Source organism: Pinus tabuliformis, chromosome 9 (genome assembly GCF_031772625.1).
Source record: "Pinus tabuliformis cultivar Carrire ecotype Pingquan chromosome 9, CPIR1, whole genome shotgun sequence".
In the NCBI taxonomy this organism is placed as follows: Eukaryota; Viridiplantae; Streptophyta; class Pinopsida; order Pinales; family Pinaceae; genus Pinus; species Pinus tabuliformis.
Window position 1 is genome coordinate 159,065,273 of NC_142307.1, and position 144,179 is coordinate 159,209,451.

The window sequence follows — 144,179 nt, forward strand, 5'->3', positions numbered from 1 at the left end:
AGTGTTCCTTAAGCGTTCTGAGCAATTTACAGTGAATTTAGGCGTATGGAGGATGAACTATGAGAAATACCTGGCTAACCGCGGACAGAGGTCGTAACTGTGGGTGGAATTGATGCTCTGGAGGCCTTCAGGTCGATTCCCGCAGGTGGCGCAGTTCAGGACGTGAAATAGCATGCAGAGGAAATAATGGCAAATGAGCGAAAAGTATGAAAAAACGCGAAATTTCACCATATAATTGGTTTTTTGGACTTTTGGCACGTTTTTCTGCTGACGTCAGCATGATGTCATAGGTGGGGTCAGGGCCGGCTGACGTCATAGGTGAGGTGGCGGGCTCTGATTGGTCCACGGGGATGGTGAAGTGGCAGGACAGGTCGGCAGATGGTCGGGCGCAAGGGTTGACGTGACGGCATGGTGGCAGTGACGTGGAATGACGTGGAGGTGACGTAGAATGGGCGGAATAGCCGAAACCGGAAACAGCCAGTGGTTTCATATCGCACCGCTTATGGTACGGTGGGGAATCTGTCAGAAGTACCTCCGACGAGCCGTGGCGAGGACGCGTGGCTGCCGAGTGATGTAACCTTTTTACGGACATTGGACGATATCCATCGGACGTGAGACCCGCTCCGATATCAATAATGACCGTCAGATCTGGAGGGCTCGATCCAACGGCTGTCGGGGAGGTGATGTGATGGGTTGATATGGCGGGTAAACGATGGACGTCGGAGCTGCTCCGATGTGATAAGAGCCGTTGGATGCTCAAGATCAGATCGGACGGCTGTCGGGTCGATGACGTGATAGGTGGATATGGCCGCGGGCGGAGGAATAAATATATATTTTTTAATGCCTTTTCAATATATTCCGAAAAATCGAATATATGCGCAAACTTTGGTTAGGCAGCGGAAAGTGGGTTTTCGGGGTTTTAGGTAGTTTCAAAGGGTTTCATGGGTAAAGGGGTTTTGTAAGGTTTTTCCAATGCGCAATAAGACAGCCCCAATACTTTGGATAAGAGAACAAAATGGGTATTTAGGAGTTATTTTGTAAATGAAGTGGGTATAGGCAAAACCAGGTCATTTGTGAGACCTTTTTAGCAAATGAAGCTTTTCAAGGGGCCAAATGAATTCAGAGGAGGGGGTTAGGGTTAGGTTCATCAAAGTGACCAGATGCCATTTGATCCCTGACAGAGAACTTATTGGCTATAATGCCAAAAGGAGGGATATTTATACAAATTTTGGGGTTTATACACCATGGTGTTTAATATTAGTAGGGGAGAGGTGATATAGGGATTTATATACTAAAGTTAGAGTTAATATGGATGGGGGGGATGAAGGGGGAAAACACTGAGTTTGTTTGTGAAACACTTGGTTTAAAGAGTAGATCAAAATGAAAAGATTTTTACACAAGAAATGTGGCTTTTGAATAAACAAGAACCACCATGAAACTATGATCTTCTTCCATGAATCTCAGCTGATGAGGGGATGTTAGCAATGAAATGGAAGGGGGAAGGAGGGAGGTTAGTCATGCTCCTTGCTGTAACTTGATGAAGATGAAAACCTTGTCAATTGATTGACTTTGCTTTGGTAAACCCAGTTAACACATCTGCAATGGTAAAGATAACCTTTCTGCAACCCCAACTACTTACCCAACTACTTGCCTAGAATTTTTTATTTCTTCTTGGAGGGTGCACTTGGACTTGCAGACCCTTACTTGCCTTTTCTTTTCTTTGGCTTTTTCTTTGTTATTTCTATCTACTTCTACCCTTATCTCTTCCAAGGTCCCAGATTAAGCTGTTGGGAGCCTTTTCTTCTCTACCTGAACTACTTGTCTGCCAAGATTAAACAGTTTGGACAAACTCCTTTCTCTATTCTACAACTGCAAATTTAAACCATGGAATGATCCAGATTAGACTGTCGGACCATCCATCAAAATTTTAAGTCCATACCAAGCTATAAGCATAGATTGGGTTCTCTTGGAAATATGTGATCTTTGAGTCATCAAAGCAGAGCATATTTGGTCCTTCCATAGCCAATCATGAAATATGAAACCTATTGGTATAGGTAGCTAACAGTGTCTATTAAGGAGAAGTCCTCACATGATTTTTTACCCTTACTTTAGATGGTTGTGCGAAGAAATGGTGTTATTCTCTACCCACTGATTGTATCACATCGTCCAATCACTTGGTTAACAATATTTATCAAGTTTTTGATAAATGTGAATATTGAGATGTTATTGATGAAATTGATAAACTTAGAATGGAGTTTACTAAATCTCTTAAGCATTTTGTTGATCGGTTCCTTCATCTTTGTTATCAGTTTTCGGATGAGGACGTGGAATGAAAGTTATTAGATGAGAAGTTTCAATTCTTAATACATATGTCAAGGAAATATTTTGAATCATATTCATCATTTCCTTCGGATTAGGAAGACTTTCAACATCCATATGAAGAACCATATATAATTTTTGTCCCATGTCCTCCTCCCTTTGATGTTCCATATATTGGACCTGGACCAATTATTAAATCAGAAGATCATATTGTGAATGAAGAACTTATATTACTCTCACATATCTCATTTGATTGTGATTCATCTGGATCTATCAATCAACCATCTTCAAATATTGATATTCTCCAGGTTAATCTTCCATTTGTTGATCAAGATGAACCCTTAGATTATCATGGCCCCGCTGATTTTCTTCTTTCCGAATTATATGGTCATGGTTGTTCAAGTAATCTATATGAATCTTTGTACCTACATGAATATTCAGATCTGTAAGAGCTTCAAAAGGAATCTGACACAATCATAGAATATTTTCTTTCAGGTATATCTCCTTTCGATCAGGAAGATGATATGCTTATCATTGAATAATTTTGTAGTAGCCTTGAACATCTATCTTCTGCCGAATCTCATGAGTTAAATGTTGAATCTTGTTTTGACAAGAGAGTGACCATGTTTTCTCAAAATCCAAAGCCAAGTAAGGTGAGTAGGTCACTTCAAGTAAGGATGATCGTTATGTCAAGTCCCTATTTTCATGGAAGTATTTGTGATTTCGGTTAGTATTTTATTTTCCTGCGCAATGTTTTTCTTAGTATTAGCACATGGGATGATGACGCCTTCCTAAGGGATTATTATTTTATTCACATAAAATTATTTAACCCTTACGAAAGGAAATTTAATTTGACTATTGATCTTCCACCAATTCATTCCATTTCAAGCAAATCTCAAATCTATAATGTAGAAGCAGAGAATAATCTTGCTGGATCACTTATGTCATCCATCAAAGAATATTTCACGCACGAAAACTTGGATTGTGGTCAACTTGGTGACATGGCTTATGACATGGATTTGACCTTAGGTAGTCATTCATGTATGTATTTCCCTAAAGGTTCTATCCATGATCTTGTTGTGGATTGTTTAGAAGAGTCTTTTCAGTCTGGGCCCATGTCTTATGGCCTGTACTTTCATGCCCTTTGTTGCATCATATATGTTCATAGGTCCAATTATTATTGTTGATGCGAAGTTCCCCATTTGGTAGATAAGTCAAGTTTAATACACCATTGTGGTTGCACTTCATGTTTCCATCAGTCAGTGCAGATGTCGACACAACTTTTCTTGTTTGTTGCATTACTTTTCATTTTGACTGTACATGATCACATCCTTTAGTTTCAAGGTTGAGAGAAACTTCAATAGCTGCAGTGGAAGTTCCACTTTACATGATCAGACCTTGTATTATTTAGTTTAGGCTAGGTTAGGTTGCATGTAGTTAGATGCATTTCAATATTCTTTTGTTTTTGAGGTTGTGATTTTATTTTTGGTTTCATTTGTTCTTGAATAAGTTTGTTTGAGCTCTGATATGGATTGGCTAATATTTTGTTAAAGAGAAGTTGTAGCAACATGCAACCATTGGCTTACCTGTTACCCTCTTCCTTGATCCAATTCACATATTTCAAGTCAATTCTTTTTAGATGGAAAATACGATCCTTCAACTAGGAAGCTATAAGAAAACCATGAAATCAACATCTAATTAGGGCTCCCATTCCTGCACTTGGTCCTGTTATGAATAATGTGTTCTTTCTTATCTATCTGTCTAGAATAAGATAAGGGGAAAATTTTAGCAATCAAAGCATCAAAATTCTGAAACATCTCTATAAAGGATCAACCTCTTCTACCCTCAATAAGCTAGGATCCCTCTTCCACTCAATAAAAATAATAAGTTCCTATGCATAGTCGTATGAAATAAAAGAAAAAAATAAAGGGGTGAAAGAAGAGAAAGGCTTCCTGCATAGGGAGGTGAAGGAAGTGACTTTGTTGGGGTATTGTCTATGTTATCAGGAAATCTAGTGTCCACTTGGATCTGCTAGTCCCACTAAGACTGGTAGCTATCTTAGAAACAAACAAACTAAAACCACTTTCGTTTTCCTTTATGAGAAGTAGATAAGAGTGGAATGAGGGACACCAACCTCAATCTTGTGCTTGGTTCCTTGCTTGATTCCCCTCCTTTCTGACAGATCCTTTCCACTTCTCCTTTGTCTACCAAGCTTCAAAGAGCACCTATGGAATCAAAGCAACATAATACTATCGAAGAACAGAGATCTACAATCATAAACAATATAGTACCAGATATATAATGACCACAAAAATGCATATATCATCAAAAATACAAGAATGTGGAGGAAAATTTGAATAGATTTATTAATAATCAAGAGTAGCAAAGAGGATTACAACCAATTGTTCTAACCCAACATCATCCTCCAGCATGAAAGCCCTTCTTTCACCTCATGAAAAGCTTAGATCACCCAACTCTATGATATTCCAACAAGAAACCAACAACACTTCCTTACAAGATACAAAATTCTAGCCTCTGGATCTTTGTGATGAGGAATCCATATATAGATGATTGTAGGGGGGTGAGTCAGCTTCTGGGATTTTATTAGTGTCCTCTCTCTGATAGTTCTTGATTCCACTTTGAGATTGATGATCTCTTTCGCATCCCTGGGCGAATTTAGAGAGGCAAGTGCCACAGGAGAAGTTTCTGGAAGATTCCATGATCATCCACCTAGCAGACTGTCTCTGCCATTTGTCCACTCTCGCCCATCACACCCCATAGAAGGGATTTTCAGTATGCATCACACCCCCCATGTGCATTTAGGTGGGATGCATCGCACTTTGACCATGGAGCAGGTGAGATGGTCTAGTTTTGACCAGTTTTGAGTAATTTTTCATGGAGAACTTCTGGGAGATGATGTAATCAACTGACCTTGTTCTTTTAGGGGATGAAAAAACACTTTTAGGGACATAGGAGCCCTTGGTTTATTGACATGTTTGATTGGGGTTGCAGTGCCCAAAAATGTCTATAACAGTTGCCCCCTAAAGTATGAGTTCGTTAATATTTTGATGTCGGGTGAAATGCTTTATCATGAGGATCCGAAGTTTTTTCGAGCTGGAAGGCGACTTGTAATAAGATACAATACAATACATTATCTTCATAATATTTTTCAAGATCTAGCTGAGGTGGGCATTCCCATGCTCAGCTTTATAAATTCATTTGCATGTACATAAGACAGACAACTTTCTGTGCGAGAGACTGATGATTCTGATAGAGTCATCATCCTTTGATTCAGATGATCATCTGTGCAGCAAAAATGTACATTTGATGTCTTTATTTTCCTGAATATATCGCAGCCCGGATGGATGAAACTAGATCCAGGGTCTTCAAACTTATTCAATCTTCACTAGGAGTACAAGTCGATCCATGTGAAAGATGTTATGGAGTCAAACATGGAAAGACATCGCCTGATTACCAGCTAATGATGTAAGCTATTATCAGGTGCGAGAGGAATCACCGATAATGATGATGAACCTCAAGGTACTACAGTACAATTTTTGGGGTGTGAATAAGGGACTTGGCATCGAACACCATGCAAAAATCTTTCGGTCGAAGGCCATTGATGTAAACCTGTCGCTGGAAGTGAGAAACTTTCCATTGAGGCATGCAAGCTCCAAAGTACTGAAAGGGTTGTTCCTAAGTCGACTTCTTGGATAATGAGATGATATCGACAAGAGGAGGGCCTTAATGAATCCCACATCTACGACACAGAACAGAGTAAATGATTTTGGAGGTGAAAACGATCTGATGATACAAGGTTCAGGGTGGAGGTCATGAAAGAATGGAGCGTGAATGTATTGCAGTGGATGAGATACAGGTGAATTCTCTGAGCGAATTCTCTTGAACATACCGACGACACTGACATGATGGATTGGTAGCATTAACCCCAAATGTGGATGGTGTGATGGACCAATGGTAGTATGACCAATGAACGGAACAAAGCAACTCGACTCGGGTGCGGAGGAAAGTGTCATGTTCAAGAGTGACTTGCAACCAATAAAGTTTCTTCAAGTTTTCTTCCCAATTTTTCCCCAGTCATTGTTGACTAGTACCTATTTATTTTTGTCAAGCTTGAGGAGGATAACATATGCTTGTTCTATAATTTTCCCTTCGGGAAAACCCGTCGCTATATTTTAACGAGCCTAGCGACAGTGAAACTTGTTCTCGTCTGTATGGACAAGTTTGTCGCTATTCGGTTTTAACGAGTTTAACGACAAAGATAACTAAGTCCTTTTCAATTTTAGAGTGTTTGAAAAGGGACATAAAGGAAACTCTAATGATCCTTTTTTTTCATATAATCCATTAAGTCCGAAAAAGTATAAAATAATACAAAAGGGACGAATTTTTAGTAATTTTAATGAGTCGAACAAGACAAGTGCTCGGTCTTTTTGTGTAATAATCCCTCAGGTCCAAAAAGATTAAAATCTAGAGGAGGGATAGCACTTTCGGTCACTTTAATGAGCTAGAGAGGCCAATCGCTCGGCAATATTTTCATATTTTACGAGTCAGTCGAAAAGAACTTAAAGGAGACTCGTTTTTTGAGGAACGAGTGATAATTCGGGTAGCAGTTGATTCCAGGTAAGGTTTGGAATTTCCCAATCACGGCAGTGTCACAAGGATGGCTAACAGGATCACTCTTTGCAGTTGTTCCTCAAAAGGGGTAAACAATCAAATGGAGATGAATGATTGGCTAAACAGAGTGGAGGTTATGATGAGAACACGACCAAGGCTCAAAAGCTGATGATAATGCATTCACAGTGGTTATTTACCGGGAATTGGTTCATTTTTTAATGAGCTTAAACTCTGGGAGAACGTTTGCTCATTGCTTATGTTTATTTTTTAACGAGCTTGAATTCCGCGTTAAAACTGCTCGTGCCAGTCATATAATAAGGATGTCTCATCTAAGATGCCATTTCTTATGGAGCTTGCACCTTATAAAGCTTTGCCTCAGATCCTTTCTTTATGCAAGTTAGGAACGACCAATCCTACGAGTTTAAAGGGTTGAGAAACTAAAAAATAAGAAAATAAATGGTAGCTCTTCGCTTTCATGCCAAAAGGTTTGCATGCCCCCAGGTATAGCGAAAAATTTCCAGGCTACCATATGAAAGCTTTCCATCCACGTCGCAGACAAAATGCTCCCTTCGCGATGTCTACCGAAATAGACAAAGGCGAGCGGCGCAGTCGCCTCCACTCACATAACTTTGACGAGGGAATATTATTCCAGTCTAATCCCATTTTCCTAAATGGATGGGTGTGTCAGACTAGTCATATATCCTCTGCGGAAACCTACCCTATACCCAAGGTTTTCCTACTGAAACAGACCAGGGTGCATGCCCCCTAGGTTTTAGTCATGTCCTCCAAAATCACTCGCGCTCATCACGTGGACAGACTGGATATTGATGATACATTCCTTCCGTGAAAATACCATTTAGGGATGGTATTTGACTATTTGCTATGTGTGAGCCGGGAAACGACAACTGGTCTACGAGCTTGACCACTCTGCCTTCATGCGGAAAACACATTACTCTAAAGAGTGAGGAGACAATGGCTCCCATGCAATAAATATAGTCACGCCCAAGGAGTAGATTATAATCCAGAGGTCCTTGGACTACCATTACGTTCATGTGAATGGTTTTCCTTCTCAATGTTATCGGCACATTGGGAAGGATCCCTAACGGTCGACTGGTTCCTTTGTCAAAGCCTGTCAGATTTCTCATCTCAGGCAGAAGTGATGGCGAACCAAGCGCTTTCCAAGCAGTCGAGGAAAGGATACTCACAGAAGCCCCTTCATCTATGATGGTACCGACCATGACCATTCTGTATATTTGTGTAATGATTCGGAATGGTACACTAGCCGGTAAACGGGGTCTACAGAGTAGGTTCCAATCAAAGGAAACAACTAGGTTGCTTGGAGGTGGGATCGAATAGATGGCCAGATATGACTCTGACGAACTTCCTTCCTGCGGTAAAGGAACGGATAGACTGCCCTCATGTTCAACGGAGTCTTTGTTTATGAAAAGAATTTGGACGGTGTCGTTCTCATTGTGTTCGGTGATTGTGTCATCTGAAGATGGACCTTCCGAAGACAAGACCGGGTCGACTGCTGCCTCAACCTTTTGACTTTCTTCTGGTATGGGTTCGGCGGGTTTATATTCAATGACATATGTTTCGACTGAACAAAATGGCGTGTCAGTCGGATTTTCAACCAATGATGGACCTGGAAAGAGTTTCTTATATCCAGGAGGAAGTTGTAACGATGAAACAGGACGGTCATCCAAAACTCTTTTAGCTTCGTCCAGGAAGGGACAACGGTGGAGGGCATGATTTCCTTCACACAGTCTACAAGGAAATTTACATTTTCTTTTTTTTCCAGGTGCTTTGCTTTCACTAGTTGATGGTGTACTTTCAACATGGTCCTCAGAGGTTGATGACACTGGGTTGTGCAAACAAGGAGACTAGTCCCTTAAGATCCGAGGGATGCAGGGACAATCTCAGTGGTAATGGTATCCTTTGCAAATGAAACATGGCGATTTAGGCCTGAATGGTGCAGTGTGTGGACTTTCGCTAGACGATGCATGGTTGTACCCTTTTGCCTTTGGCTCCTTCTTCTTCTTCTCCTTCTTCTTCTTAGTTACTTGGTTTTGGGCCTTACCGGCTTTATCAAGCGAAGAGGAAGGAAGAGAGGTAGAATCGGATGAAGTAGGAGGTTTGGGGGTAACTTTAGTATCATCTAGTTGTTGAATCGATTGTTCAGGAATCACGATATTCTGAATGATGGAGGTCGAGAAGAGCCATACCGGCAAGCCAATTGTCAATCCTGGAAGTGACAATGTGGCCATATGAGGTGCACCAACATCTCCCCAAGAGGAGAAGGGACTAGGATTTCCTCCAAGGGGAACTTGTTGGTTGGTGGACTCCATTTTCCTCAACCAAAGCCAACATAGGAAAGATGGTGTTATTCCAATTAAAATAAATTTTAGACGCTTTGACACAACTTGTTTTTCAAATTTTAAGAGTCGAGAAAAAACAAAAGATGACTCTAGTCGCCTTCGATTTTTAATGAGCCTGAAGTGACAAGTTCTCAGATGGACCGTTTCCTTTAAGGAGTCTGAAAAGGAATGAAAGAGGTTGCTCTAGAAATCTAGATAGAGGTATTACCAAACCAATCGCAAAACTGCAGAATACTTTTTACGGTATGGCAGTCAATCTTCCTGAATGCTGTGTTCAGGCCATTGCGATCGATAGGGCGGCAGACACGGCTTCCTATGGATAAAGGATATAGCCTATTGTGGTCTCCCAATATATACTCAACGGTATGTGGGAGCACAAGTCCGTACTGGCACGTTTCATCTCAAAGAGGAGGAATCACCCAACCAACAGTGAAAGCGACAGTTACTAGGTTTTACGATGCCGGAATACGTCTCTAGCCTAGACTTCTAGATGTTGTGCATTAGGTTCCAAAGCGTTTTTAGGTTCATTAAATTTATTTTACAGTTGATATTTCTTAAGAAATTTTCCTTTCAGGTTCACCGCGTGATGTAGATGTACAATTCCTAAAATGCAATCTAAGATGATAAACAATCGTTTAATCTTCTTTTTGTAATGAAAATCCTAGCTACTAAAGAAAGAGAGATGATATTCTTTCAACATAGAGCAGAGAGCACACACTAGATGCACTATCCTAAATCAAAACAACAAGTAGTCTAAATGCAAATGCACATGCATGTATTTGTTTTCAGCTTTCTTAATGTGTGGATGACAAGAAGAATGCTAAGTATAAATCTGAATTATCTTTTCTAAGAGACAGTACTAACATATTTCTCTTCAAAAACGAAAGGAAGATAATGATGACACTTTATTATTTCGAATTGAAAACTGCTTTCGACACTTGAAAAACTACTAATTCAAATCAAATACAAGAGTAACTGTATAATCAACTATCAAGAACAATAGAATTCCTTTATTTGACTGAAAACGACACTTGCAACACTTTCAAATAAAAAGACGACAGTTCGATTATGCTACTACTTTGCAAAACAGAACTGAAAATGGTGGAAAATACATAAAACATTCACATTTCTTTGCAAAATGGACGCGGAATGATGGAAAGGAAGGGGGTTTCCACAGTGGTATACTGATCACAGACAACAAAACTCCATAATAAAGCTGAAAAGAGTGAAGAAAAACCAAGACCTGGAGGCAAAATTAACCTCTTCTGATCATCACACCTGTAACACAGGGAAACAGGGATGCATCCCACCTACTGCACACGGGAAGTGCAATGCATCTAGATTTCCTTGAAGAGAGGGTGCGATGGTACCAGGAGGAGACTTTACTTGGCTCTTGGTCATAGTTTGCAGCTTAGTTCAGGGATTTAGACTGAGCATATGATGTACAGTAAATAGAAATCATAGGGGTTGATCTAATGAGGTTACTAGAGCCACCACTAGGGCAATTAGAAAGTTTGTAAATCAATTTTTCAGTTTATAAACGAAACCCAGAGATAGACTGAAGCAACATTGATCTACTTTGCACTTGCATAGAAAATGCAGTTCGAAGGCTAGCTGGCTTGACTTCAGGCTCCGTTTGTAAGTTTATAAAATAAACAAATATAGACAAACAAACAATCCCTTCGCTCCTCAGTGGAGTCGCCATTTTGTTATCGGGAAATCTACTATCCACTCGGATTTGCTAGTCCCACTAAGACTGGTAGCTATCTTAGAAACAAACAAAGTAAAACCACTTTCGTTTTCCTTTATGAGAAGTAGATAAGAGTGGAATGAAGGACACCAACCTCAGTCTTGCGCTTGGTTCCTTGCTTGATTCCCCTCCTTTCTGATAGATCCTTTCCGCTTCTCCTTCGTCTACCCAGCTTCAAAGAGCACCTGTGGAATCAAAGCAGCATAATACTATCAAAGAACAGAGATATACAATCATAAACAATATAGGACCAGATATATATTGACCACACAAATGCATATTTCATCAAACATACAAGAATGTGGAGGAAAAATTGAATAGCTTTATTAATAATCAAGAGTAGCAAAGAGGATTACAACCAATTGTTCTGACCCAGCGTCATCCTCCAACATGAAAGCCCTTCTTTTACCTCATGAAAAGCTTAGATCACCCAACACTATGATATTCCAACAAGAAACTAACAACACTTCCTTACAAGATACAAAATTCCAGCCTCTGGATCTCTGTGATGAGGGATCCATATATAGATGATTGGAGGGGGGTGAGTTAGCTTCTAGGATTTGATTAGTGTCCTCTCTATGATAGTTCTTGATTCCACTTGGAGATTGATGATCTCTTACTCATCCCTGGGCAAATTTAGAGAGGCAAGTGTCACATTAGAATTTTTTGGAAGATTCCATGATCATCCACCTCGCAAACTGTCTCTGCCATTTGTCCACTCTTGCCCATCACACCCCATAGAAGGGCTTTTCAGTATGCATTGCACCTCCCATGTGCATTTAGGTGGGATGCATCACACTTTGACCATGGAGCAGGTGAGATGGTCCAGTTTTGACTAGTTCTGAGTATTTTTTCATGGAGAACTTCTGGGAGATGATGTAATCAGTTGACCTTGTTGTTTTAGGGGATGGAACAAAACTTTTAGGGACATAAGAGCCCTTGGTTTATTGACATGTTTGATTGGGGTTGCAGTGCCCAAAAATGTCTATAACAGTCTAGTGATCAGGTACTTAGTATTTAGCTCAAAAATCAAAGTACTTAGAATAAATCAAAACCTGAACGACTACATCTATCTGAGCGAAATGATCCCAACGCAACATGTTTCACTGAAAACCGAGTTTGTATGAGGAAGACATTGAGTTTTGTCTGCTTTTCTAAATAGAAGAAATTAAAAAACAAATGTGTACAATCACTGCACAGTCATCAGTCTATATTGCTAACGTGGTAGGTGACTGTGCCATGGCAACATAGGTCAACATCTAGTCAGGGTCTGCCAAGTGTCAAGTTTTGGTTGGTTATCAGATGTGGTGATGTGGAATGATTTGGTTGGTTAATGGAGGACCAACGAGTAGGGGACAAATGGCAAGACTGGAGGCTACCACATGTCCCTCCCCAAAGGTCAGCTCAGCATGTAGTGCAACAAAAGTTTATGTCAGGTCGGGGGGTCAAATCCAAGACCTGCACCATGCAAACTCCAAGACATACTGTTCCACCCACACTTTGTTTCTTAAACTGAACTTTCTCCATAACTATTTAAAGTTCAATGTAATGCGAGTTAGGGGTTAGGAGGGACAGCCCGTAGGTCAACCCTCCCATGTGAACACACAATTTGGCTGGCGGTTATGACTAATACAACAGTCGGCTCAACGATGCATTAAACCATGCCAAAAAACCATAACCTCGAACTCTTCGCAACATGTGTTCCCCTCCACCAAGACCGCCAGGTTAAAAGACTAACAATTTAGCCTAACTGTGTTCTTAACGCGCTAACCCGCAGTTAACCTCCAATTAATATGCAGTTATCCATTAATTAAACTTGATTTTAACTTGGTGTACTTTTGGTGTTCTGATAAATGCGGAGGTTTCTCTAGTTTTAGCTGGGCTAACTGGACTTCCTCCAGTTTTAGAGGAGTTTTCCTAGGGAAAACTATCTTGACCACAACTAGAGCAAAATTCGACCAAATGGATCTTAGGAAAAGGTGTTACTAGCTAATTTTAGCATTCTGAAGACATTGAAGAAGGTTTCAAAAGTAGTAGAGCTTTGTAGACAACATTTTTTCCATATTGAGCTAATACAGAGGCCCAAGCCATGGAAGCTGGACCAAGGAGATGTAGCCCAGGAGGGATGAACTCCTTGATCAAAACACTGTGTGAAATGTTCATGTTGATGGTTTGGTTTACTTTTCATTGCTATTATTCAACACTTGTTTTTCATGCTATTTTTTTTGATGTATTTCACATAAAACTTTATAAAATTTACATGTTTCCAATCACAAAAACCATAAGAGAATAATGCAGATGAAGAAATTGATAAGCATTTGTTTATAAATCTAAAGTTGAAATTAGCACAACAATACTAACATTCAATAACAGAACAAGTTGGTATCAGAGGAAAGGTTATTTGCTTGATTGTTTGAGTTTTGTGTAAGTAGGGTTTTAATGGTTGTAAAATTATGATTCTTACAAGGTTAAAGTTATAGAGAGGATAATGGAAAATGTTGGTTGAAACTCCCGAGGTAATGCCCAGAAGAAGGAGAGCCACAAGGCCACAATCTCCACCAAAAGTTCCAATTCTAACTACACTTAAAACACCTCAAGTTTTACCTTCAATTGAGATTGAGGAGGTACAAGCAGTACCAGAAGCTGAGCTTGAATCCAAAACCATAATGTCTGGAGAAAGAGAGCTTGAAGGTCTTTCAGAAGAGGAAGCATTAAAGAAATGTTTCTATGTTTTGACTGACATGCTTAGAGTCCTCTATGAAGAGATGAATAATAGAATGGATGGAGAGAGTTCAATGCCTCGACATGGAGAGGGAAACTTAGGAGATCAAAAATATGATAAGAAGGATTCAAAGGGTAATGGAGGAAATTCACCTCCATATCCACCATTTTCATTATCTTCCTCATCATCTTCATCATCCTCAACACTCAAACAATAACATCTTCCACTTCCACCACCAAAACTGTTCATACTCATTCAAAAACCCCAAAGGAAAAAACTCCCTTACTCAAATTGGACATTAAGTTCGAACTTCCCATGTGTAATGGCGAGGTGAATGCAGAGAGGTTAGACAATTGGATTCAACAATTGGAGGTTTATTGCAGAATTTAGAACCTTCAAGAAGATGACATAAAGATCCAATTGGCTTCATTAAGGCTAGAAGGAGTAGCCCTAGTCTGGTGGGAAGCAATGACTCAAGCAGAAATGAGAGTTCATGGTAAGATATCCATTTCTTGGGTTGAATTTGTTTCTGTAATTAAAATATAGTTTTATCCTTTAGCATATATTCAAAAAACCATTATGAGTTGGCATAATTGTAGGCAACTTAAAGGCCAAACAGTCTAAGAATATACCTAGGAGTTTAGAAAGAGGGGTTTGTTGTTAGGAGTAAACTTGCATTCCCAAGATACACTGTTGAAATATATAGGGGGTTTACATTCCTACTTAAAACATACTATCATTATGTTCAATCCAAGCAATTTGGATGAGGTATGTGTGCAAGCCACACACCTTGAAGAAAGAGGAAGGAACATTCAGGAAGAGGGTAGTAAGAAGAATCCATTCAAGGGTAAGAAGAAAGAGAAGGGAGGAAAATGGAAGGGGAAGAAGAATGCAAGTGTGAAGAAAGAATTCCAACATTGTTCCAAAGCTAGGCATGAAGCCCATTGTTGGAAATTACATCCTGAACTAAGGCCTAAGAAACCAAACAATAAGGGAAAACAAAAGATAACTGCTACCACATAACATGATCTTGGATTAGATTCTCGTGATGAGACCAAGATTTCAGCCATGGTCATAGAAGGAACAGAAGTTGTTGCAAGCACTAGTTCCTCACATAGTCACAACAATACTCCAAATGAAGAATCAAGAATAGAATTGTGCCATGTAAGGGTAATTTTAAATCATACAAAGATTGATGCATTATTTGATAGTGGGTCACAATAAAACTTAATTTTAGAAGACTTGGTAAAAAATATTAACCTTGAAACTATACCTCGTCATAAGCCATATCCATTGGGTTGGATAGTTAATAATACAAATTTATAGGTTACAAGGAAGTGCTTATTCAAGTTTTCCATTACTAAAAAGTCCATCGATACAGTTGAGTTAGATGTAGTTCCACCTGACATCTCAGGAATCATTTTGGGAAGTCCTTATTTGTATGATAGGAAAGAAATATTTTATCACCATGAGAAAAAATACTTATTTCTCAAGAATGGGGTGGAGTAAATTGTGAGAGCCCATCACAAAAAGCTAAACATTTCTTTGGTTAATGCAGGGTAGATGAAGAGACTATTAAATGCAAGCAAAAATTTTATGATTCTCATGATCAAGTAAAATAATAATATTGATTATGAATCTTTTTAAGGTTGTGATGAAAAATTGAAATCTGATTTGTTTGATGTGGTAAGCAAGCATGGTGAGATCTTTCAGGAACAAAAGGGGTTACCTCCCAAGAGGGGAATTTGGCATGAGATACAGTTGCAGCAGGATGTTCCACTTCCAAACACTGGCATGTATCGCATGTTGATTATGGAGGGCATGGAAATCAAGAAGAAAAATCAAGAATTGCTGAACAAAGGTATCATACGCCCATCTACTTCGCCATTTGGTTCATCCATTGTCTTGGTGCCAAAGAAAGATGAGACTTGGTGCATGTGTATGGATTTCCATTCACTGAACAAAATCATGGTAAAGAATTGTTATCCACTCCCAAGAATTGATGATTTTATTGATCAGTTGAGGCATGCAAAGTATTTCACTAAGTTAGACTTAGAAGGTGGTTATAATCAATTTAGAATAGTTGAATAGGACATTTGGAAAACCACATTTAAAACTAAACAAGGATTGTTTGAGTGGCTTGTTATGCCTTTTAGTATTACAAATGCTCTAGCTACTTTCATGAGAGTTATAAATGATGTATTGAGACCATTTATAGATGAATTTGACATTGTTTACTTAGATGATATTCTCATATTCAACAAATCCAGAGATAAACATGTCATGCATGAGAACAAAGTACTTGATGTCTTGAGAAAAGAAGAGTTGTTTTTAAAGATGTTGAAGTGTGAATTTGGCAAGACTTCTTTAGTGTATTTGGGACATATTGTTGGAGGAGGTGAGTTGAAGATAGAACCATCTAAGGTTGAGGTCATTCTAAATTGACCCAAGCCCAATACAGTTACAAAGGTAAGAATCTTTTTAGGGGTAGCACAATATTGCAGGAAATTTATTGCTAATTTTTCTTCCATTACAGCACCATTACATGCATTGACTAGTCTCAAGAAAGTATTCCATTGGGGAGATGTACAAAAAAAAGGATTTGATGCTTTAAATAAAAATATTAGTTCAAATCCAGTATTGGCTCTTTTGGATCTTAGACAACCATTTGAGATTCAAATGGGTGCTAGTGATTACACCATGGGAGTAGTTCTTATGCAGCATGGTAAGCCCATTTCGTTTTATTCTAAAATTTTTAATGGAGATGTAACTAGCTATCCCACTTATGACAAAGAACTTTACGCATTGGTACAAAGTGTCAAAAAATTGAAACACTACTTGATGGGGAAGGAGACCATTTTCCATATCGACCATCGACCATTACAGTATTTACAGTCGTAATCAAAGGTGCAGTAGTTACGACACTTCAGATGGATGGGTTATCTACAACAATTTCATTTGGTTATCAAGTACGGAAAGGGAATGAAAATAAGGTAGCTGATATGGTTTCAAGGCCTATTGTAAATTCATCTATTTTACTTAAGAATAATCCTGTTTTGCATGAAAGTTACATTGAGCAATATGCATATGAGAATGACTTTCGAGATGTGTATGCAAGCTTGAGTCAAGGAAGCCAAATTGAAGAGTTAGATTACCATGTACATAAAAATTTGTTGTATCACTTGGGCAAGTTATGTATTCTACATGGAGAAAGAAACAATATCATAAGGGAGGCACACACTTCATCGATTGTTGGACACTTTGGTGTAGGAAAGACAATAGCAAATCTCCAAAGGTGTTGTTATTGCCCATGCATGTTTGATAAGGTACTTCATTTTAGTAGAGGATGTTATTTGTGTGAAACAAGTAAGCCTAGCAATAGGAAACTAGGATTGTACACTCCACTTCTGGTACCTTCATGTCCATGGGAAAGTATCTCAATGGATTTTGTGGGAGGTCTTCCGTTGTCAAGGAAAGGTCATGATTACTTGTACGTAGTTGTAGACAGGTTCAACAAGATGTGTATTGTAACAACATGTAAAAAAGAAAATTATATATGAACAAATAACTCATCTTTTCTTCCAAAAAAATTGGGTTCATTTTGGTCTTCCTACTTCCATTGTAAGTGATTGAGATTCTCAATTTGTTGGGAATTTATGGTAAAATTTGTGGGACATGATGGGCACTAAGTTGAAGAAGAGTACCACCTTTCATTCGCAAACAGATGGACAAACTGAGGTGGTCAACTAAACAATGATTTATACTCATAGATGATATTGTAGCAAACATCTCAAGTTGTGGGATGAACAATTGCATTACATACATTGTCATTTGAGGCATGTTTTGGGTTCTCCCAATGTGTTGCCAATGTTGTCGCTATTACAAAAACCCTCCAAATTTCTTGCCTATGTAAATTTTGGAGCCTATGCCAATTTTTGCTTCAAGTCCCCATGTGTTGTCACGTGGTTTGATTATATATTTTTTTGCTTTCTCTTAGTATTTCATCCTCCTAAGTCAACGTGTCTCAAGTCCCATCACTTAAACATTATAATAATTTGAGTTAGTAAGTTATGGTTAGGTGAACTCAAAGTGTCCCTTGACTTAGAAACTTTCCTTCTATCCATGCACATACATAAAAAGAACACAAAAGTGGAAAGAGCAAGAAAAAAGTAAGAAAATCACTCACAAAAGCCAAAAGCACACTTTGAGTTGACAAGGCTCACACTTGAGGTGAGCGCACTCATTTGGGATGAAGAAGTGGACCTTGCTTGAGACAATTCATTCATCTTGAGAAAGTGCAACCTACTTGGGTACACTCCTCTGTGTCAAAGACATGCACCCTATCCTTTTTTATGCATGAGTCAACTTGTTGCATGAGGGCATACTCCTAGAAAATAGGAGCCCCCTTTCAAGTTACAACAAGTGGCACTCATGCATGATTCAATTTTGCATGTTAATTTCTCTAAATAAACCCATTTAATGATTCTTTCCATCTGTTATCAGGAATAGTGTCTATGCAGAACTACTAATCCCACTAAGGCTCGTAGCTACCTTAGAAACAAACAAACTAAAACTACTTTCGTTTTCCTTTATGAGAGATAGATGAGAGAAGAATAAAGGAGACCAACCTCTGTCTTGCGCTTGGTTTCTTGTTCGATTCCTCTCCCTTCTGATAGATCTTTTGATACTCGCTTCCTTGTCCACCCAGCTTCACAGGGTACCTGTAGAATCAAAGCAGCATAATACTATCCAAGAACATAGATCTATTATCATAAACATATAGGATCAGATGTACATTGACCACACAAATGCATAAAACATTAATCATACAAGCACGTGGAGGAAAACTTGAATAGCTTTATTGATAATCAAGAAAGAGCCAAGAGAATTACAACCAATTGTTCTGACCCAGCATCATCCTCTCAGCAAGAAGCCCTTCTTCACCTCATGAAAAGCTTAGATCACCCAACACTATGATATTGCACCAAGAAACCAACATCACTTCCTTACAAGATGCAAAATTCTAGCCCCTGGATCTCTGGGATGAATGATCCATATATAGATGTCTACAAGGGAGGTGAGTTAGCTTGAGATTTGATTAGTGTCTTCCCTCTTATATTTCTTGATTCCACTTGGAGATTGATGATCTCTTACTCATCCCTAGTCAAATTCAGAGAGGCAAGTGTCACAGGAGAAGTTTCTGTAAGATTCCATGCTTCTCCACCTTGCGGATTGACCCTCCCATTTGTCCCTTCTCACCAATCGTACCCCATAGAAGGGCTTTTTGACATGCAACGCACCTACTGTGTGTATTTAGGTGGGATGCAACGTACTTTGCCTATGGAGCAGGTGAAATGGTCCAGTTTTGACCAGTTCTGAGTAGTTTTTCATGGAGAACTTCTGGGAGATGCTGTAATTAGTTGACCTTGTTATTCTAGGGGTTGGAACAACACATTTAGGGACTTAAGAGCCCTTGGTTTATGGAAATTTATGCTTGGGGTTGCAGTGCCCAAAAATGTCTATAACAGTTGCCCCCTAAAGCATGAGGTCGTTAATCTTTTGATGTCGGGTGAAATGCTTTATCATGAGGATCCGAAGTTTTCGAGCTGGGAGGTGACCTGTAATAAGATACAATACAATACATTATCTTCATTTTATTTTCATGATCTAGCTGAGGCGAGCATTCCCATGCTCAGCTTTATAAATTCATTTTCATGTACATAGGGCAGACAATCATATGAGTGTATATTGATGATTCTGGTAGAGCCATCATCCCTTAGATTGGATGATTATCTGTGCAACAATGGTGTACATTTGATGTCTTTATTTTCATGAATATATATATCAGCCCAGATGGATAAAACTAGATCTAGGGTCTTCAATCTCATTCGATCTTCACTCAAAGTACAAGTCGATCCATGTGAGAGATGTTCTGGAGTCGAACATGGAAAGACATCGCCTGATTACCAACCAATGATGTAAGTTGTTAACAGGCGCGAGAGGAGTCATCGATAATGATAATGATCCTCAAGGTACTACAGTACAATTCACATGGTGTGAATAAGGGACTTGGCGTCGAACACCACGTAAAATCTTTCGGTCGAAGGCCATTGATGTAAACCTATCGCGAGAAGTGAGAAACTTGCCATTGAGGCATGCAAGCTTCAAAGTACTGAAAGGGTTGTTCCTAGATCGACCTCTTGGATAATGAGTTGATGTCAACGAGAAGCGATCTGTCATAGGAGGGCCTTAGTGAATCCCACATCAATGACACGGAACGGAGCAAATGATTTTAATGGAGGTGAAAACAATCTGGTGATATACGGTTCAGGGTGGCAGTCATGAAAGAATGGAGCGAAAATGTATTATAGTGGGTGAGACACAAGTGAATTCTCTAAGTAACTTCTCTTGAACATATCGGCGACACTGACATGATGGATTGGTAGCATTAATCCCAAATGTGGATGGTGTGATGGAAACATGGTGATGTGACCAGTGAATGGAACAACCCAACCCGACTCGGATGCGGAGTGAAAGTGTCATGTTCAAGAGCGACTTGCTACCAACAAAGTTTCTTCAAGTTTTCTTCTCAATTTTTCCCAAGTCATTGCTGACTAGTACCTCTTTATTTTTGTCAAGCTTGAGGAGGATAGCATATGCTTGTTCTATAATTTTCCCTTCGGGCAAACCCATCGCTATGTTTTAATGAGCCTAGCGATAGTGAAACTCGTTCTTGTCTGTTATGGACAAGTTTGTCGCTATTAGGTTTTAACGAGTTTAATGACAAAGATAACTCTATCCTTTTCAATTTTAGAGAGTCTGAAAAGGAACGTAAAGGAAACTCCAAATATCCTTTTTTTTCATCTAATCCCTTAAGTCTGAAAAAGTATAAAATAATATGAAGGGGATGAATTTTCGGTAATTTTAACGAGCCGAACAAGACAAGCGCTCGATCTTTTTGTGTAATAATCCCTCAAGTCCAAAAAGATTAAAATCTAAAGGAGGGATAACACTTCTGGTCACTTTAACAAGCTAGAGAGGCCAATGGATCGACAATCTTTTCATATTTTACGAGTCAGTTGAAAAGAGCTTAAAGGAGACTCGTTTTTTGAGGAACGAGTGATAAATTCGGGTAGCATATGATTCCAGGTAAGGTTTGGAATTTTCCAATCACGGCAGTGTCACAAGGATGGCTAACAAGATCACTCTTCGCAGCTGTTCCTTAAAAGGGGTAAACAATCAAGTGGAGGTGAATGATCGGCCAATACAAAGCGGAGGTGATGATGAGAACACGACCAAGGCTTCAAAGGCTGAAGTAATACATTCACGATGGTTATTTACAGGAAATTGGTTCATTGTTTAATGAGATTAAACACTGGGGGAAACACTTGCTCATTGCTTATGTTTATTTTTTAACGAGCTTGAATTCCGTGTTAAAACTTCTCGATTAATCCAGTTGCATAATAAGGATGTCTCATATATAAAAACGACATTATTTCAAAGCTTTTCCCCACATCCTTTCTTTATGCAAGTTAGGAAACGACCAATCCTACAAGTTTAAAGGGTTAGAAGGCCTATAAATTTAAAAAATAAATGGTCGCTCTTCGCTTGCATGCCAAAAGGTTTGCATGCCCCCAGGCATAGTGAAATAGAGTTTCAAGGTTACCCCTCAATTCGCAGACAAAACATTTGTTTTATCGAGAAAGGCCTACCCTTTCAGGTTAACCCTCAATTTGCAGACAAAACATTTGTTTTATCAGGAAAGGCCTACCTTTTTCAGGTTACCAAAATTTTTTCTATTTGTGCCACAAACAAAACACTTCTTCAGCGATGTCTACCGAAATAGACAAAGGCGAGTGGCGCAGATGCCTCCACTCACATAACTTTGACGAGGGAATCTTGTTCTAGTATAATCCCCTTTTCCTAAACGGACGGGAGTGTCAGACTAGTCAAATATCCTTCGCGGAAACCTACCCTATACCTGAAGTTTTGCTGTCGAAACAAGCCAGGGTGCATGCCCCCTGGGTTTCAGTCATGCCCTCCGAATCACTCGCACTCATCAGGAGGACGGACTGGGGATTGATGAGACATTCCTTGCGTAAAAAGACCATTCAGGGTTGGTATATGACTATTTGCTATGTGTGATCCAGGTAATGAAAGTTGGTCTATGAGCTTGACCACTCTTCCTTCGTGCAGAAAACACATTACTCTAAAGAGTGAGGAGACAATGGCTCCCATGCAATAAATATAGTCTTTTCCAAGGAGTAGATTATAATCCAGGGGTCCTTGGACTACCATTACGTTCATGTGAATGATTTTCCTTCTCAATGTTATGGGCACATTGGGAAGGATCCCTAACGGTCGACTGGTTCCTTTGTCAAAGCCTGTTAGATTTCTCATCTCAAGCAAAAGCGATGGTGAACCAAGCGCTTTCCAAGCAGTTGAAGAAAGGATACTCACAGAAGCCCCCTCATCTATGATGGTACCGGCCATAACCATTCTATATACTTGAATGATGATTCAGAATGGTACACTAGCTGGTAAACGGGGTTTGCCTAGTAGATTCCAGTCAAAGGAAACAACCAGGTTGCTTGGAGGTGGGACCGAATAGATGGCTGGGTATGACTCTGAAAAACTTCCTTCCTGTGGTAAAGGAATTGGTAGACTGCCCCCATATTCATCGGAGTCTGTGTTTACGAAGAGAATTTGAATGGTGTCGTTCTTGTCTCTTCGGTGACTGTATCATCTGAAGATTGATCCTCTGAAGGCATGATCAGGTCAACTGCCGCCTCGACCTTTTGACTTTCGTATGGTATGGATTCAGATGGTTTATCTTCAATGATAGATGCTTTGGCCGACCACAAGGGCGTGTAAGCCGGATTTTCAACCAGTGACGGACTCGGAAAGAGTTTCTTATATCTAGGAGGGAGCCATAACAGTGAAACCGGACAGTCATCCAAAACTCTTTTAGCCTCATCTAAGAAGGGACAACGGTGGACAGCGTGATCGCCTTCACACAGTTTACAAGGAAATTTACGTTTTCCTTTTCCTCCAGGGGCTTCACTTTCACTAGTTGACAGTGTATTTTCAACATGATCATCAGAGGTTGATGACACCGGGTTGTGCAAGCGAGGAGACCAGTCCCTTAAGATGCGAGGGATGCAAGGACAATCTCGATGAAAGTGGTCTCCTTTGCAAATGACACATGGAGATTTAGGCCTTGTCGGTGCAGTGTGTGGATTTTCGCTAGACGATGTTGGTTGCCCCTTTTCTCCTTTGGCTCCTTCTTCTTCTTCTCTTTCTTCTTCTCAGTTACTTGATTTTGGGCTTTACCAGCTTCATCAAGTGAAGAGGAAGGAGGAGAGGAAGAATTCGACGAAGTAGAGGGTTGGGGGGTAACTCTAATATCGTTTAGTTGCTGACTTGATTGTTCAGGAATTACGGTGTTCTGAACGACAGAAGTTGAGAAGAGCCATACGGGCAAGCCAATTGTCAATCCTGGAAGTGACAATGTGGCCATATGGGGTGCACCAACGTCTCCCCAAGAGGAGAAGGGACTAGGATTTCCTCCAAGGGGAACTCCTTGGTTGGTGGACTCCATTTTCCTCAACCTAAGACCAACATAGGAAAGGTGATAATTATTCTGTTTAAAATAAATTTTAGACGCTTTGACACAACTTGTTTTTTCAATTTTTAAGAGTCGAGAAAAAACAAAAGATGACTCTAGACGCCTTCGATTTTTAATGAGCCTGAAGTGACAAGTGCTCAGATGGACCTTTTCCGTTAAGGAGTCTGAAAAGGAATGAAAGGGACTACTATGGAAATCTAGACAGAGGGATTACCAAACCAATCACAAGACTGCAGAATACTTTTTACGGTACGGCAGTCAATCTTCCCGAATGCTGTGTTCAGTGCATTGTGATCGATAGGGCGGCAGACACAAATTCCTATGGATAAATGATTAAGCCTATTGTGGTCTCCCAAAATATACTCGACGGTATGTGGGAGCACAATTCCGTACTGGCACTTATCATCTCAAAGTGGAGGAATCACCCAACCAACAGTGAAAACAACAGTTACCAGGCTTTACGACGCCAGAATACGTGTCTAGCCTAGACTTCTAGATGTTGTGCGTTAGGTTCCAAAGCGTTTTTAGATTCATTAAATTTATTTTATAGTTGATCTTGCTTAAGAAATTTTCCTTTCAGGTTCACCGCGTGATGTAGATGTACAATTCCTAAAATGCAATCTAAGATGATAAATAGTCATTTAATCTTCTTTCTGCAATGAAAATCCTAGCTACTAAGGAAAGAGAGATAGCGTTCTTTTAGCAAAGAGCATAGAGCACACACTATGTGAACTGTCATAAATCAAACCAACAAACAGTCTAAATGCAAATGCACATGCATGTATTTGTTTTCAACCTTCTTAATGTGTGAATGATAAAGAGAAATCTAAGTGCAAATCTGAATTATTTTCCAAAGCGACAATTACTAACAAGTTTTGTTTCAAAAACAAAATGAGGACAATGACAACACTTTGCGATTTGGAATTGAAAACTTTCTTTCGACACTAGAAAAACTACTAATTCAAATCAAATAAAAGAGTAACAGTGTAGTCGACTATCAAGAACAATCAGATTCTCTTCTATGACTGAAAACGACACTTGCGACACTTTCAAATCAAGAAACGACAGTACAATTACGCTACTTCTTTGTAAAGGAGAACTGAAAATGACTCAAAAACACATAAAAACATTTACAGTTCTTTGCACAATGGAGGTGGAATAACAACAAGGAAAGGGGTTTCAAACAAAGGTGTACTGACTACATGTAGCAAAACTCCTGAATAGAGCTGAAAAGAGTGAACACAGAAACCAAAATTTAGGAACAAGGCCTTGTCTGATCAGTGCACCTGTAACATAGTGAAACTGAAATGCAACGCACCTACTACACTCGGGAATTGCGCTGCATTTGAAGTTCACAGAACAGACAGTACGCTGGACCAGGGATGAGACTTTGATTGGATTCCGGGTCACAGTTTGTAGTTCAGTTCAAGGATTTAGGCCAAGCAAATGGTAATCAGTAAATCAATCACAAGGGTAGATCTAAGGAGGTTACTAGAGCCACCACGAGGGCAATTAGAGAGCTTGTAAATCAATTGTTTAATTCATAAGCAAAACTTGGAGATTGACTGAAGCATCATTGATCTACTTTTCATTTGCATAGCAAATGCAGTTCAAAGGCTAGCTGGCTTGACTTCAAGCTCCGTCTGTAAGTTTATAAAGTAAACAAATGTATATGAAAAAACAATCTACTCTCTCCCCAGCGGAGTCGCCATTTTGTTACCGGGAATAGTGTCTATGCAGAACTATTAATCCCACTAAGGCTGGTAGCTACCTTAGAAACAAACAAATTAAAACTACTTTCGTTTTCCTTTATGAGAGATAGATGAGAGAAGAATAAAGGAGACCAACCTCTATCTTGCCACTGGTTCCTTGTTCGATTCCTCTCCCTTCTGATAGATATTTTGCTACTCGCTTCCTTGTCCACCCAGCTTCACAGGGTACCTATAGAATCAAAGCAGCATAATACTATCCAAGAACATAGATCTATTATCATAAACAATATAGGATCATATGTACATTGACCACACAAATGCATAAAACATTAATCATACAAGCATGTGGAGGAAAACTTGAATAGCTTTATTGATAATCAAGAAAGAGCCAAGAGAATTACAACCAATTGTTCTGACCCAGCATCATCCTCTCAGCAAGAATCCCTTCTTCACCTCATGAAAATCTTAGATCACCCAACACTATGATATTGGACCAAGAAACCATCAGTACTTCCTTACAAGATGCAAAATTCCAGCCCCTGGATCTCTGGGATGAGGGATCCATATATAGATGTCTGCAAGGGAGGTGAGTTAGCTTGAGATTTGATTAGTGTCTTCCCTCTGATAGTTCTTTATTCCACTTGGAGAATGATGATCTCTTACTCATCCCTAGTCGAATTCAGAGAGGCAAGTGTCACAGGAGAAGTTTCTGGAGGATTCCATGCTTCTCCACCTTACGGATTGACCCTGCCATTTGTCCCTTCTCTCCCATCGCACCCCAAAGAAGGGATTTTTGACATGAAACGCACCTACTGTGTGTATTTAGGTGGGATGCAACGCACTTTTCCTATGGAGCAGGTGAAATGGTCCAGTTTTGACCAGTTCTGAGTAGTTTTTCATGGAGAACTTCTGGGAGATGCTGTAATTAGTGGACATTGTTCTTCTAGGGGTTGGAACAACACCTTTAGGGACTTAGGAGCCCTTGGTTTATGGACATTTATGCTTGAGGTTGCAGTGCCCAAAAATGTCTATAACACCATCATCATTTCATCTAAGTTGATCGCACAACTGGAGAATCAAGATGCCCTTCATTAACTAGTGTAGAAAGTAAGTTTGTGTGCTAAATATTTTATCATTTTTCATGATTTGACAGTCAAATATTGCTTTGTTTGTTGTCAATCAATTTTTTTCCATTTTGTTTCCTGGTACTTTAACTAAATCTTTATCATGCAAGGGTTAATCCACTGTCGCATGCAAGAGACTCCTCACATTCTTGAAACCTTTCATCTTCCACCATGCATGTGACAATAACTATAAATCCTTGTAGACCATTCTTTTCCTCATCTGATCATAAAATTCTGTTGTGTAAACTCGTTTATGATATTCTACTAAGCAAAGCACACTCTTTGAGCTCGAAGCTCCTTCAACCTTGAAAATTGCGCCCTGTGTAACCCATTTTTCTTCTTTAGCACATGGGCGCATCATGAAGGCACAAAGCCTTTTCCTTAGAGTCTTCAGAGTGCTATAATGCACCCTCTTAGCCTTAGGGCACGTAGGAGCATCATGAAGGCACAAATCTCTATCCATTCAACCCTTTGACAAGTGACAGTGTGCCCTCCTTTGCCTTGAGCACATAGGCACACTTTGAATACTAAAAGATTTGTATTCTTCATCCTTCATCCCTTCAGAGTGCGACAGTGCAACCTCCTTGTCTCATTGAGTGCATGTGCACATAAGGAAGACCTAAAGGTCCCTTTCCTCATTCCTTTGACCCTTTAGGGTGCTATAATGCACCTTGGCTGATTTTTACCTCTTTCTTGAGCACATGAGTGCACTACAAAGCCCCAAATGACCATGCATGTCCCTTCGTTCTTTGAAAGTGCACCCTCCTAGTTTGCATGTGTATTTTTCCTTGCATGCAAGTTATTTTCGTTGTCGTTCATATCTTTCAGGATCTATCATGTGTGATGATTCTGTGAACATGATTTAAAAGTTATGTTGCATAGTTATTTTTTTAAGTGAATCTTGTCATTATGAGTGTGATTCCACAAACACGTGCCCATGATACAAGTGTTGCTACTCTGTCATAATCTATTGGAGACATGTCGCCGCACAAAGTAGCCCCTAAAGAACTTTCAGAGGAAAACAATGGTGAGCTTGTCAAATCTGCAAAGCTAAATATTCCTATATATGCGTACAATTAGTTTTTCATTGATAAGACTACAGTGGTCACATGGATCAAGATCTACAATCCATTCATGGAGGAGAATTTTCCTGAGGAATTAGAAGATGTGCATGCATAAATCAACATTTAGAATTGTAGGATACATAGGATCGCATGAAGATTCCTAGTCATGCCATGTGTTGAAACTATTTAATGTATAATCACACACATGGATGACTCTCACCTTCTGCTTCATAGTGAAAGTAGCGGCCACCTCGCCACCTATTATGGTGAGGATATGTAGACATACTATAATATTCTCAAACCCAATGAGTATGAAAATGACAAATTCTATAAGAAATGGGCTACCCTTGACACAACTGATGTTATCAAACAATTATGTCGATACCCTGCCAAATTCCACCATCGCCCATCAGTAGTTTATTTAGCAATGATCTTTAAAGACTTATATCAGTATTTGATGGCTATGCATTGTCAGATGTTTGGGCTTAAGAATGCTAAGGTGTTCCAAGAGAATTGGATATATACGCTCAATATGGTGGTGACATGTGGTAAAGATTTCAATTGGGCAGATATGTTATCATATGAATTACAACGACAGGTGGGGCAGGCCAAAGCATATTTACAGGAAAATCAAGCTCCATAATTCTACATGTTTACATATCTCGATGAAATCTATCCATGATATTTATTTGAAATTATATTGGAACTAGACTCCTAAAGAGAAGTTCCTAGTTTATTTCCAGTGCAGGGTATTATTAGAAGGAAGCTTTAGAGGTGCATACGACAAATTGGCCAAACACTTCTTTGTAGCTATTTTTTTCTGATATTCAACATCAATCCACCATGCATGAAACATCAAGTGAAGTAGTCAATTCAAGATATCATAGACTATTTTGTAGCTCCTAAGGGCACATATATTAGTTTCTTTTGATGCCAAACAACCCCTCATGTTATGCTACAACATGTGAGAAGCAAGGTGGTCATGCAAGAGGTGGAAAATCAGTTGGACAAGGGGTTGTAGGGAAATATTCATAAGAGAAAGAAATCCCCTTGGCCTATCTTTCTGTTATAGCGTTGTCTCCTTGAAGGTGTATTAAAAGGAAACACTTACGACCATGGATGACAAACAATATCAAAAATATAAATGGCTACTAAACATTGTAGATCTGCAACAAATGATAGAAACAAAACCTGGTTAAGGAATAATAAACAAATAATGATATATTTAATTATTCCTAAGGGATTTAGTCAAAGTTGACAAGAAATAATAATTAATTAGTGATTAAAAATTATTCCAAGAGAAAAATAAGATAATTGATAATTTATTTGTTTATTTTTCATAATTGGGTCAAATATGACAAGGAATATTAAAAAATGGTTTAATTAATTATTCCTAGAAGATAATTAAATAAATAGTGATTTATTTAATTATTCTTCATGGGTTTAATTATAAATTTCTTAACAACTATAGTTTATTAAGTAATTTCTCATAGTGAAAGCAATTTTACTATGGTAAAATTGGCCTTACATGGTGTACTTCGATCCATCTAATAAATTATGGCTAGATAATAATTTTTTTGTGATAAAAAATTGCCTCCCAATGTACAAGTGTTAGGACAAAATTGTATGACCGAAGTACATTGTAAAGACACAATCAAGAGACAACCAAGTGGAGTCAAAGAGAGAGAGAGAGAGAGAGAGAGAGAGAGAGAGAGAGAGACCAATGATGCTGAAGGGAAAGAGGATAGTGACAAAGGGTGTGAGACCAATGCAAGTCTCCTTTTATGTTGTGGTACTGGATATCATTGAGGTAGGGGAGGCATACATATACCCGTCGAGATAACTTAATACAAAACTAATGATGTGCCCAAAAACATAAAACTGAGAAATGAAGTACATGTTGAATGGTACATGACACGCTGGCATAGCTGAGCCATAAAATAATACAATGTGTCCCATATACATAACGCACCTGGTAAAACATGATCCAAGACCAAATACAATAATATCTAAGTACATGATATATAATGGACCTTCCCTCGAAAAATGGGTGGGATGGAAGGTAGAACAACCGAAGAAGCCCTCCTTAATAGGGAAGGGCTTTGCAAAACTGAATCGATCATCTAAAGGAGACGTGCATGCTATGAACACTACAAGCGGGAGGAACCGAACCCATTAAATATGTAGAATTGCATTTGAGGCTGTAACATAATATGAAGGCATCTAGGCGCGTGGGGGGCTACTTGAAGGGCCACCCCCTCATGAGGTCTGAAACATCTCACACACACCTGTGAATCATTGGTACAACCTACTGTATCACTAGACTATCAACTGTATGAATCAAGAGCATGAAACAACAAAGTCAAAGGGAAATAATGAGCCCCTCTACTCGATCTGAGGCATCGGATGAGAATGGAAGCTGGGACCAAGATACACCACCCTCTAAGCCGTTCTTATAGAATAAATGTGCTGATGTCGACAGAATAGGGCTCGCCGTAGGTGAGGCAATGAGAATCCTCAACTAAGGCATGAGGGAAAATAGTAATGTGACTGATGTAATGACACTAGGGTCAATGGGGAAAATGGGACTGAGGGACAAACATACGACTTCCCTTATCAGAGCATAAAGTGCATGGTTGACTTGGCAATGACTAACTTGACTCCAGAAGGGATGGGGAATAGTGTGAATGGAGGCCAAAATGGGAAACACAAGATGAACAAGATACAAAGATGGATGTAATACAGTGACATGATATAATGGGATGTGAAACAGACTCCATGGATGCAAAGGTGACTCATTACGGATGCTTTGAACTAGGGTGAGTCGATGATCTTGCCACACAGAATAGGCCTGGTGGAAACGATGAAAACATGAGTGAATGATGGTTACTCATGACAAAAATGGGCACATGAGATGACAAGAATTAGGGGAAGGTGGTCCCTAAGGTACACATGTCGTATATGAATACATTCAATTTTGAGAGGCAATGAAGTGACCCTTCTTGGAAAAATGGCTTCCTGGTGATGTGTCAGATCATAAAAAACTGGGAAATACCCATTATAGTACTCAACGAGAGCATTCCAATGGTGCTGATCGTTCATTGAATTGATCTACAGTTTAGTCACAATGGGTGATAGAAAAAATGTGATTTTTTCTATAAAAGGATGTTTTCCCTCCAATTTGAATTCATTTTCTAAGTGAGATGTGGTGAATTTGGAGAGGAGGAAGATGCCCTAAATCTTTTGGAGATTATAGTGGACATAATAACTGTCAGAATCAGGATCTGGGACTTTCAGGTAGGTGGCCTTACTCATCTATTCAATTTCACTGGTTTATTTCTTGATTTATGGAACCCTGAAGCTCCCTGGGAGACCCCTGCTCCTCTTCTCAGCCGGATCACACTTTTTGGGCCTAGAACTACGATCTGGCTCATAGGAAATTGGTGAAAACATATGAGCTCATACTTTCTGGGCATAAAACTGTGATTTGGAGCTTAAAAAAGGGGTGGTATATTGGCCTGGTGGGGTCTATAGGTTGACCAGTCAAGGTCAGCATGTTCTTCTCTGAACTGACAAGACATGTGGTGTTTTGCGGGTATGGCAGAGTTGAGAATAAACTGGCATGAGTAAGATTTGGATACCTTTCAATTTGAAACTTAGGGTGATCAAGGGGGTTTGAGGAGAGTTAGCTGGCTATGGGGTTCTCAAGTTGGTAGAGAACCCATTGATGAGGGAATGTGAGACCTTGCTATCGAGGATTGTGAGTTATTGGGATCTAGACCATGAGGTGTTTGTAGTGTAGGGGCACAAGATTGAGCTGACATTACATGATATTTATTTCTTGACCGAACTCCCTCCCCTAGGGGTGGTGGGGGATATACATCTAGTGTTTCCTCGTGGGAGGAACATTAAAGAATTTGTGGAGCACCAATGTCCACGAGATGTGTGTGTGAAGGGCACAACCATCCTGATCAGTGATTTAGATAGGATAGAGATATGGGCTATCCTCACAGCAGTGCTATGGGTCCTGGGTAGCCAAGCGTTCCACCACATCACTAGTGGGAAGATGATGCTGGTTGAGAGTGTTTTTACTGGGACCTACTATGGGTGCTCCCAAATTATGTTGTTGTGGATGCAACGATAGTTGAGTCTATGCAGGAGATAGGTGAACCATGACTATGCATTTGGTACAGTCCTATGTGTGTTCTTCTTTGAGAAGATACCCACCATCCGTCCTCATGTCCACATCCGAGATGGGGGCCCACGAGAGTCCAGGATGTGCCTCTGGGGGTAGCTACTGTGGAGAGGAGGAGGAGGGGAGTCAGATAGGTGTTTTGACCTAAATTTTTCGCACACTGGGATCAGATGCCCCTCTACATTGACATTTATCCCTATATCGGGATGAACTATTAAGGTGATCCTAACCTACCACTTCCACTCGAGTCAGCATGGGGACCAGACGGTAAGTATTAAGTTACTATTTTTATGGTGCATTTAATATTTTTATCACATGTATATGGTAATTGGTGTAAAATATGTGGTATGCAGACATAGCACCGATAAAACTAGCAGGATATGCAGGACGAGCCGCAACACTAGGGGTTGCAGATCAAGGAACATGATCATCACATTAGTGTCCAAAGGAAAGTGCACTACTCATTGATCTAGGTGTGAGGTACTCTTGTCCAGAGCTGCTAAGTGTGGATGGCATGATTTATATGATGGATACACATATGAGTGTACATGCCTTCCCTTAAAGTGGCTAGGGATCATGTGGCTATTACATAGTATTTTGTCACACCTCTTGCACTTCCCTGTGACATACCCGAAGTGCCCGAAACACGACCATCATGCAGTGTACTCATCCATTATGAAATTTATATTCTTCCTAAGATTTTGATTGGAAAATTCCTTGAGCTTCCCCTAAAGGAAATAGCTCTAAAACCCTAATTTGAGAGTCATCTCCCTTATGAGACTAAAAACAATAATGATCACCTGTTGCACTATACTTGACCCACGATGACATTTCTCTATTCACTTGTATACCTTTGATGGTCCCAAAAAGGAAATTTTCCCAAAGAGGATGAGAAGCTTCGTGATGTAGAAGCTCCCAGTGTGGTGAGATGGAGGTTGTTCGGCATAGATCGGGTCAAATTTTCCCAACTTGGCCTATTGGTCTTATCCCTATGATGTACCTCCTTGAGAAAAGGGCCTACTCCTATCTTTGGAGAGATCCTAACTCCCATTCCGAACCTATATATTCATCACCTCCCATTCCTAAATGGTTTGTCTATTTCTATTTGCACCCTTATGCTAAGATTTTGCTTATATGCTACTCGTTTGGCTTGGAGGAGTGCTTGGAGAGCTTAGCTTCGACTTAGATATTCATTTCAAGGAGAGCCTATCAACATCAAGGCTTGGTTTATGCTTTCCCTTATTTTCTATTAATATACAACTGTTGGTTCATTTTCCATTGATGTGTATGCTCATGTATCATCTATCTTAAAACTCCTTGATCAGTTAAGTAGGTTGCCTTTGAATATGTTGTTTTTATTTGCATGCCTTGTTGTGTCTTGATCTATTTTGCAGATGCATGAACACTATGAGTAGTAGGAATGAGCCCGTGATGCAAGTGACTTTTTATCTTCAATAAAGGATGACTTGATAGCATCAGAATGAGGTAGGCCATCTTCTTCATCTCTCTTTTCAATTGTAACCTAGGAAAGTGTCTAGTAGATTGTCACTTAGGTTGCTAGACCCACTCATTGGGCTAGAGAGGTCGTCTCTATCAAGAGAGAGGATTTACCTAGACAACAAAATGGCGACTCAACTGTGAAAGCTATGATCCTTTCCATTCAATCCTTCATCTTACTTTTGTGTTGAGTTTGACCAACCATTCGTTTTCAGGCTTGTTTGTTTGTCTGTAACTTTTTTCACTTACTAGTGATGGCTTAAGGTTCTTTATTTTTTTTAATATTGAAGATTTTTTCGTTTTATCTCATATTCCTTGACCATCTCAGTTTTCTCTCTGACAGTCATGATGACATCGCAAGTGTTTTAATCATAGTCGTGATTAGCATTTTTTTTCCTATGACAGGTGCGATGATCCAAAATGTTTAAGAAAATTAGGGTTTTTCTTCTTGATTTCAGTTTTTTCCTTCTAGAAGTGGTTTGTCAATGTGATTATAGTGTCATTGTCTTGCTTGATATGTTTGTTTGACTACAATTTCCTCTTGATTTGGTTTAAGTGTGGAGCTTGATTTTCTTTCTAGGGTTCCTAGGGTTTCTAGGTCACCCTTCATTCACTCATTGGTTTGCTCTTTAGAGATCAATTACCTTTGTTCAAAGAGTTATTTTGCATTTGGACATATTTTGCAAGTCACTTTTGGTTCTTTGGTATAAATTTATTTTCATTAGTGTCGAATTGAGTAGATGCTTTGAAAGTCACTTTAGTTCTGTTGGCGAGCAATAGATTACAAAATTGTTTGTTTTTTATTGAATCGAAAGGAAGTGCTTGTTGTTATTCTTGTGTTTCAGAAAGTGAAAGTGTGTATCATTGGAATATTTTCAAAACATATCTTGCATTCAAATCAGAAAGTGAAAGAAATTTTCATGATTAGTGATTTTCTTGCATTTTCTTTTGCTCTCTTGCACTAGTTTTCATTGATTGCATCTTTAATGAAAAGAAAAATATTTTCATCTTTATGGCATTACATTTGTTAGTAGAATGAAAGATTAGATTTCATTTTATTACATTGAAAAGTTTGTATTGATGCTTTTGGATTTTTCGATGCATTGATTGGTTGTTTCTCTTCTTTTATTAGAATAGGCTTCATTGAATGAAAAGTTTCATTTTCATCATTTAGTTGCATTATAGGAGCAAGTGATATCACTAGGCCCTCAAAACTAAAACTTAATTCAAAGATAAACTTAAAATTTACCTCAATGAATATAAGGAGCATTTGAAACATTAGTATTCATACTTAGTGGTCTACTCTAGAGACATGATCTGACGTCTATAAAACTTAGCAGCTATCATTCACAATACTCTTGCATTAGACAATGCTAGCATAGGCTTGTGCTCCCTGTACTATCAAGTATATAAAGGGAGAACCTCATAGGTTTCAAACCTTTATCCATAGGAAGTCGAGTCTTCCGCCCTGTAAACATGATACACCAAACATAACATTTGGGGATATTTCTTGCATGTACGTCAAGTCCTTGGTAAATTTATTTGTTAAGGTGTATATTGCAGTTCACAGTTACTTGGTACTCCCTTTTTCCTATAGTTACCTGAGTAGTCATTACGATCTTTTCTGACTCCTTTCGATCATCGAGCACCTGTCCTTTCAAGCTTTCTAAACCAATGAAATCAAATAGAGTCACCTTTTCTTCCTTTTCTCAACTCTTAAAACATGAAAAGATAAAGTTTTTGTTTCTAAAAATAACTCCCCACGATAACATGTCGAACCTGTGTAGTGGCTTCTTAGCCTAATCTTTAGTAAATCATTGAAAATTTTATTTTTAATCAGCCCTCAATGAATCTCCTTTCCTTTTCTTCTCTTCAGATAAATTCATTGTGGATGAACCATTGAGTTCACCCCAAATTTCCCCTTCATTGTTTGATATTGAAGGGTCTTCAGAAGGAGTTCACCCGGAACTTCCTCAGTCACTTAAAGCTCAAGGTTTTAAACTTGGGATTGTCCCTGAAATTCAACCCCTTTCTTCTCATCCGCCACCTTCGGATTCCTTGTTGCCTCAAGAATTTGATCCAGAAACCCTGAGAGTCCATAGATGTTTGTCTTATATCTGCCAAATCCGTTATTTGGTCCTATTGTGATATCTCCTTAGTGCCCTTAAGTTCAAGTGACTTAAGTCATTTCCAAATTATAATGGACATCACACAGGTGGATGCAACTTTGTTAATAATGATGGTATTATGGACTCAGACTAGTATCTGGAAAGCAACAAATGAAGGGAATGGGGGATGTTATGATGTATCAACTAGGAAGACAATCACACAATCGTCGGAAGGATCTACTGCACCCAAAGAAGTTAGTAGAGATTTATTTTGAGATGGGCACAAGTAGAGTACTTCCAGTGTCAACATGGAAACATGTGATTGTGCCAAGCCGTGTACGATATTGTACATATGGGCAACTCATTTAGAAGTCGTGTTATGATGTAATGGTCCCTTGGGGATCTTAGGAATTGACTCAATTTTAGGTTGAGGGTTGGTGTCATAAGAGGCTCCGTAGATGTTTTGGTTTTGGAATCAGTGGCGAACGAAGTCGATGGCTTGTTATATTGATGTGATTAAGTTTGCATGTTGATATTAGAGGGATTGGCCTTGTTAGAATTCATCATGATGATCTGGTAGTCACCAGGACCAGAAGGTTTATGGGGATGGGCTACTTGACCTTGCTAAGGTTGAGCACCAAATAATCCTTGCTGTGGGAAAGGATTTGTAAGCACGTCCCGTTGAGATGGCACAAGATTCTGAGGAAATTGCTAGATGGGTGGTTGACCTCTAGAAGATGCTTGATCTTCCCACATTTTCCACATCTGGGGTAAAAGAGGACACTCATGTGTATAATGGCCATTTACACCATAACATGCATAATGCTAGTTCGTAGGAATAACCTTTTTCTGCTTGGATTAACTGCCCTATTGTTGGTTGTTGGTGTTAGGCTAGTTCCCCTAGGGTTCACTAGGTTGATTACCTTGATTACCGTGGTTACCCTTGTTACCTTTCCCCTTATTCTTTTTCTTTGAATTTGGGGGATTGGTCACACTTTGCTGCAGAAACACTTGACCCTGAGGGGGTGGTGGCTGTTGGGGTTAAGGATGCATGGGAGGCTGCAACGCTAATGCTTAAGGGGCTGGATTTCTCTGCTGTGCATATAGATAATATGGTGGAGGGGAAACAGTTTGGTATACAACTTGAGCATTGGTTGTCCCTGAAAACATGTTTCTAGCAGGACAGGCATAAGTGTTGGAGGAACTGGTGCCCCCCTACGGATAGCCATAAATTTGATGAGTATACAGTGAAGGATATGAAATGGTTCCAATGATACCATCGATGAGGAGATGCCCTTAGTGCATTAACACCACCAAGACGAGGGAGGTCTGGACTGACAATATAGACATATCTAGATTGAGCATAAATCAAGTCATATCTTAGAGTAGTTTGGAGGGATTCTTCCTCTTTATGAGGAAAGTGAGATGTGACTGTTATAGACATTTTTGTGCCTCACAGCATGGAGCATGAAATGTCAATAATTACAGGGATCCTCAGTCCCTAAACATGTTGTTCTTACCCCTAGAGGAACAAGGTCAGCAAACCGCAGCACTCCCTATCAGTTCTCCACCTGAAAACACTCAAAAACAGGCTATTTTTGGATCATGTCAGCTGCTCCACTGAGCATCTGCGCTGCATGTCAACTGCTCCTTCTTGCACCTGCGCTGAAAGTCAAAACCAATGAAGGCTACCTGCGCTGGGCGAGATTGGACATGTGGCACAGTGAGTCATTACCTTGGAAACTTCCAAAAATGACACTTGGATCAGGTATTTCGCCTTGTGATGAGTCAGAGGCTTTGTTTCTCCAAGTGGAAGCAAGGTTCACCAAGTGGACTCAAGAACTGAAGACCAACTAAAGATTAACTGAAGAGAGAGAGGACACAAGGCAGCTACACATCAGTTGCAAGCTGACTCATCCTTTCTCAATTCATCTATATATTGGGCTCTCTCCTATGAGCTCAGGAGGCGGGAATTTTGGGCAAAGCAAGGAAGTGCTGTTGGTTTACAGTTAGAGCTATTGGGTGATTGATTTTATAGAGGGGAAGAGGAGATTTCTTGCTGTTGGGGAGGTGCTGCTGGATTGGATCCATTTATGGTTGTAACCTTCTCAGAACCTTTTTATTCTATCAATAAAGCTCTGATGTTCTCCTATATACTTGTATTGCAATGATGTATTGTTTTTATCTGTATATTTGATTCATCCTAATCCATGCATCAGTTATGAGTACATGTTTCTTGTAGTTTCCCTCTCTCGTTTTTGCAGGATCTTTGTGTAGCTGGGCCGGCAAAGGGAGCAAGGAGCTGGGAACAAGAGGCAACGAGAGAAGACAGGATCGACAAAAGCGAAAGATATCGGTTGGTCAATCTTTTCTTCTTTCTCTGTACTTTCATAAAGGAAAATATCAAAGCTTTACTTTCAGTTGTTGCTAAGGAACTATCACCCTTAGAGTAGGGATAGAGTCATTTCGAGTCGGATACTTTTCCCCACAACAAACTGGCGACTCCGCTGGGGATGTACGACCGTTTGATTGTGTTTGTAGTATCTTTGCTATTCATTTCCTGAACCAAAGAGTACCGAATCGAAAAGCTTTTGACTATATCAAAAGCGAAGTAGAGGGGCAGCTACTCTGGCTCATTTCTGAGCAAGTTCATGATTTGAAGAGCTGATCTACAAAGATCCTTTTGTGCTCTTTGTGATAGCTTTTCACCCTCTTGATCATCCCTTAGCTTGTACTTGACCTATAGCTTTTTATTTCAGCAAAAACAGTGAATTTTTGAGCTTTTTATGACCCGGAAATCCTTGTAAACGCAACTCTCGTGTCTCAGTGCAGGCTGTCCACAGGCAGTCTGCATTTCAGCGCAGGTACTCCCTTCGGGAACTGCACTGAGAGTCAGTTTGACAGACCAGAGCCTGCGCTGAACCAGTTAGGCTATGTCTTCCTGAGGTTTCCCACTGAGTCTTGGCCCTGTTTTCACTGTTATTTTGCTGCTGATTGCTTGTCATTTGTACTTGCTGTAAACCAACTTTCCTTGACATTATTCCGCCTCAGTTGTGTGATGAAACTGTGATTTTTCTTTCAGTATTTCTTGTTTCAGTTACAGTTTCCCATTGTGAAAAGCAAACCAGTATAGCTGTGACCTCTTAGATCTTGAACTGTAAAAGTGTCTTTGTGATCTTAAGAGCTAGTTTTATTACTGTTCATGGCTGTTTGAGTTTGTTTGTTTTTCATCTTATGGTTTGAATTCATACATTTTTAGTGTCGAAACAAGTACCTGTAAGGCGTCTTTTGATTTTAGACAAAACTTGTTTGTTTACGCTTCAAATTGAATTCAAAAATTATATGACAGTTTCCTTTTGTTTACATCAACATTAAGGGAAAAGAAAAGAAATACATGCATCTTGCATTTGCATTTTTTGATAAGTTTGCGTGATTGATCTAGGGGAAAGTGCATTAGTTTGTGCTTTGTGCTCTGTGTGGAAAGATAATGTTTTTCTCTCCCCTCAGTAGTTAGGATTTTCAAAGCTAAAAAGATTGTAAAGCTTGCTTATCATTTTAGCTGCATTTAGGAATTTGTACCAATACATCTCGTGGTGATCCTGAAAGACAAACTGCTAAACAAGATCAACTTAAAATATATTGAATGAATCTAAAAACGCTTTGTAACATAACGCTCACAATAGAGGTCTAGGTAGAGACGTGTTCTGGCGTCGTTAAACGTAGTGGTTGTCGATCTCTACGAAGGTGGGTGATTCCTCCTGAGGGACGATAACACTAATACGGACTTGTGCTCCCGCGTACCGTCGCGTATATTGGGAGACCCCTATAGGCATTTATCCTTTATCCTTAGGAAGCCATGTCGGCCGCCCTACTGATCGCGATGCAGTGAACACAGCATTCACGAAGATCGACCACCCGTACCGTAAAACGTATTCTGTGGTTTCGCGAAAGGTTTGGCACACCCTCTACCTAGATCTCCAGAGCAGTTTCTTTTGGCCTTTTTCAAACTCTATAACTGAAAAAGTCCAACCGAGCATTTGTCACTTCGGGCTCGTTAATACATCGAAGGCGACTAGAGTCATCTTTAGCTTTTTCTCGACTCTTAAAACATGAAAAAGCAAGGTTGTGTCTAAAAGCGTCGAATAAAATTCATTCAATACGGAAACATAATTCCCCTTTTTGTATTTTAGTTGATCAAGTAATCCGCAACCGTGGAGGAAAGTCAATTAGAACTCCGTCGTTCGAGGAGACTCGCGAGTCAACCGTCTTTGTCTCCGGAATCGAGAGTATTACGGACGAAGCGAACTCGCTTGACCGGGTCAAAATCTCCCATTAAAGTTAGAACAACAGTTCCAACAACATCTGAGATTCTGGTCACTCCTAATATTTCTGGAATCCCTGCCTCTATTGAAGAAGTTCAACAACAACAGAGGGACAGTTGTACTGATCCTAGTATGAGGACAAGTACTTGCATAACTGAACCAGTTCCATCTGAAACCGGTCCACAGAGTCTTGTTGCTCAAACAACTGTCGTTGTCGAAGCAACCCCTTCTTCGGCACCAGAAATCTTTTACGGACCTGACGGTCTTCCTCTTCCTCCTGGTCTGATTGCAATAGAGGAAATCGTAGAGGACCGGCAAGCAAATACTCCAACTCATTTTGGAGTAGGCACCACTCTTTTTCCTTCTGCATCAGAAGTTTGTCCATCGCCAGTGGAAGTTCCTGTCGAATCGTTAGGCAGTTTATTGGATAGACTTAAAATGTCTGAGCAACCGTCGACATCTAGGACTGTGCCAAATGACACAGCGACAGCAGAAGCTCCTGCTGTCACTCCGACGATGTTTGCCGGCATGCCAGCTGTCCCGACTAGCTCTCAACAGCTAGAAGGAGTCCACCCAGGGACTATTATGACAACTTTGTCTGTTCCAGTTTGTTCTTCCGGTATAATACCCGGTAATTCTTATGTTGAAACTAGACAAATTGATCCCTTTGGAAATCAATTTGGGCCATCCAGTCCTCAAAGGCAATCTATACCCTTGAGCTCCGGATTGTTACCGTATGGGGGGCAATATGCTTTTTCACTTCCTCCTCCGGGAGGATACCCATACGGCAGTTTTCAACCGCATTTAGGTTTGACTGAAGTTACGACGAGTGGTTGGGTGCCTATGTTGCCCCAACAACTGAGAGTTGTATATTCCATGCAACAATGTGTACCTATGTCTAGCATCCCGACGGCGCCAGCAATTGTAACCGTGTCGCAAGTTCAATCGACGCCTGTTGTATGTCAACCCCAAGTTGTAATGCAACAGCCCCTTGACCCTGCAACACAACCACAATCGCCAACTGCCGGGACGACACAGGTACAAACGGGAACAATACCCCCGCATCTTGGTTTGTCGGTTAGTATAGCACAGCAAAACATGGCTTCACAACCATGGATGGTGCAATACCAACAACCTCAGTTTCAACAGGTGTACCAGGGATCTGAGCAACAGATCTTTGCGAATAGTGGACAACCCTATATTCAGAACGGGTTAAATCAACCACTTTACAGTGGCCAAATCCACCAGCCATATCAGTCATATCAACATCAGTTGCATTATGCTGGTATGCAAAGGCCTAATGCTCAGGCGATTCCATCGTATCCTGGGTACGCCTCGCCAAACCTGAATCAGCAGTTGCCATTCGTGGCAACTCTAGAATTACCAGATTTACATCGATTAACGAACGATCCAATCGCCTATGCCCATTGGTGGCCAGCGATTCCTCACAAACTTCCTTCGGACATTCCTAAATTCAATGGAAATCCTGGCGAAGACCCGTCGAATCATGTGATGACTTTTCATCTGTGGTGTTCGTCGAATACCTTGAATGATGATTCGATAAGGCTTCACCTTTTTCAGAGGACATTGACAGGTCCGGCGGCTAAATGGTATATTGAATTACCTAGAGCCTCTTTCGACAATTTCAGTTCCCTAGCCACGACTTTCTTAACCCACTTTCAGTTACCTATAAGGTACGAAACTGGAACAGAGATCTTAACCAATTTCAAGCAGACAACGGCCACACATATATCTGATCATATACATGAGTGGCGTCGTCGTCGCAGAATGGTAAAGACTTACGTTCCAGAGCAGCTATTAGCTGAGTGGTTTATAAAGTCGCTTCTTCCTGCTATAACAAAAGATGTGGCCAAGGGGGGAGTCGTAACAGAGGAGCAGGTTATTGCTCGTGCCCAGTATTTAGACTTAGTATATACTCAGTCTGGCACGCTCTATGACAAGATACCTGACGCCCCTAGACCAGAATTTTCAATTCCTCCCCCTCCTGGATCAAATAGTGACTCTCATGCCGGCGATGGTGTGATTGGCACTGCAAACGCAAAGTCAACACGGGATTCGTCTAAGAAAACACGTAAGACTTCGAATCAAAATGCAAATGAAAAACTTCTTGCCTCGGAAGTAAGTGCTGTGTCGGACGACAAGGGCAAACAACTGAAGCAACCAGGAGACAAGAAGAAAAAGAAAGGGAGAAAAGGGAAACCCCCTTCGGGGTGTCATATATGCGATGAGGATCATTGGACAGCAGATTGTCCATACAAAGCTGAGCTTAAAAGATTCTTTAAGAGTCCGAAAACCTCAGCTGTGTTGACTGATCCGTTTCCTAATCCTGGTCAAAATCTGGTTGCTAATCAAAATGCTTCCCGATCCCAAGTGCTTATGTTGTCTACCTCAAAGCAGCAGAATAATGCTTTGACAAGGAATAAAGATTACGGGAATCCATGGCTGTCGAATAACAAGGCTAATGAACAACCTAGTAGTTCGACGACAGCTTTGACCAAAGTTGTGCCACCCATCATTCCTGAACCAATGATAAAGTTGCCAAAGGGAGTAGTACACAAATCGACATTTAATCCTCGTGCCAAAATATCACAGAATTATAATATAATAGAGGATCTGGCCCAATCGCCGTTCGCTATGTCGACACTTGAGGTACCGCAAAATTGCCCCTCCCAAGAGAAAACTTTATTATCAGCAATAGGTGGGATTGGCCCAATGGATTCCAATCTTGTGGCCTTTGATCATAAAGGATATGACCCTAAGTTACCAGCTCAACTAGCTTTCCTTATTCAAGTGAAAGCCCTCAACAAAACTATTCATCGAACAATTATTGATGAGGGGGCATCTACATGTCTTATGTCGATGAGTTGCTGGAAAAATTTAGGCTCACCACCCTTGTCGAAATCGTCAACGACCTTAAAAGAATTTGATGGACGATCATACACTCCCTACGGGATTTTAAGTAACTTGCAAGTTGAACTGGGGGGCAAAACAGTAGAAGTCGATGTTGAAGTAATTGATGGAAACCTCGATTACAACATCCTACTAGGAAGGCCCTGGATATATGCCATGGCCGCAGTCGTGTCGACCTACTTCAGGAAGATTGCATTTCCCTTTCAAGGAGGGATTACAGTTGTCGACCAACAAACTTTCCTCCCCGACAGTTCACAAGTTACGGGAAGCATTCCAATGATCCATGGAAGCGATCATTCGCTTCAAAATATTGGAGTAGGTCTCCTAAAAGACCCTACCTTAATGGGTACTTTTGCCCTACCGCCTGCAAGAAATCTGGCGGAAGTGGCCACAGTGGAAACCTACAATATGAAATCTTCTATATCTAATGGATTCGGAAGATTCCTAAACATTTTGTCAGCATGGATCATCGCCCTAATGGAAATACTGTAAATACAGTGGGCACCGAGGACGGTTCTTATCTCGTGTCAACCTCGTTAAAAAATGAAACAAATCCCCTTTTCAAAATTCAAAGGTAAACCTTCATTCCAACCACCAAGTTGAATGCAATGAAGCTTGGGGGGCACCCACCTTTGACATGCGTCATTATGATGCTGGGGGCATGCAAATCATCGAGCAGTTTTAGCACATAGTTCATGCTCGTTAAAAAATAAACGCAAGATCCGAGCAGTTTTAGCACATAGTTCATGCTCGTTAAAAAATAAACATAAGTTTGAGCAGTGTTTTGGCGCATTCAAGCTCATTAAAAAATGAACCCATCCCGGTAAATAACCATTGTGTATGTAACCTCATCAGCCATAAAAGCCTTGGTCGTGTTTGTGCACCGTCACCTCCACTTTTCATTTGGCCGATCATTCACTTCCATTTGTGTGTTTACCCATTTTGAGGAACATCTGCGAAGAGTGATTTCACCTAGCCATCCTTGTGACACTGCCGTGATGGGAAAATTCCAACCTGTACCTGGAATCTGCTGCTATCCCTGTTTATCACTCGTTCCTCAAAAGATGAGTCTTCTTTGAGCTCTTTTCTCCTGACTCGTAAAATATGAAAAGTTTGCCGAGTTTTGGCCTTCCAGCTCGTTAAACGACCGGAAGAGCTATCCCTCTTTTAGACTTTAATCTTTTTGGATCTGAGGGATTATTACACAAAAATATCGAGCGCTTGTCTTGTTCGGCTCGTTAAAAGTACCGAACACCCATCCCTTCTGTATTGTTTTATACTTTTTTGGACTTAAGGGATTAGATGACGAAAAAGGAATTATGGAGTTAACTTTCTGTACCTTTTCAGACTCTCTAAAAATGAAAAGGACCGAGTTTTCCTTGTCGTTAGACTCGTTAAAATGATTAAATAGCGACAAACTTGTCTTTAGACGAGAATGAGTTTCCCTATCGCTAAGCTCGTTAAATCATAGCGATGGGCTTGCCCGAAGGGCAAGTTATAGAACAAGCATATGTTATGCTCCTCAAGCTTGACAAAAATAAAGAGGTACTGGTCAGAAATGACTGGGGAAAAATTGGGAGAACATCAAAGCTTAATGGTAGCAAGTCGCTCTTGAACATGACACTTTTCTTCCGTACCACATCGGGTTGGGTTGTTTCATTCACCGGTCTCATCACCATGGTCTTCGCCAAACCATCCACATTCTGGGGTAATGCTACCGATCCATCGCATCAGTGTCGTTACATGTTCAAGAGAGGTCATTCTGAAAGTGTCAACCGTGTCCCATCCACTGCCATACATTATCCTTCATCCATTCATGATCGCCACCCTGAATCATATGTCACAGTTTGTTTTCACCTCCACTAAAATCATTAGCTCCGTTCCGTGTCATTGATGTGGGATTCATTAAGGCCCTCCTTTGACGGATCGCTTCTTGTCGACTTCAGCTCATTATCCAAGAAGTTGATCTAGGAACAACCCCATCAGTACTTTGAAGCTTGCATGCCTCAATGGCAAGTTTCTCACTTCCGGCGACAGGTATACATCAATGACCTTCGACCAGAAGATTTTGCGTGGCATTCGACGCCAAGTCCTTTATTCACGGCACGTGAATTGTACTGGAGTACCTTGAGGGTCATTATCATTATCGGTGATTCCTCTCGCGCTTGTTAACGGTTTTCATCATTGACCGGTAATCAAGCGATGTCTTTCCATGTTCGACCTCAGCGAAATTCTCACATGGATCGACTTGTACTTAGAGTGAAGATCGAACGAGTTTGAAGACCCCGGATCTAGTTTCATCCATCCGGGCTGCGATATATATCCAGGAAATATAAAAGCATTTGTCATGTACATCATTGCAGCAGATGATCATCCTATTCAAAGGATGATAATTTCAGCAGAGAATTATCAGTCTACCATCAGACGATCGTCTGTTCTATGTACCAAAATGTATTTATAAAGCTGAGCATGGGAATGCCCGCCTCAGCTAGATCATGAAAGCAGAATGAAAAATAATGTATTGTATTGTATTGTATTACAGGGCACCTCTCAGCACTTGAATGAACTTCGGACCCTCTGGATAAAGCATTTCACCCGATAAACGACCTCATACTTTAGGGGGCAACTGTTATAGACATTTTTGTGCCTCGCAGCATGGAGCATGAAATGTCAATAATTACAGGGATCCTCAGTCCCTAAACATGTTGTTCTTACCCCTAGAGGGACAAGGTCAGCAAACCGCAGCACTCCCTATCAGTTCTCCACCTGAAAACACTCAAAAACAGGCTATTTTTGGATCATGTCAGCTGCTCCACTGAGCATCTGCGCTGCATGTCAACTACTCCTTCTTGCACCTGCGCTGAAAGTCAAAACCAATGAAGGCTACCTGCGCTGGGCGAGATTGGACATGTGGCACAGTGAGTCATTACCTTGGAAACTTCCAAAAATGACACTTGGATCAGGTATTTCGCCTTGTGATGAGTCAGAGGCTTTGTTTCTCCAAGTGGAAGCAAGGTTCACCAAGTGGACTCAAGAAATGAAGACCAACTAAAGATTAACTGAAGAGAGAGAGGACACAAGGCAGCTACACATCAGTTGCAAGCTGACTCATCCTTTCTCAATTCATCTATATATTGGGCTCTCTCCTATGAGCTCAGGAGGCAGGAATTTTGGGCAAAGCAAGGAAGTGTTGTTGGTTTACAGTTAGAGCTATTGGGTGATTGCTTTTATAGAGGGGAAGAGGAGATTTCTTGCTGCTGGGGAGGTGCTGCTGGATTGGAGCCATTTATGGTTGTAACCTTCTCAGAACCTTTTTCTTCTATCAATAAAGCTCTGATGTTCTCCTATATACTTGTATTGCAATGATGTATTGTTTTTATCTGTATATTTGATTCATCCTAATCCATGCATCAGTTATGAGTACATGTTTCTTGTAGTTTCCCTCTCTCGTTTTTGCAGGATCTTTGTGTAGCTGGGCCGGCAAAGGGAGCAAGGAGCTGGGAACAAGAGGCAACGAGAGAAGACAGGATCGACAAAAGCGAAAGATATCGGTTGGTCAATCTTTTCTTCTTTCTCTGTACTTTCATAAAGGAAAATATCAAAGCTTTACTTTCAGTTGTTGCTAAGGAACTATCACCCTTAGAGTAGGGATAGAGTCATTTCGAGTCGGATACTTTTCCCCACAACAGTGACATCTTTGGCAATGGGCAATAAAAGGCTCCTAAGAAACAAATCGAGTTAAACATGGTCTTCGAAGTGCGGGGAATGTCATGTTCTCCTCTTTCTATGCCATTCCTAAACATGAACAGAAAGATGAGTGGTAGAGGATTGACGAAATACGGTCAAGAGCTTCGTACCATTGTCATATCAGAGAGGTAACTGAAAATATGAGAGGAACACTTTATCAAGCATCGCAAAAATGCAACGAGAGGTGGTGGGCTGGTCTACATACCATTTTGCAGCATCTCCAGTGAGCGTGCATTGGAACAACCGAAGAAAAATGGAGTCATTGGTGATGGAATTGGATGAACACTACATATGGAAGGAGTAGACATGGTTAGTGGGTTACTCTCTAGAATTACCCTCAAACTTGGAAATATCAGAGGGAAGCTTAGTCGGCATAGTTGTCCAACCAGCATCATGATGTATAGGGTCATTTGTCAATTAGCTAAAATCTGGGAGATTTAACCCAGCCATGAAAGGTAGCATGGAAGCTGACAGAACAGTTCCTAAGATGGTTCCTCTAGATGTGACTACTGGGGTAGAATTGGAGCCAACACCAAGTTGGGTTCTTGCACCAGCATTGGGTCCAAACATGGTGATGGTATGCGGTGAAGGAGGCTCAAAATCAGATGAATTAGAAGAAGAGCTGGTATGGGGACTCGGGGGACTATGAAATCGAACACTGTAGAGGGGAGTAATATTCCTAAGCAAAAATTGGGGATGAAGGCCTAAGAGTCTCTGCAACAAATGCCTTGGTGGGGCAATGATGGTAAGACACTAGTGACATGAAAATGGTGAAGGGAGATCAACAATATGTTTTTGTCTCTATGTGGGGAGATAAATTAATTAAGTTAAGTCTTGGCTTGGTGGTGTAAACCAAGTGCCCTTCACTTAAGGTGTGCTTGTGTGTGTAAGTGTGTTTATTAATTAAGCCTAGATCATGTTTGGAAAAAGAAAAAGATTGTTGAAATAAATTGAAATTAAAAACAAAAAATGAACAAGAAATAAAATTTCTAAACCCCACCCAAACTAGGTTTGCAAACGCTGTGCTGGTTGGTGGTGAAATCAACTGAAAACACACAGAAAAGCCCAAGAGGTCTAAGCATCAGTGTGATTGGGATCAAATGACATTTTGCTACTAGAAAGAGGTATAAAAAACAAAAAACCAGAGAGGAAAATCACTGCAAAAAGATAGGGAGATGGGTGTGAAGCCTAGGGAAACGAATGGGACCCTAAGGAAAATGAAAAAACAAGGTTGAAGATGAAACTTTAGATGGAAACAACCTATCTTTGAAGATCTGAAGCAGAAACTTATAGATTTGGAAAATATGGCTGAAAACGATGTAGAAACTTAGAATTCTTACTCAGCTAAATTCCTCCTATAAAGGTGGAAGTGTACTACAAGTCCTAAGGGGCTAAATTCCACTTCGACGAGAAAAATAGAGTAGATAAAGGTGTAAGAAGGATATGAAAATGGTTAACCAACAGAATAGACAACTCTCGGCAAAACCCAAAAACAGATCTGAAAAAAAATCCCAGAAACCCTTAAAATGGTAGGTACTGAACTGATTCCTGGTAGATCCCACTTTTTGGGCTAGAAGGTGTGCTTTGGACCTCTAGATCATACTTTTGGGGCAGAAAAGTTTGATTTTTGCTTCTTGATTCTCGGTCAGCAAGTCTCGGAAAAATTTGTTGTCTATGTCGTGGCTCGCTCCTGTGATCTGCGGAAAAGACAAGGGAACTTACGGAAGTTAGAAATTTGATAGATCTAGGGTTAGAAAGATAGTAAACAAAAATAAGAAACTGAAAAAAGAAGAAACCCTAAGCTAAAAACTCAAGGTCACCCAAGTTTCTGGATCAGAAGTAAAAACCCAATGGAGTTGCCAATTTTGTTATAGTGTTTTCTCCTCGAAGGTGTACGAAAAGGAAACAGTTAAGATTGTGGATGACAAACAATCTCAACAATATAAATGGCTGCTAAACATTGGAGATCTACAGCAAATGATAGAAACAAAACATGCAAAAGCCTTGACCTATGCGACGATCATAGTTAAACAACAAAATGAAATAGTAATAAATGCGGGTAACTCCAATAATCCAATGGAAACCAGATATATAAAGAATATCTTTTATTAAAAAACACTTGTGAAGGGAACAAATAAATGTTACCAGTCCCCCTCTATGGGATGGGTTCTTGGTTATCCTCAAATTTATTCAGCTTTGGTATAGTCTCTCTCCTCTATAATGTGTAAACCCAGAAAATAAAATGTGTGAGATCAATGAGAACTCAAATGAAAAAGAAAAATGGTGTGCGACAATGATAATAATCAGAGCTACAGCAGTGAGTGCAACAATGAAAATAATTGAAAGTGAATAATGAATGGAAAACCCTTCTATTTATAACAAAATATTAGGTTATCATCGAATAATGAGCAATAATAAAATATTATTAACCTCATTCTAGAAATAACCATTTGGAATATTTTATTATATTTGGATAGGAGGGAAACAATATTTAAACTTTTATTTAGAAATAATAACTAAATTAATGATATATTTATCATCTCAAGAAATATGGTTAAGGAATAATAAATAATTAATGATTTATTTAATTATTCCTAAGGGATTTTGTCAAGCTTGACAAGGAATAATAACTAATTAGTGATTAATTAGTGGGCCAAATATGACAGGGAATATTAATTAAACAATGGTTTAATTAATTATTCCTAGAAGATAATTAAATAAATAGTGATTTATTTAATTATTCTTCATGGTTTTAATTATAAATTGCTTAACAAATGTGGTTTATTATGTAATTTCTCACAGTGAAAACAATTTTACTATGGTAAAAATTGACTTGACATGGCGTACTTCGATCCATCTAATAAATAATGGATAGATGATCAATTTTTTTTTATAATACTTTCCATTGAGGATTAGATTTTATGAATTAGATATGTTGGGTATGTGCTATATTCTTTCCATGACTAGGTTGTACGTTGCATTGGATGTTGTTGGGGGGTTACAGGGAATCGGGAAAACACCCCATCAGGGGGTTTGTAGGGGCGTGACAACCCCCCAACACAGGTTCCAGGGTAGTGCCCTGGGATTTTCTTTTATGCGGACCCAATAATAGTTAGGCAGACCCAAGGATGGGGGGCAGATCCAAAGATGGTGCGAAATCCTACCCATGGTTTTATGCATTGGTTTTGAACATGGTTTTGGGCATGATGGTTTTCTGCCCATGGTATTTTGTAGATCTGGTCAAGGGAACTAAAGTTATGTTCTAATCCACGGTTAATGGATTTGGTTTTATGAATGTTTGAGGATATAAATATATGTATTGTAACATTGAAAGGATTATAATGAAACATAAATCTAGTAGTCTCGGTTTTGGGATCCAGGGGAAAATATCTATGTATATTTTTTTTATATTCTCGCCATTGTATATTTTTTGTTTTAAGAATTCGTTTGCAGGTAATTATAGTACAAGGTTAAAATCTACATTTGGTATCAAATTTGTTTCAAATTTAGGGGGATGTCTTTGCTGCTGAGGGTTTTTTCTCGGGCCTTTGGCAGACCTTATTATAGGGGGAGATCTGCAAGATCGATTCTTGTGGTGAAAGAAGATGGCGAACAGTGGAAAGATAGATATCTAGAAATTCAATGGACAAATTTTTGAGTTGTGGAAGCTCAATATGGAGGATCTGCTGGTGGATAAAGATTGGTAGATTGCAGTATATCTAGGTACTAAACCAATGACAATGTCAACAGAAGACTGGGCGAAGTTGGATCAGAAGGATAAGAGCACAATATGGTTGTGTATCTCAGATTTTGTATTGTTGAATATATGATGGGAAGCTACGATAAAGGCTTTGTGGGACAAGTTAAGGAATTTGTACTAATCTAAGTCTCTGGAGAACAAACTGTTCCTACGAAAAGAGATGTATAAACCGAGGATGGAGGATGGAGACTCGGTAACAATGCATCTATAATTCCTTCAATACTATGGTAAACCCGTTGTTATCTTTTGATATAAAAATTTCAGACGAACATAAGTGCATCAATTTGTTGTGTTCTCTACCTTATTTGTGGGATAGTATGGTTGTTGCAATAGATAGCAATACAAATAACTTGAAGTCTGATGAAATAGTCTCATCCTTGTTGTTGGAGGAAATGATAAGGAAAAATATGGAGAGACAAAATGGAGATTCCTTTTCTATGAGAGACCGATCCCATAATAGAAAAAAATAAGTCTTCGAGTAGGATACCTAAATCTAGAGGGAAATCTAAATCCACAGGAATATATGTAAAGGTGTGTTGGAAATGCCTAAAGGAAGGCCACTATAAAAAGGACTGAAGATCTAAAGCTCCTAAGAAAGGAAATGGATTTGAGGATGCTTCTTCTATAGAGGCAAAAACCACCTCAAATGAAGGTGGGGTTGTGTACTTGGCTTCTTCTCCAAGCACACATTTAGATCATGAGGCATGGTTGATTGAATCAAGTGCATCCTTTCACTTCACTCCCCATAGGGAGTGGTTCTACGAGTATGAGAAATATCATAGTGGTGATGCCTTCTTCAGGGATGAAAGGAAGCCTAGAATCGTCAGAAGTCGAAAAGTCAAGTTGAAGTTCTAAGGTGGAAGGATTAGAACACTTCTTGGTCTTTTGCATATTCATACATTGGCAAGAAATCTAATTTATGTAAGCAAGATGGATGATGCATGTGTAAAAATAGTGTTTGAGAAATATACCCGCAAGATGTTTCGGGGAGAACTAGTATTGATGTGATGAGTTCGAATTGAAATTTTGTATAAGCTTTTGGATAGAACTTTTGTTGAAGGGTGCAACAATTTCGTGGTTCCTGAAAGTGGAGAAGAAAACCTAGTGGTATTTGGAGAAAATACCATGCTATGGCATCAAAGGCTTGAACATATTGTAGAGATGGGCCTTCGAATACTGTATCGTAATGGTATGGTATAAGGTATGTATAATTTCTCTTTGGTTTTTTATTTTTGTGAACATTATGTATATGGTAAGCATAATTAGGTGAGTTTCCCCTCTGGTGCTAAGAGGATGAAAGAGATATTAGAGCTTGTGCACAGTGATGTATTTGGACCTGTGTTGGTTCCATCACTAGGAAAGTCTATGTACTATGTCTCATTTATAGATTACTTCTAAAGGAATACAAGGATATATTTCCTTAGGAATAAATTTGAAGTCTTTGATAGATTTAAAGAATTTAAGGCTTTGGTGGAAAATAAGACAAAGAAGAAGATCAATGTGTTGAGGATAGCTAATGGTGGAGAGTTATTTAAGAAGGAATTTGAAGATTTCTATAAGAAGTGTGGTATAGCACGACAAAAGGCTACTCCATACACACCTAAAAAAATTGAGTTGTAGAAAGAATGAACATGGCATTGATGGAAAAGTCAAGAAGCATGCTCAGTGGTGCCAAGTTAGGATATAAATTCTGGGCAGAGGCAGTGGATACTGCATGTTACCTGGTTAACAGATCACCTTAATCAAAATTAGAGGATAAGACTTTGCATGAGGTATGGAATGGTAAGTGTAGAGCCTCTACTTTGCACTTGATTATCCATCATTACCTACAGTTTTCCCTCACTCATCTTTCTCTTTTGCCTCATTTTCCTTGTAAACATACCCAAATCATTACATTAGCTGTCTTTAAGCATGATTAAGTGAACTTTGCTAATGTGTGACCGTTTTGTTTAGATTTTGACATATTTACAGAGATTCCGCAGCTGTCTGGTGATTCCGCAGGCATTCAGCGATTCCGCAGCCATCTGATGATTCCGCAGCCTTTTTGTTAATCTCAAGGTTCCATGTGTCATTTTGCAAAACGAGCCACATGGGCATATAGGGATAAAGGTGCTCAAGGTTCCTGTGCTGTTGGTTCGGTCAGCCACATCATCTACACCTCCGGTCAACGAGGGTCAAGCCACGGTCAACAAAGGCAGCTTAAACGGTGTTGCGTAAGCTGTTGGGTCACGTCAATGCAACTGGTGATTTGTCCGTGTTACACAGGTTGTGGGAAACATAATCCAACCCTGGATTCAATTCCCATAACGACCAGAACCTCCAGCTCATCCACGAGGCTTATGACGTGTTGCTGAACCTTTATTACGCATGACAGATTAGTTAATTTTCAGTTTCTAGCTTTCCGCATTAGGCAATCGTTTAGATGCCTATAAAAACTAGCGTTTGCATACGCTTAATGTTACTTTTAGTTGCTGTGTTTTATGAACTTGTTATAATTTTAGTGCATTTCAAGACTCTATTTTGATAGTGCTGTTCTAGCACTCTTGACTGTAATTTTCTGCATATGGAGTAATAGAAGACAGCGTTGTTCTGACGTTTTCAAATCCTTGAGTCTTCTTTGGGTTGTATGAATGGAGGGCCCCCGTTCATGACTGCCCTTGTATAGTATTTTATGTTCATATTCTTGCTATTTCCTTATTTTCCATTCAGCATTTCCTTTTCTTTGAAACATGTACAACTTGATTCACTTTCATTATCATTTCATTTGCAGCATTCACTTAAACTGATCAGTATTGTTCTTTTGCAGGTTTTTAACCCGGGATTGTGTGTGTGTTTGTGTATTTGCTTTATATCTAGTGGTAGTTTCAGTTGACAGATTCAAAGTTGTTGCCTTTACTTTATTTTCATAGCTGATTTTTAGTTTAGTTTTTCAAAGTTGTCTGCTAACATATTGATGGTCTCTTTATCACAAATTGTTCATCTTTTAGAGATCAGAATACTAATAAATTACAGCTGGCTTTGAGTACTTTTTAGACTAATCTTTAACTACTTTCTAATCGTGCTTTACATAGTACCATATGTTAGAAGCAGAGAGTTAGAAAGAGCTGAACATTATAACTAGTATTTAAAGTAGATTTTTCTCATTTTTGATCACTTTTTAAACTCATCTTTAGCTACTTCCTAATCGTGTTTTACACAGTACTATGTGTTAGAAGCAGAGAGTTAGGAAGAGATAAACATTATCATTGGTTTTTGAAGTGATTTTCTTACCTTTTTATTTGCAGCAGCATGAATGGTGTCTAATGCCATTAGAAAGTGGTTCGTTGCTTTCAGTTCATTTCAAGTTATTTATTTCTTTCAAGCTTTTCCTTTTCAGCAAGTAGTTAGAAACCACTAATCACACACCCTCACTCATCTAGAATTCACCTTACACACACTATCACTCATCTGTTTATAAAATCATCACTCCATCTTAGGAAGATAAATTAACCACAAAACAACACCCCAAACGACAAAAAGCTCTAAGAGGTTGCTTAAGTACATATAGTACACCTTCACTTCATCAGCTTACGAGCCCCGGGTTGACAATTAATGACATCAATTTAGAAACACTAAATTGACTAAACATTTTTGTGCCGTTGCCGGGGAAGTGAAATTAAGTAGCCATATTCTTAGAAAAAAAACATAAAAATTTCAAGGAAAGAAGTTGATAACCTATCAAAGTATGCTCTCCTCTTACACTTCAAGGTGATCTAGAGGATCAGAAAAGAGAAAGTTATTGATTTGGTAGTTTCTTGAGTATGCTCTCTTCTTGCACCTAGAGTGAACTGGAAGATCAGAAAAAGAACTATTAACTTGACTTGAAGAAAATAATAAAAAATGACATGCATAGAGCTAGAGATTCTAGGGGAAGGTTTTTAGCTAGAGCTCGAAGTTCAATTTTTACAAGTCCATCTGCTTCAAGGGATAGACAAGAGACACCCCCCTTATCTCCAACCGACACTCCTAGTCCTAGAATTCCTGGAATTCAAGAGCCAAGAGTTAACTCTCCTACACCTTCTATTGAATTTGAAGAAGGAAGAGACTCTTCTCTTTCTCCTACAAAAAGACCAATTGTAATTGAGGAAGTGGAATCATCTGAAGAAGAAGGAGAAATCTCTTCTCATTCACCTTTTGTAGAGGAACCAGAAGATTTTGAAATCCCTAGGAGAACCATCATGGCAGAAGAAGAAGGAGGTGGTAGGGGTAGAGGTAGAGGTAGAGGAGGAGGAGGAAACAACAATAACAATAATGGAGGTAGAGGTCCCCTTGGAGGAGGAAATAGAGATGGGGATAATTCATTTGGGTTTCCCATTGTTAATGAGGATTCCCGAGCCACTATGAAAAACATATCACCATCTGTCCTCCCTAACTTCCATGGGTTAAGGACTGAGGACCCTGAAACATTCTTATTTGAGTTTGAAGTGGTGTGTCGAACTTATGACTACCTGGATGACTCTCAGAAACTCAAATTGTTCCCTTCAACATTGAAGGATCAAGCCTTGAAATGGTTCATGGGGTTACTCACTCAATCCATTAGGTCTTGGGATGAAATGAAACAGACATTTTTGGATAGGTATTTGGACTATTGTATGCCTACTAATCACAAGGACGAGGTTTTTAAAATGATACAAAGAGAAGATGAGAGCTTAGAAGATTTACTTGAAAGATTTCAATATAACCTGAAAAGAGCAAAAATGAGTAGCTTGGATGAAGAGACCTTAAAAGCCCTCTTATTAAAAGCCATTAGGGATGAATGGATAGATATCTTAAACATGATGGGGAAAGGGGATATTTCTCAACTTTCACTCAATGATATAGCAGAACTTTGTATCCATCTCTCAAGAGGCAAAACAAAAACTCAAAAAGGGCCTAGAGATCCTTCTCTCCTTAGGGCAAATAAATCTGCAACAGGATCAGTAAGTAGGGCTGAAATCGGCAGTATGATTGATGAATTTAAAACTGACATCTTAGGGAGTCTTAGTGAACAACTTGATACCCTTAAGATTCACAATAAACAAAAAGCAGAAGCTGAGGCTTTGGCTATCTTTTGCCCGAAATGTAGAAAGAAACATGCTTTAAGGGAATGTCCCTTAGATGCACACGTCGTAGAAACATGTGTAATTTGCTCAGAAACTCATGAGACCAAGGGTTGTCCTTCAATTCCTGGCCTCAAAGCAGTATTTCAAGAGGATCCAGATACACTTGAATCTCTCTGTTTTATTGCAAGGAGACCTTGGCAAGGACAACAGAATCAAGGGTTTAACAACTCTATGAATTCTCAATCCCAACCAAATTGGAATCCTTGGCAACAACCTTGGCCTCAACCTCAGAATGCTTTTCAAGCATGGATGCAAAGCATGCAAAATCCTTATGGGAGATTTGCTCAATTCTATCAATATCCTCCATCATTTCAGAATCAGCAAGCTCCACAACTTCCAAATCAAGGTCAACAACTATCATTGCCATACCCTCAACAATAACAACCTCCTCCACAAAATCAAAATTCTCAACTATCGCTTCAATCCCAGCAGAAATCAAATCAACTTCCCTCTCAGCCATTACCAAATCCAAATAATAGGAACCCTCAAAATGCTTACATGATGGAAGGTCAACCATTCCCTACCTATATGGTTGTTCCTCTCAATGAAGTACAACTCAGATCAGGTAGAATCTTAGATCAACCTTCTACAAGTGTTCAACAACTAAGCATTTCTGAGGAAGAATCTCTCAAAGTCAATAAGGGTTCTGAAGTATCACTTCAGAACCAAAATATCCAAAAAGAAAAAGAAAAAGAATCAACCTCTACAACTCCCATAGTTGAGCAACCTACACCTTTAGCTACACCTCCTTTTCCTGAAAGATTACAAATCGACAAAGGAGTGGAAAAGCAAATATGGGTGCCTGACTATAGTTTCCTAGACGAATTGAAGAATGTCTGTATCAAGATTCCCTTGTTACAAGCCATTAAGGAAATTCCCATTCTAGCGAAGACAATAAAGGAGTTGAGTTTGAAGAAAACAGGAAAAAGAACCAGAGATACTAAAAGGATACATCTAGTTGGAAAAATTGCAGACATAATGATGGGTAAGATTACCATGCAAAAATATGTGGATCCCGGTAGCCCTATTGTCAAAACTCATATTAATGGGGTTGAAATCCCAAATACTTTGATTGACTTAGGAGTCGCGATCAACATCACGAGTAGACAGACCATGGATCAGTTAAAGCTTCCTAACCTTCTCTTTACACCTACTTTGCTACAACTTGCAGATAGATCAATCATTAAACCTGATGGTGTATTGGAAGATATTCCAGTCTCTCTAGATTCTTGGGAATATCCAGTTGATTTTATGATTTTAACTCCCAAGAATAATCTAGGAGGACATCCTCTTATTTTAGGAAGACCTTAGCTGGCCACAGCTGATACTTTCATCAGTTGTAGGTCTGGGGACATGTATATATCAGATGGTAATTCCACCAAGAAATTCAACTTGTATCCTCCATCAAAGGCAATAACAGAAATAGGAGAAGATGAGTGGGTTGATGATGAGGATACTATTCAACCTGTTCTAACCATCTCTGAAATCAGTGAGGATAGTCAAATTCTAAATACATTAGAAAATTTTGAAATACCTTTAGAATAATACTCTACACAGTTTCAGTTAGATGCAGACATTGAATATATCTCCTCTAGACAGATGTCTCTCTTCTCAATGGAAGAGTTTGGTAGTTCTACAGTTGAAATCCTTCCAGGAAAAACATTGAACATTAACAAAAACTTGGAAAGACCAAAACAAGAAGAATTAACTAAATTGTTGCAAAAACATTCCACTGCCTTTGCATGGGAATACACTGACATGAAAGGAATCGATCCTAAGACTTGTATTCATCACATCTATATTGAAGAAAACAGCAGACCTATCAGGCAACCACAAAGAAGGATGAATCCAAACCTTAGGGAAATCGTGAAAGAAGAACTCCAGAAATTGCTCAAGGTAAACTTCATTTACCCCATTTCAGATAGCCAATGGGTTTCTCCCTTGGTTATAGTGCCCAAAAAGAATGGTAAATGGAGAGTTCGCATTGATTATCGAGAATTGAACAAGGCAACCTTAAAGGATCATTTCCCTCTACCTTTTATTGATCAGGTACTAGACACTTTAGTAGGTAAAAAGTATTTCTCATTCTTGGATGGTTTTAGTGGGTATAATCAAATTCAGGTAGCACCTGAAGATCAAGACAAAACCACATTCACTTGTCCTTGGGGAACTTTTGCCTACCGAGTACTCCCTTTTGGATTGTGCAATGCAACCGCTACATTTCAAAGGGCTGTACTAGGAATCTTTTCAGATCTGATTCATGATTGTGTAGAGGTATACATGGACGATTTCACGGTTTATGGTAATACATTTGAAGAAGCTTTGGAAAATTTGGAAAAAGTACTGGTAAGATGTAAGGAAACAAATCTTTCTTTAAGTCATGAAAAGTTTTTTATGATGTTTACTGAAGGGATTGTTTTAGGACATCATATTTCAGGAGATGGGATTAAGGTTGATAGATCCAAAGTTGAAGTCATCTCTAAGTTACCTGTTCCAAATTGCCAGAAGGATGTTAGAAGTTTTCTTGGGTTTACTGGGCAGTGGGTATTACAGAAGATTTATTGAAAACTTCACTAAGATAGCATCTCCTCTTTTCAAATTGCTTACCAAGGACTGTGAGTTCAAATGGGATCCCGAGTGTCAATCTGCCTTTGAAGCTTTAAAGACTAGAATATCTAAAGCACCCATCTTAAGGGGGCCAAATTGGAAACTCCCTTTTCACATTTCTACTGATGCTTTAGATACAGCTCTAGGAACTGTTTTGGGACAAAAGGATTTGATCCCTTATGCCATTTATTACACAAGTAAGAATTTGACTCCCACTGCGTTAAATTATACTGTTACAGAAAAGAGTTCTTAGCTGTGGTACATGCGATCAATAAGTTTAGACACTACATAACCGGCTATGAAACCTTTGTCCATACTGATCACTCTGCCATAAGATATTTAATGAACAAACCTGTTACTAATGGTAGAGTTACAAGATGGCTTTTACTTTTACAAGAATTCAACATTACTGTGTTAGATAGACCTGGAAAGCAAAACACAGTAGCTGATTTCTTGTCTAGAATCCAAAACACTATTGAAGATTCTCTAGTAGAAGATAAGTTTCCAGATGAATACTTGTTTGCAGTGACTACCAAGACTCCTTGGTATGCAGATATGGCTAATTATCTAGTTACAGGGAAGCTTCCTCTACACTTATTTCCTAATGAGAAAAGGAAAATCATTCAGGAGAGTTCACATTTTTCTTGGATTTCTAATGAATTGTTCAAAACAGGGCCAGATTGTATAATCAGAAGGTGTGTTCGGGAAGATGAAATGCCTGACATCCTTAAGGCATGTCATGATGAACCATGCGGCGGGCACTTTTCTGACAAGAGGACAGCTTATAAAATCCTTTCTCTAGGATATTATTGGCATTCTCTCTTTAAAGATGCAAAGCAGTATGTTAGAAGGTGTGACAGCTGCCAAAGAGTTGGGAAACCAACTCCTTCAAATGAAATGCCTCTATAGCCTCAGGTATGCATCGAACCCTTTGAGAAATGGGCTATAGATTTTGTTGGACCAATTAATCCTCCATCAAAGCAAAAAAAGTATATACTGGTTTGTACTGATTATGTTACTAAGTGGGTAGAAGCTAAGGCATTGCCTTCTGCCACTGAAAATTCAGTTGTTCAATTTCTTTTTGAGGATATTTTCACTCGTTTTGGTGTCCCAAGGGAAATTGTGACAGATCAGGGCAGCCAGTTTACATCTAAATTGATGGAGAAGCTGATGGAGGAATATAAGATCAAGCACAGAACATCTACTCCATACCATCCACAGTCAAATGGCCAAGTGGAATCTACCAATAAAGTTCTTGAAGGCATTATCACCAAGACTGTTCATCTTCATAGAAGAGATTGGGCGGAAAGGCTCCCTGAAGCCTTATGGGCCTATAGAACTACATGGAAGAACACAACAGGACATTCTCCCTATGAACTTATTTATGGGAAGGAAGTCCTGCTCCCCATTGAGTTCCAAATCAAGACCTTCAAGATGGCAGTCCAATTGGGAATGAGCCTCTCAGAAGCCCAAAGACATAGAATGGACCAGCTAAATGAGCTAGATGAAATAAGGCAAGATGCAATTCTAAGGACCGATCTAGTTCAGCACCAAAGATCTAAATGGCATGATCGTCATATCAAAGAAAGAAAGTTTCAGAAACGAGATTGGGCTCTATTGTTTGATTCAAAGTTCAAAGACTTCAAAGGAAAATTTCAAACTCATTGGCTTGGGCCATATGAGATTGATGAAGTCTTTAGAAATGGAGCAGTTCGAATGAAAACTATTGATGAATTTCATACTCCTCTTATTGTGAATGGCCATCGCTTGAAAGTCTACCAAAAGCCATTCTCAAAAGAAGAGTTTGTCAAGTTGTTCAAAGAAGATTCTGCAATCAGGTTGGTGGAGAAGGATTCTTCTCCTCCATCAGCCTAATCTTTGGTTTTTGAAAAAAAGAAAAAAAGAAAAAAAAAAGAAAAAAAAAGAAAAGAAAAGAAAAGAAAAATAAATGTATAAGCCTGAAAACCAATCTCTGATTGGGAGCCTTATGCAGAAAACCTGAGGTGAAAATCAGGGTCACCTGACACCTCATGTTTTCCAAAAAAAAAAATCTCTCTCTCTTCCATCTCATTTCATCATTACAACCATTTCATTCACCATCTCATTCATTTAATCACTCTCACTCCACCTCATTTCTTTCCATCCATCCATCCATTCATTACATTTCATTCCATCAATAAAGTTATTTTTTTTTAGACAACTAAAGTTGTTTTGTGCAGCCGGAGGGTACCACTGCAGTTTCCGCAGCTGTCTGGCAATTCTGCAGCCATTCAGCAATTCCGCAGCTCTCTGCACCTGCATAAAAAAAACACAGTCTGTTTGAAAAGAAATTTACAGTTCAGAAGTCATCAACAATAAGTGGAAAAGAGTCATGCAACAACAATAAAACAATGAAGGGTTAGTGGCAAATGATCAAAGGCAATCCAAGCGCGGATATGAGGTATGATATAAATCCTAAACTTATGGTTATCTCATTTTGCAAAGTTTCTGGGTTATGTTTCTTGCCATTTAATGTAATGATTACGAGTCTTTCCCATCATGCGACCAAAAATCCACGTATCCCCCACACTTATCGGTCCTGTTCATCACAATTTTGAAACTCGATTGCGGCTGCTCTTCCATTAAGGTTTTCATACCTAAGTGACGTAGACTACTGTACTACGTCTCTCTACGTCATAATTCCCGCAGCCAAGTGTAAACCTATGACCGAAGCCTAAGGACCTAACCATTTCTACCCATCATTTCATAACCCTCCTACGCTCGTATCATTCCATTCACGCTGTTTCATTTCCACAGTTCCCTTATTCCGCTGTGCTCACTACGCTGCTACCTGTTGTGCCCTACAACAACCCCCCATTTCATAGCATTTTTTATCACAAACAATTAACATATGAAATGGGTCCCTTTTAAATTTTTAATTGGCATTAATGAATTTGTTCGAAAAAGGTATGATAATCAAATGAATTTGTGAATAAAAGCCTTTTTGAACAAATAACAAGCAATTTTTGGTTAAGTTCGAAAAAGCAATTGCAAGATCGCTTGTTGCCTTGGGCCTTTCTGATGCAATATCGCTATCGGCCATCGGCGATAGCCAATGCACACACAGAAAAAGCACATGTCTTTTCCCCGATGCGACACAATATCGGTGATCAACTATCGGCGCTGCTTCTTATGAAAAGCGTTTTAAGCCACGACCCGATGCGATATCACTATCGGTAGTCGGCAGAATCACATACATTTTCATAAGACGTTCAGATCTTTTCCCGATGCGATGTGATATCGCTATCGGTAGTCGGTAAATCATTTGATATACATCTAGGGATTATGTTCGCGCGCTAATATGATGCAATGTCGCAATCGGCATTCGCCAAGATCTCTCCCAAATGATAATATCACTCACACCCCCGATGCGATGCGATGACGCTTAATGATGACCGGAATTCCTAAAAGGTGATTATTTCAAAGCTTCAAAGTTATATTTAAATCTGATTTGACAAAAGCACAGATTTCAAAATGCCGTTAAATAAAGGGATAAGGTAATGCATGCGTATTTAAAGCTTTGCCCCTTCGATTTAACGAACATTTACGATTAGACCTTTGAAAAAATCTGTTGCACGCTTTAAGGGGTCATTCGGTTTAATAATTTAAGTAATGGTCATTCATGGAGCTGCAGGCTGTAAAATCACCATCATTGCATCTGCGGTGCCTTCTCAAATCATTAGATCCGCAGCCACTTTTAGAATTAATCTCACCACGCTTCAAGTAATATATCTATCCCGTTATGGATTGTCATTGTTATTTCCTTGTTACGATTTCTCTTGTATTTGTGTAGAATTCAACTGTCGAGAGAAGTCTGAACATGATGGGAAAGAAATTCAAGAAGGTGGCAGGTTCTACTGCAACACCTGTCCCAGGTCAAGCTGCTATAGTTTCAAAGAAAGGGTTAATCTCAGATACTACATGCACTGGTCTTCCTAGCACTACATGGCAAGGTACATATAATTTGTTAGAAGCTGAGCAACCAGAAAAAACAGTAACTAAGGCTAGTGTGGATGAACTAAGGAAGTCCGAGGCAACTCTCAAAGATTTGGCCGACTCCTTTCTGCACAGAATAGCAGCCAGAGAACAAGTCCTACCTTACACTGATGTGGTACGCTGGGCAATTGAGGAAATTACCCTCACTGATAGAACCTTTCATACAAAGGATGGAAGGATTTTCGGGTCCTTCAAGCCTGATGACCTGAGGTGGATGTATCATTTACCTGAACCTGAGCTAGTCTATAACAGAGCCTTTGTGGAGAAGTTCGTGAAAGAGAATGAATCACCATCCGAACCTCTCCGAGATTGGAGGCAGAATCCAGCTAAACACAAGCATGATATTTCGGGTAAGTACACCAATGCTTCTTTGGCTTCTCCCTATTGCTATGCTGGGATTATGATGTGTAGATTGTGGGGATTACATGACTCTGCTAATATCCATATTGATATGGTTCCCTTAATGGAAGCGGCCGTCAATAGTACAATCATGAATTGGGCCACTTTTCTATCTGATAAATTGGTCATAGCTATTCGTGAGTTTAGGGCCAAAACCAGAGTCACCGAGAGAAAAATCCCACCCTTTTATTACTCTGCTTACATTATGGATACCCTGTGTTTTAATTCTGAGTTTCCTGTCCTTGGTTGGAGATGGACCACCCATGACCCAACACCCATTCACTTGTACCATCGGAAATTATGGAAACCCTCTCACAAAGACCATTTGTATCAAATTTGCAATGGTTTCATGGTGCCCATCCACTATTCTAATTTCGACAGACCTATCCCAAGAATTTACTATGAAGCTTCTTTTGACCTACCAGTCGTAACCCATTGGTTCGGGGAAGAGCATTTTACCTATATTAGAGTTTTTGGAAGCAAGGCTAGGCCACATGTTCTCCCCCTGTACATCCTAGATAAATTGTTAGCCCGGGAAATCTCCTACCAGATTATGTCTGAGGGTGTCACACAAACTCTAAAAGAGGAGAAAAAGAGAGGATGGCCCTCTTTTCCTTTAAGAATTGGAGTTTATACGTTGCTGAATTACAAGCATGCAGAAAAGGAAGCAACAAAACTCCAAATGGTATCCCTGGCTTCTATTCCAAACACACTCTATGATCCAAAAAAGACTGCTTTCATTGCCTTGGAACAGGCCAAACTGTCAAAGGTTGTCCATCAGGAGGATCAGTTTGATGACCTGTTCATGAGTGCCGATTCAATAAGCCAAATCAAACAACTTGCTGCAATGAGATACGAAGATGTGGAGTTAACTGAATTTAATAAACTTAGAAAGCAAAGGTTGCAAACTTTGCCTCTAGATTTATTATCCACAACCCCAACATCCTCCTCAAGCGAGCCTGGTCAGCAGCAAACAAATTCACCTCCTGTTACAATTAAAGAGTATGATAAACAACAGGAGGAAAGGCAAAACAAGCTGCAGGCAGAGAAGCATAAAAGGGAGCAGATAGAAAGGCAGCAAAAGGAAAAAAAGGAACAAGAGCAAAGAAAACAAAAAGAGTTAGAACAACAGAGGAAGAGGGAAGAAGAAGAGAAAGCAAAGAAAGAATTGGAAGATAGGCAGAAAAAGGAATTGGAGGAACAGCAGCAAAGAGCACAAGAGGAGCAACAACGGAAGGCATTCGAGGAACAACAGAGGATTGAACAAGAGAAAGAACAGAGTAAAGCCCACATAGAACAAAGTGAGCAAATCTCTACTGATCCTGAATTGATTAAGGAATGGAACCAATTCGATTCCATTATCAGTGGTAAGGAAGACTCCAAAGACTCAGACGCCTCTAAAACAAGTAATGCTCCCGATACTACTTCTTCTCAGGTTCTAGAAGGAACCAGCGGCCCACCCATGGTACAGAATGTTGAGGTAATCACTCAAGACCCATCCAATCAAATTGATCTTCAGGTAGAGGAAATTCCTCCCCTATACATTTTCTACAGCCCAAAGCATAGAGCCGTTGTTAGGCGCTCTAGGAAAAGATGAAGGCTTGATCAACCTTCTATTTCACCCGAGCAAACAATCATGGGCAATGTGGTCTGGAAGGGAGAATTAGACCCCTCTGAAGATCTGACTAAGCTATCGCAATTTGCGGGAGCTTATTCGGCGGCAACTATTGACAATGCATCAGAGGTAAGTCTTCTGTTGAAGACTAAAGATCATGAGATATATGCATTGTAGGCAGAAGTAATTGAGGCGAGAAATAAGGCAGCGCAGGTAGAGGAACAATTGCTGGCTCAACAGCAAGAAAATAATTTGTTAACCCAGCAAATCAAAAAACAGAGGATAGACCAAAGTGACATTCAGAAAGCAAAAGAATTATCAGAGGCATTATCCCAGTTAAAAGCATCGAATGAGCTGATGATAAAATCTAAAGACGAGCAAATAATTCAGCTATCAGCACAGCTCGAAGGTATCAAGGACGCCCGGAGTATTGATGATTTCAGAGCAGAGGCAACTCAAATAAACAACGCATTAATATCTCAGATCAGGCTCTTGTGCCGACAACTTGTTGACGCTGAATCACTTTGTGAAACATCTACAGCAGTGTGTGAGCAAATAGAGAAGGCCAGGAATAAGCTAGATCAGGCTGAAGATGATATAACAGAATATATTGAATGGCAAGACACTCCAGAAGGGAAAGCGGCAAATTTGTCCCGAATCCATGTAACATACAAGGACATACTCTTCATGGCATGGAACACGCAGGTAATGAAAGCGGAAAGGGCAGCCTCAAGATGCAAAATGATTTCCAGCAACATGATCAATCTAGTCAACGATACATTGTATCTGGCAAACATGATTTCCCAATGCACACTTGGAAACATAACAACATCAAACATGCTGGAGCACAGAAATTACCCTGATCTAGAGAAACAAGGGCGGTTAATCGCCGGAGTAAATACCTTAACCACCGACGCATACTGGCTCTTTCTGATTAAACCACATTCTCAAAGGTCGGCTCTTAACTGTTTAATGGATTCCCTCCGATATCTGATTTCCGACATTCACGATGCCACATATGATGCCCAGCTAACTTCACGCCTCAATACTCCACCAGAAGTAGAGCCAATGCTGGCGATATGTCAGCGAAGGAGTAAAGGCAAAGAGACCTCTGAATGAAGCATCGCCGCCGACTGCCAGATCACCAGGAAACAGGATGATATTTGTTAAATGCCAATTTAGTAGCTTTTCAGTTTTAGATATTTAGATATTTAGATTAGCATAGTATTTATAGATCCTTTCATTGTTTTGGAAAGGGTCGTAAAATTTTGTAAAAGACTTAAAGGCTGAAGTTTGCACTATTGTGCTTCAGTCTATATTCTTTTTGAAACTCGACCACTGGTTCTTAATTTTGCTTAGAAGGCTGTTTTATGCAAATTGTGCACTACTGTCATTTGCTTGGAATGCTTTCTGGTTTGAAGGAAGAACCGCGACATAGTGATTAATATACTGGATTGATCAAACAGCTTACATGGTACTATTATCTGTATCTGTCCTCTTTTCTATTATATGAATTGATGTGTTATTATCTTTGCTATTGTTGAATACATGTATGCAATATAACAACAAATCTTCATTTCATATCACTATTGAATGTTTTGTGATTTGTTATCTCTCTTACTCATGCGTGTAGCAATAATATAAATGACTAAGTGCAGTAATTCGCTATTATCGCTCTGCATAACTAATTATGCAGAGCAATCTTAAATGATTTAAACATCTATGCTTTAGTGTTAGAGTCATCTATATGCCTGCCATTAAGCACAGATTATCAAACACTGCATTTCACGAATCGATAAGTCTCGGGATTAGATTATAGTTATTATATTTCTCTTATAGTTTATCTATTCACTTATTATCACATTATATCGTAAATCATTCATCCATCCCGTTTACTTATAATCCTTGGGAAACTGGTCCCATTATCCCCAGTCGGAGCCACTATCCCAAACGGAAAAGGAGCCGCACTAAGTTCCGGACCGGGTGGTTTCCCCGATGTTGTTGAAACGAATTTTGGGGCATCAACATTTTTGGTGCTAGAAGGAGGGCCATCGACTGTGAATGGCAAGTAGGTCCAAATCTGCAAACCATTCTAAGAGTAATTCTCCCTCCAAATCCTCTTCCCCTTCTCAATCACATGCTGGTTCTCCGGCACACAATCGAGAAAAAGAGGAATCAACCACCACTGCTCATACCCATCATATTTTAGAACAATTAAGTCTTGAATCCCCTGAAGTTCAGTCTCTTATCCATAAACTTCAGAGCTTCTCGATTTCGCCTCAGAAATCTGAAGTATCACAAAGCAGTGTGACCTCGCAGTTCAACTTATCCCATCCACTTACCAGACTTCAGAGCGAAAAACTCGGTATTGAACCTACTGAGTTCCGTTTACCGAAAAGGAAAAAGGCTAAGAAGATTACTGAAGAATCTGTTAGTGAAGACCTTTCTTCCATATCCTCCATCTCAACTCCTAATCTGCGAAGTCAACCATCCACTCCTCCGTTACACACCGTTGTTCATCAGGGAATAAGTACTACAGCATCTCAAACTACTCACTCTTCAACGACCTCTTCTCCTCAGTCATCTGGAATCCCAACAGTAGTAACAACTATTGTCGCCAGCATAATGGCAGATCCATGGACTACACCAGGTGCAGTCAATATGCCCGCACCATTGCATGATCTACCTGATGCTCCCGAAAAATGGTTGCCTAAATTTAATCCAGATAACGGAACACAAGCTGAAGAACATATTAACAATTTTATGTTAGCAGTTATCTTAAAAGGAGTGACAGAGCAAGATGTCGTTGTCAGGCTTTTCCCTTATACCCTGCAAGGATTGGCAGGATCCTGGTACTTCTCCTTACCTTCTGGTTCTATTACCAGCTGGACCACATGCCAAGAGCAGTTCCTTACCAAATATGGAGATGACAGGTCTCTAGCCACTTTAATAAATGACCTCTCCAATTTGAGAATAGAGCATAGGGAACCAATAAAGGAGTTTAATGCTCGATTCAACAAACTCCTAAATAAAATCCCCACCGCTTTGAAACCAAGTGAACAAATTAGGAGTGAATGGTATATTACTGCCCTCCCTTCCAAAATAGCTATTTTTGTTGACAGGGCTGGCAAACCTACCTTAGCCGAAAATATGAAGGAAGCACTTGCCGTTGAAAAGCGCATTAACGCTCTAGAGAAGAAAGCGGCCTTGGAAGATAGAAAAGCTAAAAAAGTCTCATTTAAAGAAGATTCTAAGAAAAAGACCCCAAAGGACCCATACGACATGGAAGGTTTACAAAAAGTCCTTAAAACATTGTCTAATGAAATGGTTGAGATTAAAAAACAGGTGGCCGAGACTTCAAACAAAAGACCATTTAGAACCTTCAAGAAAACTGAAACAAAACCACCCAATGTTATATCTAATGCAGACTCAGAACAGGAAGAAGAGGAAGAGGAAACAACCTCTCAAACAGATGATGAAGAAGAAGTAGTTGAGTGCCATGGCATGCGGGATTTTATACTCCCAAATTCTGATACCGAGAATCAAGAAGAAGCCTTTCCTGTTACTACAAGAAGTAAAATCACTTCTGAACCTACTCAAACAACTACAAAAAAGAGGAGTGCAGGTGCTGCCACACCAAAAGAAAAAGTTCTCCCAAAAAAGTCTCCTGTAGCAGCCCCTCAAATCCAGCCTCCAATTTCAAATGCTCCTTCGACATCTAAGACACTAGTGGTATCTGACTCCATGGAGTATAATATTGTTGATGATATGAAAAAGACTAAGGCAAACATAACCATGTTTGAACTAAGTAAGTTAAAACATCAGCAGAAATTGCTCCTAAGAGAATTTAACGCTGTCCCTTCTTCTCCTCTTCCCAGTTCAAAAGCTGCTAATGATTCAGGACAACCCCCTCCAGGTATGGTTGAAGCTACCGATTCGGTTCTGATCGGAGATAGATCCAATTCTCATACCCCACCTTTCTTGCTCACCTATGAAATTTATAATCGAAATCTGCATAACTGTTTAATTGATTCAGGGGCTTCATCTAATATTATGCCAGCTTCAGTTTGTTCTAAACTGAACATAGAACCCCAGAAGTCCGCTATTCACATTGTACGGTTAGACAGAACCAAAGTATAGGTTATAGGAGAAATTAATTCCGTGACTATCAGGTTGTCTGCTGATCCCAGAATAGTACAGAGAATAGATATTTTGATTGCTGACATACCTGAATTCTATGGCTTAATTTTGAGCAGAGATTGGTCTGAAAAACTGCATGGATACATTTCCATGGATTGGTCACATATGTGGCTCCCTTACAAGGGTAAGCCAAATCAAATAAGGATCGACCGTGAGAAACACATGACCCACACAGTAACCGATTTCGAACAAGAAAACCACCCTGTGGCCTTCAACAACAACATTTTGGGAAATTATTCCTCAGAATCATTCTTTGGCAACTTTGTTGCCCAACCTTCCCCTTTTTCAGTTAACCATTGTACATTTCAGGTAGAAAATTTTTCACAAACCAATTTATCCAAATGCTTCAATGAAAATCAAAAGGATGTAAATATTTTTGTCAATTCTCCTTTATTTTGGTCTTTGTATTTTGATGGCTCTAAGTCCAGCGAGGGCTCAGGAGCAGGTTTCATTTTGGTTAGTCCGCAAGGCGAAAAGACAATGCTTTCCTGTAGATTAGAATTTGAATGCACCAATAACACGGCCGAATACGAAGCTCTAGTGCAGGGATTATATAAGGCAATTGACCTTAAAGTCCAATATATTAAAGTATTCGGCGATAGTGAGATCATTGTTAAGCAGGTAAGAAATGCAATTCATTGCCTTTCAAGCCTCCTTAAGCATTATCAATCGCTAGTGCAAGATCTTACTTCGCATTTCTCAACATTCAACATTTCCTCAATTCCTAGATCACAGAACTCAGCAGCCGATTTACTAGCCAACGTAGCTTCCAAACTTCCGCCTTCTGAAGACTATAGCCTTGATAGATTTTCTATAGAATTAATCTTTAGACCTTCAGTTCCTGATAACATCACCAACTGGAGGGTTTTCAACCATGACGAGGACATCTTGCAATTCTTAACCTCTGAAAAGTCCTATGACAATCAAATCATTGAAGAAGATGAGCATGATTCTCAAATGAAAGAAACATCTCAAGATAACGCGATTCCTAAGCCCGTAGTAAAGCTCGAAGACCTTTATGACATTAAAGACAGGTTCAAACCTGTAATTAATACAAAACTCCAAAGCTCTACTCTTAGGTTTGAATTGATTAATTTGGGAACAGATCAAGCTCCTCAAAATATCAACTTAGGATTAGGACTTTCTATAGAAGAAAAAGAAGCATTTATCAAACTCTTAAGGAAAAACAAACAAGTTTTTGCTTGGAAGTATGACGACCTCAAGACATATGATACATCTATCATACAACATACTATTCCTATGCTTCCCAATCAAAAACCTATCCAGCAGAAGTTAAGAAAAATACATCCGAATTTGGAGAGCTAGATAAAGTCGGAACTTAATAAGCTCTTAAAAGCTAAGATTATCTTCCCTGTCCGACACTCAAACTGGGTCTCTAATATGGTACCAGTCAGGAAGAAAAACGGCGACATCCGAATCTGTATTGATTTCAGAAACTTGAATAAGGCAAGCTTGAAGGATAATTTCCCACTGCCTACCATGGAGCAAATCCTCCAATCGGTAGCAGGATCTGAATTGATGTCCTTTCTCGACGGTTTCTCAGGATATAATCAAGTACTGGTTCATCCTGATGACCAACTAAAAACCACATTCAGAACAAAATGGGGGACTTATGCATATCAAAAGATGCCTTTTGGACTCATAAATACAGGAGCGACATTCCAAAGAGCCATGGATACAGCCTTTAGAGGGTTAATTAACCGGACATTAGTCGTCTACCTCGATGATATTACTGTATATTCTAAAAAGAGATATAGTCACTTGCATGATTTAAATCAGATTTTTCAACGATGCAAAACATATGGTATCTCTCTTAACCCGAAAAAGTCTTTCTTTGCTCTTAACCAGGGTAAGCTTTTAGGGTTTATTGTATCTAAGGATGGCATTTATGTAGATCCTGATCGAATTAAGGAAATTTCTGAAATTCCTTTTCCACACAACAAAAAATCGATGCAGTCGTTTTTAGGTCAGATTAATTTCGTTAAACGATTTGTTCCAGATTTTTCACAGATTGTACTACCACTACAAACGATGATTAAAAATAATTCAACCTTCAGATGGGGATTAGAAGAAAAGCAAGCTTTTAATGACATTAAGCAATCAATAATCAATGCCCCAGCTCTGAATACTCCAAATCTTTCTAATCATTTTACATTATATACCATTGCTTCCAACTTATCTTACGCAGCAGTGCTCACCCAGTTGAATGACGACAATTTGGAAGCGCCCATCTCGTTCTTTAGTTCAAACTTTCAAGGCGCCGAATTGAACTATTCCGATATTGACAAACAAGCTTTTGTTGTTTTTAAAGCAGTCAAACATTATCAACCCTTTCTTTTAAAAACCCATACTAAAGTGATAGTTCCTTTCTCGGCAGTTAGGCAACTATTAATTCAAAAAGAATTGGGCGAAAAAAGGGCAAATTGGGTCGCAGCTCTCCAAGAATATGACCTAGGAATAAAGCCAGCAAAGATTGTTAAAGGTCAAGGTTTTTGCAGGATATTAGCAGGAGCATCAAACATTCCGGAATCAAGTGATACAGAGCAAACCCAGGAAGTTAATCAGCTAAGTATTCCCGATTCCGAATCTCAATATGCAGATCTCATCTTTTATTTAAAGAATGGTTATGCACCTACCAATTTGTCCTACAAGAACAAAAGGGCCATTAGAATGAAAGCTAAGAGTTTTTCCATTATCAATGATGTGCTCTTCAAAAGAAACTATGATTCTGTCCTATTAAGATGCCTTGAGAAACCTGAAGCTCAAAAGGTGTTGCAGGAGCTACACGACGGACCAGCAGGAGGACATTTTGGAGCTAATACAACAGCTCATAAAGTCATTCATGCTGGATACTATTGGCCTACTTTGTTTAAGGACGCTCACGAGTATGTAAGGAAATGTCTCAAATGCCAAACTGCCAGTGGAAGACAACAAAAACCAGATTTCCCTTTGCAACCAGTCAACATTGAACAACCTTTTGAACAATGGGGATTGGACATCATTGGAGAAATTAATCCATCTTCTTCCAGGCAGCAAAAATATATCCTTACAGCAACTGATTACTTTACAAAGTGGGTAGAAGCAGTTCCGTTAAAGACAGCAAACTCTGAGGCGATCATTGAATTTATAGATCAGTTCATCATTACCAGGTTTGGTGTTCCAAACGCTCTTGTCTTTGATAATGCTTCTTACTTCTCAGGCAATGCAATGATTGATTTCGCTATCAAAAGAGGATTTAAATTAAAGTATTCTGCTAACTACTACCCTCAGGGCAATGGCCTAGCAGAATCAACTAATAAAAATCTAATCAAAATCATTAAGCGAACAATCGAAGAGAATCATAAGAAATGGCATAAATCCTTGGTATTTGCATTATGGGCCGATAGGATAACACAGAAAGCCTCCATAGGGACCTCTCCGTTTAATCTTGTCTACGGAAAAGAAGCAATCGTACCAACCAATCTTCTTCTTCCATCTCTAGCCATAGTGCAATTTATTGACGAAACTCCTTCTTCCTCTATCCAGTTTAGATATGATCAAATTCTCAAACTTGAAGAAGAAAGCGAAAAAGCCAAGGTTATACATGCAAAACATCAGCAAGTCATTAAATCAGCTTTTGATCTAGCTTCGTCTAGTCCTAAACAATTCCAAGTTGGAGATTTAGTTCTGAAATGGGACAAAGCCCATGAAGACAAAGGTAAACACTCCAAGTTTCAGAAACTGTGGCTTGGACCATTTCAGATCTGTGAGAAAGTAGGCCATTCCACTTTTATACTGCAAAATCTATCAGGGGTGAGAGATTCTCTCCCTGTCAATGGTCTGATCTTGAAGAAATTCTTTAATTGAGGAGGTAACCCCTTCTCTTTATAGTTTGATAGTTTTTATATAATTTGTAGGATTTGTAGAAATAAGGATGTGGGACATTTTCCATTGACCTTTCGCTGTAATTAAAAGTTGTCTTGCCACGGCACTATTAGTATTTACTTTTGGATAATAGCATCTTAAACCTAGAGAGATCATTTCTAGGAAATTAGATATCTTTTTATTCTGAAGATCACAGTCTAACTTTTGTAAACTTCACTCTGAACGAAGTTCTATAAGTCATCTTGGGTTTTCAAAACAGGTCTCCAAAGGTTATCTATATTAAAATAGGAGCTAATCCATCTTCAGCATCTTTAACTCTTAACCTGTCATCCATTTACTCTTAACAAGATAGTTGTTCATCCCATTCACCAAAAGTTTATGATTACTCAGAGTGTAATTCTAAAATATAAAAGATTAAAGATAAGAGGTCTTATTACAAGCCTGCTTACCATGTTCATAGGAAAATAATTTAACTGACATTACCAAAACTGCATATCAAACAGGGTAATGGCTTGAAATTTCAAGACAAGGGGTCTCATCACGAGCCAGCTTGTTCAGTTTGATTACTACCCGTGAGTGGCATTGTCATTATCTGGCCACCAAACCAGGACAATGGCTTTTATCTTTACCAAGAAGAAAGTGAAATTCAAAAAATGCGAAAATATCTTTTGAATTCATTCTTTTTAGTCACACTCTTAAGTGAATGGATCAATGGACAACAACATGGTTAAAAGGTAACCCTGCCGAGACTATAAACGTTTGCTGGCAGCAGAGGCTCTACCTGTGACAGAGGAGTTTATTCTAAAAGCTGATATGGAAAAGTTTTCTATTTTACCTTTATGAACCAATAAAGACTTGTTTTAAAACTTAAAATGCATTTATTTTCCTTATAAAAAGAGGAAGTTAACTGAAGAAGCCTGTTTTATTCAGAATCAATAGACATCTAGTTATATTAGAAATTTCCTTTCCCTTATAAAGATTCTATTTGAAAAATGTAAGTATATTTATTAGTCCAGAGATAACTGGTTCTCCCAACGAATCGCCAATTGTTGTGCCCTACAACAACCCCCCGTTTCATAGCATTTTTTATCACAAACAATTAACATATGAAATGGGTCCCTTTTAAAATTTTAATTGGCATTAATGAATTTGTTCGAAAAAGGTATGATAATCAAATGAATTTGTGAATAAAAGCCTTTTTGAACAAATAACAAGCAATTTTTGGTTAAGTCCGAAAAAGCAATCGCAAGATCGCTTGTTACCTTGGGCCTTTCTGATGCGATATCGCTATCGGCCATCGGCGATAGCCAATGCACACACAGAAAAAGCACATGTCTTTTCCCCGATGCGACACAATATCGGTGATCAACTATCGGCGCTGCTTCTTATGAAAAGCGTTTTAAGCCACGACCCGATGCGATATCGCTATCGGTAGTCGGCAGAATCACATACATTTTCATAAGACGTTCAGATCTTTTCCCGATGCGATGTGATATCGCTATCGGTAGTCGGTAAATCATTTGATATACATCTAGGGATTATGTTCGCTCGCTAATATGATGCAATGTCGCAATCGGCATTCGCCAAGATCTCTCCCAAATGATAATATCACTCACACCCCCGATGCGATGCGATGACGCTTAATGATGACCGGAATTCCTAAAAGGTGATTATTTCAAAGCTTCAAAGTTATATTTAAATCCGATTTGACAAAAGCACAGATTTCAAAATGCCGTTAAATAAAGGGATAAGGTAATGCATGCGTATTTAAAGCTTTGCCCCTTCGATTTAACGAACATTTACGATTAGACCTTTGAAAAAATCTGTTGCACGCTTTAAGGGGTCATTCGGTTTAATAATTTAAGTAATGGTCATTTATGGAGCTGCAGGCTGTAAAATCACCATCATTGCATCTGCGGTGCCTTCTCAAATCATTAGATCCGCAGCCACTTTTATAATTAATCTCACCACGCTTCAAGTAATATATCTATCCCGTTATGGATTGTCATTGTTATTTCCTTGTTACGATTTCTCTTGTATTTGTGTAGAATTCAACTGTCGAGAGAAGTCTGAACATGATGGGAAAGAAATTCAAGAAGGTGGCAGGTTCTACTGCAACACCTGTCCCAGGTCAAGCTGCTATAGTTTCAAAGAAAGGGTTAATCTCAGATACTACATGCACTGGTCTTCCTAGCACTACATGGCAAGGTACATATAATTTGTTAGAAGCTGAGCAACCAGAAAAAACAGTAACTGAGGCTAGTGTGGATGAACTAAGGAAGTCCGAGGCAACTCTCAAAGATTTGGCCGACTCCTTTCTGCACAGAATAGCAGCCAGAGAACAAGTCCTACCTTACACTGATGTGGTACGCTGGGCAATTGAGGAAATTACCCTCACTGATAGAACCTTTCATACAAAGGATGGAAGGATTTTTGGGTCCTTCAAGCCTGATGACCTGAGGCGGATGTATCATTTACCTAAACCTGAGCTAGTCTATAACAGAGCCTTTGTGGAGAAGTTCGCGAAAGAGAATGAATCACCATCCGAACCTCTCCGAGATTGGAGGCAGAATCCAGCTAAACACAAGCATGATATTTCGGGTAAGTACTCCAATGCTTCTTTGGCTTCTCCCTATTGCTATGCTGGGATTATGATGTGTAGATTGTGGGGATTACATGACTCTACTAATATCCATATTGATATGGTTCCCTTAATGGAAGCGGCCGTCAATAGTACAATCATGGATTGGGCCACTATTCTGTCTGATAAATTGGTCATAGCTATTCGTGAGTTTAGGGCCAAAACCAGAGTCACCGAGAGAAAAATCCCACCCTTTTATTACTCTGCTTACATTATGGATACCCTGTGTTTTAATTCTGAGTTTCCTGTCCTTGGTTGGAGATGGACCACCCATGACCCAACACCCATTCACTTGTACCATCGGAAATTATGGAAACCCTCTCACAAAGACCATTTGTATCAAATTTGCAATGGTTTCATGGTGCCCGTCCACTATTCTATTTTCAACAGACCTATCCCAAGAATTTCCTATGAAGCTTCTTTTGACCTACCAGCTGTAGCCCATTGGTTCGGGGAAGAGCATTTTACCTATATTAGAGTTTTTGGAAGCAAGGCTAGGCCACATGTTCTCCCCCTGTACATCCCAGATAAATTGTTAGCCCGGGAAATCTCCTACCAGATTATGTCTGAGGGTGTCACACAAACTCTCAAAGAGGAGAAAAAGAGAGGATGGCCCTCTTTTCCTTTAAGAATTGGAGTTTATACGCTGCTGAATTACAAGCATGCAGAAAAGGAAGCAGCAAAACTCCAAATGGTATCCCTGGCTTCTATTCCAAACAGACTCTATGATCCAAAAAAGACTGCTTTCATTGCCTTGGAACAGGCCAAACTGTCAAAGGTTGTCCATCAGGAGGACCAGTTTGATGACCTGTTCATGAGTGCCGATTCAATAAGAAAAATCAAACAACTTGCTGCAATGAGATACGAAGATGTGGAGTTAATTGAATTTAATAAACTTAGAAAGCAAAGGTTGCAAACTTTGCCTCTAGATTTATTATCCACAACCCCAACATCCTCCTCAAGCGAGCCTGGTCAGCAACAAACAAATTCACCTCCTGTTACAATTAAAGAGTATGATAAACAACAGGAGGAAAGGCAAAACAAGCTGCAGGCAGAGAAGCATAAAAGGTAGCAGATAGAAAGGCAGCAAAAGGCACAAAAGGAACAAGAGCAAAGAAAACAAAAAGAGTTAGAACAACAGAGGAAGAGGGAAGAAGAAGAGAAAGCAAAGAAAGAATTGGAAGATAGGCAGAAAAATGAATTGGAGGAACAGCAGCAAAGAGCACAAGAGGAGCAACAGTGGAAGGCATTCGAGGAACAGCAGAGGATTGAACAAGAGAAAGAACAGAGTAAAGCCCACACAGAACAAAGTGAGCAAATCTCTACTGATCCTGAATTGATTAAGGAATGGAACCAATTCGATTCCATTATCAGTGGTAAGGAAGCCTCCAAAGACTCAGACGCCTCTAAAACAAGTAATGCTCCCGATACTACTTCTTCTCAAGTTCTAGAAGGAACCAGCGGCCCACCCATGGTATAGAATGTTGAGGTAATCACTCAAGACCCATCCGATCAAATTGATCTTCAGGTAGAGGAAATTCCTCCCCTAGACATTTTCTACAGCCCAAAGCATAGAGCCGTTGTTAGGTGCTCTAGGAAAAGACGAAGGCTTGATCAACCTTCTATTTCACCCGAGCAAACAGTCACGGGCAATGTGGTCTGGAAGGGAGAATTAGATCCCTCTGAAGATCTGACTAAGCTATCGCAATTTGCGGGAGCTTATTCGGCGGCAACTATTGACAAAGCATCAGAAGTAAGTCTTTTGTTGAAGACTAAAGATCATGAGATATATGCATTGCAGGCAGAAGTAATTGAGGCGAGAAATAAGGCAGCGCAGGTAGAGGAACAATTGCTGGCTCAACAGCAAGAAAATAATTTGTTAACCCAGCAAATCGAAAAACAGAGGATAGACCAAAGTGACATTCAGAAAGCAAAAGAATTATCAGAGGCATTATCCCAGTTAAAAGTATTGAATGAGCTGATGATAAAATCTAAAGACGAGCAAATAATTCAGCTATCAGCACAGCTCGAAGGTATCAAGGACGCCCGGAGTATTGATGATTTCAGAGCAGAGGCAACTCGAATAAACAGCGCATTAATATCTCAGATCAGGCTCTTGTGCCGACAACTTGTTGACGCTGAATCACTTTGTGAAACATCTACAGCAGTGTGTGAGCAAATAGAGAAGGCCAGGAATAAGCTAGATCAGGCTGAAGATGATATAACAGAATATATTGAATGGCAAGACACTCCAGAAGGGAAAGCGGCAAATTTGTCCCGAATCCATGTAACATACAAGGACATACTCTTCATGGAATGGAACACGCAGGTAATGAAAGCGGAAAGGGCAGCCTCAAGATGCAAAATGATTGCCAGCAACATGATCAATCTAGTCAACGATACATTGTATCTGGCAAACATGATTTCCCAATGCACACCTGGAAACATAACAACAGCAAACATGCTGGAGCACAGAAATTACCCTGATCTAGAGAAACAAGGGCGGTTAATCGCCGGAGTAAATACCTTAACCACCGACGCATACTGGCTCTTTCTGATTAAACCACATTCTCAAAGGTCGGCTCTTAACTGTTTAACGGATGCCCTCCGATATCTGATTTCCGACATTCAGGATGCCACATATGATGCCCAGCTAACTTCACGCCTCAATACTCCACCAGAAGTAGAGCCAATGCTGGCGATATGTCAGCGAAGGAGTAAAGGCAAAGAGACCTCTGAATAAAGCATCGCCGCCGACTGCCAGATCACCAGGAAACAGGATGATATTTGTTAAATGCCAATTTAGTAGCTTTTCAGTTTTAGATATTTAGATATTTAGATTAGCATAGTATTTATAGATCCTTTCATTGTTTTGGAAAGGGTCGTAAAATTTTGTAAAAGACTTGAAGGCTGAAGTTTGCAATATTGTGCTTCAGTCTATATTCTTTTTGAAACTCGACCACTGGTTCTTAATTTTGCTTAGAAGGTTGTTTTATGCAAATTGTGCACTACTGTCATTTGCTTGGAATGCTTTCTGGTTTGAAGGAAGAACTGCGACATAGTGATTAATATACTGGATTGATCAAACAGCTTACATGGTACTATTATCTGTATCTGTCCTCTTTTCTATTATATGAATTGCTGTGTTATTATCTTTGCTATTGTTGAATACATGTATGCAATATAACATCAAATCTTCATTTCATATCACTATTGAATGTTTTGTGATTTGTTACCTCTCTTACTCATGCGTGTAGCAATAATATAAATGACTAAGTGCAGTAATTCGCTATTATCGCTCTGCAAAACTAATTATGCAGAGCAATCTTAAATGATTTAAACATCTATGCTTTAGTGTTAGAGTCATCTATATGCCTGGCATTAAGCACAGATTATCAAACGCTGCATTTCACAAATCGATAAGTCCCGGGATTAGATTATAGTTATTATATTTCTCTTATAGTTTATCTATTCACTTATTATCACATTATATCGTAAATCATTCATCCATCCCGTTTACTTATAATCCTTGGGAAACTGGTCCCATTATCCCCAGTCGGAGCCACTATCCCAAACGGAAAAGGAGCTGCACTAAGTTCCGGACCGGGTGGTTTCCCCGATGTTGTTGCAACGAATTTCGGGGCATCAACACTACCTTAGCCATACTCTGTTTTACTTCTTCCTCTCTGCTAATTCTGATTATCAGTGAACGTATGTTACGACTGTTACATTAGAGCCGTAAATTTACTGTGTTAAGGACACTATTGAAGCCGTGTAACCCTTTTTTCCAAAAGTTTTAGAACAGAGCAATAGAGCCAATGGGTAAACTCTTAAGGGCAGAACCAGAGGGGTCAAAATTTCTGGAGGGATATCCTCAAGTTAAAGAGGCTTTGCAGAAAGAAAACTGGCTCCAATGCATCCAGAAATTCAGAGGTTACCACAAAGAGGTTACGAAGGCCTTTGCACGTTCCTTTAGAGACAAAGACAATCAAGTGGAGATAGGGGACCTAAAGTTTACAGTCACTGAGAGCAGTATAGCACAGGCCACTTCACTCCCACAAACTGGAGAAAGATGGTTTAAAAACATATCAGTACAAGACCAACAGTGGAAGCAAATCTTAAAGAATCCAGGTATGGATACCAGCATTTTTACAAAAGGGATTCCTGTTACTTATGTCAAGGAAGAATGGACAACTTTACTTTTATTTGCTTTCCTCCCTGTGAGGTAGTAAATAACTTGCAACTCCAGTGCCTGATCCATTGGGTTGATCCCAAACTCTAAAACCTACTCATTCAGATACCTGTGACTATCTCCAACTAAAACCAAACTGTAACTCTATACACCTTTCCTGATGGGTTTGATTCAGATATGGCATACCAATTAAGAGAAAGGGCTCCCCGTGCAAAAATTCTTTACTTGTGAGGGAAGGTTTGGAGTTTTATATGTTTACCATGCCAAAGTCATGATGCATTTCTTAGGAGATGATATTAACCTTCCATATTTTCTACTCTCAAGTCTTAGAAAAATGTGTTCAATTGTCCAAAGGAACCCAAGAAACATTGAACCACATCTGTATCATCATGGTCTTGTTAAGATGCTAGTTGAGGAACAGTTGAAAGCAAAAAGAGATACCTAGGAGAGATTTCTTGTGAGAAACCATTTTGAAGAAGTAGGAGAAACCTCTGTGCCTAGAAAGAGTAGAAGAAAAAGAGAAGAGGCTACCCCTGAAACTGTTGTCCAAGAGGAAACTGTCCAAGAACAGATTGAAGAAGAAACTGATGTACATCATTCTGAACATGAAATTGACCCTGAACCTGCTGAAGACATTGATCAAACAGCTCAAGAAATCATTGAAGAAACCCTGCAAGAAATTGTACAAGAAGCTGCTCAGAAGAAAAAGGAGAATAGGAAGAAACAAAAGAAAGATAAAGGAAAATCCATAGCCCTTACTCCAGAGAATTCTAGTGAAGAAGACACTCGGCCCTTAGCACAAAGAATGGCCAAACTCCATGAAACTGCCCTTTCCAAGAAGGTGGAAAAAAAAAGCAAAAAGCACAAAAAGAAAAATAGAACATCACCACCGTGAGAAGGAGCAGAAGGATACAAGACAAAGTGGGGGCCAAAAAGGGTAAAAAGTCACTCATCATTGATTTGAGCACACCTGAAAAGGTTGCTACAAGACCTGACTTTGAGAAAAGTCCTCCACACGCTGAGTATGTTGAGACCAGTCCTCCACGTGAGGAAAGTCCTTTTGAGCATGAACCTGAATATGAGCATGAGCCTAGCCCAAAGAGGTCACCAGAGGTTGACCCAGATCAGCAGAAAGTTTATAATTACCCGGAGACGTTAGAACAAGCAGCTGTTGGTCCAAGCACTGTTCAACCTTTGGAGCAGCAAGTTCAATCACTGAAGCAAGAAGTATTTGAACTGGAGGTACTAAATCGCCACATCAAACAAGAAAATGAAAAACTGAAGATACAGGGCAATGTGGACAAGATGGTACAAGATAATACCATGTTTCATATGGGCCTTTGGCAAAAGGAAAACAAAAAGCTCAAGAAGAGATGCAGGAAGTTAAACAGAGCTTTGATCAATTTAAAATTCAGATGTTTGATGAAAAGACCAAGAGTCAATGTGGCCACACAGAGGAAGAAGAGAAGGCTAGATGTCTTAGCAGAGGCATCTCAGCGGGTGGATTGAACAATGTTTTCGTTGCATGAGGACATGCAACACCCTCGTAGTGGGGGTATGTAGAGCCTCTACTTTGCACTTGATTATCCATCATTACCTACAGTTTTCCCTCACTCATCTTTCTCTTTTGCCTCATTTTCCTTGTAAACATACCCAGATCATTACATTAGATGTCTTTAAGCATGATTAAGTGAAATTTGCTAATGTGTGACTGTTTTGTTTAGATTTTGACATATTTACAGAGATTCCGCAGCTGTCTGGCAATTTCGCAGCCATTCAGCGATTCCGCAGCCATCTGATGATTCCGCAGCCTTTTTGTTAATCTCAAGGTTCCACGTGTCATTTTGCAAAACGAGCCACATGGGCATGTAGGGATAAAGGTGCTCAAGGTTCCTGTGTTGTTGGTTCGGTCAGCCACATCATCTACACCTCCGGTCAATGAGGGTCAAGCCATGGTCAACAAAGGCAGCTTAAACGGTGTTGCGTAAGCTGTTGGGTCACGTCAATGCAACTGGTGATTTGTCCGTGTTATGCAGGTTGTGGGAAACATAATCCAACCCTGGATTCAATTCCCATAACGACCAGAACCTCCAGCTCATCCACGAGGCTTATGACGTGTTGCTGAACCTTTATTACGCATGACAGATTAGTTAATTTTCAGTTTCTAGCTTTCCGCATTAGGCAATCGTTTAGATGCCTATAAAAACTAGCGTTTGCATACGCATAATGTTACTTTTAGTTGCTGTGTTTTATGAAATTTTTATAATTTTAGTGCATTTCAAGACTCTGTTTTGATAGTGCTGTTCTAGCACTCTTGACTGTAATTTTCTGCATATGGAGTAATAGAAGACAGTGTTGTTCTGACGTTTTCAAATCCTTGAGTCTTCTTTGGGTTGTATGAATGGAGGGCCCCCGTTCATGACTGCCCTTGTATAGTATTTTATGTTCATATTCTTGCTATTTCCTTATTTTCCATTCAGCATTCCCTTTTCTTTGAAACATGTACAACTTGATTCACTTTCATTATCATTTCATTTGCAGCATTCACTTAAACTGATCAGTATTGTTCTTTTGCAGGTTTTTAACCCGGGATTGTGTGTGTGTTTGTGTATTTGCTTTATATCTAGTGGTAGTTTCAGTTGACAGATTCAAAGTTGCTACCTTTACTTTATTTTCATAGCTGATTTTTAGTTTAGTTTTTCAAAGTTGTCTGCTAACATATTGATGGTCTCTTTATCACAAATTGTTCATCTTTTAGAGATCAGAATACTAATAAATTACAGCTGGCTTTGAGTACTTTTTAGACTAATATTTAACTACTTTCTAATCGTGCTTTACATAGTACCATATGTTAGAAGCAGAGAGTTAGAAAGAGCTGAACATTATAACTAGTCTTTAAAGTAGATTTTTCTCATTTTTGATCACTTTTTAAACTCATCTTTAGCTACTTCCTAATCGTGTTTTACACAGTACTATGTGTTAGAAGCAGAGAGTTAGGAAGAGATAAACATTATCATTGGTTTTTGAAGTGATTTTCTTACCTTTTTATTTGCAGCAACATGAATGGTGTCTAATGCCATTAGAAAGTGGTTCTTTGCTTTCAGTTCATTTCAAGTTATTTATTTCTTTCAAGCTTTTCCTTTTCAGCAAGTAGTTAGAAACCACTAATCACACACCCTCACTCATCTAGAATTCACCTTACACACACTATCACTCATCTGTTTATAAAATCATCACTCCATCTTAGGAAGATAAATTAACCACAAAACAACACCCCAAACGACAAAAAGCTCTAAGAGGTTGCTTAAGTACATATAGTACACCTTCACTTCATCAGCTTACGAGCCCCGGGTTGACAATTAATGACATCAATTTAGAAACACTAAATTGACTAAACAGTAAGAAACCTTCTCTTCCACATATGAGGGTCTTTGGTTGTGATGCATATGTACAGGTTCCAAAGGAGAAAATAACGAAGTTGGATAGTAAATCTAAGAGGTGCATCTTTATTGGGTATAAGGTTGGTTTAATAGGTTATGAGATTTGGAATCCAGAAACAAGGAAGGTTGTGTACAAATGAGATGTGTTATTTAGAGAGGTGAAATATGTTATTAAACATGAAGTCCTACCAAAGGAACTTGAGAAGATAGAGTTTGAGCTAAAGGAGGAAGAACCAAACTCTACAACAAAACATGAATCAAAAGAAGAAGAACCACAAAATCCAGTTTTGAGAAGACGAGTTCGAGAGAGAAGGCAACTAGAAAGGTATAGTCCAGCTGTTTTCTATTTGAATTTTCTTTATCTATTACTAATGATGATTCCATAAATGTCAGGGAAGAAGTAGATTCAAAGGATGGAAAATTATGGAAAGAGGCCATGGTTGATAAAATGGCATCTTTGGACATAAATGAGGCTTGCAATCAAGTGGAGTTTCTAGTTCAAAGGAAACCCATTGGAAGAAAATGGGTGTTTAAGAAGAAGATGAATGAAAAAGGAAAGGTGGAGAAATACAAAGCTCAATTGGTAGAAGAAGGTTATTCACATGTGTCAGGAATTGATTTTGGTGATATTTTTTCTAATGTTACCAAGTTATCTTCTATTAGATTACTTTTATTTAGTTTTGCTTCTTTTGATTTTGAGGTAGAATAGATGGATGCGTTGACAACACTTCTTCATGGGTATCTGGAAGAAGAGATGTACATGAAGCAACTTGAAGGCTTTGTGTGAAGGGTAAGAAAGAACTGATATGCACGTTAACAAAGTCTCTTTATGGGTTAAAACAATCACAAGGGATGTGGTATCATAAATTTGATACATATATATAGGGACTTGGCTTCACCAGAAGTAAAGAGGATCGCTATTTGTATTTTAAATTAATTGGTCACTGTCACTATTTATTTGGTCTTGTATGTGGTGTTATCACTCAGGTTGTCCCTTGGCTCCTTAAGGGATATGGCCGAGGTAACCACAAACCAATCTTTGGTCTGCAAGTCCTAGCCTACCTGCAGTCAGAGAGGGCTCTCTCTTTAAAATCTAGCTTTGTTTTGGGTTGATTTTAGGCTAGTTATGGTGTACATGGGTTTTGTTTTGATTTTGGTGGGAAGGATGATGTTTTCAAGCAGAGTTGGGATGCATAGAGTGAGAAGTTCAAACCATTGGGCATGGAGTCATGGATTAGGGCTTGTTGTTGCATTTTCTTGGTCACAAGAGGAATACAGAACAGGATAGCTACACATAGAACAATATCAGGCTGGAATAAAGATGGAATGAAGGTCAGAGATGAAAGGCAACTAAGAATATTTCATTAGATAACAGAGAGGGAAGGTGAATGAAAGTTTGTCTAGGAGCAGTCAAGAATTCCTAAATAACAGTCATATGTGAAAGAAATAGGGTAAACATGATCATTAAAGTATGCATATTCATAATCATTTCTGAAGACGACATATAGAAATAACAAGAACTGAGCATAGGGTGCAGTCAAGCAAAACCTAAGCTATTCTTCTTTCTTGCTATTTAGATGGTAACACAATGGTGCATAAACATATGTAAACTGTAAACAGAGGTAGGAAAACACTTATTGAGCCATGTAGTAGCACAGGAATTCCACAGTCACTCTTTGTCCATTTAAATAACACAACAGTCAGTTCTTCATCCAAATCATTCCAACAGTCTTTGATTATATAGCTCTCAAAATATACAGCGCAAGTCTCTAATGAGGATTATCAACCAACCAACCCTTTAAACAATGAATTAGGGTGGTTTATATAGAGAAAAATATCCAAAAATATCTTTTACATCAGATCTTTAAACAGATTTGAGGGAAATGAGTTCTTTAACCTAATCTTGTCCTGAAATTAATGCAAGAAGATATTTATTTGAGGTGCACTGGAGGCAGCTGCATCAAAATGACTTAATATGGTGTCCTTGGTGGCTCGGTGCAGTGAGGTGGTTCTGCTGCGTTTAGGTGGCTTTAATGTGCACTAATTTCGATCTGATGAGCTTTGAATGGCCTTTACTACTTCTTTGACTTGGGTGGAGGCCTTTAATGTTCACCTGCTTTGATATTGCTAATCTGATACTCTTTGCAACTTCACTAATACTCTTCAATTTAATCTGGGATTTATCTTTCCTCTGATACTGTTTAATACTTGAATCATGCCACTTTCTCTCCCTTGATATGCTTGAAACTGTCAAATCGCCCATTTTCTGCCCTTTGAAGGCACAAATAACTGCTTCAAATGCTTTTCGTGGCCTCTAGAATGCTATCGGCACTGGCCGATTGAATATGAACATACATGAAGAAATCCTGTTGCCTCCCGCGAAGTTTTGGGTTTTGCAGGTAGCCGAGCCATGAGAAGCCCTCCATTTTGAGCATTTTTTCTTGGCTATGCGCGATTAGCGCTAAGCGCTAATCGCGCATCAAAAACTGCCTCAGTTTTTGGCTTCGGGCATTCTTTGCTGCGATTTTTGCCTTTCGCGCCTTTTCGGTGATGACATCAGCATGATGTCAATGGTGGGTCCCGGTATGGCAGGGTGATGTGGCAGGGTGATGTGGCAGTACGGCAGGGTGATGTGGCATAGGACACGGTGGCGGGGTAGGGACAGAGGCAGATGCGGTGGCAGCGACGTCCTGCTGACGTCAAGGGCGGAGAGACAAAAGTCGATTTGTGGTTTTATCGGACCGCCTTCTGTACGGGGGCGGTATTTGTCAGAGGGGCTCCAATGAAATCACGTGGAGACATGCGTCTTTTGTACAGTGGGGAAACCGCTAGCCTATCGGAGGCTAAGCATCGGACGTCGGGGTGGCTCCGAAATGCACCTGGGCTGTTGGATCTGGGAGGGCGGGTCAGAGGGCTGACGGAGCGCTGAGCTGGTGGGCTGTTAACATACAGGGGCCTGCTATATTACATTGATTTATTTATGTGTGGGGGGTTCAAAAACTTTGATTTTGTTGGTTATGCGATGGTGGTGTTTAATGTTTATTCAAACATTTTAACACTAAACTTTAAATGATGAGCGCGAGAGGGTAAAAACGATGAAATGTTATGGGTGAAGGGGTGAGGAAAGAGGTTATTAAATTAACCAAATGTTAAGTTAATCCTAGGGTTAGGATGCGGAAGGCTGATGCTAAGCCCCAAATGAACTCAAAATTTCCCCAAACTGATGTTATAGGGCTATAGCGCCAGGGGATGGGAATATGTACATAGGGGAGTTGTTTAGTGATTTTTAGTAAGGGGAAGGGGAAATAGATAGGGATTTACATAATAATATTAGAAGTTAATATGAAAATGACAAGAAAGTGCTAAGTTTAGAGATCTTAGGCCACTTAAAAGGGAAAAATTACTTATAGAGTGAATAAGAGTACTCCTAAGCAAAGCAAACCTTTACTTAGGCCAATGATATGACAAATGATGAAACTTAAGAGATAGCAAGCAGATCTTAACCTCTTTGGGGAGGTTAGTGAATGATTTTGGGAATAAGAAGAAGGGGGAGTTAGACATGCCTCACTTGAGCTCCTCCAAATGAAAAACTGCCTTGTAATTGTGATCTGAATAGATATAACACTTGAAAACATGAAATGGATCACATAGCTTGATTCTGCAACCACAAAAATACTTACCCAGCCTACTTTCCTAGCATTTTTTCTTCTTTTTGCATGGTTGCACTTAGACTTGCAGACCCTGATTGTGTTCTTTTCTTTTAACTACCCTCCTATCTAAAATCAACCCTTATCTCTTCCAAGGGCCCAGATTAAGCAGTTGGACTCCTTCATTTCTCTACCTAGCTACTCATTTGCCAAGCTTGAACTGTTTGGACAGATATTCATTCTATATCTTCTAAAACAAGCAATTTAAACCTAGGGAAGCCAACATTAAGCTGTTTGGCTTTCCCTTATCTCTAAAAATCTTCAAAAATGGTATGAATCTTCAAAATGGAACTTCTTGGGAATATGGAACCTTGCAACATGACAAGATGACATATTTGGCGTGTAAAACAATCAATCATGAAATATGAAACCTATTGCAATAGGAGGCTAGCAGTGGCTCCACTTGGGGATGGTTTTTAAGGATGAAAAGCCAAGAACAACAGGTTAGAATGCCTTGATCTTCACTTGTTGCTGTAAACTGAAATTCTCCTTCTTGTCAATGCCTTTGACTGAATTCTTATAAGCTGATATGCAGTATCCTTTTGAGCTGAATTGCAGAAAAATTACAGCTCTGCTTCTTGCCCTTTGGGTACTTGTAAACATGTTTCAGAAAATAGAGAACTGAAATAGAGCTTTCTTTGATCTTCCCTTCAAAATTTGTTGCGTTGTTCCCTCTTATTGGCCTGCTATAAGAAAAAGTGCTGAAAATACAAATATTAATGTACATATAGTATACAGAGATGTGTTGCGTTCAACAAAAGGGATCATGATAGTGCTTTAGCATTCGGCCATTGACAGGGCCTTCTTCAGCTGTGATGCCATCCAAAATCTTCAGAAAATATGCATTGTTGCCTTGAACAACATAAATAATAAAGGGGCCTTTCCATAGGAAGTCAAACTTGCCATGCTTTCCTTTGTCCTCTCTTCTTGAATCCCATCTTAAGACTTTGTTGCCTATATAGAAATCTTCAGCCTTGGTTCTGTTGTCAAACATTTTCTTGAGCTTCTCTTGTAAAATCTGATCCCTGTCGTACACTTGCTCTCTTGTTTGTTGCAAATAAATGGTTTGGTTTATTCTTCTTTGGATATCATTTGGCTCTGCCTGCATCTCTTGCAGTAATTTGATAACAGGGATTCCCAAAGAAGAGGGGAACTTGGCCTCCATGCCATAGACTAACTCATATGGGCTCATCCCAATGGATCTCTTGGTTGACAATCTGTCTGCCCATAAGGCATTTACAAGCTTTTTGTGCCAGTTCTTCTTGTTCTCCTCCAAGACTTTCTTAATGATGTTAATCAGACTCTTGTTGGATGATTCGGCCAAGCCATTACCTTGAGGGTAATAGGCTATGGAGTGACCTAAGGTAGTGTGGAATTTGTGGGAAAAATTGATCATTTTCTTGGATTTGAAGGCAAAAGCATTATCTGTAATGATCTTCTCAGGACAGCCAAATCTGGAAAAAATGTTGTTTTCAAGGAATTGGATGATGGTGGAGTCATTGGCTTGCCTACATGGGATGGCCTCAATCCACTTGGTAAAGTAATCTGTGGATGTTAGAATCCACTTATGCTAGCTAGAAGAGGATGGATGGATTTCTCCAATGAATTTAAGACCGCATTGTTGAAAAGGCTTCTCGGTTGAGATGGGCTTAAGGGGAAAGGGCAGAAGCTTTCTTTTGCCTTCAAAGAGTTGGCATTTGTGGCATGAAACAACAAACTTTCTCACATCAAAAAATAAAGAGGGCCAATAGAAACCAGCCCTTAGTATCTTATCAGCAGTGGACTTCCAATATAAGTGCCCTCCACAGTCCCCTGCATGAAATTCTTTCATGACACTGTCAGTTTCATCCATAGTTAGACAATTCAACAATATTCCTTCATGATTTTTCCAAAACAGGGCATTATCTAAGACACAAAACTTTGATGCCTTCATTTTTAAAAATCTCTTTTTGGTTTTGGACAACCCTGGAGGAGCACACAGGTTTAACAATATAAAACATATATCAGCATACCATGGGGATTGCAAAAACGCTTCACTGATCTGTGGAGTCGCCAACTCCTGTTCGTTGTCCAGTTGATTAATGTCTAAGGCTTGAAAATTGGTTTCGGACATCAGTTTAGCTAAACCTTGTTCCTTTATCAGCTTGGTGGGTTTTATCTCAGTGTCATATTCAAGGATATTGGCAATACATTTGCCTCATTTTCCTTCTATGCCCTCTTGAGTTAATATGTCTTTTACAACAACATTTGGCACATAAGCAATCACATGTGAATATTAAATGTAAATTTTGAAATCTTTGATTGCTTTAACAAGGGAATATGCTTGCTTCTCCATGATTTGGTACTTCAAGGGTGCATCTCTAAGGGCTCGACTGAAAAATGCAATTGGCTTTTCATTTCCCTAATCATCTTTCTGCAAAAGGACAACAACAATTGTGTGTTCAGATGCAAATGAAAAAATGATGACATCCTTATCAAATTGAGGGCTTGTGAGGAGTGGGGCTTGGGTTAAGGTAGATTTTATGCCCTCAAAGGCTTGCTTGGCCTCTAAAGTCCATTTTACCTTGGAATCATTCTTTAACAGTTTATTTAGCCTTCTTATCAGCTCGGCCAAGTTTGGGATAAATCTCCGTAGGAAATTGATCTTTCCTAGGAATGCTTGTAGTTCTTTGATGTTTCTTGGATAAGGGATTTACAAAATGGCTTGGATTCTTCCCGGATCTATTCTAATTCCATCCTTTGAAATGATATGGCCTAGAAATTTGCCTTCTTCTAGGCCAAATAAAGACTTCTTGGGGTTCAAGGAAATGCCATATTTCCTACATGTTAGGAACACTTGTCTCAAATGTTTTAGGTGCTCTTGATCAGATTTTAAGAAAGGAGTAAGGTCATCAAGGTAAACCACTAGGAAATCATGGATTTCCTTGGCAAATGCAATGCCCATGGCCCTTTGAAAGGTAGCACCTGCATTCTTTAGTCCGAAAGGCATCTTCACATACTTAAATGTTCCCCACGGTGTTGTAAAGGATGCCTTGTCTTTTCATCCAGGTGAACATGTATTTGATTAAAACCTGAAAAGCCATCTAGCAAAGAAATTCTTGAAGACCCCACTACTCTTTGTAGAATGTGGTCCATTTTTGGCAGTGGGTAGTGATCTTTAAGGGAGACTTGGTTCAGATTTCTTCAGTCCACACAAAGTCTAATCTCCCCTGTTTTCTTCCTTGTGGGAACAAGATTGGATACCCATTCTGAAAATATAATGGGTGCTATGATACCGGCCTCAAACATTATTTTCACTTCTTTCTCAATCAAAGGGAGAAGCGCAGGATTGATTCTCCTTAGTTTCTGTTTGAAGGGCTTTTGATTTGGCTTTAAGGGAATGGTATGTTGAACAACGGAGGTGTCATAGGACTTAAGGTCCTCATAACTCCAGGCAAATACATCTTGAAACTCTTTAAATAAATCAACATATTTTGGTTTTTGATCGGGAGGCAAAGACTTGGACAGTTTAATAATTTTGGGCTTCTCTGTTGTCCCAATATTAAAGTCTTCCACAACAGCGTTTAAGGGCTGCATCTTTGGCTTTTTGGGGACATCGTTTGAATCAAATATGTCTTCTAATGGAGTGAGGCCAGCAGGTAGAAAGTTGTCCTCTAGATCAATGACTTCAGCCTCTGCTTCAGTTGTTTCATCTAAATGCATTTTCTTAAGCTCTTGCATGTTTTTCTCATAAAAAATGGTTGGGTGTAGCATTTGATTTGTTGCTTCAGCTGTTATAGTTTTCTCATTTTGGCTCATTTGATGTTGTGGGTCATTCATGGCATCTTCATCAATGTTTAAGCTTGAGAATTCTTGCTGTAAGATAAGAAAATTGTTGATTTGAGCATCATCCTCAAACACTTGCCAATCTTTGATATTGTTAGGGATAGGAGGCCTATGCTTTATCTCAGCAGTAAAGTGGTCATTGGGCTCAAAGGGCAGCTTGCAAGTGCTAGCAAAAGTAGCTAGACTATGAGCATGCGTGTTATGGTTTCTAGAAATCTTAGCAATCTTGGATTCAGTGAAGGAATTGAGTATTTATGTGGCATCAGACCTATAAGCTCTTAGCCTATTGTCATTAGTAACAAAGTTACCTATCATCTGTTGAATGATCAAATCGGAGTCATCTAGAATGGACACTTTTGCAGCTCCTAGAGCTTTGAGCAGTTTAAGGCCTAAAAGGAGAGCCTCATACTCTGCCATGTTGTTGGTACATTTGAAGTTTAGTCTGTAAGCATGACCCTCTGCATGGCTGTTATGTGTATTGTGAATCCATATTACTGCCCCTGCTCCTAGCTTATTAACAGAACCATCAAACTCTAAATACCATGTGATTTCTTGCTTGTGGTTAGTATTAAGAGTTTCAGTCATTTTAGGATTGGGCGGACCTAGGCTTTGGGCTTTATGTGGTTCTTCTTGTATCCTGGTTGCACTAATTGTTTTAACAGTTTCATGGGTATGGGCAACTGACTCTTGATTGATGCATGTTTCTTGTTCTAAAGGCAAAGGCTTCTCATCAGTGGGAGGGCAGCTATCATCATTGAACAATATAAAGGAATCCATATCAAAATGGATTGAGTAAATGGGAAAGTTTTGGGGTTTTTCCACACTACTTACCACATACTTCATTAGTGTTTCTCTATACAGTCTCTTTGGTTGCCCAAAGACTAAAATAGTGGCATATGAGAGATCTAGTTGGAGAGATCCTTGGAGTTTTGCTCCCCAATATCTTGATAAGAGCATGCCATACTTTGGTGGAATGTCAGCAACCACCACGTCCATTAGGATCGTTTTGTTGGGAAATTGGACTAAAGACACACAAAGGTCTTTGATTAAGCCTAAACACTTGACCTGACTAGAATCAAATGAGAATAAGTCTTTGTAGGGTCTAGTGACATCAAGTTTTAGCTTCTCCATTACAGATTTGGGCATTAGATTGTGTGAAGCACCTGAATCAAACATATCATTGTGCAACAATTTATCATGAATGTGCAAACTGACATAAAAGGGTAGAACAGCTCCATGTCCTGATTTACCATTGACTTCAGGACCAAAAAGTAATTTAGGTTGATTATCTAAGACATTAACATCATCCCTGTTCTCTGGCATTTGCAGTGATCTTTTGATTTGCTGTCTGTACACATCATGTTTGGCAAGCTCAGAGAGAGGAATAGATATCTTTAATTTACCAATTTATGCTTCCAAATCAAAAGGTTTTTCTGACTGTGTTTTAGTATTGTGATTGGCAGATTTTCCCTTTTCAATTGTATCTTCAATGATCTTCTCTTGGTTTTCAGTGATTTCTTGAGATTGTTCTGTTTTGGGAAGGCTTTGAGGAGCGCTATTTACATTATCTTTTGAGAGAAAGGATACAAAAGGATGGTTATTAGAGGGCTGCATGTCAGATACATCCTCTATGGTCACTTCTTTTAATTTTGGGTCAGTTTTATCAGCAGGTTCTGTGATAGCGGCCTTGTTTTTTACTTTCTTAGGTTGTTTGGCATCCTTTGGCTTGATGGGCTCGGACACATCAATGGTTCTTGTTCTCAATTTGTATTGTTTATGGACTTCGTAGACAGCTGAATCACAGCCTTGTTTGAAGTCAAATGACTCTCCAGACTTGGTCTGAAATTTCTTTATATCATGGTCATCTTGGTCTTCTTGGGTTAGGAATACTTGTTGTTCACTCTTCAAACCCATCAAGTTTATGTGAGTGCAGTCCTCTATCTGCTCACTAGATGTGGATGCTTCAGCACAGTTTTCTTGAAAAGGAGGTCTTATATCATGGTCAGGACTTGCCCTTCCAACGTTTGGGTTCTGATTTTTTCTAAAGTTTGGATTTCTGATAGGATTGTTTTGTTGTCCTTCCCATGAGGCTTTTCTTTCAATAGTTCCCATTTTATTTTCAAAGTTGTCCATACCTTTGATGATTGTGTCCAATTTTTGCTCAAAGGTTGAAGGTTCATCTCTAAAAGTAGTTCTTCTCTCAGCTCTTGCTCTATTTCGCTTGGCAATCAGATTTGCCTCCACACTAACAGCTACATTCTGCATGTCTACTAAGGTTTGAGGGGCTCTTTCTCTTAACTGATAAGCCATGTCTGAATCAAATCCATCAAGGAATTTGTATAAAGAAAAATCGGGTGGAGGTCTAAGGTTTTGTGGAATAGCGTTGTAAACATTGTTAAACCTGGCACAATAGTCTAAGATAGCCTCTTGAGGGCCTCTTTTGATAGCGTCATACTCGGATAATATGTGTAGAGGGTCCTTCTTCTTCTCCCATCTGTTAAGAAATGTTTGTTAAAGGGCCTCTGGGTCAGCTATGGAATTTGCAGGAAGATCTCAAAACCAGGGCCTTACATCTCCTGTTAGACTTTGGACAAAAATCTTCATTCTTACACTATCATCATCTATTTCATAACTCTCAAAATAGTCCTACATTTTCTTGGTATGTTGCAGGGCTGTGCTGGAACCAGTACCTTCAAAGTATGTGATTTTGGTTTGATAATCCTGAGGCGTAGCCCCTGGATTTACAGGTAATTGTAAAGGTGCATATATGTTAGCCATATTTACAGGGATAAGTGGAACGACTGGAAGAGCTGGAAGAGCTATAATAATAGTGGTGGTAATGGTAGTATGCGCAGTAAATAGAGGTGTGGAAAAGGTGCTTGGAGAGGTGGATGATGAATAAGGGGAAGTGGGGTTTGAACGAAACAAAACTTTAAAAGGGGTGGGAAAACAGCTTGGCTGAACTGTTTCAGGACTAAACTCATCAAACACTTCTTGTTTTTGTTTGCTAAGGTTTCTAGAGATTAAATTTGGATTTTCAAAAATAGCTGGTGGATTTGGGTCTGGATTTGACCTAGTATTATGTGTTTTCTTCTTGGGAGCCAACTTCTAACTTGTTTTTTGGAATTTTCTTAATAAGTTCCCGAGCAGAGTCGCCAATGATGTTATCACTCAGGTTGTCCCATGGCTCCTTAAGGGATACAACTGAGGTAACCACAAACCAATCTTTGGGCTGTAGGTCCTAGCCTACCTGCAGTCAGAGAGGGCTCTCTCTTTAAAATCTAGCTTTGTTTTGGGTTGATTTTAGGCTAGTTATGGTGTACATGGGTTTTGTTTTGATTTTGGTGGGAAGGATGATGTTTTCAAGCAGAGTTGGGATGCATAAAGTGAGAAGTTCAAACCATTGGGCATGGAGTCATTGATTAGGGCTTGCTGTTGCGTTTTCTTGGTCACTAGAGGAATACAGAGCAGGATAGCTACACATAGAACAATATCAGGCTGGAATAAAGATGGAATGAAGGTCAGAGATGAAAGGCAACTAAGAATCTTTCATTAGCTAATAGAGAGGGAAGGTGAATGAAAGTTTGTCTAGGATCAGTCAAGAATTCCTAAATAACAGTCATATGTGAAAGAAACAGGGTAAACATGATCATTTAAGTATGCATATTCATAACCATTTCTGAAGAAGACATATAGAAATAACGAGAACTGAGCATAGGGTGTAGTCAAGAAAAACCTAAGCTATTCTTCTTTCTTTCTATTTATATGGTAACACAATTGTGCATAAACATATGTAAACTGTAAACAGAGGTAGGAAAACACTTATTGAGCCATGTAGTAGCACAGGAATTCCATAGTCACTCTTTGTCCATTTAAATAACACAATAGTCAGTTCTTCATCCAAAGCATTCCAACAGTCTTTGATTATAGTGCTCTCAAAATATACAGCGCAAGTCTCGAATGAGGATTATCAACCAACCAACCCTTTAAACAATGAATTAGGGTGGTTTATATAGAGAAAAATATCCAAAAATATCTATTACAACATATATTTAAATAGATCTGAGGGAAATGAGTTCTTTAACCTAATATTGTCCTGAAATTAATGCAAGAAGATATTTATTTGAGCTGCGCTAGAGGCAGCTGCATCAAAATAAGTTAATATGGTGTCCTTGGTGGCTCGGTGCAGTGAGGCAGTTCTGCTGCTTTTAGGTGGCTTTAATGTGCACTAATTTCGATCCGTTGAGCTTTGAATGGCCTTTACTGCTTCTTTGACTTGGGTGGAGGCCTTTAATGTTCACTTGCTTTGATATTGCCGATCTGATACTCTTTGCCGCTTCACTGATACTCTTCAATTTAGTCTGGGCTTTATCTTTCCTCTGATACTCTTTAATACTTGAATCGGGCCACTTTCTCTCCCTTGATATGCTTGAATTGTCAAATCGCCCCTTTTCTGCCCTTTCACGGCACAAATAACTACTGCAAATGTTTTTCATGGCCTCTAGAATGCTATCAGCGTTGGTCCATTGAATATGAACATACATGAAGAAATCCTATTGCCTCCCGCGAAGTTTTGGGTTTTGCAAGTAGCCGAACCATGAGAAGCCCTCCATTTTGAGCATTTTTTCTTAGCGATGCGCGATTCAGTTTCTGGCTTCGGGCATTCTTTGCTGCGATTTTTGCCTTTCGCGCCTTTTCGGTGATGACGTTAGCATGACGTCAACGGTGGGTCCCGGTACGGAAGGGTGACGTGGCAGGGTGATGTGGCAGTACGGTAGGGTGACGTGGCATAGGACACAGTGGCGGGGTAGGGACGGAGGCAGATGCGGTGGCAGCGAGACAGAAGGCGATTTGTGGTTTTATCAGACCGCCTTCTATACAGGGGCGGTATTTGTCAGAGGGGCTCCGATGCAATCGTGTGGAGACACACGTCTTTTGTACGGTGGGGAAACCGCTAGCCTATCGGAGGCTAAGCGTCGGACGTTGGGGCGGCTCCGAAATGCACCTGGGCCGTTGGATCTGGGAGGGCGGATCGGAGGGCTGACGGAGCGCTGAGCTGGTGGGATGTTAACATACGGGGGCCTGCTATATTACATTGATTTATTTATGTGCGGGGGGTTCAAAAACTTTGGGTTTGTGGGTTATGCACTGGTGGTGTTTAATGTTTATTCAAACATTTTAACACTAAACTTTAAACGATGAGCGCAAGAGGGTAAAAATGATGAAATGTTATGGGTGAAGGGGTGAGGAAATAGGTTATTAACTTAACCAAATGTTAAGTTAATCCCAGGGTTAGGATGCGGAAGGCTGATGCTAAGCCCCAAATGAACTCAGCATTTCCCCAAACTGATGTTATAGGGCTATAGTGCCAGGGGATGGGAATATGTACATAGGGGAGCTATTTAGTGATTATTAGTAAGGGGAAGGGGAAATAGATAGGGATTTACATAATAATGTTAGAAACTAATATGAAAATGACAAGAAAGCGCTAAGTTTAGAGATCTTAGGCCACTTAAAAGGGAAAAATGACTTATAGAGTGAATAAGAGTACTCCTAAGCAAAGAAAACCTTTACATAGGCCAATGATATGACAAATGATGAAACTTAAGAGATAGCAAGCAGATCTTGACCTCCTTGGGGAGGTTAGTGAATGATTTGGGGAATAAGAAGAAGGGGGAGTTAGACATGCCTCACTTGAGCTCCTCCAAATGAAAAACTACCTTGTAATTGTGATCTTAATAGATATAACACTTGAAAACATGAAATGGATCACATAGCTTGATTCTGCAACCACAAAAATACTTACCCAGCCTACTTACCTAGCATTTTTTCTTCTTTTTGCATGGGTGCACTTAGACTTGCAGACCCTGATTGTGTTCTTTTCTTTTAACTGCCCTCCTATCTAAAATCAACCCTTATCTCTTCTAAGGGCCTAGATTAAGCAGTTGGGCTCCTTCATTTCTCTACCTAGCTACTCATCTGCCAAGCTTGAACTGTTTGGACAGATATTCATTCTCTATCTTGTAAAAAAAGCAATTTAAACCTAGGGAAGCCAACATTAAGCTGTTTGGCTTTCCCTTATCTGTAAAACTCTTCAAAAATGGTATGAATCTTCAAAATGGAACTTCTTGGAATTATGGAACCTTGCAGCATGACAAGATGACATATTTGGCATGTAAAACAGTAAATCATGAAATATGAAACCTATTGCAATAGGAGGCTAATAGTGGCTCCACTTGGGGATGGTTCTTTAGGATGAAAAGCCAAGAACAACAGGTTAGAATGCCTTGATCTTCACTTGTTGCTGTAAACTGAAATTCTCCTTCTTATCAATGACTTTGACTGAATTCTTATAAGCTGATATGTAGTATCCTTTTGAGCTGAATTGCAGAAAAATTACAGCTCTGCTTCTTGCCCTTTGGGTGCTTGTAAACATATTTCAAAAAACAGAGAACTGAAATAGAGCTTTCTTTGATCTTCCCTTCAAAATTTGTTGCGTTGTTCCCTCTTATTGGCCTGCTATAAGAAAAAGTGCTGAAAATACAAATATTAATGTACAGATAGTATACAGAGCTGTGTTGCGTTCAACAAAAGGGATCATGATAGTGCTTTAGCATTCGGCCATTGACAGGGCCTTCTTCAGCTTTGATGCCATCCAAACTCTTCAGAAAATATGCATTGTTGCCTTGAACAACAGAAATAATAAAGGGGCCTTTCCACAGGAAATCAAACTTGCCATGCTTTCATTTGACCTCTCTTCTTGAATCCCATCTTAAGACTTTGTTTCCTATGTAGAAATATTCAGCCTTGGTTCTGTTGTCAAACATTTTCTTGAGCTTCTCTTGTAAAATCTGAGCCCTATCGTACACTTGCTCTCTTGTTTGTTGCAAATGGATGGTTTGGTTTATTCTTCTTTGGATATCATTTGGCTCTGCCTGCATCTCTTGCAGCAATTTGATAACAGGGATTCCCAAAGAAGAGGGGAACTTGGCCTCCATGCCATAGACTAACTCATATGGGCTCATCCCAATGGATCTCTTGGTTGACAATCTGTCTGCCCATAGGGAATTTACAAGCTTTTTGTGCCAGTTCTTCTTGTTCTCCTCCAAGACTTTCTTAATGATGTTAATCAGACTCTTGTTGGATGATTCGGCCAAGCCATTACCTTGAGGGTAATAGGCTGTGGAGTGACCTAAGGTAATGTAGAATTTGTGGCAAAAACTGATCATTTTATTGGATTTGAAGGCAGCAACGTTATCTGTAATGATCTTCTCAGGATAGCCAAATCTGGACAAAATGTTGTTTTCAAGGAATTGGATGATGGTGGAGTCATTGGCTTGCCTACATGGGATGGCCTCAATCCACTTGGTAAAGTAATCTTTGGCTGTTAGAATCCACTTATGCTGGCCAGACGAGGATGTATGGATTTCTCCAATGAAGTCAAGACCCCATTGTTGAAAAGGCTTCTCGGTTGAGATGGGCTTAAGGGGAAAGGGCAGAAGCTTTCTTTTGCCTTCAAATATTTGGCATTTGTGGCATGAAACAACAAACTTTCTCACATCATCAAACAAATAGGGCCAATAGAAACCAGCCCTTAGTATCTTATCAAAAGTGGACTTCTAATATAAGTGCCCTCCACATTCCCGTGCATGAAATTCTTTCATGACACTGTCAGTTTCATCCATAGTTAGACAATTCAGCAATACTCCTTCATGATTCTTCCAAAACAGGGCACTATCTAAGACAAAAAACTTTGATGCTTTCATTTTTAAAAAACTCTTTTTGGTTCTAGACAACCCTAGAGGAGCACACAGGTTTAACAATATAAAACATATATCAGCATACCATGGGGATTGCAAAAAAGCTTCACTGATCTGTGGAGTCGCCAGCTCCTGTTCGTTGTCTAGTTGATTAATGTCTAAGGCTTGAAAATTGGTTTCGGACATTAGTTTAGCTAAACCTTGTCCCTTTATCAGCTTGGTGGGTTTTATCTCAATGTCATATCAAGGATATTGGCAATCCATTTGCCTCGTTTTCCTTATATTCCCTCTTGAGTTAATATGTCTTTTACAACAGAATTTGGCACATAAGCAATCACATGTGAATATAAAATGTAAATTCTGAAATCTTTGATTGCTTTAACAAGGGCATATGCTTGCTTCTCCATGATTTGGTACTTCAAGGGTGCATCTCTAAGGGCTCGTCTGAAAAATGCAATTGGATTTTCATTTCCCTGATCATCTTTCTGCAAAAGGACAGCGGAAATTGTGTGTTCAGATGCAAATGAAAAAATGATGAAATCCTTATCAAATTGAGGACTTGTGAGGACTGGGGCTTGGGTTAAGGCAGATTTTATGCCCTCAAAGGCTTGCTTGGCCTCTAAAGTCCATTTTACCTTGGAACCCTTCTTTAACATTTTATTTAGCCTTCTTATCAGCTCGGCCAAGTTTGGGATAAATCTCCTTAGGAAATTGATCTTTCCTAGGAACGCTTGTAGTTCTTTGATGTTTCTCGAACAAGGGATTTGCAAAATGGCTTCGATTCTTTCCGGATCTATTCTAATTCCATCCTTTGAAATGATATGGCCTAGCAATTTTCCTTCTTCTAGGCCAAATAAAGACTTCTTGGGGTTCAGGGAAATGCCATATTTCCTACATGTTAGGAACACTTGTCTCAAATGTTTTAGGTGCTCTTGATCAGATTTTGAGAAAAGAGTATGGTCATCAAGGTAAACCACTAGGAAATCATGGATTTCCTTGGCAAATGAAATTTCCATGGCCCTTTGAAAGGTAGCACCTACATTCTTTAGTCTTAAAGGCATCTTCACATACTTAAATGTTCCCCACAGTGTTGTAAAGGTTGTCTTGTCTTGGTCATCCGGCTGAACAAGTATTTGATTAAAACCTGAAAAGCGATCTAGCAAAGAAATTCTTGAAGACCCCACTACTCTTTGTAGAATGTGGTCCATTTTTGGCAGTGGGTAGTGATCTTTAAGGGAGACTTGGTTCAGATTTCTTAAGTCCACACAAAGTCTAATCTCCCCTGTTTTCTTCCTTGTGGGAACAAGATTGGATACCCATTCTGAAAATCTAATGGGTGCTATGATACCGGCCTCAAACATTCTTTTCACTTCTTTCTCAATCAAATGGAGAAGCACATGATTGATTCTCCTTAGTTTCTGCTTGAAGGGCTTTTGATTTGGCTTTAAGGGAATGGTATGTTGAATAATGGAGGTGTCATAGGACTTAAGGTCCTCATAACTCCAGGCAAATACATCTTGAAACTCTTTAAATAAATCAACATATTTTGGTTTTTGATCAGGAGGCAAAGAATTGGGAAGTTTAATCATTTTGGGCTTCTCTACCGTCCCAATATTATAGTCTTCCACAGTAGCGTTTAATGGCTACATCTTTGGCTTTTTGGGGACATCGTTTGAATCAAATATGTCTTCTACTGGAGTGAGGCCAGCATGTAGAAAGTTGTCCTTTAAATCAATGACTTCAGCCTCTGCTTCAGCTGTTTCATCTAAATGCATTTTCTTCAGCTCTTGCATGTTTTTCTCATCAAAAATGGTTGGGTGCGGCATTTGATTTGCTGCTTCAGCTGTTATAGTTTGCACATTTTGGCTCATTTTCTGTTGTGGGTCATTCATGGCATCTTCATCAATGTTTAAGATTGAGAATTCTTGCTATAAGATAAGAAAATTGTTGATTTGAGCATCATCCTCAAACACTTGCCAATCTTTGATATTGTTAGGGACAGCAGGCCTGTGCTTTATCTCAGCAGTAAAGTGGTAATTGGGCTCAAAGGGCAGCTTGCAAGTGCTAGCAAAAGTAGCTAGACTATGAGCATGCATGTTATGGTTTCTAGAAATCTTAGCAAGCTTGGATTCGGTGAAGGAATTGAGTATTTCTGTGGCAACAGACCTATAAGCTCTTAGCCTATTGTCATTAGTAACAAAGTTACCTTTCATCTGTTGAATGATCAAATCGGAGTCACCTAGAATGGACACTTTTGTAGCTCCTAGAGCTTTGAGAAGTTTAAGGCATAAAAGGAGAGCCTCATACTCTGCCATGTTGTTGGTACATTTGAAGTTTAGTCTGTAAGCATGACCCTCTGCATTGATGCTATGTGTATTGTGAATCCATATTCCTACCCCTGCTCCTAGCTTATTAACAGAACCATCAAACTCTAAATACCATGTGATTTCTTGCTTGTGGTTAGTATTAAGAGTTTCAGTCATTTTAGGATTGGGCGGACCTAGGTTTTGTGCTTTATGTGGTTCTTCTTGTATGCTGGTTGCACTAATTGTTTTAACAGTTTCATGGGTATGGGCAACTGACTCTTGATTGATGCATGTTTCTTGTTCTAAAGGAAAAGGCTTCTCATCAGTGGGAGGGCAGCTATCATCATTGAACAATATAAAGGAATCCATATCAGAATGGATTGAGTAAATGGGAAAGTTTTGGGGTTTTTCCACACTACTTACCACATACTTCATTAGTGTTTCTCTATATAGTATCTTTGGTTGCCCAAAGACTGAAATAGTGGCATAGGAGAGGTCTAGTTGGAGAGATCCTTGGAGTTTTGCTCCCCAAGATCTTGATAAGAGCATGCCATACTTTGGTGGAATGTCAGCAACCACCATGTCCATTAGGATCGTTTTGTTGGGAAATTGGACTAAAGACACACAAAGGTCTTTGATTAAGCTTAAACACTTGACCTGACTAGAATCAAATGAGAATAAGTCTTTGTAGGGTCTAGTGACATCAAGGTTTAGCTTCTCCATTACAACTTTGGGCATTAGATTGTGTGAAGCACCTGAATCAAACATAGCATTGTGAAAAACTTTATCATGAATGTGCAAATTGACATAAAAGGGTAGAACAGCTCCATGTCCTGATTTACCATTGACTTCAGGACCAAAAAGTAATTTAGGTTGATTATCTAAGACATTAACATCATCCCCGTTCTCTGGCATTTGCAGTGATCTTTTGATTTGCTGTCTGTACACATCATGTTTGGCAAGCTCAGAGAGAGGAATAGATATCTTTAATTTACCAATTTCTGCTTCCAAATCAAAAGGTATTTCTGACTGTGTTTTAGTATTGTGACTGGCAGATTTTCCCTTTTCAATTGTATCTTCAGTGATCTTCTCTTGGTTATCAGTGATTTCATGAGATTGTTCTGTTTTGGGAAGGCTTTGAGAAGTGCTATTTACATTGTCTTTTGAGGGAAAGGATACAAAAGGCTGGTTATTAGAGGGTTGCATGTCAGATACATCATCTATGGTTACTTCTTTTAATTTTGGGTCTGTTTTATCAATAGGTTCTGTGATAGCGGCCTTGTCTTTTACTTTCTTAGGTTGTTTGGCATCCTTTGGCTTGATGGGCTCGGAAACATCAATGGTTCTTGTTCTCAATTTGTATTGTTTATGGACTTCATAGACAGCTGAATCACAGCCTTGTTTGAAGTCAAATTACTCTCCAGACTTGGTCTGAAATTGCTTTATATCATGGTCATCTTGGTCTTCTTGGGTTAGGAATACTTGTTGTTCACTCTTCAAACCCATCAAGTTTATGTGAGTGTCCTCTATCTACTCACTAGATGTGGATGCTTCAGCATAGTTTTCATGAAAAGGAGGTCTTATATCATGGTTAGGACTTGCCCTTCCAATGTTTGGGTTCTGATTTTTTCTAAAGTTTGGATTTCTGATAGGATTGTTTTGCTATCCTTCCCATGAGGCTTTTCTTTCAATAGTTCCCATTCTATTTTCAAAGTTGTCCATACCTTTGATGATTGTGTCCAATTTTTGCTCAAAGGCTGAAGGTTCATCTTTAAAAGTGGTTCTTCTCTCAGCTCTTGCTCTATTTCGCTTGGCAATCAGATTTGCCTCCACACTAACAGCTACATTCTGCATGTCTACTAAGGTTTGGGGGGCTCTTTCCCTTAATTGATAAGCAATGTCTGAATCAAATCCATCAGGGAATTTTTATAAAGCAAGATCAGGTGGAGGTCTAAGGTTTTGTGGAATAGCGTTGTAAACATTGTTAAACCTGGCACAATAGTCTAAGATAGCCTCTTGAGGGCCTCTTTTGATAGTGTCATACTCGGATAATATGTGTAGAGGGTCCTTCTTCTTCTCCCATCTGTTAAGAAATTTTTGGTAAAGGGCCTCTGGGTCAGCTATGGAACTTGTAGGAAGAGCTCTAAACCAGGGCCTTACATCTCCTGTTAGACTTTGGACAAAAATCTTCATTCTTACACTATCATCATCTATTTCATAACTCTCAAAATAGTCCTGCATTTTCTTGGTATGTTGCAGGGCTGTGTCGGAACCAGTACCTTCAACGTATGTGATTTTGGTTTGATAATCCTAAGGCATAGCCCCTGGATTTGCATGTAACTGTAAAGGTCCATATCTGTTAGCCATATTTACAGGGATAAGTGGAACGACTGGAACAACTGGATGAGCTGTAATAACAATGGTGATAGTGGTAGTATCTGCAGTAAATAGAGGTGTGGAAAAGGTTCTTGGAGAGGTGGATGATGAATAAGGGGAAGTGGGGTTTGAATGAAACAAAACTTTAACAGGGGTTGGAAAACAGCTTGGCTGAACTGTTTCAGGACTAGAATCAGCAAACACTTCTTTTTTTTGTTTGCTAAGGTTTCTAGAGATTAAATTGGGATATTAAAAAACAGCTAGTTGATTTGGGTCTGGATTTGACCTAGTATTATGTGTTTTCTTCTTGGGAGCCAGCTTCTAACTTGTTTTTTGGAATTTTCTGAATAAGTTCCCCAGCGGAGTCACCAATGATGTTATCGCTCAGGTTGTCCCTTGGATCCTTAAGGGATACGGCCGAGGTAACCACAAACCAATCTTTGGACTGCAGTTCCTAGCCTACCTGCAGTCAGAGAGGGCTCTCTCTTTAAAATCTAGCTTTGTTTTGGGTTGATTTTAGGCTAGTTATGGTGCACATGGGTTTTGTTTTGATTTTGGTGGGAAGGATGATGTTTTCAAGCAAAGTTGGGATGCATAGAGTGAGGAGTTCAAACCATTGGGCATGGAGTCATGGATTAGGGCTTGTTGTTGCATTTTCTTGGTCACAAGAGGAATACATAGTAGGATAGCTACACATAGAACAATATCAGGCTGGAATAAAGATGGAATGAAGGTCAGAGATGAAAGGCAACTAATAATCTTTCATTAGCTAACAGAGAGGGAAGGTGAATGAAAGTTTGTCTAGGAGCAGTCAAGAATTCCTAAATAACAGTCATATGTGAAAGAAACAGGGTAAACATGATCATTTAAGTATGAATATTCATAACCATTTCTGAAGAAGACATATAGAAATAACAAGAACTGAGCATAGGGTGCAGTCAAGAAAAACCTAAGCTATTCTTATTTCTTGCTATTTAGATGGTAACACAATGGTGCATAAACATATGTAAACTGTAAATAGAGGTAGGAAAACACTTATTGAGCCATGTACTAGCACAGGAATTCCATAGTCACTCTTTGTCCATTTAAATAACACAACAGTCAGTTCTTCATCCAAAGCATTCCATCAGTCTTTGATTATAGAGCTCTCAAAATATATAGCGCAAGTCTCGAATGAGGATTATCAACCAACCAACCCTTTAAACAATGAATTAGGGTGGTTTATATAGAGAAAAATAACCAAAAATATCTATTACAACAGATCTTTAAACAGATATGAGAGAAATGAGTTCTTTAACCTAATCTTGTGATGAAATTAATGCAAGAAGATATTTATTTGAGCTGCGCTGGAGGCAGCTACATCAAAATGAGTTAACATGGTGTCCTTGGTGGCTCGGTGCAGTGAGGTAGTTCTGCTGCTTTTAGGTGGCTTTAATGTGCACTAATTTCGATCCGATGAGCTTCGAATGGCCTTTACTGCTTCTTTGACTTGGGTGGAGGCCTTTAATGTTCACTTGCTTTGATATTGCCGATCTGATACTCTTTGCCACTTCACTGATACTCTTCAATTTAATATGGGCTTTATCTTTCCTCTGATACTCTTTAATACTTGAATCAGGCCACTTTCTCTCCCTTGATATTCTTGAAACTGTCAAATTGCCACTTTTCTTCCCTTTCAAGGCACAAATGACTGCTGCAAATGCTTTTTGTGGCCTCTAGAATGCTATCGGTGCTGGCCGATTGAATATGAACATACATGAAGAAATCCTATTGCCTCCCGCGAAGTTTTGGGTTTTGCAGGTAGTCGAGCCATGAGAAGCCCTCCATTTTGAGCATTTTTTCTTAGCGATGCGCAATTAGCATTAAGCGCTAATCGCGCATCAAACATTGCCTCAGTTTCTGGCTTCGGGCATTCTTTGCTGCAATTTTCGCCTTTCACGCCTTTTTGGCGATCACGTTAGCATGACGTCAGCGGTGGGTCCCGGTATGGAAGGGTGACGCGGCATAGGACACAGTGGCGGGGTAGGGATGGAGGCAGATGCGGTGGCAGTGACGTGGTGTTGACATCAGGGGCGGAGAGACAGAAGGCGATTTGTGGTTTTATCGGACCGCCTTCTGTACAGGGGCAGTATTTGTCAGAGGGGCTCCAATGCAATCCTGTGGAGACACACGTCTTTTGTACAGTGGGGAAACTGCTAGCCTATCAGAGGCTAAGCGTCGGATGTCAGGGCGGCTCTGAAATGCACCTGGGCCGTTGGATCTGGGAGGGCGGATCGGAGGGCTGACGGAGCACAGAGCTGGTGGGCTGTTAACATACGGGGGCTCGCTGTATTACATTGATTTATTTATGTGCAGGGGTTCAAAAACTTTGGGTTTGTGGGTTATGCGCTGGTGGTGTTTAATGTTTATTCAAACATTTTAACGCTAAGCTTTAAACGATGAGCACGAGAGGGTAAAAATGATGAAATGTTATGGGTGAAGGGGTGAGGAAAGAGGTTATTAACTTAACCAAATGTTAAGTTAATCCCAGGGTTACGACGCGGAAGGCTAATGCTAAGCCCCAAATGAACTCAGCATTTCCCCAAACTGATGTTATAGGGCTATAGTGCCAGGGGATGGGAATATGTACATAGGGGAGCTATTTAGTGCTTTTTAGTAAGGGAAAGGGGAAATAGATAGGGATTTACATAATAATGTTAGAAGTTAATATGAAAATGACAAGAAAGCGCTAAGTTTAGAGATCTTAGGCCACTTAAAAGGGAAAAATGACTTATAGAGTGAATAAGAGTACTCCTGAGCAAGCAAACTTTTACTTAGGCCAATGATATGACAAATGATGAAACTTAAGAGATAGCAAGCAGATCTTGACCTCTTTGGGGAGGTCAGTGAATGATTTGGGGAATAAGAAGAAGGGGGAGTTAGACATGCCTCACTTGAGCTCCTCCAAATGAAAAACTGCCTCGTAATTGTGGTCTGAATAGATATAACACTTCAAAACATGAAATGGATCACATAGCTTGATTCTGCAACCACAAAGCTACTTACCCAGCCTACTTACCTAGCATTTTTTCTTCTTTTTTCATGGGTGCACATAGACTTGCAGACCCTGATTGTGTTCTTTTCTTTTAACTGCCCTCCTATCTAAAATGAACCCTTATCTCTTCCAAGGGCCCAGATTAAGCAGTTGGGCTCCTTCATTTCTCTACCTAGCTACTCGTTTTCCAAGCTTGAATTGTTTGGAAAGATATTCATTCTCTATCTTCTAAAACAAGCAATTTAAAGCTAGGGAAGCCAAGATTAAGCTGTTTGGCTTTCCCTTATCTGTAAAACTCTTCAAAAATGGTATGAATCTTCAAAATGGAACTTCTTGGAAAGATGGAACCTTGCAGCATGAAAAGATGACATATTTGGAATTTAAAACAGTCAATCATGAAATATGAAACCTATTGCAATAGGAGGCTGACATGTGGATGATATGTTGCTGATTGAAAATGACAAAGAAATTATCTAGGATTTGATGACACAATCTTTTGTAGCGGCTATAAACACCCTCCAAAATTTTTCCTTAGCTTCGTTTTGGAGCCTCCCTACTGACCATCCTTAGTAGCATGTCTTACACTATCCAAGTATGTATGCTTCAATTGAGTTTTAGAAGCTTAATAGCCTGTGCTTCCCAACTTGTTTCCCTCCCGCCTGAAGGCTGACACTTTGGAGCTTGGTCATTTTTTGGTTGTTATGCTCACTTGGAAAATTGTGAAAATCTGGAGGGGAACCAACCTTCCTCTCCAGAATTGCGCAAACCATCTGCGCTACCTACTGCTCTCCAGAAATGTGCAAAAAAACCAAGTAGCCTTCCCTATGGAAATTGTGCAGAGCAAACCATCATTGGGCTTTATCTCAAAAATTGCACAATTCTGACTGACAGTAAGGGCTTCATTCCAGAAATTGCATAGAGCCTGAGGGACAACTAGACCAACTCAGCCTAGGAACTGTGCAAAAGTCACCCCAAGGCTTGTAGTCTATTGCATGTGCTCCCAAGTTGGCTGGTTCCCTCCAGGACTAAGCAATATTGATTTTCATGCATAGACTGCTTTTCTCGAAAAAAAAGAAAAAAACAAAAAATAAAAAGCATCCCTATATTTTAGGGATCCATTTTTAACAGCCAGAGGTTACATGAAAAAGTCATCTTAGAAACCTCCTGCCAAGTGTCACTTTTTCCTAGATTTGTGGCATGTGCATCATAAAGCTCGATCTTATCAAAACTATTTATTTGATGCTTTAGAGCTCATTCTTCACATCAATCGTGGAGCTCTAGCATCCCACATCACATCTAGGAGCATTCGTCACACTCATCTTAGATTTTTCTAGGTAAGTCCACTTTTAATGACTTTTGCTGCTTTTCTGTTGCTTTTTGTATTTTGGTTTGTGTGAGTACTGTTTCCTTGCTTTTGTTGAACGCTTCTTGTTTTTTTAATGCATGTTAGCTTGTAGAAGCATTGTTTCAAGTTTTCCATTGCATCTCACTGTTGTTGCATGCATGACACTGTTTCTACACTGATGGTCGTCATTGCGGCGACTTGCTTCACACACTTACTTGTTTTCCCATTTTATGAATCCTGCACTCACTGTTTTCATGCATGATCATTCAATCTTGTCTACACTCAACTTCGCCATGGATTCAACCTTTTATGTTTTCAGTCGCTCGTCGGTGGGTCTGGGCTGCCTTGACCCAGACCTTTCCTTGCCCGACTTTCACTGCACATTTTTGAGAGTGAAGGCTCCTCCTTCCTCCCAAAAATCATGCAGATCTTGCCCAACACTAGCCTCCAGGCTTTATCTAAGTAATTATGAGAGGCAACACCCTGTTGGCCCCCGGAATTCCACATATGAAATTTTCTGGGTTGTAGTCATTGCTGACTAAAACTACACATTGCATAGTTCCAGTCCTCAGCAGGCCAAGCTGGACTATGCTTTGCATAGTTTCAGTATCACTCAGCCCATTAACATTCCAGACTATGTTTTGGATAGTTTTTGTAGTTTGTCTCCGAGCCTCCCGTTGAAAATTGCGCAATTTTTCTAGTTAGTCACCCAGGTGTGTTACATGTCAGTCCTCAAGTTGCTTTTGGCTCTCAACTCACATTGTGCTTGCCATGAGTGTCGATCTGTCTCTAGGTATCACAAGTGTTCATCCATCTCTTAACAGTATAGCTATAATGGCTTCCAAGAGAGTAGAGTCAAAGGAAACCATTGAGAGTGAAACAGGAGATGTAGTTGAGAAAGTGTCTATGAGCTTGTATATCTATGAAGACACCAAGATGTTCATAGATAAGGAAATCAAGATGAAATGGAAGGACATTAATGACACCATTTTAGGAACATTTGAGGAGAATTTGGAAGACTATAGGGTCTATGTAAACATACACAATTATGGCATGTACTAGATTGCATGTAGGTATGTCATGTTCCCATGTGCGGACATGATCCACTAGATTGCCTCACATACTGATACATAGATGATTGTGTTGAGAAGTGTGAGTGGAAAGAAACTTGCTACCTTCAGGGAAAAGGAATTTCAGGAGATGTGTCACTTGCGACAAGCAGTGATCACAATGGATACACCCTTCACCAATCCCAATAGCAGTGAAAACTCAAGGGACATCTTGAAGAGTTGGGTGAAAGAGCTATCCAAGTTAAAGAAAACACCCAACTAGGCTTACAAGACAAGGATACTACAAAAGGTATATCATCTCTTGGTCATCTTTTGCATGTCTCTTATATGACTAAGAGAGCATAGAGACCTTCCAATAGAGTTTGGTGATTGTGTTGGATTAACTCACGAGTGAAGGAAGACCTTTTAACTTGTCCGACATGTTGGCTCTCCGGTTGAAGGAATAGGTAACAGAAGCCTCACATCTACCCAAGGGTTAATGAGCTAAGCTATACGTGTCCACTTACATACTTGATGCAGTTTGTACGCGTCAGTAGTTCCCAGGCTTGGGTTGGGCATGGACACCTTCAAAAACCATTGTGCACACTTATTGTAAGTTTTTCTCCAAATGTAGCTTCCGTGGAGTTATCGTATAATTATCAGACCACTTCGTCACCCCAATATACATGATGATATTTGAGTAGGATCCACCTTGCATGTCGCAGGAAACGATGGAGGAATTGATTGACATAGCAGATTCGTATGCCTCACCCATTGGCACCTTCATTCAGATTTACAATGCGGAGAACACTCCACATGTTTTATCAAAGTTTGCCAGGGATAAGCTCGTCATGCAAGAAGTGCCATATCACATCTTGACAGGGTTGTCATCTAGACTACACGAGAAGGAGAACACACCTAGGACTACTCTTCCTTTGCAAATTGGGTTGTATGAGATCTAGAATCTCAAATATGTTGAGGTTGAGATGGAGGAATTCAAGATATTCACCTTTAGCACCAGAATTTTCAATTCATATGACCTGCATTTCTTAGTAAAGGACCATTCCGTGAGAGTGCATCATCCTTGGATCCACAAGGCATGTAATTGGCCTGAGGAAGACCCATGTAGATACTGCTATCACTTCTCAAGGCTCAATGAACCGGTCAGCATAGCTATAGAGTGGTTATCAAAGAAGAAGGTAGTGACATCTCAGAGAGTAGCATCATTAGTAGCAGCAAACCTGCACTTGACAAAGAAAAGAGGAAGGTTGCAGATAGTGCAGAGGCGGAGCAAAGATGGAAGTTCAAATTAGACCCACTTGTGTTGAAAGCAAATTTGGAGATTGAGGCTAAGAGGTGACAACGTGATAGGAGAATCACACAAAGGAAAAGACAGAAGCAAAAGTTGGAGGAAGCAGAAAAGGAGTTGAAGCAAAAACTCAAGGAAGAAAAGGAGTTGCATAAAAGAGAGAAGGAAGCACAACAAGAATAAGAACTGTGGGAGGCACAACATGCGCATATTGATGAAATTTCACCCTTACATTTTATTGAATCATCCAAGTAGCTGACACAATGTAGAAAGGGTGAGAAGTTGCAAGAGCTGAGATTTTCTCAAGAGATTGAAAATATGCTAGAGAAAATGGACACGGATATGGTTAAGCTAGAGTCAGATCGAGATATTGACCTCATGCCTTAGAACCAAGAGGTAACCCCACTAGCTTCACCATATTTGGAAGTAGAATAAGTTCCAAGCGATCAAGGTGACATTGAAATCCTTGAAGACAATCCAAAGGTAGAAATGCACAAGATATCTTTCGAAGAGTCACAACAAAGAGTCATGTAGTCGCACAAAGTACCTGCTTCAGATGTCCATGTATCTCCTGCGCAGTTTTAAGAGCGAGTGATCATATCTGATGTGTGCAGACATCTAGCCGCATTAGCTAATGCTACAAAAGTATATGCTAAAGCCACCAGCTCGAGTTTTAGATTCTTATAGCCGAGAACGAGCACATGGCTAAGGAGTTACAAGAAGCCAATCAGGGAGGAGAGAAGGTTACAACATTCACCAGAGCAGAGTTGAGGAGAGGAATACTAGATGAAGTATCGTCTCTCGAGACAGTCATGTGGAAGTTATGCTTCAGATTTGTCACCGTGCTTAAGTTAGTTGTCCATTTCAATGATTGGCAATAACTCTATACTAGGAGATCACGCATCTTGTCAGATCTGCACAGTGCTTTCGATCACATGAAAATATGGACAATGAGGTACAAGGAAGCCCCATTACACTTGCCAAAGATGATGAACAAGGCACGCATCCTGAGTCAGATCCGGAACTATGAGGAACTCCTACAACTCATCACAAGTTTGTAGGCTTCACATGCATGAGTGTTCAGGAGCATGGATGTCATTGTGCACATGCATGCGATCCCATCCATTGGCACACTCACCAAGGCGAAGTCAAAGAACCAAGCTTGACTAGAGCTGGACATGTACTTTGATCAGTTGATGCATGTAGCCACCAGCATAGACTTGCGAATGAGCACAAACACCATGCATTAGTATGTTGCTGGTGCGACTACACTCAAGACTATGATGCACATGTTACCTAAAAAGTTGGACAGAGGTGCCAAATAAATGTATCTAGAAGCAATGGATGAAAGAGTTTGAATTTAGATGGATGTCACCACAGAGTACGCAGACAACATAGCAAACTACCAAGCTTGGCATCAATTTTCCACTGTTGATCATTGAGATGATGTCAAAGAGTTAGTCTTCCCTAAGTCTTAGTGGTGTCTTGCATGGCTCACTCAAGCCTATTTTTGTCTCACATGGGTACATGTGCAGATTGTAATGTAAACATGTTTTAAACGTGAAAGACCAAGTGTCAATAGTAGAATGTAACAATCATGTAGTAGTTGAAGAGTCACAAAGGGGAATGTCAAGGATCATGCCACCCTTTGCTATCTATAGAACCTCATAACTCATTGTATAGGCTTTTGAGATCCAAGATTCCTATAGGGATAACTTAGAGAAATCTTGGAGTATATTGTAACGAGCCTTGGCTTATCTACAATGCATAGCTAGTACATTTGTTTAGAGGAGCAGAAGTTAGTGACTATAATGTTCTGCTACTGGGGCTAGTGGAATTCATGGTTGTATGTATGATTGCATCTTTCACTCTTTTAATATAATAGAGCCAACACGATTCATGCATATGTTGTTATTGTAGTTAGGCTATCTTAGTTACTCTAATGATATATGTAGTTGTTATTTATGCATGTATGGATGGACTATTCTGTATGTGTTTGTATGAATCTTATCGAAGCATATTCTTGATATAATTCATCACTTTATATTGTCGGCTATCCTGTTTTCCATCTCATGATGTGTTTATGCTCATGTGTTCCCTTTCAAACTGTGTGCTATCACTGGTTTCTAAGGGGTGCACTCACTCCCCCTTCCATGTGTTAGAGCCTTTAGTGCACCTTCCTTGACTTGCTGCAAGGTCACACCTTACCTTCTAACAAGGATATTTTACTTACCTCTGCACACAACCGTAGTCAAGGTGATACTATACTACCCATTGTTGGGACTCCTACACCAAATAGTCTAAGGTCTAGTTGGGACTTCTTACCAGGGAGATCCCCTGACATGTTGGTGGGTCCAACACCATCAACATTTCTAGTGCTAGAAGGAGGGTCGGTTAATAGGATGAGTCCTCACATCTTGTTTTGAATCTTCGCACACCTATCATGGATATCGCTATAGTCCACCCTCCACGATGTCTGTCCAATGCACACCCCTTTGAGATCATGAAGAAGCTTTTAGATCACTTGTTTGAAATCACGTATGATGGTGAGGGTGAAGTGGTTTGGCCTGAGAACTTACATGAATTCCTTGCATTCTTGGAGGATGTGAAAGAGTTTGATGAAGTAGAGGCCAACATGCTGCTTGAAAACACACTTCGTGAATCCCCACAATGATGGTGCCACAACATGCCTCACAATTTCATGCACTCATTTAAGAACTTCTGTGATCTAATCAAATTTGTTTTCCAGCATTTTGATCTTGAAGCTCTTGACAAGAAAATGTGAAAACAATCAAAATCCTCGCATGAAAAACCTATGTACTTTTGGCAGCACTTCCATTTACGCTAGTTTGAATCTCCGAAAAACCAGATGAAATTCCAATATCTCATGGACAGAATTGAATATTTCCTTACCAAATCACTTTATCCCAAAATGAAGTTGAAGTTCAAACCCGCTCAACATACTTCGGTGATGGAGTTGCAAAATCGCATGTGGATGCAGTCGCCGTCACAAGTTGACTATTCACTTTCCCGTCATCAAACAACTCCATCCCCGTAGAGTGATGTGGGAGAACATGCACACATGTTTGTTCAACTATCACATCCTCCCATCGTCACTACTTTTAACTTATGCGTAGATTTGGTTGGGAAGCCCATGGGTTGTCACATAAATTTGTTACCACAGCTTCCATCTCCATATTTTTCTGATCCTCCGGATTGCACTGCCTTGTGTTCTTCCGTTCTGGACTCTACAACAGCTCTGAACGAGGATTAAGCCATTGATAGAGTTGATGTTGCATAACCAACCTATGCTATTATTTATGTTAAGTATGATTGGGAATCTGAGCATCAACCTGCAGTGAAAGATGACGTCCTTCTTTCCATGCCTCCTCCATGTTTTCTTGACATCTTTGGTGAGTCTGCTATCTTTGATTTTCCTTGTGTAAATCCATCCATAGACGCATCTACTTCCGATCATTTGGAGAGCACACTCGATGTTAATAGATCATTTGACAATGGAGAGGACAAATTATTCATAAAAAACCGGTTGACTTTTCATCTACCTTTTCCGGAAATGTAGAGGGTGAACATTCTTGCTTCTCATCTACCCCTCTATTTGATTCATGAGATCATGAGGATGTTGATGAACTTATTTATATTTTTGATCATATCATTTGTGATCTATTTACTTCCGCATTCGATCATGATGTTGATTCTATCACTGTTGATATTTTAAGGCCACCTGTTTATGATGATCTATATTCCGATGAAGTTGAAACCCCACAGACTATCAAGGAACTTCAACCCGAGCTGATGGTTATGTCAGGCCCTTGCTATCTTGAGGTTGGTTTAACTTTTGATTAGGAAATTCTTGAAATACCCAAGGCTCCTCATCACTCATCTGTATTGTCTTGCTGCTAGAGGTCATATTGGAGAGCTAAATTGAGTTGAGCAGAAAGTCTTGGGATTCAATTTGAAAATAGATGAAATGAGGTTTACATAGAGTAGAGGAGAAGTGACTTCATGGATGTGGAGCAATGATTGCGAAGTTTCAACAAAAGGAACAATTTCTCAATCCAATGGTAGTTGGATAGTCCAATTGGAGTTGGATGAGGATCGATTGATCATGGTGTCTTTTAGCGGATGGTAGTCCGTAGATTTGCAGAGAAAATAGACTTTCGAGTTGATCGGTAGAATTGAGTCTCCAGGCTAATTAGAGTCAGCTGAATGTATATGAGGTCGAGTCTCCTTACTGATGGGAGTTAGTCATCTATGTAAAAGACACATTTTTCTTAATAGAAGATTCAGAGTAGCACAACAACAAAAAGGGTGGTTTTTTGCCTAGTGAAGGGTTTTCCACCAGATATCTTGTGTCTCTTATGTGGATGTGTTTTGATGTGATGTTTATTGTTGCTCTCATGGTTATCTTGTTTTAGTTTCTTATATGGTTTATGTTCATGAGATAATCTATTGTGTTGTTGGTGAATATATGTGTGATTCAGTTAAAGTTTAAATTGGTAAAATTATTAAGAAGATCACACTACTGATTCACCCCCCTCTCAGTAGTGCTCAAAGGTTTCCAACATGTAGATCCTGTTGTGGGTGGTTGAGTGGTTGTACCGATCTCAATGACTAGTGACTCATTCACAGATGGAGCATCGATGTTGGTACCAACGCTGCCCCCCATAGTCATAGCATGCGGATCGTACTCTGCCAAAAAATCCTATAAAATAAATAGGTTTTTTTTTCAATTATATATATATATATATATATATATATATATATATATATATATATATATATATATATATATATATATATATATATATATATATATATATATATATATATATATATATATATATATATATGGGATAATTAAATGAGTTGATCACCCCATACTGACGAACTTGTTGCAACAAGGTTCTGATTTCTCCTTTTATCTCATATGTTTGAGGCTCAATTAGAACTAAAGAATTAAGTTTCTTGTTTTCTTTGATTTTAAGCTTCTTTATTGCTTGGATTGGATTGATAGACATAAAAAATGCTTCATCAGTAACCTCTTCCTCATGAGCATCTGTGGACTGCTCTAAGGTTGGTGCCTTCCCCTTATCATCCTATTTATCAAATAAATGTTATTTACAGTTCATCGACATATTTTATAGAAGCAATACTTTGAAAAGGATGAAGGAATGAATTTGCTCAAGTTGGTCATATGCATAATGAATCTTTAATTTAGTTATATGATGCTTAAAAATATTAATTTGACTTACTCTATAATGGATAAAATGTTACTTGTATATATATCTCGTGGTTATATTATTTTACATACAACTACATTGATGTTTCCACTGTGAGGTTGGTGTTGGAAATGTGCTCTGATGCCAATTGTTGAAAAATTTGGAGCACTACTGGGGGGGGGGGTGAATTAGTAGTGTGTGCTATATACAACGTTTTCCTCTTATTACTTCACTTATTGAATCACACATACATGCACCAAAAGCTCATTGCATATGACATATAAGTAGCTAAATCATAAACCATGTGAGCAACATAAACTATAAACAATCACATAATCATATCATTACACATGAGACACAAGATTTCTGGTGGAAACCCTTCCGGGACAAAAACCACCCTTGATGCTGCTATTATGCTCTGAAGTTATATTAGTCAAGAAATTGGTCTTTTACATAGCTCGTTGACTCCCATTAGCATGGAGACTTGGACTCATATACATAATGCCAACACCGATCGACTAGGAGACTCGATAATGTTGATCAACTTGGAAGACTTTGTTCTCTACAGATCTCTACGAACTACCATCCACTAAAGCCCACCACGATCAATCGATCCTTACCCAACTACCATTGGACTATCCAACCACCATTGCATTGAGAAAATTTTTCCTTTCGCTAAACCTTCACCATCTCTGCTCCTCTCTCATGAAGTCACTACTCTTCTACTGCTATGCAGACCTCCTTTCATCTATTTTCAAACTAGATCCCAAGGCACTATGTTCATCAATGTTAAGTTTAGGTAGGTTCTATGGTAGTGCAATTTATTTAATTTTCACAGTTAGTAATCACATCAGAATTAAAGTAAACTGTAGATAGAACATGAACATAAATCATAGAAGACAAGCCAAGACAAGAGGACACAAGATGTGGTGCTAGCCAGGGACAAACCCCAATGTGGGGAACCCTTGATCAATTCTTATTTTATGTTCTTCAAAGTTTAGCAGAGAAAGTGAGAGAGATATTACATTTACAATAGAAGTCAACAATTTGGCTTTTGATATCTTCAGAGATTAGTTGAAGACATATTGCTTCAATTGATTCTCTAAGGTGACACTTTCACCTATCATAGTGCTGCCTTTCGTTCATTTGCTACACATTACCCTGTGACACCTTGCTTTACTATCACATGTGTTGAACCTTGATGACTGAGCTGATGTCATATTCATGCTGATCATCATGTTGCATCTTTCATGGTCTCATTCATCATCAAACTGCCCATGCTCATGATCTCATTCATCATCATGCTGCCAATGATCATATCATCATGCATCATTATGCCGCCCATGCTCATATCATCATGCATTATTATGCTTCCCATGCTCATATCATCATGATGCTCATTATGATGCATCTTTCATGGTCTTATTCATCATAAAGTTGCCCATGCTCATGATCTCATTCATCATCATGCTTATGACTGAGATCACTATGTCATGCATTTCTGTGGGATCACTGGAATCCTTCTCATCATGATTATGACGGGACTATGACTGTAGGCCGAGACAAAGAGTGTCACAGACTCTTGCCTTCACAAGTATGCCTGAGACTGTTATGTCTCCATGACAGCATATGGATATCTCCATGACTGTGTATATTCATGACAGTGCATTGATGTCTCCATGACCTGCATCGTATAGAGTCTCCATAGACTGCTAATTGTCTCCATGAATAAGTCTTCATGAAATTACGTGACTGGAGTCTCTATGCCCAGATCTATGCTGCCATATCCACTCTACATGGTATTGCATGACAGGAGTCTCTATTTCCAGATCTATGCTGCCAGATCCACTCTACACAGTAGCTTGATCTACGCAGCCATATCTGCATACATCTAGAGTGTCAACGATTGCTGTGTGCCATGACTGCACCATACCCTGCGTATGAATCTTTTATGAATTGCGTGTATGGATCCATGTGTATAAATGTCTTCAATGAACAGTGTATAGTGTATAGGGTTTCCCATAAACATCATATCAATGTAAAGAGATTCACCATGAGCAACGTATTAGGTTTCCTTGAGCAGCGTGTAGAGATTCATCATGAATAGAGTATAGGTTTCCTTGAACAACGTTTAGAGATTCCATCTTTTGACTGCGTTTAAGTGCTATTGGAAAACGTATAAGATTTCCTCATAAGCTTGCAGATTACTACTGTTAGGGCATCACGTCACTGTAGTTTAGGGCTGCATTTAATTAGGGCATCATCTTGCAGCTAGGGCACCTTCTAGGCCAACCCAAGACGTGGAGATGAGATCACTTCAAGAATACATGTCTAAAATGACTTAAAGTCCTCACCAATTTATACTAAAATGTGGATGATGAATAGACACGTCTATTGGGATACTGAGCCTACTCAAGTTGCTGGCCGACTTGACAATTTGATTTATAACATAAATAACTTCATAACTTCATAAATACTTATCGGAATCAGATGATATTTAGATCAATCCTACACCTCTCGATGAGAGGGATCCAATAAAAATATTAGCTTCCATAAATAAGATGACCCACATGGCATTTTTCCCTAGTTCCCAATTTTAACACTCCCTCTCAACTAGGGAGAACTCCATCTGCTGATCCATATCTCTGACTGTACTATCTCTGCCATCAGTGCTCTATACTGCTCTGCTCAGCTCTACTGGCTCTGCTCAGCTCTGCTAGCCCTGCTCAGCTCTGCTTAGCTCTGCTGGCTGTGCTCTTCTATGCTCAGCTTTGTTTTGCTCGGCTCTGCTGGCTCTGCTCTGCTTTGCTCAGCTCTGTTGGCTCTGCTCTGTTTTGCTCAGCTTTGCTGGCTTTTCTCAGCTCTACTTAGCTTTGCTAAACTATGAAGAGGAAGAATTGATTGAGAATGTGTCATACCATTCTCCACTGACCCGGAGTCAGTCTCAGAGTGCGTACCACTGGTCCCAGACCAGTCTCAACCGACCCAAAGTCAATGTCATAGTGGGAACCACTCCTACTACTGGTCCCAGACCAGTATCATTAGTCTCTGAGAGTGTACCACTAGTCCTAGACCAGTCTTAATTGACCAGAAGCTAGCGTCATAGTATGTACCACTCTCACTAGTCCCAGACCAGTCCTCTATTGACCCTAAGTTAGTCTCAGAGTATGTAGCACTGGTCCCAGACCAGTCCTCTACTAACTCGAAGTCAGTGTCATAGTGGGTACAACTCCTACCACTAGACCCAGATCAGTATCATTGATCCCAGATCAATGAAGGTCATCCTAGCATAGGGAGTACGGTAGATACAACGATGCATCCATTGGTACTACTATGGTCCATATCCTCATTTACCTGCTCATTGATTAGATGAGAGGTACTTCCCATGAGTACCAGACTGCATGGGTAGGATGCCTTGATAGGAGAACTAATCAATCTAGTCCTCACAGGAGAACTAATCTTCCTGCTACACAATCGTCATGGAGAACACATCATCCAGACCTCACAGGAGAACTAATCATCCTGCTACACAATCGTAATGGAGAACACATCATCCAGACCTCACATGAGAACTAATCATCCTGCTACATAGGAGAGTGAATCATCCTGTCCCACAAGAGAGCGAATCATCTTGTTCATAAGAGAGTGAATCATCTTGTCCCACAAGAGAGCGAATAATATTTTTCACAGGAGAGTGAATCATCCTGTCCCATAAGAGAGTGAATCATCTTGTTCCAATGCGCACCACCAGGGGAGGGTGAGTCACCCTGTGGTCATATGTTGCTATAGTAAGAACCACAAGCCCCCAAAGCTCCCAGAGATCAATGTATGCAACATTCAGGACCCTTTTAGAAGGGTCTCTCGACGACTCCAAGTCGTTTGGGAAAATCACAAATTTGATCTTTCCCTGGGGCTCTGACAAAGTGTAGCAACCTTTAGATCATCTCAGTGTGATGGAGCCTCCTTGCTCATCGACTTATCATATCCTAGATAAGGTAGTATTTGATGTCTATCTGCTGGAGCAATCATTGAATACTAGATTCCTCAATAATTGAATCCCACCTCTAGTTGTCACAAAGAATCACAGTGGTATTCATCATGTGTACTCATTGAAGAGTTTCCACAACCAGGCAAATTCATACGAGGTCATACTCGTAGTTATGTATCCGGTCTTGGTGGTACTTATAACAAACGACTTCTGATTCCTACTCATCCATGATATCGAAGCAAAATCCAAAGAGAACCAGCACTAAAAAGTGCTCTAGTGATCCTCCACACTGCCTGCCCAGTTAGCATTCGAATAATCATGCAGTTTTCATATTTTCAGCAGTGTATCTCAGTCCATGAGAGATTGTGCCCCGAAGATATCTCAGAAGATTGGCACCAATCCAGTGAAGCTCAACCAAATATGAGCTCACCACGCTAACTACAAAACATATGTCTGAAATCCAACTCCCTCTTACTTCTGCAAATGAGAGGGTCTGCACCTATCAGAAATAGTTCGTTCGCATAAGGTGCCGGTATGAGAGGTCTATCATCCACAACCTTCGAATAATGGTTTGGATTGGTTTCACTCCTAGTGAATCTCAGCTTCATCAAACAACTATCAATCCTCCCATACTACGCCTGGGGTGTTTTGCTTCAAGCCATAGGGGAATTTCTTCCACCTGTATACATGAGATTCACGTTCATGAATCTCAAACTCCATGGGTTGTTCCAAACCTGTGGTCCTACTACATGAGGGGAATGGTCCCCTTGTAAGATTTTCCTTCTGTACATCTCAGACATGTACCTTCATGGTCTTTTTGAATTCAAGCATCCCGGTGGACTTGATACAACCCTGAACTCTAAAACATCTTTGAAAAATCTATTTTCAAACACGTACCTTTCCATCGATGAGTGCCACCCTGAAACCTTTGACTTCCATTTCCAAGATGGACAACATGTTCTTCTTGCGATCAGGTACTTAAAATAGATTATGGGGTTCCTTGCTTTCTTTGAAGAGTTTACCATTTCCTTGATGACCTGCATTACTTATCATTCCTCTGATCATTGAAGATGTCCCTGGAATGATTATTATCTTCATCAAGAGATGTGTCCCTATCCTTCAGACACTCCTTCACATGATGGCCAAACTTATTGCAACCAAGGCATCTGCCTTTGCTTCCACCCTTAGATCTGAACTTCCCAAATAAGTGATCTTTAAGTAGGCCATCGGAAACTTCCACTGCACCATTACGATAATATTCTCTGCTTCGGTGATTTCTCTTTCACTCTTGCTTGGGAATTGTCTTCACCTCAGCTCCGATACCATGTTAAGTTTAAGAAGGTTCTATGCTAGTGCAATTTATTTAATTTTTCATAGTTAGCAATCACATCAGCATTAAAGTAAACTGCAAATAGAATATGAACATAAATCGCAGAAGACAAGCCAAGACAAGAGGACACAAGGTGTGGTGCTAGCCAGGGACAAACCCCAATGTGGGGAAACCCTTGATCAATTCTTATTTTATGCTCTTCAAAGTTCAGCAGAGAAAGTGAGAGAGATAGTACATTTACAATAGAAGTCAACACTTTGACTTTTGATATCTGCAGAGATCAGTTGAAGACATATTGCTTCAACTGATTCTCTAAGGTGACACCTTCACCTATCTTGGTGCTGCCTCTCGTTCATTTGCTGCACATTACCGTGTGACACCTTGTTGTACTATCACATGTGTTGAAACTTGATGACTAAGTTGCTCTCATCTTCATTCTGCTCATCATGCTGCATCTTTCATGGTCTTATTCATCATCAAGCTGCCCATGCTCATGATCTCATCCATCATCATGCTACCCATGATCATATCATCATGCATCATTATGCTGCCCATGCTCATATCATCATGCATCATGCATCATTATGCTCCCCATGCTCATATCATCATGATGCTCATTAGGCTACATCTTTCATGGTCTTATTCATCATAAAGCTACCCATGCTCATGATCTCATTCATCATCATGATTATGACTGAGATCACTATGTCGTGCATTTCTGTGGGATCACTGGAATCCTTCTCATCATGATTATGACAGGACTATGACTGTAGGCTGAGACAAAGAGTGTCACAGACTCTTGCCTTCACAAGTATGCCTGAGACTGTTATGTCTCCATGAAAACGTATGGTTATCTCCATGACTGTGTATATTCATGACAATGCATTGATGTCTCTGTTAGCGCTGCTATACAAAAGGATAAAAATGGATCCAAAAATACTCCCAAAGTCTGAAAATATGCTTAAAATCATGCCAAGGGATCCATGCATGCTGTTGAAATCTCTGATTTTGGTCAAAGGTCATCAACGAATCGAAATAGTTGCAAGAGGAGAGCCCTTGGAGGGCCAACGATGCACTATTGGGAGGCAGAAACACTACAAAACCATGAAAAAACCCACAGGTGCAGGCTTAGATGATGGTGGCACAACATCTGTTAGATCTGGCTGGTCAATAGTCTAGATCTAATCGGCGGATCGCAATCGCACATTTACCCCGCTGCCTCCTATTGCCCCTTGTCTTCTGCCACTGTGATATTGCGATGCGATGTGATCTCTATCGCAAATCACACCCATGTGTGTTAAGGCTCCACCCTTTGTCTTCTGCTGATGCGATATCGCAATCGCTCCTCCCTCGTCCGATTAGTCCCAACGATCCAACGGCCCACGTTTGTTTGCACCCGCTTCCGAAGTACCGATGCAATGTTCATCGACGATCGCAAGTCACAGGGTCAGAGCTTGATGTTAATGTAGACCACTTCATTTCCGTCGATGCGATATCAGGTGCCCGACCCGATATGACACAACATTCCTTTGTATAAAGTCTCATGTCCACGTTTCCGCCTCCGATAGTGTATTTGTCTATACTCAATCTTCTTGCCTTCGTTCTCCCGCTGAGTCATATCCTCTGTCCATCTGCGTGATCCAACAACTAATGTCTTTTCCTCATCTTGCTCATGCCTCCGCCATATTGTCCGCGTCCATAGCTGGTCCCCTGCATCCCAAGGAAGAAGGTGGCCAGTATTCACCACTCTGCGCAGTTAATCTTCAACCACCACATTCAACAAGCAGGATGGCTGAGAAGGAAAAGGACATGCCTCGAGCCGGTCACAACATTTATCAGTTATGGAGCTTATTTCATATTACACTCTACTGTTGGAAATAATACTGAGGGAGGGGGGGTGAATTAGTATTATTAAATCAATAAAACTTTTTCATTTCCATACTTAGATACATATACACTACTTAAACTAATGGAACCTGCGTGTATACACAACTGTGTCTAATGCAACTAGCGTATATGCAGAATACTTATGTTCAGTGAATCCATTAAATGTTGATCTTTAGTTAGTGCATCAGAACTTCATTAACCATATGAACAGTAAGCAGGTGCAATAAAACAGAACAGATCAACACACACAAGAAGCACACATGAACACCATGATATAAGGTGGAAACCCAATGTTGGTGAAAACCACCTGCTGCAATATGTCTCTATCTTCTTTCAATTAGAAACTTCTTTTTACAATGATTATGTACTGGTGCAGTCCTTTTCCAGTATGGAGGCTGCAGCTTGTTGAGGGCTACAACCCTCTCTCATTTTCCAGACACTCCTGGAAGGGAGCTACAACCCCCTAAGCTCTTGTACTAGCTGATCCATTTACTAGTACGTAGGTGTAGTCCTACTGAAATGCTCCAACCATTACTCGTTCTCCAGCTATTACTGGAAGGGAGCTACCACCCCCTTTGCTCTTGTACTAGTTGATGTACTAGTACGTAGGTACCGACCTACAGAAGGTTACAACCTTCTCTTTCTTCCTCCATGTACCACATTTCATAAATTTTCAGACTGGATACTCATGGAACACAACATCATAATCTGAAAGGCCACGTTTCATCCAATTTTCATACTGGACCCATCAATATCATTGAAGCACAAAATCAATCAATACTAGCATCATCAATCTCTGAATCACTGAAACACTGAAACCCTGTCAACAACACAGTCACCAGAACATAGAGTAGACAACAGAACTCTGCAATAACAATCAGACCCAACTGCAACTTCAAATATCATACTTCATAATGTATAAGCTACTACGATGAACCAAAACTGCGTACATACGCACTTTCACCAAAGCCAACCTGCATATAGATCTATAAATATTAAATCATGACTTGCAACTATTTAAGTTATACCCAGTTCAGATCATTACATGCGTCAGTATACAGATCTAGAATAAGCATAATCAACCATATAGAGATAGTTCATTTGAAACCATTTGATCCCGATCTATCCTTAGATCTTGTTCTCCATCAACCGGTGAGATCCCTCCTTAGCTCAGATCAAGCAATGCATCATAACTCATATCCTGCATAATGGACCTCATACTTCATTAGATATTCAAGACTTTCTCAATGCCCTTGCCTAATGATCTTCTTCTTTTATAGTCTTAGGCCTTACTCAATACCATGGTCCAAAACCATTGAGAACCAATACTAGGGACCCAATACCTGGGTTCAATACTTCGGAGGACTAAAACCATAGCTCTAAATACCACGGACCCAAAAATAAGCTTTCCCACATGTACGCGCTTTTCCATGCATGAAAGTGCGTGCATATGCATACGCAACTTTTGATCATCAATCCCGCTTGTATACGCGTCTTTGTATATAGATAACCTGCGTGTATACCCTACTTGGTATATAGCGAACCTACATATATATGCGACTTGGTACATAGTGAACCTGCGTATAACCTGCCTATGTACGCGACTTGGCATATAGTGAACCTACGTATATACTCATATTTCTTCATTCTTTGTAGTCTGATCATCAATTCTTTGCTACTGGCCTGCTGCATTATAATCTATCATCTTGCTATCAAGGACAACACTTGTATCATAGTGCCAACAATCTCCCCCTTTGGACTTGATGGCAAAGCTAACTTGTCATACTGAGAACTGTCATCTGATTCCTTTGAGTTGTCCTGCATCCCATGCATTCAGTCACATATGATATTTCTTCTGTAGATTCATCTATATGTATATAAGTGAGTTGTTCTTCTAAGAGTGGGTTGCCATCAAGTACAACACATGCATCATAATGCAAACAATCTCCCCCTTTAGACTTGATGGAAACAACACCAAATCACTCTCCCCCTTTGACATCAAGGGCAAAGGGAAGACCGAGATATTCTCTTTCCTTGATAAACATTCCGCTGTCCATACTCCCCCTGAGTACCTTCTAAAATATCTGAATGAGCTCCCCCTTTGTATATGCCAAGGTGTACCAATCTGTCCATGCTCCCTCTGAGTACATGCTGAAATCTCTGCTTTGTTGAAGTGTGATGTTCATGCTCCCCCTGTCTGTAAGCAAGGTATGCAAAAAGATGTTCTACAAGAAGAATATTACTCTATACATCATAAACGACCTTCCTATCACCAGGGACTCATGCATACATCCATCTCCCATCAAAGTGGGGATATACCAAAAGTTTAAATACAAGAGTATAACATCATTCATCCCAGGCATAGTGGGGAAACCAAAAATAGGCCGTTACATGACCTTGATAATAAAAGATATACATGAAATAGAGACGAAAAAATTTGAGCTAGACTATGAAGGTCACCAATAACTAATATCAGCAGCACTATTCAGATTAGCAACCATGTTCTCCTTCTACACCTGTTCCATCTGTGCCAGATGGTCTCTGTTAGGCCCATATCGGACTCTTCTCATCCTAAGTTTGGCCCACTTATTTCCTTTTAATCAACATATACGCAACTGTATCCACAGAAACAGGCGTATATACACGGATCCTCCTCATGAAACTCGCATACAACCACTTCCAGATCAACAATCTGTAAAGGTATGTCTGCATATAGATATCAACTCATCCTTTTGAACATCATCATAAAATCATTCACATTATATCATATGTGAAAACCACCATAGTCATCTTATCATCATCAAGATCTGCATGATCTTATATCCATGTATCTACATCAATCAACATAAGTATCAACCTATCATCATATAGGTAAGAGCTCATCATCAACCAACAATGCAACTCCATGTATCCAGCACTATGTATCTTGAGCTCAAGATCTTTTGTCAAGACTTCTTTATATCATCAACATCAACAATCCTCATCCACATGAGCGCCAAGAACTATAGGAATCCTGCATCATAACTGTATTATATGATCTTTATGCATATGATGACAGCAACATATGAGTGACTCATCATCAAGTAATGAAGTTGTGTATCACCATGTAAGCACCATATATGCATCATCAGGGAATCAACCACAAATCTGATCTGAAAATCAACTATGTAACCCCAAGAATCATATGAGATGGACAACTCATAACCATATCATAGCAAGATATATCATTTAGCCATATAAGCATCATCACCAAGGACTACTAACCATAATGCCAACAATGCATTATTAAAAGTTTATCTGCTCCCCCTGAACCTGTGCCAACTGTCAGATCTGATCATGCATATATCAGCAAGAAGTATCAAGGCATCATCATCAACAAGTTAGGATCAAAACACTTCTAAACATCTTACAAGTATCAAGACATTTCCACACATCATCAACAGATTGTAACCATTATCAAACAGAGCAAATAATGGACTGAATCATATCAGACCCTTTCTCTGAGCCTGTCCTCACTGCTTTTCCTCAGACTGACATATACGCAACTGTGCAGTGTCTAATTCATGTATATATGCGACTTCCCTTTATGAAACTTGAGTATGAGATTTAGGACATTGAAGTTTTAAACTTTCAGCTCCCCCTGAGTCTGCTATGTCTGTGTTTTGCTATGTCTGAGTATATTGTGCGGTGCCACCTCTTTTTGACTGAACTTCCTTCTTCTTCCATATCTTCAAGCGTGATGATGTTTTCTCCTTTTGGTATGGTGCCCGTACTTTGTTCTTGGAACGTGATGATCTTGCACCATTCTTCTTATAAATCTGGCTCCAACATGTCCAAGATTATGGCATACATAACATTCAACATTATTCATCGGAGGAGTAAAAGATTTTCTTTGAAGAATTTCTTTCCTTGGCTGTTGATGGGGTCGACCTTTCATCTCATTGTTGAGCATTTCAGATTTTGCATTAGATTTCCTTGTCTTATTTTCTGAACTAGATTCACCTTCAATAGATTCATGAAAACCAAGACCAGTTTTGATAGCAGGAGACCTTTGACTACTAAAAATATCATCCAAAATCTTAGTACTATCTTGAAATCATTAGAGCTTATCCTTTTCTTCTAATTTATCATTTAGAATATTTACCTCAACCTAAAGCTGTTCTTCCCTTTCATGATGCTGCTTCTTCATGTTTTCTTCAACTTTTCGTTCTTCTTCCAACTGATGTATTAGTTCAAGAACTTTGTTTTCTTATTTTTCAAGAGCTTGGAGTAGTTCTTTATTCAACTTCTTTGATTCTTTAAGATCTTCCTTTAGCAAGAGGATCGTAGCTTCAGGCCTTTCATAGTAACTAGATCTATCTCTAAGTTTCTTGATTGTTGTGCTTCTTTCATTTACTTCATTTCTTAATGATGTCACTTCATCCTACAACTTTTGATATGTTTCCTTGAATAGCTTCCTTACCTTGTTTCCTTCCTCTAGTTGAGCTTTTAGTTTGGTAGATACTTCTTTGAAGGCACATTCCCTTTTGTTCAATAGATCTTTTTGATCTTTAATTTTGTCTGTGATCCTTTTAAATTCTACCTCTATTTGATATCTTTCTTCCTCACACATAAGAGCACATTCAATTGTTTCACTATCACTTTCATCATCTCCAAATGGATAGATAACAGTATCACCAGAAGATAACAAATTCATACCAGATAGTTCATCTTCACTCTGAAGTGATTCTGAATCTGAAGTGCTTCTTCCACGTAATCCCCAATCGATTCTTCCACTATCGTAGTCTTTCTGAGATGTCTTCTTCTTCTTAGGTGCTTTCTTCTTGAGCTTCTTTCCCATTGTTCTAAAGATCTCCTTTGAGCGATGAAGCTTCTACCGAAGGACCTGCTCTAATACCAATTTTTGGAAATAATACTGAGAGGGGGGGGGGGGGGGTGAATCAGTATTATTAAATCAATAAAAAAATTTCATTTCCATACTTAGATACATATACGCTACTTCAGCTAATGGAACCCGCGTGTATACGCAACTGTGTCTAATGCAACTAGCGTATATACAGAATACTTATGTTCAGTGAATCCATTAAATGTTGATCTTTAGTTAGTGCATCAAAACTTCATTAACCATATGAACAGTAAGCAGGTGCAGTAAAACAGAACACATCATCACACACAAGAAGCACACATGAACACCATGATATAAGGTGGAAACCCAATGTGGGTTAAAACCACCTGCTGTAATATGTCTCTATCTTCTTTCAATTAGAAACTTCTTTTTACAATGATTCTATACTGGTGCAGTCCTTTACCAGTACGCAGGCTGCAACCTGCTGAGGGCTACAACCTTCTCTCGTTTTCCAGACACTCCTAGAAAGGAGCTACAACCCCCTAAGCTCTTGTACTAGCTGATCCATTTACTAGTACGTAGGTGCATGCCTACTGAAATGCTCAAACCATTACTCGTTCTCTAGCTACTACTGGAAGGGAGCTACCACCCCCTTTTCTCTTGTACTAGCTGATGTACTAGTACTTAGGTGCTGACCTACAGAAGGCTACAACCTTCTCTTTCTTCCTCCAGGTACCACGTTTCATAAATTTTTAGATTGGATACTCATGGAACACAACATCATAATCTGAAAGGCCACGTTTCATCCAATTTTCATACTTGACCCATCAATATCATTGAAGCACAAAATCAATCAATACTAGCATCATCAATCTCTGAATCACTGAAACAATGAAACCCTGTCAACAACACAGTCACTAGAACACAGAGTAGACAATAGAACTCTGGAATAACAATCAGACCCAACTGCAACTTCAAATATCATACTTCATAATGTATATGCTACTACGATGAACCAAATCTGCGTACATACGCCCTTTCACCAAAGCCAACCCGCGTATAGATCTATAAATATTCAATCATGACTTGTAGCTATTTAAGTTATACCCAGTTCAGATCATTACATCCGTCAGTATACAGATCCAGAATAAGCATAATCAACCATATAGAGATAGTTCATTTCAAACCATTTGATCCCAATCTATCCTTAGATCTTGTTCTCCATCAACCGGTGAGATCCCTCCTTAGCTCAAATCAAGCAATGCATCATAACCCATATCCTGCATACTGGATCTCATACTTCATCAGATATTCAAGACTTTCTCAATGCCCTTGCCTAATGATCTTCTTCTTCTTTTATAGTCTTAGGCATTACTCAATACCATGGTCCAAAACCATTGAGAAACAATACTAGGGACCCAATACCAAGGACCAAAACCATAGGCCTAAATACCACGGAACCAAAAATAAGCTTTCCCACATGTACGCGCTTTTCCATGCATGAAAGTGCGTGCATACACATACGCGACTTTTGATCATCAATCCCGCATGTATACGTGTCTTTGTATATAGATAACCTGCGTGTATACCCTACTTGGTATATAGCGAACTTGCGTATATACGCGACTTGGTGCATAGTGAACCTACATATAACCTGCCTATGTACGCGACTTGGTATATAGCGAACCTGCGTATATACTCATATTTCTTCATTCTTTGTAGTTTTATCATAAATTCTTTGCTACTGACCTACTGCATTATAATCTGTCACCTTGCCATCAAGGACAACACTTGTATCACAGTGCCAACATCTACCAGCTCAAGAAGGACAGTAGAACATTCGAGAAGGTCAAATTCATTCGCAGACACAGTCAGATTGCAGCAGAGACCCGTATTAGATAGTTAAAGTGGTTGGTGGTCCATTATGACCCCTCCACGCATGGAACAACAGAACATTTTTGTAAAGAAACTCTATATATACCCAAAAAAGAGATGTAATAATGTTGATGAGTGTGAGGTGAGTGTTAGTGTGTTGTAAAGCTTCAACTACTAGAGACTGTAACTACTTTCAGACCTGCAGCTTCTGGTCTTCATTTACAACTAATACAAGCTTCTTTTGTTGTCATTTGCTCACTTTTCACTTCTTCTTGTTCAGGCTATGCCTGTCTTGCATTAATTCATGAGCTGTGAATGTTTAGCATCAGAGGGGCTGTCATCCCACCTATGTGTTAGAATTTAGCTGTTCATTGAAATTGCTTGCAGGTTTCTGTTGTTTAAATGCATAGAGAGCTGTCATCCTATTTGTGTATTAGATAATAGTTTTACAGACCTCCTTTCTGGTTGCAATCGGCCATCACAAGGTCCTGTGTATCTGCTGGTGCAATCAGTCTTCTCCATCATCACATTTTGTTTAAACTGTGAGTAATTGGTGGTTAAAAGCCTTGTAGTTTGGGGGTGTTCACCCATGTCTAGGGCCAATCATAGTAGGAGTGGTTATCTGGCTTGAATATACAACATTTCTTTCATTCATCCATCATTTTATCCAACATTTTGTTGAGTTTATAATGTTCCTGAGCATCACTGATATACAATGTAGGTGAGTTTCTTGGGGTGATAACATTAATTGGCGCCGTTGCAGGGGAGAGGAGAATTGAAGCTCAGCTTCCCTAGGAGAACGACATAGCTTCAAGCTTTGATGACAGACAAGATATGAACACAGTATTTTAGTTGTAATCATCTGTCTAGGGACTCCATTGGAGGAAGACTATCCTTTGGCGACTCCACATTGAAGTTCTGGTTCAGTTTATGAGACACACTTTAAGAAATCCTCAGAAATCTCTAGTTGAACCGTTGCCTGAACCTGAGAGGACTGTTAAGTCAAAGAAATCTTCACAGAAAGGGGAATCAGGATCAGGTAAGCCTAAGAAATCTAATTCATTTCTAAAATATAAAGTTTTTTCTGAAGGTTTACAGTTTGAAGATTTGGAAGTCAGCACCATTAATAAAGTGAAATCTTCAGAGATTATTTCAGCCCCTTGTTCAGTTAGTTCCCCTTTGAATCTTAGTCCAAAGAAAGCTTCCCATTCAATCCAAAACATCCCTTATTCATTGCCATCCATCACATTACTCCTACTCCTTCATCTGTTAGTATTCTTCCAAATATTCCAAATAGGGCAGGACAACAAGCACCTATTAGAATAGAGAGAATTGTTGCTTCTAGATTTGGGCCTTTAGTCTTGCCTGTCCCTCTAAATCCTATGCCTGTGGGAGAATATCAGATATATATATCTAAATTTACTGGAAAAAAGGGAGTAACAGTAGAAGAACATTTATAATCTTTTTACAGTTATGCTGATAATTTAGATATAAGTGAGAATGATGTGTGGATGAGAGTTTTTGTCCAGAGCCTTGATGGAGAGGCTAGGAAGTGGTTTAGAGAATTACCCCAGAGATCTATAACAGATATTGAAGCATTAGATGATGCATTTTTGAAGCAATGGGGAGATAAAAAGGACTTGTTGTATTACCATACTGAGTTTGGAAATCTGAAGAGGGAAAATGGGGAATCTTTGCCTGATTTTAATAAAAGATTCAATCGAATGTATAGTAAGATCCCAGCTGAGGTAAAGCCTACTCCTACCTCTGCCAAACTCACTTATGCCAATGCTTTTGACTCTGATTTATGTCTGTTATTGAGAGAAAGGAGATGTGCTACGCTGGCAGACATGCAGGATGTAGCATTAAAAGTAGAATCTAATATTATGGCTACAGAAAAGCTAAAGAGTCAAGATGACAGAAGAAGACAAAGAAATTAGGCACCTACTTCTTCTGCATCATCTTAAGAGTCTAAATTAGATAAAATGACTAAGATGATTGAGTCATTGGCAGCTTAAATTTCTAAGCTAAAGGTTGAGCAGAATTCCGGAAAAACAAGGCAACAAAATGCATTTGCTCCAAGAAATCAGAATCCTTTCAAAAGAGCAAAAGAGTAGTTGCAAATAATGAAAAGGGGTGAAGAATCAAAAGAAGATCATAAAGTAAAAGCCCTTTTCCAAAATATAGTCATGGAGGAAGAGCAATTTGAAGAGGATGAGGATGAAATTCACTGCATGGAGGATAAGGGCAGCGCTGCATTTCTGACATTGGCCGAATATGAAGAATCATTGTTGCAAGAACAAAATAGTCAAGAGTGGGATAGAGGAGCTATTCTACAAACCGGTGATCAACAGAGATATAAACTTAGGTTGAATGCAAAGAATGTCAAAGAAAATCCTGCATAAAGAGCTGTTGTTCAAACAGAATCACAGAATATCAAACAGAGAAGAGCAGCAGCTGATCCAATCATCCTCAAAGCTCCAGTTCAAGATGTAAAAAGTTCTGATAAGTCATTTTCTTCTTTTAGCTTTGAGTGAGAAGTCCAGAAATTGAAAATATTTGTGCCTATGGTTGAGTTGGTGTTATAGACATTTTTGTGCCTAACAGCATGAAGCATGAAATGTCAATAATCTAAGGGATCCAAAGTCCCTAAACATGTTTTTCCTACCCCTAGAGGAACAAGGTCAGCAAACCACAACACTAAATATCAGTTCTCCACCAGAAAACACTCAAAAACAAGCAAATTATGGATCATGTCAACTGGTCCACTGAGCATCTGCGCTGAATGTCAACTGCTCCACTCTGTACCTACGCTGAATGTCAACTCCAATGAAGGCTACCTACGCTGGGCGAGATTGGCCAAGTGGCACAGTCATTCCTCAAGGTGTCAATGCCCAGGAAACTTCCAGAATGACACTTGGATCAGGGAATTCGCCTTGTGATGAGTAAGAGGGTCTAGATCTCCAAGTGGAAGCAAGAACCTCCAAGTGGAATCAAGAACTGAAGGATAACTAAAGTGGGAGAGGACACTAGTCAGCTTCATGCCAGCCTCAAGCTGACTCATCCTTTCTCCAAATCTCCTATATATAGAGCTCTCTCATGAGGTCTAAGGGGGCTAGAATTTTGTGACTGTAAGGAAGTGCTGTTGGTTTGAGTTTAGAACTATTGGGTGATTGCTTTGAAGGAGGTGAAGAAGAGATTTCTTTCTGCTGGGAGGTGTTGCTGGATTGGGCCTCTTATGGTTGTAACACTCTCAGAACTTTACTTCTTCCATTAATAAAGCATTTGAGGTTCTTCTATATGCATGTGTCTCCATGGCGTATTGATACTTGTATATTTGATTTATTCTAATCCTTGAATCAATTATGAATGTATGCTTCTTGTAGTTTCCCTCTCTTGTCATTTTGCAGGATCTTGGTGTAGCTGGGCCAGTAAAAGAGCAAGGAGTTGGGAGTAAGCAGCAAAGAGGGAAGATTGGATCAATCATTAGCGGAAGATAACGGTTAGTGGATCTCTTTCTCCTCTCTCTTACATCTCATAAAGAAGTAATCTCGAATAGCTTTGCTTTGATTGTTGCTGAGGTACTATCACCCTTAGAGTGGGATAGGGTCATTCCGTATTGGATACTTTTCCAAGCAACAAATTGGCGACTCCACTGGGGATCATATCTTGTTGGTTGTTTTTGTTTTTTCTATTCATTTTATAAACACAGGGAGTACCGAATCGAACTGTATTTGGATCTTTCAAATGCAAAGTAGAGGGCAGCTACTCTAGCTCAGTTGTTGGGCAAGTTTATGATTTGAAGAGCTGATTCACAAGGACTCTAAATAGCTCTTAGTGATAGCTTTTCATCCTCCTTTTCATCCCTTAGTGTGTACTTGATTGATAGCTTCTGATTTGGCCAAAAACTGTGAATTTTTGAGCAATCTGTGACCCGGAAACCAAGAGAAACGAAAGTTTCGTTCTTCAGTGCAGGCTGTGTGAAGGCTGTATGCATTTCAGCGCAGTTCCCGAAGGGGCTACCTGTGCTGAATGTCAAACTGACAGTGTACTACCTGCACTGAACCAGCCTTGCCTTGTGCTACTGGGGTTTCCTGCTGTTTCTTGCCCTGTTTTCACCCTTGTTTTTGCAGCCTGTTACCACTCTATGTACCTATCTGAAACCAACTTTCCTTGCCACTATTCCGCCTCGGTTGTATAAAGAAGCTGTGTTTGTTCTTTATGTATTTCTTGTATCATTTGCAGTTTCCCATAACGAAAGTGAACTAGTCTTGTTGTGGCCTCTTAGATCTAGACCTGTGATTAAGTGTCATTTTGATCTTAAGAGTTAGTTTATTTGCTGTTCATAGCTGATTGAGCTTTTGCTTTTGTCATATGGTTTGAATTTATATATTTCTAGTGTCGAAACAAGTAAATCTTAAGGTTTCTTTCGATTTTGGACAAGCTTGTTTGCTTTCACTTGAAATTGAATTCAAAAGTTATACAACAGCTTTCTTTTTGTATCGCACAAACATTAAGAAAGAGAAAAGAAATACCTGCACTTTGCATTTTGCATTTGATAAGTTTGTATGTTGATTTAGGGAAAAAGTGCATTAGTGTGTGCTCTTTGATCTGTGTGAAAAGATGTTGTCTTTCTTTTCCCTCAGTAGTTAAGATTTTCATAAGTCGAAAAGATTGAAAAAGCTTGCTTCTCATCTTAGACTGCATTTAGGAATTTGTATCAAAACATCTCGTGGTGAACCTTGAAAGGCAAACTTTAAAAAAGATCAACTTAAAATGTATTGAATGAACCTAACAACGCTTTGAAACATAACACAAACACATAGAGGTCTAAGCTAGAGATGTGTTCCGGCATCGTTAAACGTAGTGACTGTCGATCTCGACGAAGGTGGGTGATTCCTCCTGAGAGTTGGTGGCACTAATACGGACTTGTGCTCCCACGTACCGTCGCGTATATATTGGAAGACCCCTATAGGCATATATCTTTTGTCCATAGGAAGCCGTGTTGGCCGCCCTACTTATCGCAATGCAGTGAACACAGCATTCACGAAGATCGACCACCCGTACCGTAAAACGTATTCTGTGGTTTTTCGAAAGGTTTGGCACACCCTCTGCCTAGATCTCCAGAGCAGTTTCTTTTGGCCTTTTTCAAACTCTATAACTGAAAAAGTCCAACCGAGCATTTGTCACTTCGGGCTCGTTAATACATCGAAGGAGACTAGAGTCATCTTTAGCTTTTTCTCGACTCTTAAAAAGTGAAAAAGCAAGTTGTGTCTAAAAGCGTCTAATAAAATTCGTTCAATTCGGAAACACAAATTTCCCCTTTTAGTATTTTGGTTGATCGAGTAATCCGCAATCGTGGAAGAAAGTCAATTGAAACCCCGTCGTTCGCGGAGGCTTACGAGTCAACCATCTTTGTCTCCGGAATAAAAAACAGTACGGACAAAGCGAACTCGTTTAACCGGTTCAAAATCTCCTATAAAAGTTAGAACAAGTGTTCCAACTACATCTGAGGTTCCGGTTACTCCTAACATTTCTGGAAACCCTGCCTCTATAGAAGAAGTTCAACAGCCACAGAAGGACAGTAATACTGATCCTAGTCTGGGGGCAAATACTTGTATAACTGAACCAGTTCCATCTGTAACCGATCCAGAGAGTTTTGTTCCTCAAACAACTGTCGCTGTCGAAGCAACCACTTCTTCGGCACCAGAAATATTTTACGGACCTGACGGTCTTCCTCTTCCACCGGGTTTGATTGCGATAGAGGAAATTGCAGAGGATCCGCAAGCAAGTACTCCAACGCATTTTGGAGTCGGGCTCACTCTATTTCCTTCATCAGAAGTTAATCCACCACAAGTGGAAGTTCCTGTAGAATCGTTAGGCAATCTACTGGATAGACTTAAGATGTCTGAACAACCGTCATCATCTAGGACTGTGTCAAATGACACAGCGACAGCAGAAGTCCCTGCCGTCACTCCGACGATGTTTGCCGGCATACCAGCTATCCCAACTAGCTCTCAATAGCTAGAAGGAGTCCACCAAGGGACTATTTCGACAGTATGGTCTGTTCCAGTTTGTTCATCCGGAGTAATACCCAATAACTCTTATGTTGAAACTCGCCAAATTGATCCATTTGGAGGTCAATCTGGGCAATCAATCCCCTTGAGTTCGGGATTGATACCGTATGGGGGGCAATATGCCCTTTCATCACCCCCTCCGGGAGGGTACCCATACGTGAGTTCGCAACAGTATTCAGGTTATACTGGAATTGCATCAAGTAGTTGGGTACCTATGCTACCTCAACAACTAAGGGTTGTATATTCTATGCAACAGTGTGTACCTGTGATGAACATCCCAACCACGTCGGCTATTGTAACAGTGTCACAAGTTCAAGCGATACCTATTGCATGTCAACCTCAGATTTCTCAGGTTGTAATGCAACAACCTCTTGAACATGGGTCACAACCACAATCGCCAACTGGTGGGGCGACACAGGTCCAAACGGGTGCAATTACCCCACACCTCGGTCCAACGGTTAGCATAGCACAACAAAACATGGCGTCACAACCATGGCTTGTGCAATACCAACAACCGCAATTCCAGCAGGTGTACCAAGGTTCTGAGCAGCAGATCTTTGCGAATAGTGGACAACCGTATATCCAAAACGGTCAAAACCAACCACTTTACAGTGGACACCAACCGTATCAGTCATACCAACATCAATTACATTATGCTGGTATGCAAAGGCCCACTGCTCAAGCGATTCCATCGTACCCTGGTTACGCTTTGCCTAACCTGAATCAACAGTTGCCATTCGTGGCGACTTTAGAGTTACCCGATTTACACTGTTTAACAAACGATCTGATTGCTTATGCCCCTTGGTGGCCAGCGATTCCTCATAAACTTCCATCTGACATTCCTAAATTCAATGGAAATCTAGGTGAAGACCCATCGAATCACATGATGAATTTTCATCTGTGGTGTTCGTCGAACACCCTGAACGACGATTCGATAAGGCTTCGCCTTTTTCAGAGGAAATTGACAGGTCTAGCGGCTAAATGGTATATTGAATTGCCAAGAGCCTCTTTCGACAATTTTAGTTCCCTAGCCACGACTTTTCTGACCCATTTTCAATTACCGATAAGGTATGAAACGGGAACAGAAATATTAACCAACTTCAAACAGACAACTGCCACCCATATATCTGATCATATACATGAGTGGCGTCATCATCGTAGGATGGTAAAAACGTACGTTCCCGATCAGCTATTAGCTGAATGGTTTATAAAGTCGTTACTTCCGGCTATTACGGAAGATGTGGCCAAGGGGGGAGTCGTAACAGAGGAGCAAGTCATTGCTCGTGCACAGTATTTGGACTTAGTTTATACCCAGTCCAGCACGCTCTATGACAAAATACCGGACGCCCCTAGACCGGAATTTTCAATTCCTCCCCCTCCTAAATCAAATAGTGACTCTCATGCTGGTGATGGCGTGATTGGCACAACAAACGCGAAATCGACAAGGGCTTCGTCAAAGAAATCCCGTAAGAATTCGGACCAAAATGCAAAAGAATAAATTCTTTCTTCGGAAGTAAATGCCATATCAGAAGATAAAGGCAAAGAAACCAATCAACCAGGAAGCAAGAAGAAACAAAACAAAGGGAAGAAGAAGAAACAGGGTGAGTCATCCCCTGGAAAAAATTCTTCAAACCCTCCTGGGAAAGGGAGACAAAATTATCCATGTCTAATATGTGATGATAAGGATCATAGCACAAAGAATTGCCCATTCAAAGCTGAGTTAAAGAGGTTCTTTAAAAGTTCCCAAACCTCAGCTGTGTTAACTGATCCATTTCCCAACCCAGGTCAAAATCTGGTTTATAGTGGAAATGCTTCCCCGTCGCAAGTACTTATGTTGTCGGTTTCGAAACAGCAGAATGATGCTTTGATTTCGACAAGGAACAAATATTATGGGAATCCTCAGCTGTCGAACGAAAAAGGTAAAGATCAACCAAGTAGTTCAACAACAACTTCGACAGAAGTTGTACCACCCATCATCCCTGAATTAACAATAAAACCGCCAAAGGTTGTAGTACACAAGTCGACATTTAATCCTCGCGCCAGAGCGGCGCAACATTATAACATAGTGGAAGATTTGGCACAATCGCCATCCGCTATGTCGACTCTTGAGGTGCTACAAAATTGTCCAACCCAAAGGCAGGCGTTGTTATCAGCAATTGGTGGGGTTGATCCTAAGGATTCCAATCTTGTATCCTTTGATCACAAAGGATATGATCCTCAGTTACCAGCCCAGCTAGCTTTCCTTATTCAAGTGAAAGCCCTCAACAAAACTGTTCACAGGACAATAATTGATGAGGGAGCCTCGACATGTATTATGTCGATGAGTTGCTGGAAAACTTTAGGATCTCCAACCTTGTCGCGATCATCGATGACATTGAAAGCTTTCGACGGAAGGACTTATACCCCTTACTGTATCCTTAATAACTTGAAAATTGAACTAGGAGGAAAAACAGTAGAAATTGATGTTGAGGTCATTGATGGAAATCTTGACTATAACATCCTACTGGGTAGACCATGGATTTATGCCATGGCAGCTGTTGCATCGACTTATTTTAGGAAGATCGCATTCCTGTTTGAAGGAGGGATTACGATCGTCGACCAACAGAATTTCCTCCCTAATGGTTCACAAGTTACAGGAAGCATTCCCATGATCCATGAAAGCAACCATTCAATTCAAGATATTGGAGTAGGATTATTGAAAGACCCCACATTGATGGGAAATTTCGCGCTACCACCTCTTATTTATATGGGAAATATACCATTTGTAGCAACCTGCAACATGATATCTTCCACGAAGGTCAACATGGATCATTCAATGGTTTTGCCCCCAAGCCCTTTAGAAATATTGTAGCAATCAATGTTTCAAGCATGGGAGGCGAACCCAAATCAACGCTCGTCAAGCGTTTGGGTAGATAGGTCTGGAGAATATGGAACCCCATTAGATCCTTGGTCGAAAGTACATGGGACTGACGAAGGAATCTTACAATCAATGATGATTGAGGGGGCACCATGGAATGATCACCACCATCGTTCCCTTCTTCCGGAATATGAAGAAGATACTCAAAGTGACCTTTATCACCCTTCAATTTTTGAATTCCTAACAAATACTGTAAACACGGTGGATTCCGAGCGAAACCTATCAAATATTGAAGAGACTATAGCCATAAATATCTCGACTAAAACAGATGTTGTAGAGAATATTTATGTCGGAAAAGGTTGTTCCCCTTCAGAACTGGAAATATATAACGCTCTTTTTCGCGAATTTAGAGATGTCTTTGCTTGGTCATATGATGAAATGCCAGGCATTGACTCGAGTATCATTGAACATGAAATCAAAATGTATCCTGATGTCAAACCAGTAAGACAACGGCTTCGACAGGTACACCCCAAGAAAGTCGCTGCCATTAAGGCAGAAGTTGAAAAACTCCTCCATTCTGGATTCATCTACCCGGTTCCTCTGACCGATTGGGTATCGAATATTGTCCCTGTTATGAAGAAACAAGGGATGATTAGAGTGTGTGTCGATTATAGGGATGTAAACCAAGCTTTTCCGAAGGACAACTACCCTACACCCTTCATCGACCAGATAATTGATGAATGCACCAGATGTGAAATCTTTTCATTTATGGATGGATTTTCCGGGTATAATCAAATAAATATCCACCCACAAGACCAGTCAAAGACTGCATTTATTTGTCTGTGGGGCACATTCGCTTATCGAAAATTACCCTTTGGTTTAAAGAACGCAGGGGCGACGTTTCAGAGGGCGATGAATTATGCCTTCCATGACATCAATAACATTGTTCAACCTTATCTCGACGATCTTCTGGCTCATTCGCAAAAGCGGACTGATCATCCGCGGCATTTAAGAGCGATATTTCTACATTGCCGACACTACAAGATAAGACTCAATCCACACAAATGTGTGTTTTGCGTCGATTCTGGTCGCTTACTTGGCTTTGTAGTCTCTAAGGATGGGATTCTTCTCGACCCCTGCAAGGTTCAGGCAATCATTAATTTGCCTCCACCTTCAAATTTGCTTCAGATTCAGAAACTCCAAGGGAAAGAAAAATTTCTGAGGAGGTTCATTCCCAATTACACAGAACTTGCTAAGGGTTATACTCGTCTTTTGAAAAAGGATGTACCTTTTTTCTGGGACCAGGTGGCGCAAGCTTCCTTTGATGCTCGGAAAGATTGTCTAGTAAAAGCAACATTAATGTACGCCCCGGACTATCAAAGAGATTTTAACCTGTATCTGGCTGCAGCGGATACGACCATTGCGATGGTTTTAGTTCAAGAAGTCGATGGAATAGAACATCCTATTTATTATTTAAGTAAAAACTTAAATGATACAGAAAGTAAATATTCTTATGTTGAAAAACTAGCGCTTGCAGCTGTTCAAGCGATTCAAAGGTTTCGACATTATGTCCTCTTTCGGAAAACTACCATCTTGTCAGATTGCAACCCCATGACGTATATACTGTCACGACAGTTGCTGGGGGGCAAATATTCAAAATGGATAGCGATCCTTCAAGAGTTTGATCTGGAATTTGTGAAATCCAAATCAAAGAAAGCTCTAGTTTTCGCAGAATTATTATGCGATCTCCCATCGTCGTCCAACGATGAAACATCGGAAGAGTCAATCGTGGACGAAAGTTTGTTTCTGATATCTGTAAGCGATGAGTGGTATGGAGATATCATAGTTTATCTCCAAACCCAAAAGTTCAGGCCTAACACCTCTCGCTCCGAAAAAAAACGTATACGATACCAAGCAAAAGACTACATGATCGTCGGTGATACACTTTACCGCCGTGGTGTCGATACAGTTCTGAGGAGGTGCCTTACCAATGAGGAGGCCGAAAAAGCCCTGAATCAATGTCATTCAGGCGCGTGTGGGGGGCATCAGTCTGGATATGCAACAACACAAAAAATATTACGAGCAGGATACTTCTGGCCAACCATGTTCAAAGATTGCATAACCGCAGTCAGAAGTTGCCATGCTTGTCAAATTTTTGATAGCAAAACCAGACGACCACCTGCACCTTTACAACCGATAGTTGTTGTTGGGCCCTTCGCCAAGTGGGGCATCAATTTCATGCAATGTAACCCCACCTCGACCGGGTGGCATGGGTATATTATAGTCCCTGTTGACTATTTTACCAAATGGGCCGAGGCGATGCCTACATTGGATAACACTGGTGAAACAACTGCCCTTTTCTTTTTCAATCATGTGGTCGCCAGGTTCGGCGTTCCACAGGCTATAGTTACAGATCATGGATCGCATTTTCGCAATCACATGATGGTCGAATTAGCTGCCAAGCTAGGGCTATCTCACGACAACTCTACCCCATATTATCCGCAAGCCAACAGACAAGTTGAGGCAATCAACAAGGTCCTGAAGCGTATGTTGCAAAGGATGATCGGGGTTCATAAAAGAAGGTGGCACCTAATCCTGTACTCAGCCTTGTGGGCTTACCGAACGTCGGTAAAGAACGCAACTAGGTTCACACCTTTTCAACTGGTGTATGGCCTGGAAGCAGTCTTGCCAATCCAGTGCGAAATTTCGTCGCTTAAACTCGCAATTGATCTCCTCCCCGGAACTTCAGAGGAAGAGGCTCGTTTCTTGGAATTAATCCAGTTGGATGAAACCCGTCGTGATGCGGCTTTGGCTAACGAAGCCCATAAGAAACGAGTCAAGGCTCAGTTTGACAAAAATGTCAAACCCCGTGCCTTCTCAGAAGGTGATTTGGTCTTGCTTTATGACCAAGAATCCAATAAATTGGGAGCAGGTAAATTCAAGTCCTTATGGATGGGCCCCTATATTATTAAAAGGGTGGTAGCAAAAGGAGCCTACGAGTTAATGGATTACGATGGAATTCCACTGGCGCAGCCCCGTAACGGGCTGTACCTCAAGCGTTACTATGCTTAAATAGTAACCTTCATGCTTTTGTTGTATTTTGTTTTCGCTAAAGTATTTGTTCTGGTCGAGTGATCCACCTTTTTCATTTGTTGCAGATGAAGAACCTTTTGGAGACATGTGTTGTATATGCCGACGGAGCGAGTCGTAGTTCGCGGAACCTATCCTCCGCAGCCTGGGCCATTTTTGATCCAAGCGGCGAGTTAGTAAGTTTCAGAGGTGTGTGTATTGGGAAATCAACGAATAACATCGCTGAGTATAGCGCGTTGATAGAACTACTCTCTGATGCCATCACACGTGGCATAAGCCGACTAATTGTCAGGCTAGACTCACAGCTCGTAATACTACAACTCAATGGTATATATTCTGTTCGCAATCCAGCTATTTATCGCATGTTCCTAAGGGTTAAGATCTTGGAAAGACGATTTGATTCAATTCAATATCAACATATTTCAAGAAACTTAAACACATTAACTGACTCATTGGCAAACTATGTGTTAGATAGACATTTGCAACATTTATAAAAGGACATATCATCAAAGATTGTACATATGGATCATATAACTCAAACAGAATGAAACTCGAAAATCAAAATACATATAAGCTGTTTATAGTTCATATATAATGTTCTGTAACCAAGACAAAATTGGTCATATGACCTGAAACTCAAAAAGATGCTAGGGGGCACCCTAGCCTAGTGGTGCTCATGATAGCACGTCACGGCCTGTGCAATCATGCGCAAGAGACGAGTCCATCGTCTAGGTACACCAGTAGTGTGTCGCTGCAGCTGTAAAATTAACTCATCAATCCTCACATCGGGAATGCCGAGAGTAAGGCTCTCAACCTGCTCCTGCACAGCTGTAAGGGTCTCAGTATCGTCGAGGTCTCAAATAACAACTCTCCTAGCGAGCTCCACTGCCGGGGCAGCAACTGGCGGTCTCGGACGAACTGCTGGACGAACAGGACCAATATCTGCATGCACCCAAGAGTACAATTAAAAGTCTTGATAGAATAAAGCACAACAACATTATAAATAAGAACAGTGAACAGTAATATGGTCAAAGAGTTTACCAATGGCGCCCCACTGCTCGCCATCCAGTAACACCAAATCCGGATCACCTCGGAAATCCATACCCACATATGGATACTCGGAAAACGCCATCTCCTGGCGCTCGAACCACCTGAAGAAGGCCTCAGTAAAAGTAATCTGAGGTTGACCAGCATGCCTAGACATGTGATCAACCCACCTCTGCATGCGTGGCTCGGTCGGAGAAGGAAAGTCGAGTATGATGTACTGAGGCTGCATTAGTGGGATTTTCTCCAAGGCAAAGGCAGTCAGAATAGAACCAAATCCAAAGTTCTTCAGCTTCCCATCCTTTACCTTGGTCAATTGACTTTTCATCTGAACAAGTACTGCATCACACCAGTTGAATACTTTCGGTTGGAGACACTCCAAGGCGTGCTACATATAAGATCTGTTGGCAACATGTAGAGCTGCGCTACCGGCCATCCTACCAATAGTGTACAGAATGGACCTGAGAGCCCGATCAGTAATCTCACGGATAACGATCTTGCCATCTCTACTCGGCTGAGAACCTTCCTTGCAATACTGGCGGACATAATCTCTGGTGGAATCGGTCCCCCGGGCCGTACCTGACAAGGAAATGGGGGCACCTCGTCTTGAAAATCCAGTCAAGAAGTACATGTCCTCTATGGTCAAGGGGATGGACTTTCCCCTAATCTAGAATACTTGGTTAACAGGATCCCAAGCATCAAGCATATACTGCAGCAAAGAAATCTATGCTCTCATGCTAGAAATACGGAAAAACTTCAGCAGGCCACAGTTCCACAGCGCGTTCACCGTGACCGGGTCATGGAGGGCAATCGTGTCCTCCTCTTCATGTTCTCGTTCTCGCCATGTAAGGGACATGTTGTTCAAAGGTCCCTGCAAAGCAAACAAAGAAGGAGTAAGTTCCTGATTTTGATGAAAAACTGGCGAAAAATCATCAAAAAATGACCTGAAAACCCAGTTTTCTAAGCCCAGCACAGGCAGAGAGTGTCCCTCATGCGCTGAAGGTCAGGCTGCCTTAAGGAAGCTTGACATTCAGCGCAGGTTTCGAAAGGGGAACCTGCGCTGAAACTAGGGCATTTTTGCAAAACCCCTGGGGCTCAGAAACACTGAAAAACGGGCCTAAAACTGGAAAATGAAACCATGAAAAGAAAGAGATAGGGTTTAGATCCTACCTGGTCCAGGCGGCGCCGAAAATCGTCCGCAGAATCTCCCAGGATCAGCTGGTGAAAATCAATGGGGAAGAGGCACCTCCAGAGCTCCAACAAACAAAATGCAAATGAAATGGTAAATGAGAGGTAAAAACACCTTTTAATGGCTTTTTACGTAGTTCAAAGTGAAATATTAGGGTTATAATCTCATTTTCATGCAAATATTATTCATTTCTAACAAAGTTTGTTGCAGCAATTGAAAATGCAGTTCTATGCTTGAAAAGAGAAAAGCTAGTAATGGTAAAAAATCAAAATTTGACCATATAATCGAGCAGTTTTACCGCGGAATTTATGCTCGTTAAAAAATAGAAAAGTGAAGATTCGAGCAGTTTTACCGTGGAATTTATGCTCGTTAAAAAATAGAAAAGCGTGAGCAAGAGTTTCCTCCAGAGTTTAAGCTCATTAAAAAATGAACCTATTCCGGTAAATAACCATTGTGATCGTACATTTATTAGCCATAAAAAGCCTTGGTCGTGTTTGCACCTGCCACCTCCATTCCATTTGGCCGATCGTTCACCCCCATATGATTGTTTACCCATTTTGAGGAACAGCTGCGAAGAGTGATTTCACCTAGCCATCCTTGTGACACTGCCGTGATTGGAAAATTCCAACCTGTACCTGGAATCTGCTGCTATCCCTGTTTATCACTCGTTCCTCAAAAGACGAGTCTTCTTTGAGCTCTTTTCTCCTGACTCGTAAAATATGAAAAGTTTGCCGAGTTTTGGCCTTCCAGCTCGTTAAAGTGACCGGAAGAGCTATCCCTCCTCTAGATTTTAATCTTTTTGGACCTGAGGGATTATTACACAAAAAGGTCGAGCGCTTGTTTTATTCGGCTCGTTAAAGTTATCGAAAACTCATCCCTTCTGTATTGTTTTATACTTTTTCGGACTTAAGGGATTAGATGACGAAAAAGGAATTTTGGAGTTAACTTTCTGTACCTTTTCAGACTCTCTAAAAATGAAAAGTACCGAGTTTTCCTTGTCGTTAGACTCGTTAAAATGATTAAATAGCGACAAACTTGTCTTTAGACAAGAACAAATTTCCCTATCGCTAAGCTCGTTAAAACATAGCGATGGGCTTGCCCGAAGGGTAGGTTATAAAACAAGCATATGTTATCCTCCTCAAGCTTGAAAAAAATAAAGAGGTACTGGTCAGAAATGACTGGGGAAACATTGGGAGAACCTCAAAGCTTTAATGGTAGCAATTCACTCTTGAACATGACACTTTTCTTCCGTATCACATCGGGTTGGGTTGTTTGATTCACCGGTCTCATCACCATGGTCTTCGCCAAACCATCCAAATTTGGGGTAATGCTACCGATCCATCGCATCAGTGTCGTTATATGTTCAAGAGATGTTGTTCAGAAAGAGTCAACCGTTTCCCATCCACTGCCATACATTATCCTTCATCCACCCATGATCGCCACCCTGAATCATATTTCACAGATTGTTTTCACCTCCACTAAAATCATTAGCTCTGTTCCGTGTCAATGATGTGGGATTTATTAAGGCCCTCCTTTGACGGATCGCTTCTTGTCGACTTCAGCTCATTATCCAAGAAGTTGATCTAGGAACACCCCCATCAGTACTTTGAAGCTTGCATGCCTCAATGCCAAGTTTCTCACTTCCGGCAACAGGTATACATCAATGACCTTCGACCAAAAGATGTTGCATGGTGTTCGACGCCAAGTCCTATATTCACACCACGTGAATTGTACTATAGTACCTTGAGGGTCATTATCATTATCGGTGATTCCTCTCGCGCTTGTTAACGGTTTACATTATTGACCGGTAATCAAGCGATGTCTTTCCATGTTCGACTTCAGCACAATTCTCACATGGATCAACTTGTACTTAGAGTGAAGATCGAACGAGTTTGAAGACCCCGGATCTAGTTTCATCCATCCGGGCTGCGATATATATTCAGGAAATATAAAGACATTTGATATGTACATTATTACAGCAGATGATCATCCTACTCAAAG